A 111,505-nucleotide genomic window follows, 5' to 3' on the forward strand; every position below is an offset into this window, starting at 1 on the left:
CATTGAAATCACCTATCATACAAATATTTTCATACTCAAATTCTATTATTTTCCTGTGTAGTTTTCCATAAAAGTATTCTTGATTGTTATTTGGGGCATATATTGCCACTAAAAGTATTTGTTTATAGTTCATTGTTACTTCCACCATTAAAATCCTCCCTTCTTCATCGGCAAAGAGTCTGGTAACATCCATTCAGACTACAGGGTGCCTTACAACACTGCTGCTTTTCTCATAACTAATATAGTAAAGTGTTCTCTGGCTTCTCTCAGACCAAGAGAAAAATAGGAATTTTTTCTCTCTCTAGCTGAAACAGTTCTCTAAGAATTCACATATCTCACTCGGAAGACAGTCATGAACCATATTCCCAGCTCATAAACTGTTTTTTCCCCTATTTTTGTTCTCCTCTCTATTACTGTTGCTTGGAGATACCACTAATTTAAGTAAAAACCTATTGGTGCTTCCTTCCCAAAATAGAATCTTGATGTTTCTGTATTATTTTAGCATCCCAAAATAATTCTACAGGATTCAGCCACTTAAAAAGAATCTGCTACAACTTCTTGAATGTTATGGTTCTTTAACCTACATCTTGAGTTGAATGTTTCTTTTACCTCTGATTTTTTATTTGATGAAATAGTGTAATCCAGTAGAAGAATATATATTATTTAGAAAATGTTGTTTCAACTTGATTTAGCATGCAATTATGATGGTGCCTATTGGAGGAATATTGCTACAGTATGATAATTCCACCAACAGTATTACCCAACTCAATAATGCTACCCTTTACAGTGCTCCATCAAAGTTATTTCTGAACACTAAAATTTAGGTAGGATAACGTGCCAGAAGTGGAGAGGTAGTTCAGTTAAACTTTTTAAGCACCAATAGCTAGGTCTTACTATACCGTGTGTATATCACCTTTATGCACGTGAAGCAACTGAACAAAAATGATGATCCAAGATGGCGCCGCCAAAGGCTGCCTCGGTGAAATGCTCTCTAATGGTTTCTTTGTTTTTAATTATTCGCTGCGACTCACTAGAGATTTCTTATTCATGAGACCATCTGCTAAAAATTAAGCAACGTTTCTTTAAGGAGCAGCTTTCTGTGATCTTACACCCCCCTCTACAAACGTCTCTACAAACATGGAGGAGATTCTAACACAGGAAGAAGCAATTTCCCCAGAGTCATGGATTACCAAATAAACCAAATGGAAGAAGCGAAGAAAGAGAGATAAAAGGGTGGGGATTTTAAACAAATTAAGGAATAGGAGAAATAAAACTCCTCTGCCTTCAATTTTCCTAACCAACATATGTTCACTTGCTAATAAGATGGATGAAATACTCCTTTTAAACAGATACAATTCTGACTTTTACAATTCAACAGCCCTATGCTTCTCTGAAACCTGGTTAAATGAATCAATTGAAGATAACAGACTGCATATCCCAGGGTTTCAGATTCAATGATCAGATAGAATTGCAGAAATATCTGGTAAAAAGAAGGGAGGAGGCTTATGCTTATATATCAACAATAGCTGGTCTCAGGATATAACTATAATATATAAATTCTGTGACGAAAACCTAGAGACATTAATTATCAACTGCAAACCATACTATTCGCCTCGTGAATTTTCCTCATTTCTTCTAATTGCTGTTTATGTCCCACCACAAGCCTGTGTAAACAAGGCATTATGAATTCTAGCTGTATCAAATTATGGAGGTTGAAGCCAAATACCCTGATTCACTGGTTATTATTTTGGGAGATCTAAGCAAGGCAAACTTAAGGAAAGAACTACCAAAATATTTTCAACGTGTCAATTGTCCCACTAGAAGCAAGAATACTTTAGACCCATGATGGCGAACCTATGGCATGCATGCCACAGGTGGCACACATAGTCATATCAGTGGGCACACCAGCTCAACTCTGGCACACATGCATGGGCCTTCCAGCTGATTTTCGGGCCTTCTTGGCCCACCAGAAGTAGGGAAACAGGCTGTTTCCTGACTCTGGAGGGCCTGGGGGTGGGTGTGGAAGGCCCGTTTTTCTTTCTCACCTGACTCCAGATTTTTTCTATGCATCTGGGAAGGGTGAAAACAGCCTTTTCCACTCCCTTGGAGGCCCTCCGAAGGCCTGAAACAGCCCATTTCCCAGCTCCCGGTGGGACAGGAAGCGATGTTTTTTGCTGTCCCCAGCCTCCAGAGCCTCTCTAGGAGTCTCTGGAGTTGGGGACAGCAAAAAAACATCCCTCCAGAGCCTCTCTAGGAGTCTCTGGAGCTGGGGACAGCAAAAAACGTCACTTCCTGTCCCACCGGGAATTGGGAAATGGGCTGTTTCAGGCCTTCGGAGGGCCTCTGAGGGAGTGGAAAAGGCTGTTTTCACTCTTCCCAGATGCATAGAGAAAATCTGGAGCCAGGTGAGAAAGAAAAACGGGCCTACCGGGCCATCATGTGCCAGGAGCAGGGGGGAGGAGGGCTGTGCATGCATGCGCAGGGCAGGGCGCATAGAATTATGGGTGTGGGCACACATGCACACGAACCTCCCCCCCCTCCTGCCATGCAATGGCAAAAAGGTTAGTCATCACTGCTTTAGATCATTGCTGCACAACACTAAAAGATGCTTATCAGTCCTTACCACAAGCAGCTGTGGGACACTCTGATCATTCATTGATTCACCTTGTACCTGCTTACAGGCAAAGACTTAAAACCACAAAACCAACAATTAAATCAGTGAAGACCTGGATGGAGGAGGCAAAGTTAAAGCTACAGGCCTGCCTTGACTGCACTGATTGGAATGTTTTTGAAAGTACCTCTGCAGACTTAGATGAACTCACAGAGACTGTAACATTATATGTCAGCTTCTGTAAAGACCTATGTGTACCCACCAGGAACTTGTGAATATATAGCAACAACAAACCTTGGTTCACAGCTAAACTTAAGCAGATACATCGTTCCAAAGAGGAAGCCTACAGATAAGGTGATAAAATGCTGTACAATCAGGCCAGAAATGTATTAACAAGGGAGATCAGCTACTCTGAAAAGCTAAAGAATCAGTTCTCAACAAATGAACCAGCAAACATGTGGAAAACTCTTAAAAATATCATTGGCTACAGCAAATCTCTTTCCCAGGCTGAAGGAAATCAGCAACTGGAAGATGACCTGAACGTGTTTTACTGCAGGTTTGAAAGGAAACTGCAGCCACCTATCTCCACAACCCCCATCTCAGACACAACAACAACAGACAAGCCTCCTACAATTGACCCCATCCCATTGGGTTCACAACCCCTAGTGATCACAGAAAAGGAAGTGCAAGACCTATTTCACAGACAAAAGCCAGGAAAAGCTCCAGGCCCAAACAAGATAACTCCTTCTTGCTTAAAAGTCTGTGCTGACCAATTGGCCCCCATCTTCACCAGAATCTTCAATAAATCGCTAGAGATGTGCTATGTTCCTTTTTGCTTCAAACGCTCTACTATCATCCCAGTGCTGAAGAAGCCCACCATCAAGGAACTGAACAACTACAGACCAGTTGCATCTGTAGTCATGAAATCCTTCGAAAGGCTAGTGCTGTCCCACTTGAAAACCATCACGGATCCGCTGTTAGACCTCTTGCAATTTGAATACTGAGCAAATAGATCGACAGATTATGCTGTTAATATGGCTCTGCACTACATCCTACAACCTTGAATCTCCAAAGACCTACGCAAGGGTCCTCTTTGTAGATTTTAGTTCAGCATTCGATACCATCATTCCTGTTGTGGCCCATACGTGGCCTGTGCAGCTAATAGCTGATTCAGACAGTGAGGAGGCTGGTGTAGTGCTGCATCAGCAGCCTGTGCAGCTGGCACTCAAGTCGGACAATGAGGAGGCTGGTGCCAGAGGCGGAGATTCAGCCAGGGCCTTCAGAACCTCCAGAAGCCCCCTTAAGTGAAGAGGATGAAGAGGAGGAGCCTCTTCTCGATGCATGGGCGTGCAGAGCTGCCAAAAGGCAGGAGTGACTCCTCAGGAGGAGGTCTCCTTGAGAGTAAGGCTTGGGGCTAATTGGCCACTCCCTTAGCCTATTTAAGGAGGAACACCAACTGAAGCAATTCGCAGGGAACAACTTCGTTCACATACCTTTGTGTCTTATCTTATCAGCTTCCTGCAAATTGCTTCTGGGCATTCTGCCAACCATAGTAAGCTTTCAATCATTATTCTTTGAATTCTTGGTGGCTGTTAATGCAATTAATTAACAGCTGTTGTTATAAAAGACTGGTTTATTTAGTAAACTAAGGTTTGAATGGACTTTGTGTGTGCTGCGTTCTTTGGGGTCCTAGCTGGGGCAGAAATATTCTGGACACACTTCTAACTAAGCTAAACCAGCTAGCGGTACCTGAACACACTTGCAAGTGGATCATAAGCTTCCTAACAAACAGGAAGCAGCAGGTGAAGCTTAGCAGAATCACATCAGATATCTGTACAATTAGCACAGGGGGCCCCCAAGGCTGTGTGCTCTCCCCACTTCTCTCTGTATACCAATGACTGCATCTCTAATAATCCATCTGAAGTTCTCAGATGACACAACAGTGATCGGTCTCATTCAAGAGAATGATGAATCCGCATACAGATGGGAGGTTGAACAACTAGCCTCGTGGTGTGACTGGAACAATCTGGAACTGAACACACTGAAAACTGTAGAAATGGTGGTAGACTTTAGGAGAAACCTTCCATACTTCCACCTCTCACAATACTAGGCAGCACAGTATCAACAGTAGAGACCTTCACATTTCTAGGTTCTACCATATTGCAAGATCTAAAATGGACAGCTAACATCAAAAACGTCATCAAAAAAGCACAACAAAGAATGTTCTTTCTGCGCCAACTCAGAAAGCTCAAACTGCCCAAGGAGCTGCTGATCCACTTCTACAGAGGAACTATTGAGTCTGTCATCTGCACCTCTATAAGTGTCTGGTTTGGCTCTGCAACCCAACAAGACAGACACAGACTTCAGAGGATAATTAGAACTGCAGAAAAAACAATTGCTACCAACCTGCCTTCCATTGAGGACCTGTATACTGCATGAGTCAAAAAGAGGGCTGTGGAAATATTTACAGACCCCTCACATCCTGGACATAAACTGTTTCAATTCCTACCCTCAAAATGACGCTATAGAGCACTGCACACCAGAACAACTAGACACAAGAACAGTTTTTTCTCGGATGCCATCACTCTGCTAAACAAATAATTCCCTCAACAGTGTCAAACTATTTACTAAGTCTGCATTACTATTAATCTTCTCATCATTCCCACCACCCATCTCCTTCCACTTATGACAGTATGACTGTAATGTTGTTGCTTGTATCCTTACAATTTATATTGATATTGTTTCCTGATTGCTTATTTGTACCCTATGACTATCATTAAGTGTTGTACCTTATGATTCTTGATGAACGTATCTTTTCTTTTATGTATTCCGAGAGCGTATGCACCAAGACAAATTCCTTGTGTGTCCAATCACACTTATTTTATTTATTTATTTGCAATTTATATACCACCATTCTCCCGAAGGACTCAGGACAGCTTTCAACAACAATCAATAATACAAATCACAAAATCACAAAATAAGTTAAAAACCCCTTAAAAACCATTCTTAAAATTATTACAGTTTGTGCAACCCCTAGCAGATCAAGTTATTTGACGGAAGAGCCACGTCTTCAGTTCGCGGAGAAAGGAGAGGAGGTCGGGGCTATTCTGAGCTCGGTGGGCAAATCATTCCAGAGGGTCGGTGCTCCGACAGAGAATGCTCTCCCCCTGGGGGCCGCCAGTCGACACTGTTTGGCCGACGGCACTCTGAGGAGTCCTGCCCTGTGGGAGCGCATGGGATGGTGGGAGGAAGGCAGAAGATGGTCCTGCAAGTACCCCAGGCCTAAGCCATGTAGGGCTTTATAGGTAAGCACCAGCACCTTGAAACCTTGGCCAATAAAAAATTCTAATTCTAATTCTAATTCTAAAACCTATTCTATTCCTTCACTTTCCAACCACCTACATAGGGATCATTATCTAAAGCAGTTGTTACTCTTCAGAATTCAGATCCAGAACGTTTTTGAAATCATTATAGAACTCCAGAATTAGAAGGGGCCATTTAGGCTACCAAGTTCCACCTATTGCCCACTGCAGGGAATACAAAATAAAGCATTTTCAAAAGAGGAATACCTAGTTTCATTTGATCAGAGTGAAGGAGAAACTGCCTTCTCTTTCGTAGATTTGTTCCAATTATCAAATCTTTCTTGGCAAGATAGAACTAGAATCTGCCTTCTAAAAATTCAATCTCATTATTTCACATCCTGCCCTGTGAAATGTTGGTGAACAGGTCATGGCTTAAATATTCTGACAGGATCTGGAAAATAACTCATCAAGTGTCATCACTATTATTTAATTAATTAAATTTCTCATCATGCAAGAATAGTTTACTAGGTTAATAGATTTTTCTGTAATAATGATACAAAGAAAACTGAGTATTATTTTGCATATGACTGGTTAATTATTTAAGAATGAAATACCTTCTGGAAATAATCTTTACGAAGGGAAAACCCATCAGCCCACAAAGTCCCAATGAGAGGTAGAGCCAAAGAACTGGGAGGCAAATGTCTTCGGGACCAGAGTTGTTTGAAGAAGAGGAGAATCAGCAGAGCAAGCAGCAAAACGAACAGAAATATCCCCATCGCCATCATTGTTCTGGCTTATTCTTTTTCTTCGATGCTCTCCAGTTGATCTGGAGGTGGTTGTATCTTTTTCTTTGATGTGTTTTGCTTTTCTTCCTTCCTTCATTGATGGGAAAAGAATAAGATGTCTTTTAATGCTGTGTCTGATTGGTGCTGGCATTTTGTCAAAATATATTATCAGAGTAATTGATATTATTTACATCACCTTTGACACGTACCATTTAATTGACAAAGAGATTTTTTTTAAAAAAAAAATATCAAGGGCTACATAACTCAATTTGTCCCTAGCATGATATTACATCAGAATTTATTTGAAAATGATGGTGTACTTGAGAGAAATGGAATTATTCCTGTAAAGAATATAGTGACTCCATATTTACCCTTCATATAACCTGAGCTAACCCTAAGCTATTAAATTGAGTAAGACATTTAGAAAAGGGAAGTATGTATGACACCTGTTCTAAGGAAATAATATGTTAGTACATTCTGAACTGGGTCAGGCAGACCCAAGTGCAATTGGAAGGAAGGAAGATACCCTGTTCCAATTAATTGTCTTAGTTAAGGACATATTGAAAGGGTATTTTTGGAGGGGAAATGCCCCTCCAAAGCGGAATTCTAAGTTAGAACAAATGTTGCTGAGAAAGCCAAAATGTTTGTAACATCCGAAAAGCAATGACAAGTGGGGGCATTTTACTTGTTTTGCTGATTGCCTGAAAATGTATTTAAACCATGTATTTGGAGCAGTAAGACATTCTCTCTCTTTCATGGGAGAACCCTTTTGCAAAAGCTTGATATATATATATATCATTGCTCCTGGAAGCACGAAGCCGAGAACACCAGCCTGAAGATGACGAATGAGACTTCGTCGAAACGTCGCCAAGACACTTCCAATTTTACGTGGGAGAATATATATATATATATATATATATATATATATATATATATATATATATGTAGGTCTTTGGTTATTCGGGTCTTCTCCCACGTAAAATTGGAAGTGTCTTGGCGACGTTTCGACGAAGTCTCATTCGTCATCTTCAGGCTGGTGTTCTCGGCTTCGTGCTTCCAGGAGCAATGTGAGATCGCAGCTGTCTCTTCCTTTTAACTGCTAGTGGAGGTGTGAGCTGATTGGGTGGGAACTTGGCTGTGTTCTGATTGGGTGGAGGTGTGTTCTGATTGGTTAGGGGCTTGGCTGTGCTCTGATTGGCTGGGGTTGTGTTCTGTTTGGGTGGGGGCTTGGTTGTGCTCAGCTTAGTCTGAGTTGCAGGGGGATTTGAGCTGGTGAGCTGCGTTGTTGTTGTTTGGCTTCGTGTTTGTGGCCGTGCGAGCTCTTCATGGTGGGTGTCAGTCTGCTTCATGTATGGATTGGAGGGGTTTAAAGTGGCTAATGATGCAGCTGCGGTCTGGCTTCTGGTCCTTGGTCGTGGCTCATTATCAGTGTGGGTTTGAGTCTGCTTTCTGCGTGGATGTGTGGTGGTGACATCAGGTGTGGCACTCGTGAGTGTGGGTCTGGTGTCATTCGTCGTGTTAGGGACTCGTTTGTCAATAAGGGCGGGTTTCCAAATGGCTGGTAGGCAGGAGGTATCGTCTCGTTTGTTCATGCTGTGTGGGCGTTTTTCTATCTCAATGGCTTATCTGATTATTCTGTTGTTAAAGTGTTCAGTTTTGGCGATAGTTCTGGTCTTTTTAAAGTCAATATCATGTCCTGTGGCTTTAAGGTGTTGGACCAGGGAAGAAGTTGGTTCCTCTTTTCTGACTGAGTTCTTGTGTTCTTCTATGCGTGCACTTATTCGTCTGTTGGTTTGTCCGATGTATGTGGTGGGGCAGGCGGTGCATGGGATTTCATATACTCCTTGATTTTCTAACTCAATTTTGTCTTTGGGGTTCCTTAGGATGGTGGATATTTTTCGGTTTGTGCAGAATGCTGTCTTGATGTTATGTTTGTGGAGGATTTTGCTTATTCTGTCTGTGGTGCCTTTTATGTATGGGAGGAGGGCCTTGCCGTTTTCTTGTTCTCTGTCTTGGATTTTAGTGGGGGTTTCTTTTTGGATTAGGTTGGTGATCTTATTTCTTTGGAATCCATTGGATGTGAGTACGTTAGTGAGGGTGTGTAGTTCAGTTTTTAGGTGTTGTTCGTCAGCTAAGCGTTTTGTTCTGGAAATGAGTGTCTTGGCTACAGAGTTGATCTGGGCAGGGTGGTGGTGTGAGAGTGCGTGCAGATAGCGGTTTGTGTGTGTTTTCTTCTGGTATATAGTGTGTCCTAGGGAGCCATTGGATTTTCTGTAGACTAAGACATCCAGGAAGGGAAGTTGGTTGTTCACTTCTGTTTCCATGGTGAACTGTATTTTGGGGTGTAGGCTGTTGAGGTGTGTGAGGAAGTTGTCCAGTTTTTCTTTCCCATGTGGCCAGATTATGAAGGTGTCGTCCACATATCTGAGCCAGAGTTTGGGTTTGTGATCGGATTTTTCTAGGGCTTGGGTTTCAAAGTATTCCATATAGAGGTTGGCAATGACAGGTGAGAGGGGTGATCCCATGGGTGCTCCTTCTGTTTGTTTGTATTTCTGTCCATTATAGATGAAGTATGTGTTGGATAGGCAGTGGTTGGTCAGATCTAAGATGTGCTTGGGGGGGTTATATTTGTTTTGGATAACTGTCAAGGCTTCTTTGATTGGTACTTGGGTGAAGAGGGATATGACATCAAAGCTCACGAGTAGGTCACTGGGCTGTAAGTTTTGTTGCTTTATGATGTCTATGAACTGGAATGAGTTTTTTACGTATGAGGTGATGGATTCTGCATAGGGCTGTAGTTGTTTGGCGAGAAATTTGGCTAGGTTTTGTAGAGGTGAGCCTATGGAGCTGACTATGGGTCTAAGTGGGGTTCCTTCTTTGTGTATCTTGGGGAGACCATAAAGCTTAGGGCATCTGGATGATTGCTCTCTGGGTATGATTCTTTGCTGAATCTCTTCGCTGATGGGGGAGGCTTTTATTTTGGATCTGGTGGTTTTTTCCAGGTAGGTGGTGGGGTCTGTGTTTAGGGGTTTGTATATGGAGTCTTGGAGTAGGTTGGTTAATTTGGTTTGGTAGTCAGATGTGTTCATAACCACCGTGGCATTGCCCTTGTCTGCTGGTAGGATTATTATGCTGGTGTCTACTTAACTACTACTTAACCTGAAAGAAGACACCAGCATAATAATCCTACCAGCAGACAAGGGCAATGCCACGGTGGTTATGAACACATCTGACTACCAAACCAAATTAACCAACCTACTCCAAGACTCCATATACAAACCCCTAAACACAGACCCCACCACCTACCTGGAAAAAACCACCAGATCCAAAATAAAAGCCTCCCCCATCAGCGAAGAGATTCAGCAAAGAATCATACCCAGAGAGCAATCATCCAGATGCCCTAAGCTTTATGGTCTCCCCAAGATACACAAAGAAGGAACCCCACTTAGACCCATAGTCAGCTCCATAGGCTCACCTCTACAAAACCTAGCCAAATTTCTCGCCAAACAACTACAGCCCTATGCAGAATCCATCACCTCATACGTAAAAAACTCATTCCAGTTCATAGACATCATAAAGCAACAAAACTTACAGCCCAGTGACCTACTCGTGAGCTTTGATGTCATATCCCTCTTCACCCAAGTACCAATCAAAGAAGCCTTGACAGTTATCCAAAACAAATATAACCCCCCCAAGCACATCTTAGATCTGACCAACCACTGCCTATCCAACACATACTTCATCTATAATGGACAGAAATACAAACAAACAGAAGGAGCACCCATGGGATCACCCCTCTCACCTGTCATTGCCAACCTCTATATGGAATACTTTGAAACCCAAGCCCTAGAAAAATCCGATCACAAACCCAAACTCTGGCTCAGATATGTGGACGACACCTTCATAATCTGGCCACATGGGAAAGAAAAACTGGACAACTTCCTCACACACCTCAACAGCCTACACCCCAAAATACAGTTCACCATGGAAACAGAAGTGAACAACCAACTTCCCTTCCTGGATGTCTTAGTCTACAGAAAATCCAATGGCTCCCTAGGACACACTATATACCAGAAGAAAACACACACAAACCGCTATCTGCACGCACTCTCACACCACCACCCTGCCCAGATCAACTCTGTAGCCAAGACACTCATTTCCAGAACAAAACGCTTAGCTGACGAACAACACCTAAAAACTGAACTACACACCCTCACTAACGTACTCACATCCAATGGATTCCAAAGAAATAAGATCACCAACCTAATCCAAAAAGAAACCCCCACTAAAATCCAAGACAGAGAACAAGAAAACGGCAAGGCCCTCCTCCCATACATAAAAGGCACCACAGACAGAATAAGCAAAATCCTCCACAAACATAACATCAAGACAGCATTCTGCACAAACCGAAAAATATCCACCATCCTAAGGAACCCCAAAGACAAAATTGAGTTAGAAAATCAAGGAGTATATGAAATCCCATGCATCGCCTGCCCCACCACATACATCGGACAAACCAACAGACGAATAAGTGCACGCATAGAAGAACACAAGAACTCAGTCAGAAAAGAGGAACCAACTTCTTCCCTGGTCCAACACCTTAAAGCCACAGGACATGATATTGACTTTAAAAAGACCAGAACTATTGCCAAAACTGAACACTTTAACAACAGAATAATCAGAGAAGCCATTGAGATAGAAAAACGCCCACACAGCATGAACAAACGAGACGATACCTCCCGCCTACCAGCCATTTGGAAACCCGCCCTTATTGACAAACGAGTCCCTAACACGACGAATGACACCAGACCCACACTCACGAGTGCCACACCTGATGTCACCACCACACATCCACGCAGAAAGCAGACTCAAACCCACACTGATAATGAGCCACGACCAAGGACCAGAAGCCAGACCGCAGCTGCATCATTAGCCACTTTAAACCCCTCCAATCCATACATGAAGCAGACTGACACCCACCATGAAGAGCTCGCACGGCCACAAACACGAAGCCAAACAACAACAACGCAGCTCACCAGCTCAAATCCCCCTGCAACTCAGACTAAGCTGAGCACAACCAAGCCCCCACCCAAACAGAACACAACCCCAGCCAATCAGAGCACAGCCAAGCCCCTAACCAATCAGAACACACCTCCACCCAATCAGAACACAGCCAAGTTCCCACCCAATCAGCTCACACCTCCACTAGCAGTTAAAAGGAAGAGACAGCTGCGATCTCACATTGCTCCTGGAAGCACGAAGCCGAGAACACCAGCCTGAAGATGACGAATGAGACTTCGTCGAAACGTCGCCAAGATACTTCCAATTTTACGTGGGAGAAGACCCGAATAACCAAAGACCTACATACAAACACCCGCGAAAACCTGAGAAAACATATATATATATATATATATATATATATATATATATATATATATATATGCGATATTTTTGCAATCAGGGTTTTTTCCTATGTTGAAAGATGTTAAAATGGCCATGGTGGGATGAAATCTCTATTCATCACTTTCAGACCTGTCAGACATTTTATGTTGTTTCTTCTGTGACTTATGGGAGACTGGGATATATATATATTTCTTACTTCTTCATAGGGTATATGTGTGTTTTTCTTCTAGCCAGGTTTTCCCTACGTAGCCAAGGTTTTTTTGTAGCTCCAGCTCAGTAGAATCACATCTACTCGGTTCTGGGCTTTTTTCCTTTCTGACACCTAGCAAGCTCTAACTGCTAGGTGGGAGACCTAAATAGATCCATTTAGAAGAAAAACACGCATAAACCCTACGAAGAAGTAAGAAAATTGATACTGTACCTTTACAGGGAGGATACATAAGAAAGGAAAAAAGCCCAGAACCGAGTAGATGTGATTCTACTGAGCTGGAGCTACAAAAAAACCTTGGCTACGTAGGGAAAACCTGGCTAGAAGAAAAACACAAACACACACACACACACACACACACACACACACACACACATATTCGTAGTTTTTCATGGGTAGAGGTATGCAAGTTTTGGTGTATTCGGGTCTTTTCCTGTGTAAGATTGAGAGTATCTTAGCGACGTTTCGACGAGGTCCCACTCGTCATCTTCAGGCTAGTATCTTCGGCTTCGTGCTTGTGCGAGGAAAGCATGATCGGAGCTGCCGTCTCTCTATAAATACTCGTGGGGAGGTGTGGGGTGCTGGCTTTGTTGCTGTGAGCGGGTTGGTTGCTTGTGTTGTTACATCTTGATTGGTAGATGGAGCTGATGTTTGCAGATTAGTCAGCTGTTTTGCAACATCCTGTGTGGTGAGGTCCTTGATGTGTGCCCCTTAGTCTTTTGTGTTTTAACAACCTGGGTAATGGGCTGTGTGTTAACATCCTGAGTTCTAGTGTTATGATATCCTGAGTTTTTTGATGTAATGTACTGAGCAAATGGCTGTGTTTGCATGTGGCTCTTTTGGTTGCCTTTTCTTTTTACTAGATCATTTTTTCAGTTGTTTAAGAGTCTAGTGGTCCACTTCAGGAAACTCAGTTTTGCAGCAATTCTTCTCAGCCCCAAGGAGCTTGAGAAACCTCTCTCTGTTTCTCTCTATCTCTTTGTCTATCTCTCTCTCTGGAATGTGTGGGAGTAGGAATACAGATGAGAAGCCAAACTTCCAACAGCAATGTTTATTGCAAATAATGACTCAGTAAAATCAACATGCAACTTCCAGCTGATAGCCCCTTTTAAAGTAAAAGTATCAGCCTTTAACCAATAACATTAAAATATGTCCCACACCTGCGTGGCAGAAGAAAAGTCTCTGCTCACGCCTGTGCAGACATAACACCCCTTCCCCCTTCCTCAGGGAAACTTCGTATACCACAAACATAATCATCCAGATACATTGGTCTACGGCGGCTTCGCATCGATTGGCGGCTCTCCTGTATTTCTGTTGAGCCCTCACATGTCGACTGCATTCTCGACGATTCTTCAACTACATCAGATGGCTTACAAATACTCTCTGGGGGCCCCTCCTGAACATATCCCTCAGTTTGAGATGGGGAAAAACGAGACGAGCTCTGTGGCAATGGACCTTCAATAACAGGTGTTTCATTCTGCCCAGACCTCAGCCCTTCAGATACCCTTTCACTGCATTGTTGTCCCTCTCGCTCTTCTGGATTCCCACCCTGGTTTATTTCTTCCAGCTCCCCAACAGCTGTCCTGCTCACTCGGCTCTGAAGCTGATTTATTTATTTATTATTCGTATTTCTATGCCGCCCAACTCTCCGAGGACTCTGGGCGGCTTACAACAAAGACAATATAAACAATATACAATAAGAGACATTAAAAAAACCCATACACACCTCTCATGGCCGGATCTCATAAGATCGCAGGGGCGAGATCAATGGCCCCAAGCCTGACGGAAAAGCCAGGTTTTCACCATTTTCCGGAAGGCCAGTAGGGTGGGAGTGGTCCGGGCCTCAGGAGGTAGCTGATTCCAGAGAACTTGGGCAGCCACAGAGAAGGCCCTCCCCCACGGACCCGCCAGCTGACATTGTTTAGCTAACAGGATCCGGAGGAGGCCAACTCTGTGGGATCTTACCAGTCACTGGGAACTATGCTGTAGAAGACGATCTCAAAGATAACCTGGCCCTAAGCCATATAGGGCTTTAAAGATAATAATCAACACCTTGAATTGTGACCAGAGACCAATAGGAAGCCAGTGCAGCTCACGGAGGATTGGTGTAATGTGGGAGTACCTAGGTACACCCATGACTGCTCGAGCGGCTGCATTCTGGACCAACTGTAGTCTCCGAACACCTTTCAGGGGTAGCCCCATGTAGAGCGTGTTGCAATAATCCAACCATAAGGTGACAAGGGCATGAGTGACTGTGAGAAGAGCCTCCCGATCCAGGTAGGGTCGCAATTGGTGTACAAGGCGAACCTGTACAAAGGTCCCCTTGGCCACAGCTGCCAGGTGTTGCTCTAATCTCAGCTGTGGGTCAAGGAGGACACCCAAATTGCGAACCCATTCCGAGGGGGACAGCTTCTCCCCCCCCCAGGGCTAAGGATGGACAATCGACATGGTCCTTGGGAGGCAATACCCACAGCCACTCGGTCTTGTCTGGGTTAAGCCTGAGCCTGTTGACTCCCATCCAGACTCTCACAGCCTCCAGGCACTGGCACATCACATCCACTGCTTCCCTGAAATGATGTGGGGTGGAGATATACAGCTGGGTATCATCGGCATACTGCTGATATCCCACCCCGTATCGTCGGATGATCTCCCCCAGCGGTTTTATGTAGATGTTGAATAGAAGGGGAGAGAGGACCGAGCCCTGAGGCACCCCACAAATGAGGGGCCTAGGGGTCAACTTCTGTCCTCCTATCAACAACCACTGAGACCGACCAGAGATAGGAGGAGAACCACCATAACACAGTGCCTCCCACTCCCAACTTCGTCAGTCAGCCTAGTAGGATACCATGGTCAATGGTGTCGAAAGCTGCTGAGAGGTCAAGTAGCACCACGATAGAGGAATGACCCCCATCACGGGCTCACCAGAGATTGTCCATCAGCGTGACCAAAGCAGTTTCCATGCTGTAGCCAAGTCTGAAGCCAGATTGAAAACGGTCCAGATAATCTGTTTCATCCAATGTCCATAGGAGCTGAAGTGCCACCACTTTCTCTACAACCTTCCCCACAAAGGGTAAGTTGGAGACTGGATGAAAGTTCTTTAATTCTGCTGGGTCCAAGGAAGGCTTCTTGAGGAGGGGCCTTACAACCGCTTCCTTTAATGGTTGTGGAAAAGACCCCTCCCTTAAGGAAATGGTAACTAAAATCAGGAGCCAGCCTCGTGTCACCTCCCTGCTGGCCGAAACCAGCCAGGAGGGGCACGGGTCCAACAAACAAGTGGAGGAACTCATCGCACCCACAGCCTTGTCCACTTCCTCAGGAGTCACAGGCTCAAACTCATCCCACACAATATGACTAAGAAATGCCCTGGTCATCTCAGACGGAATTGCCCAATCAGAGTCCAGGACCATCCGAATTTGAGCAACTTTATTCGACAGAAACTGCACAAATTCCTCAGCTCTACTCTGTAAGGGCTTCTCCGCTCTCCGTACATTAAGGAGAGAGCGAGTCACCCTAAACAGTGTGGCTGGGCGAGAATCAGCGGATGCAATAAATGCGGAAAAATGTGAACATTTTGCCAACTGTATCGCCACTAAATAATGATTGATATGTCGGCGCCACAAGCGCCCATCCTCAAGCTCCCAGTATGAATGGGGATCCGTAACATCTGTAATCTGTGCTGACACCCATATGGATTAATCAGTATAATTCTGGGCATATACTAGATCACCTTGCTCAAAGGTTTTGACTGTATTTTCCCAGTCTGTGAGAGTTTCTGTTGAATAATCGGGGTGTATTCTATCCAAATGTGTTCTCAGCTGGCGACCCATAAGTAATTCGGCTGGGCTCTTTCCAGTGGCTACACAGGGAGTGACGTGTTGGTTGAACAAATACTTATCAAGTTTCTCCTGATAGTTCCCTGGACCCCATTCGAGTCAAGGCCTCTTTCGTCTATCGCACCATTCACTCCACCTGCCCATTACTCGTGGGGTGAAATGGCACGACCAGGGCGTGATGTATTCCTCAGTTTACTAGGAATACCCCGAATGCCGTTGCCATAAATTGCGGCCCATTGTCCAATACCAACACATCCGGCAACCCATGTGTTGCAAACATTTTGTTTAATACTGTCACAACAGCATCCATCGTGGTTGACCTCATTATGGCCACCTCCAGCCATTTGGTATAGGCGTCCACAACTATTAGGAAGGACAACCCCTTTATCGGCCCTGCAAAATTGAGATGTATTCTAGACCAGGGGCCTTTTGGTGTTTCCCAGTCCCGTGGTGGTGCTGCAGGAGGTGCTGGTCTCGATTCCTGGCATGCTTGACACAACACCACCCACTCCGCAATCTCTCTATCTATATTTGACCACCACAGATAACTATGGGCCAATGCCTTCATCCTTACAATTCCGGGGTGGCCTTTGTGTAGAGTCTCTAATAATGATTTCCTTAGCCTAGAGGGTATCACTACCCAATTCCCCCACAATAGGCAACCCTTCTGCACTGAAAGTTCGAATTGCCTTGCCCGGAATGGCTTAAACTCTACACTCCCTGTCTCTTTAGACCATCCCCTCCACACCCAGTTTAATACTTGCATGATCATTCGGTCTTTTCTCAACTGGGTTGCCACTTCCGCAGCCATAAGAAGAACATATGGCATGGTTTCAATCAGCAATACTGATGCTTCTGGAGCTGGATCCTCCACTAGATTAGGTAGTGGACATCAGCTTAGGATGTCAGCATGGCCCAGTTCTATGCCGGGTCAATGTATAAGTCGATAACTATATGCTGCTAAGAACTCTGTCCAATGCATCATTCTTGGGGACAGGACCTGCGGTGTTTGCTGGTCCCCCGCAATTAGTCCCCAAAGTGGCTTATGATCTGTCACTAAATCAAATCTCCTTCCATAAACATATTCATGAAATCTCTTAATTCCAGCCACTGCAGCCACTGCCTCTTTATCAAGTTGACTGTAGGTTCCCTTAGCAGATGATAATGTCCTGAAAAAGAATGCTATTGGACCCTCACGATTGTCTGGAAGGCAATGATTCAAAACTCCCCCGACTCCAAACGGGGATGCATCACACATCAGGACTAACAGCAGACGTTCATTAAACTGAACTAAGATGCTATCCGAGGAAAATAATTTTTTTACCCCCACAAATGCAGCTGCTTCTCTGCGCCCCTAATCCCACGGCACCTTTTTTCCCAATAGTTGATGTAGTGATTCAGCGACAGATGCCTTTTGTTGCAAAAACACACTATAGAAATTGAGGAGCCCTAAAAAGGCCTGGAGTTCCATCTTATTCCTTGGTATTGGCGCAGCCTGTACTGCTTGTACTTTCTCCTGGGTGGGGTGCAATCCGGATGCATAATCCAGGTATCCCAGGAACTCAACTTGATTTACTGCTACTTTACACTTTTCTTCCTTTACCTTTAGTCCAGCCTCTTGAAATCTTTGTAGCACTAGTCATAGTCGTTCAAATAATTGTTTCATTGGTAGCAAAGATGAGCACGTCATCAAAATAGGGCACAACACCAGGCATGCCACATAACAAACGTTCCATCAGTCTCTCAGCCCCTCTGGAGCCGCCAGTGCCAACACAGGCTTTGAAACAACCCTGGGGCCATGCTCACCCCAAACTGTAGGCGGCGACAATGGAACACCTCCTGATGCGTTATGTTTGGGCTTCGGCAGTGGCGTCATCTACAGGGAGCTGCTGATACGCTTGGGCAAGATCTAACTTTGTGAAGATCTTACTCTTCCCCCCCCCCCCATGAATGTAACAAGTGCTGCACCACTGGTAATGGATAAGCATTATGTTGAAGAGCCCTATTCAACGTACATTTATAATCCGCACAAATTCAGACTGACCCGTCTGGTTTCACAGGCATCACGATAGGGGTCTCCCACTTGGCAAGGTCCACCGGTTCCAGTACACCTTGCTGAATCAATTTATCTAGTTGTTCGTCAACTTTGGGCTTTAGTGCAAATGGCACCCTCCTCGGTTTCATTCTTATTGGTGCCATCTTGGGGTCCAAACTGAAGGATATTGGGGTACCCCTATATTCTCCCAACTTTCCATCAAACACATCGACAAACACTTTACTCAACTCTCCGATGGTTTCTCCCTGGATTTTATGAACCCCGGTAATCTCTAGCCCCAATGCTGCAAACCAATCCAGTCCCAGGAGGTTAGGCAGTGCACCTTCAACAACAACCAATTTAAGTGGCCCGGAGAAGTCTTTATATTCTACATGGAACGTTCTGCTACCCTTAATGGGGATGTCATTTCCTTGATAATCTCTCAAACGAATACGACTATGCATAAGCTTCCACTCGGCTACGTGTGGCACCAATTTCTGTAGAGTCTGCCAGGATACAATTGTTGTTGCCGACTTCCATCTGGCAAGGAGATCCCGCAATAAGGACAGTAATATAAATTTTACTGCTTCCCGGAATCCCGGTTTCATTGCTCACCCTCTCTGAATGACAAGCGTCCATGTTAATAGTAAAACACTCATCCTCTGGGGTTCTTAGCCTCAATGAGCCACGCTTCCCCCCCATTTCGAATTGAAATCTGTCCAGTTGGGGGGGCAAGCAATGAGGCACAGCAAACTTGCGCTAGGTGACCCTTCTTCCCACACTGTCTACAAATGGTGTTTTTATGGTGACACATAGCTCTCAGATGGTTTCTGCTGCACCCTATACACGAGAACAACTTTCGATCCTCTGTCCATCTACGCTCCTTGCTAGCTGCTCTCAACCGATGGCCATCATCATGATTCTTTCCCTCATGTTCAGTGTCCTCCTGTAATTCCACCTCTCCCCAATGGACGGTTTCCCCCCCCCCTTCTAGCCGCCAGGGGACTGCCGAACTTCTGTTGATCTATTCGATGATTCGGCAGCTTGTGCCTCCTCTACTGCTGTCTGTAGCGTTAACGTTGGTTTTGCCAATAATTGTCTCTGTAACCGAACATCCCGAACCCCACAGACCAATCTGTCTCGAAGGGCTTCATCTAAGTTGCTAAATTCACAATAGACAGTGGCTTTCCTGAGGGCTGCCATATAACAACTGATAACAACTCACCCTCTGCCTGGTCCCTATGGTAAAATGCATGTCTTCTAGCAATGCAAGATGGTCAAGGAGCATATTGTTCCCTCAATTTGCTTAATAATATGTCCCAAGGAACTGTCTGCAGGGGTTGGGGCACAATAAGGGCCCTCGCTGTCTCAAACACTTCTTTTCCACAAATGCTCAAAATAGTGCTTGCTTACGAATGTCTGTGATATTGGTATAGTCATTAGCTTCCAATATACAGTCAAAAAGGATTAGATAAGAATCCCACGTCTGTGTTTCAGGATCAAACAGAATAAACTGTGGTGAGTTAGCCATTCTCTTTCCAAAACAAACAGCCTCCCCTCATGTGTGCCTCTTTTATCTCTAAATTGGCAATCCCAGATGAGAAGCCAAACTTCCAACAGCAATGTTTATTGCAGATAATGACTCAGTAAAACCAACATGCAACTTCCAGCCGATAGCCCCTTTTAAAGGAAAACTATCAGCCTTAAACCAATAACATTAAAATATGTCCCGCACCTGTGTGGCTGGAGAAAAGTCTCTGTTCACACCTGCACGGACATAACATTCTCTTTCCCTCTGTCTGTCTCTCTCTTTCTTTGTCCCCCTCCCTCTCTCCCTCCCTCTCCTTCTCTCTCCCTCTCTCTCTCTATCTTGTGGAGACAGGGAAGGTGAAAAACAGCCCGTTTTTGCTGGGTTTTTGCCTCCTTTCACTCCCCCCACCTCCACAAGCATTCTGCAGCCTAAAACCAGGCAAAAACGGCTCATTTTTTGGCCAACAATGGGCTGGTTTTGCCTGTTTTTTTGCCTCCTTTCACTCCCCCCCTACCTCCACAAGCATTCTGCAGGCTTAAACCAGGCAAAAACGGCTCATTTTTTGGCCAAAAACGGGCTGCTTTTGCCTGGTGTTTTGCCTCCTTTCACTCCCTCCCACTTCCACAAGCATTCTGCAGACTTAAACCAGGCAAAAATGGCTCATTTTTTGGCCAAAAACGGGCTGTTTTTGCCTGGTTTTTTGCCTCCTTTCACTCCCCCCACCTCCACAAGCATTCTGCAGGCTTAAACCAGGCAAAAACAGCTCATTTTTTGGCCAAAAACGGGCTGTTTTTGCCTGGTTTTTTGCCTCCTTTCACTCCCCCCACCTCCACAAGCATTCTGCAGGCTTAAACCAGGCAAAAACGGCTCATTTTTTTGGCCAAAAACGGGTTGTTTTTGCCTGGTTTTTTGCCTCCTTTCACTCCCTCCCACTTCCACAACCATTCTGCAGCATAAAACCAGCCAAAAATGGCTTGTTTTTAGGCCAAAAAAGGGGTCTTTTTTGCCTGGGTTTTTTCCATCCTTTCAATCCCTCCCCCACCTCCACAAGCATTCTGCAGGCTAAAATTGTTGAGCTTACCTTTTGGTTCCAGCCTGCAAGTCTCCCAAAGGCAAGTCCTGCACTCTGCTGAAGGGTGGGCGGGGTGATTTTATTTTATTTTATTTATTTTTCAATTTATATACCGCCCTTCTCCCTGAGGACTCAGGGCGGTGCACAGCCAGAATTAAAAACATGAAATACAAATATTAAAAACAATTAAAATATATATAAATTTGGCCCAAAAATTTAAAAATCACAAACCAAATAAAACATTTAAAAAATTTCTTCCTAAGCCAGCCCGGCTTGCTGGAAAAAGTGGGTTTTAAGGGCACGGCGGAAGGCACTGAGGTCTTGGATTCTCCTTATCTCTGGGGGCAACTGATTCCAGAGGGTAGGTGCCCCCACAGAGAAGGCTCTCCCCCTGGGGGTCACCAGCCTACATTGTTTGGCTGATGGCACCCTGAGGAGGCCCTCTCTGTGGGAGCACACGGGTCGCTGGGAGGTCGTCGGTAGCAGCAGGCGGTCTCGAAGATAGCTAGGCCCTATGCCATGGAGTGCTTTAAAGGTGATAACCAACACCTTGAAGCGCACCCGGAAGACCACCGGGAGCCAGTGCAGCTTGCGCAGGAGCGGTGTTACATGGGAGTGCCATGCTGCTCCCGTCACTACCCGCGCTGCTGCGTTCTGGACCAGCTGAAGCCTCCGGGTGCCCCTCAAGGGGAGCCCCATGTAGAGAGCATTGCAGTAGTCAAGGCGAGAGGTGACAAGGGCGTGAGTGACTGTGCACAGGGAATCCCGATCAAGAAAGGGGTGCAACTGGGCTTCCGGTTTGCTCTCCGTCGCTGCCAGACGGACCCTCAGGACCGCCAGCCCCATCACCTGTAAAGAGCCGTCTTTACAACGGAAAGGCAGCTCGAAAAACTCCATTTCCATAAGGAAATGTGAGATAGAGCAGGTGAGGGCAGGTAGAGCTCTCTGCGAAGCCCCCAGAGTTTTTTTTTACTCTTGGGGGCGAAGCGGATGAGGCTCCCTATATCCCTCGCCGCTGCTCCGGGCTTTGGGAGACCTCTGCCTTTTTTGCAGAGCCAGGCGACGAGAACAAGCCTTTTAAAGAAAAATAACAGACTAAGTAAAGAGGATGAGATCTGGACCTGTGACCCTAAATCGCAAGTATTTTTATTTATTTTGTAAAAGATATTGAAGAAAGCAAAAAAAAAATTTTTTTTTAAAATGGTGACTACCGAGGCTTGAGCAGGGAAAAAAGGGAAAGTCCTTCCATTTCTTATTAAGCTACAAAGTAGCGGAATAAATACTCTTGGCTACAATTGAAGAAAAAGCTCCACTTTTGTGTTTTCTCTTTCCTGGAGATTTGATATTGATCTTGTTTGGAAAGAAGTTTTTTTTTCTCTGCTTTTCTTTTCTTTTCTAAAGTTTGTCTGTGTGGAAATATGGCGTTTAGACTAACAAAGCCAGACAAACAAGCAGTGGGGGGGGATTCCCCCATTTACAAACTATATGAACAAGTTTTAAACCTACAGACTCAGAAAACTGATTTTAATATAATTGAATTTCTCTTGGAGGAGATTGTAAGAAGGGATGAGATTATGAACCAGAACTTTGAAAAATTTAAGCAGGAAATTAAAGAATTGGTGCAATTAAAGTTTGATACTTTGCAATGAAAGATTGTAAAAGTGACTAATGGTTTTTCAGAAATTGCTATGAAGTTGGATACAAATATTAATTTATTAGAGTCTAAAATGGAGGAAATTGAGGATAAGAGCCTTGATGGTACAGTGGTTTAATGCACCCTGTTATTAACACAGCTGCCTGCAATTTCTGCTGGTTCGAATCTCTCCAAGGCTCAAGGTTGACTCAGCCTTCCATCCTTTCTAAGGTAGGTGAAATGAGGACCCAGTTTGTGGGGGCAATAAGCTGACTTTGTATAAAATATACAAAAGGATGAAGGCTATTGCTTAACGCATTGTAAGCCGCCCTGAGACTCCGGAGAAGGGCGGCATATAAATCAAATTAAAAATAATAATAATAATAATTTGGACAATAAAATACAAAGAATTGAAAATGATTTGATAAACACTCAAGACAATAGCTTAGAAGAAAAACCTAAAATGGAAGCTGATCATGAGACTTGTAATGCTGAAAATATAAAACAACGGATTGAAAAAGAAGTTTTAATGATGCAATATAATCTCACAGAATATGCGATTAGACTGAGAGGAATACAGGAAAATAACAGAGATGACCTAAGGAAAATATCTTCTGAAATTCTGGCTGGGATCTTAAAGGTTCATCCTGAGGAAATATTTTGTAGGATTGACAGAGTCTATAGAATAAATTCCTGGATTGCAAAGCAAAGGCAACTACCTAGAGATGTGGTGATTTATTTTACAGATAAAGAAATAAGAAATAATATTGTGCAAAAATCTTTTAATTCTACTTTGCAATTGTTTGGAAGAAAGATTTGGATATATAAAGAATTACCGCCTAAGATGTTATTGGAAAGAAAGAAATTTGGATTTCTGGTGACTGAGCTTAAAAAACAAAATATTTTATTTAGATGGGATGTTCCATTTGGTATAATATTGAGATATCAAGGAGAAAGATACCAATTAAATACTGTTGAAAAAGCGGAAGAATTTCACCAAAATTTTTTGAAAATGAGCTCAACATTTTTATGCACAACACAAGATAAGCAGAAGGAGTTGGAAATAAAGGAAAAATATCGAGCTACAGAGGCCTCTGTAGATGAATCGCCTTTGGATTCTTTAGATGCCCCAGTTGGATTATCTATAAATAAGAGAGACGTGGCATCGGATTCTAACGTGATGACTCATCAAGTCACAGACAAGCATGGAAATCAATTAGTTGATATACAACTTATAGAAAAGAAATATGAGCCACAAAAGCAAAACCAACAAGATCAAGTCATAAATCAGAATGAAAATCGACCAATTGATATACAACTCGTAGAAAGGAAATTAGGATGGAGATCAAACCCACAAAAATTCAAGAAAAAAAGAAATAGATCTCACAAAAATAAAAATTTCTAAATTAGGCAACAATGAAGCCAGTTAATTAAAAGATGACTGAATACATGAAAAGATAGTTGAGGCGAAGTATTGGTTAATATTATCCTGAGGAGAGTGACGGACCTCTGCAATGCCATAATTTTGGGATGTGAAAAGGGCCTTAAATTGTTGGATTGGAATTATCTATTTTGGATTTTTTTTGATAAATGTATTACGTTTATGCTGAGCTATATGGCAAGAGAGCTATGCTGGGGCATGCAGAAGATCTGGTTGTTACCCCAGTATGACGGTAGGAATTAATAATCCTGAAGAAAGCCACTACTACAGATATTATATGGAATATAATTACAATGTCACTCGGGTGGTTGTTTTCTTTTTTTTACATACATGAAGATATTCATTACTGATGGGGGTAGATGATAACTGAGGATTTTGAACATTCTGTTGCAATCAGGATGTTATGTTACCCTAATATGGGTGATGGAGTTAACAATCCAGTGGAAAGACATCAAAGAAGACATTATGCGGACTATAAATTTTAAGTCATTGATTTTATTTATATAAGGGAATATTATTATTTTTTTTTAGTAGGGTGGGCAGAAGAATAAAGATATTAAGAATTGTTATGTATGGTAATTTTGTAGGAAAGTGGGTGGAGACAGGCTAGTTTATTGATTGTTTAGTTTAAGAAAAGGGATGTTTAAGAGATATATTGGAGTGGAGGAAATGGATAGAGTTGAATAAATGTCAAATTAGGATTTATTATATAGTTTTATAGGGGAAGGCTGTTTCAAAATGTTATATTAATATACACAAAAGATTAAATGTTAAATTAGGATTTATTATATAGTTTTAAAGTGGAAGGTTGTTTTGAAATGTTATATTAATATACAGATATATGTATGGGGGGAGAAAAAGGGCAGATTATTGCTAAATTGGGAGTCATAATAATATTACTATGCTAAATTAGAAATTATATAATGTTATAGTAGAATGTTATTTTGAAATATATGGAAAAAGGGGGATGTAATAATATTATTAGAAAGAAAGGGTCAGTATTTGGGGGATGGAGTAAGGGGATGGTAAAATATTATATAATCTGTTATGAATTTGGATCTTATTTTGAAGAAGTCACAGGGGGACAGGTGGTGAGGGGGGGTTAGGGAGGAGGGGGGAGAAAAAAAGGGGAAAAATCTGTATTTGAAAAACTTTTTCAATAAAAAAAATAAGAAAGAAAGGGCCGCAACTGGCGAATCAGGTGAACCTGATAAAAGGTCCCCCTGGTTACAGCCGTCAGATGTTCCTCCAAGGACAGCTGCATATCCAGGAGGACTCCCAGATTGCGAGCCCTTTCTGTGGGGGCCAAGGACTCGCCCTCAATTATCAGTGATGGAGTCAACTGACTATATTGGGATGCCGGGAGCCACAGCCACTCAGTCTTGGAAGGGTTGAGCTTGAGCCTGTTCCTCCCCATCCAGATCTGCACAGCCTCCAGGCACTGAGACATCACTTCAAGGGCATCGTTGGGGTGGCCTGGGGTGGATATGTACAGCTGGGTGTCATCAGCGTACTGATGGTATCTCACCCCAAAGCCACGGATGATCTCGCCCAGCGGCTTCACATAAATGTTGAACAGAAGGGGCGAGAGGACCGATCCCTGCGGCACTCCACAGATGAGAGGCCTCGAGGTCGACCTCTGCCCCCCTGCCAACACAAACTGCGACCGGTCGGAGAGAAAGGAGGAGAACCACTGCAATATGGTGCCTCCCACCCCCAACTCTTCCAGCCGCTGCAGCATGATACCATGGTCGATGGTATCAAAAGCCGCTGAGAGGTCTAACAGGACCAGAACAGAGGAGCAACCCCTGTCCTGAGCCCTCCAGAGATCATCAACCAACGCGACCAATGCCGTTTCCGTGCTGTGACCAGATCTGAAACCCGATTGGAACAGATCTAGATAAGATGTTTCCTCCAGGAATTGTGGAAACTGTTGCGCCACCACACTCTCAACAACCTTCGCCATAAAGCGAAGGTTGGAGACAGGACGATGTGGGCAGAGCAACCTCGTGGTGCTCTGCAGGCCAGATTAATGGCTTCAGTGGGCCCCATGTGGCCACGGGCCTTAGTTTGAGGACCCATGATCTAAAGAAACAGATTGATTAACTATGAAATACAAAAATTGTGAACATTGAATTCTTTTTGGGAAGTGAATGTATGGTTTTTGCAGTGGTGGGTTCCGCCCGGTTCGGTCCGGTTCAGCCGAGCCGGTAGCGGTGATGATATGATGTCACCGAACCGGTTCTCGCCCCCGCCCTCCCCCCACCCACGTTATTCTTACCTTTTATTTGGTCCCACCCCCAATCTATTGCTGCCTCCTGAGGCCCAGCTGATGACTAGAGGGAAAAAAACTGTTTAAACTCTTGCTGCGGGGCTTCAAAGGGCCATCCTACAGCTGATCAGTGTTAAAAACAAACAAATGAATCGGGTCGTAAGTGCGAGGACTGGTCGTAAATGCGAGGACCTTCCAGAAATGACTCTGACCAGCTAGCCACACCCACCTAGTCACATGACCTCCAAGCCACACCCCAAAATAAGCCACGCCCACAGAACCGGTAGTAAAAAAATTTAGAACCCACCCCTGGGTTTTTGGATTACTGAACAAGAGCGGGACTTATTAAAACAAGATGAGATGCTTCATCAGGAGGAAATGAGTGGAATTTGGGAAGAAATGGTGTCAATGTTTCAAAACATCAAGGACATTCTGATAAGAAACCATAAGGAGATTAAGAATTTAATACATGGCATGGATGAAAAACTGGTAAATATTATACATAGGACAATGAGTGATCCAGACGCCCAGGAATTGGAGGAGCCAACTGAAAGAGCAGATGAAAAAGCAGAACAGATTAACCAGCAAACAAAACAAGATGACAAAAAGGAGACAATAACAAAAACAACAATGACTGATGAAATAAATCAAGGGAAAAACATTTTAAGAAATTTAAAAAGGGAACCAGAGATGCAGGAAGACATTTTTGAAAGGGAGATAAGGGCAGGGGTAGTTATTTTGGAAGCTAGACAATGGAAAAGGGCAGAGTTGAGAGAAATGTTTAAAATGAATAGTCAGGATGTAGATGCAGATAGGGATAAAAATCCAAGAGAGAAATATGGGAGGCAAGTTAAAAAACAAACAATTAAAGCTTTAAAATGGGAAAGAGATGATGGATAGAAAGGATTTGTTCTTAAATATAATAGTGGCATGATTAAAAGTTAGAATAGAAATAAGAGAAAGGGGGAATATTAGTATACACATTTTTATACAATAAGTTAAAAGTAATAATAAGAGGGAAGATTAGAAATTAAATGATGGTATTATTATGTATGTTTAAACAATACTGTGATTGGCATTGGAATAATGTATGTAAACATTGAACAGTTAAATAATGAAAGTTTATAATTTAATACAAATATGTGTATTAACACTAGAACTACATTTATTTATTTTTTATTTATTTTTTTTCAATTTGTATACCCCCCTTCTCCTAGTGGACTCAGGACGGTGCACAGCCAGAACTAAAACACATACCAATACAAATTTAAAATTATTAAAAGAATTACATAACTGGCCCAAATTTAAAACAATTCAATTAAAACCCAATGACAATTTAAAAACTAAAAAACTAAAAAAGACTAAAAGGGGGGGGAGGGGGTTCACGCCAGCCCTACCTGATGGAAAAGAAAAGTTTTCAGGGCACAGCAAAAGACCCGGAGATCCGATATCCTTCGTATCTCCAGGGGCAAATCGTTCCAGAGGGCAGGAGCTGCCACAGAGAAGGCCCTCCCCTTGGGGGTCGCCAGCCGACATTACCTGGCTGACGATACCCTGAAGAGTCCCTCTCTGTGAGAGCGTACTGGTCGGTGGGAGGCTATCGGCGGCAGAAGGCGGTCCCGCAAATACCCAGGTCCTATGCCATGGAGCGCTTTAAAGGTGGTAATCAATACCTTGAAGCGCACCCGGAAGACCACTGGAAGCCAATGCAGCTCACACAGGAGAGGTGTCACATGGGAGCGCCCCCTCGCTCCCATAATCCCCTACATAAGTATTAGGAATACTACATAAGTATTAGGAAGTTTCAACTGGAGTAAAATGTAGCTTTGCAATAGTGGCAAATATCTGTAACTTGGGGATGAGGGTGAAGATTTGTTCTCCGAGCTTGTGGGTTGTTTTCCAAATGTTTCATTACCAGGCTAAGTAACATCTTCGGCAGAGTTTAAGGTATGCTGTATGTGATGTAATGTAGCTGCATGTGAAGCTCCTATCCCCTGGAACATTCTCCCTCAAGAGATTAGGATAGCCCTGACCCTGCTGTCCATTCATATGGCCATGATGACCTGGTGATATGCCCAGGCCTGAGATCATGTATTAAGGGCCCCATTTCTTAGCTACATTAGCACCTACGGCAATACTTTATTTTCAAAATTGTGCTACATTTATTTATTTCTTAATTGTAATCTTTAGTCGAATTTTAGGATTTAGAATAGATTTTAGTGCATTAAATATAATCTCATTCTCTCTCTCTTTTTTTTAAATTTGATTTATATGCCGGCCTTCTCCGGAGACTCAGGGCGGCTTACAATGTGCTCAGCAATAGCCTTCATCCTTTTGTATATTTATACAAAGTCAGCTTATTGCCCCCACAACTGGGTCCTCAATTTACCTACCTTAGAAAGGATGGAAGACTGAGTCAACCTTGAGCCTTGGCGAGTTTCGAACCCTGCAGTAATTGCAGGCAGCTGGTCTTAATAACCAGCTTAATAACAGGGTGCTTTAAACCACTGTACTACCAAGGCTCTTTCTGAGAATCATAAAGCAGAGCAAGTTAAAAATGTGCTTCCTGGGTTTTGATTCGATCTAGTTGAATATCGATACAAATTGTTGATTCAATTCAAATATTCAACCGAATCTTCTTCAGTCTAGTCAATCTCCAGAATTCAATCCCAACCAGTTTGGAAATCTGATTCAGTTAAAAATAAGTTCTATACTTGCCTTGAAACTAATGGGGATCAAATTTTTGCAAAGTTCTCATGTTTATTTAAGTTTATTATTTTTTTTAATTGTTAAATTTATATGCCACCCATCTCACTGTTTCAGTGACTCTGGGAAGCTTACAATATGATAAAAATACAGATAATACAAAACAATTAAAATAAAGAGGATGAAATAAGAAACTAAAAACCAAGAAGATGGGCAATATGAGAGTGAGGATCTTCTCTCAACTATGTCAATCACCACCAACTTACCACACACCTATCTGGGCCAGAGGACACATCAAGGTGATGTTTTAAGACTCTTCTGGAAGGTCAGCAGCAGAGGTGAAATGCAGCTGGCTCTATCCAACTCGCACAAGCCGGTAGTGCCAGCGGCGGATGGTTCGGCGAGCCAGCAGCGGTGGCAGCGGAAGACTCCATCCCCCCAAAACAGGACATTGTCATGTCCCAGATTTGACCTACTGTGCATGCGTGGAAGGCTTCCTCCCAAACTGAGACGTTGTCACAGCCCTGTTTTGACCCTCTGCACATGCGTATGAGTGAAGTGAGCGCATGCACCGATGACGGCGTGAGCGCAGCATGCATGCACATGATGCATGCACATTACCAAGGAAAGGTAAGTGTATTTTACCCCTGGTCAGCAGGGTAGAGGTGGACTTCACCTCCAGCAAGAGAATGTTCCAGGTAGTGAAGGACACTGCAGCTAAAATTCTCTGGCGGACAAGATCTGAAATAGGCCTAATTGGAGCAACTGGGACAGGTTTATCAGATTGTCATGAGATGGCTCCTCAGATATTTTTCACCTATGCCATAAAGAACTTTAAAGATAAAGATAATGACCAACACCTTGAATTGAACCCAGAACCAAACTGGCAACCAGTGCACCTTGCACAACAGTGACGTTACATGTGCTACCCAAAGGGACCTCTAGAGGTAGCTGCACCACTATACGCTCTACCAGTTCTAACTTACAAATACTCTTCATGAGTAGTCCTAGGTACAGCATATTGCAGCAATCCAACAGGGAAATGACCAGGCCATGAATGATTGCATGCAAGGCTTCACAAATCAAGAAAGGGCACAACTGGCTCTTGTAGCCAGCCCTGCCATCTGCTCTTACAGCAGGAGTCATGAGTCTAGCAGAAATCCCAGATTGCACACAAGTTCTGTCTGGAGTAGTACAACCTATTCAGAAGTAAAGATGATAATGCCCCCTCCCCCCAGGTCCAAAATTGACTTGAACCTACAGCTACTCCATCTTATCAGGGATCAGCTGAAGTCTGAGCCACTCCATCATAACAAGATTCAGCTGAAATCTGTTGTCCACCATCCAGATGCCAACTGTTTCCAGGCACCTCAAGAGGGTAGCTACAGCATCAATTGGATCAGCAGGGATGGAGATGCAAAGTTGAATGTAGGTGTCAACTTTCAGATTTGGGTTAATGTCAGGGTTCCAAGGAACATAATAAGCTAATAATAAGGAAATAAAGCTCTGAGGCCTGAGATTCCTCAAAGTTCCAATTTATTAGAGATGTCATGTTGGCACATCTGGGAAAACCCAAATCTGAAAGCTTTCAGGTTTTCCACACCCAGCTAACAGTTAACAGCCCTGTCCCACACCCACAAGTTCATCACATTGTCCAATCAACTCTTCACACTCAACTGGATACAATCTTTCGGCAGTCTCCATCAGACACAGGAAGAAGTCCTTGAATATGAATGTTGTTATGATTAACTTTCTACCGCTCCAACAACAGCCTCCTCCCAACTTCCCCAGCTAAAATATTTATTTATTTATTTATTTATTTATTTATTTATTTATTTATTTATTTATTTATTTATTTATTATATTTCTATACCGCCTTTTTCCCGTAGGACTCAAGGCGGTGTACAGTCAAGAAAAAATATAGATATACAAACATCATAAAATTGCTAATTAAAATTACTATTATAACATAGTTTGGCCCAATTAAATAGAACCTAAAATTAGATAACATTTTAAAAACATTCACATGTTCATATGTTTAGCCCTGCCTGTTGGAACATCACGGTTTTGAGGGCACGGCAGAAAGCACGGAGATCAGGGATATTTCATATCTCAGGGGGCAGTTCATTCCAAAGGGTTGGAGCCCTCACAGAGAAGGCCCTCCCCCTGGGAGTCGCCAGTTGGCATAATTTGACTGACGGTACCCTGAGTAGTCCCTCCCTGTGAGAACGAACTGGTCGGTGGGAGGCTATTGGTGGCAAAAGACGGTCTCGTAGGTACCCAGGTCCTAAGCCATGGAGCACTTTAAAAGTGATAACTAACACCTTGAATCGCACCCGGAAGACCACCAGGAACCAGTGCAGCTCACGTAGGAGAATATATGGCAGTTAAGAAGCGAAAGAGAAAATTGTCTTCCAAAACTGACAGTAGGGTCTCCTGCTTGGTAGGGGGAGGTTGCATGCACGCTTAAGGAGGGTCTTAACAGGATGCAGCTTCTCTCCTGCCCTGAGGCTCCAGCCATTGCCTTGCTGTGTCATCCCCCACCCCCTGCAGTTCTTTGGCGAGCGCGGAGGGTGCGAACTCCAGTCCGAAACAGCAGGAAGCAAAGGCTGCTTTACGCGCAAATGTGTCTTGTATAAACCTTTTAGGCCAGAAACAAGTCTGAAAACCTTGGTAGGTTTCTGCATTTAAAGTGTGTTAAATGTTTTAGATCTGTACAGATGTTCAGTTTTTAGTTAATCACTCAATGTTTTATTGAGGATCCAAAGAAGACTCTATATATGTGCATTCTTGGCTTTTTTTATTTTTTTTTAAAAAAACTTGCTAAGTTCATACTCCTTATATGGTCAAGAATATACATAGGAATATTATTGTTGAAAGTATTTTCAAATCATTCCTCTCTGTTTTAGAACCTGAGACTGGTCCTTGTTCCCACAGCCTAGATTTCACTCACCTTGGATATCGGGATGATTTGTCTATCTATTGTGAATTTAGCAATTTAGATGAAGCCCTTCGAGACAGATTGGTCTGTGGGGTTCGGGATGTTCAGTTACAGAGACGATTATTGGCAAAACCAACATTAACGCTACAGAGGAGTAGAGGAGGCACAAGCCGCCAAATCAAAGAATAGATCGACGGAAGAGATACAGAAGTTGGGTGTTTTAAGGACTTTGTTTTCATTTCATTTAGAATACGCTGAGAATGAGTTAATCCTCAGCTGTTTTAATAAAACCTGTTTGTTTTTTTGGAACTGTTTTGCATTTAATATCAACTATGTGGGCCTGGGTCACAACAGTTTAAATCGATGAACGAATATAACAGACTAGATAGAAAGCTATGGAGGAAGTGTACAATAATTTGCTGCAAAGTGGATTAAGCATATTTCCTTTGCTTATCTCATGACTATAAATAATTTTCTTTACTGGCATCTTCCAGCTGATGTTACGGTGATATCAGATGTGAAGAGCGGGTCTCTGCTCTCCTGTGCCAAGTTCTCCATGTTAGAGGACTCCGAAAGAAGAGGGGAGCCCTGCAGGTAGAGGAGAGTCGCAATCTCTCCTGCCTGGCCCACGGTATTTTCCCCCCTCTCCTTCACAACGAGAAGAGGCAACCAAAAATGGCTGCCATGAAGCTGGGACAGCTGAGGCAACAAAGAAAGCACAAGAGCAGTGTAAATGAACAGTGAATGGAACTGGGTGAGAAGATTCCTTTTTTATTCAAACCTAACCTTAGAAAGAAAAGAGGGGAAAAAATCCAAAAGAGACTCTTAACTATTTATTAAAGTGGCAAATAATTACATAGAGAAAACTACAGACCCGAAAGAAAAGAACTAAGAGAGGAAAAGTTAAAAATTTCAAAGTACAGAAAATTGGATGGCTAAACTGGGTAGGCGTTATTTTGGAAAGGCATTTCGCAATGCTGGATCTATCTACTTTAATAATTGACTTTGCTTTTATAAATCAAATTTAAATTGGATTTAATAGCTGTTAGAACTGAGACAATGCTGAAACCTGAGCTGACAGTGCCATCTACTGATGAAGGAAAATATACCATGTTCTACAACCCTAGGAAAATTTTTGATTAGAAAAATAAATAACATTTATTTGGAGAACTGTGGTGATATTTACTGTTTTATTACTGTTCTGTTTACTTATCTACCTTATGACTATGGGAGGTCCAATGGTGAGAACAAGGAAGATACCTAAGTAATGCAATTTTTAAATGTTAAGATATATGACTCAATTTATAGAGGGGACATAAGGAGATCTGGAGAGTTTCCTGGACTACCTGAACATTGATTGAATAATCCTGGGATATAAAAGAACTGTGATTATAGTATTCTTTGAGTAACATTAGGCCTGAACATATGGTTGTTGAACTATTGAGTAAAATAGTTGATACAATAAAGGAAATTAAATGGCTTAAATGTGGTTGGCAGGCATTCAGCAAGCTACGCATAATTTTCAAGAACAACCTCCCCCTATGCCTGAAGAGAAAAGTTTTTGGTATATGCTACCTGCTTTCATTTATGTCAGTAAAACCAGTGGTGGGTTCCTCCCAGTTCAGCCCGGTTCGGCTGAACCGGTAGCAGTGACGATATGACGTCACCGAACTGGTTCTCTGTTCGGGAGCTGGGTCCTCCCCCCCATGTTATTCTTACCTTTTATTTGGCCCCACCCCCAATCTATTCACTGCCTCCCGAATCCCAGCTGATTGGCTAGAAGGAAAAAAACTGTTTAAACTCTTGCTACGGGGCTTCAAAGGGCCACCCTACAGCTGATCAGTGTTAAAAGGCAGTGTGGTGGTAGACCAGAGTGCTCGAAAAACAAATGGATAGACTGGTGCCTCCCAAAACAAATGGATAGATCGGTGCCTCCAAAAACAAATGAGTAGACCAGTGCCTCTGAGAGAAATAAGAATTATTCCTGTAAAAAGCATAACCTGAGTAACGCCATTTTAAATGCCATGTTTTACCTGATATAACCTGATTATATAACTTGGTAGTGAGGACATAAGAAAGGAAACTGTGTTGTTCCTGAGATGCTTGTTTTGCAGCATATGTGATGCATATTTTTGAGGAAATGAATGTTCTGGTAACATTCTGAAATGGGCCTGAGGAAAAGCCTACAATTGACGATACCATTTAGCATGGAAACATCTGTGTAGGATATTTTCGAAGGATATTGTTGGAGGGGAATTTCCAGGGCGGAACATGTGCCAAATATGTTATATAAAACCTGAAACCAATTCCCTGGTGGACAGTTTGTATCCTGTTGTATTGGGCTTCTGTATCCTGAAAACTGTATTTAACTCGTGTAACCGAAGTGGCCAGTGTTCCTTCCACCCAGGAAGGAATCCTTTTGCAAAAGTTCATAATATATCTGCTGTTGTTTCTTGTTCATGCTCTCTGTTTCGCTTATTAAATGGTAATGCTGATTTCTGCATCTGACAGCCTCCAAAAACAAATGGGTAGACCGGAATGCTCCAAGAACAAATGGGTAGACCGGTACAGCTCTGCAAGCAGTTAAAAGCCTGGTAGATCAGTACCTCTGCTAAATCCTAAAGAATTGTCACATGACCATCAAACCATGCCCACAAAATAAGCCATACCCACAGAACCGGTAGTAAAAAATTTTAGAACCCATCCCTGAGTAAAACCATCATTTTCCTGCTGGAACTTGATCTTTGAAACTGTCCGGTTGTTATTATCTCCTTTCACCTGACAGCTTTTTGCTTTTCTTCCTGTTCATCATATTTCATTGTTGAGAAAAGAGTAGCAACATGTCTTTTAACGCACTGCCTAATTGGTGCTTGTACTTGCCCACAAGATATTATCACATTAACTTGTGTTAACGAGGTTACTTCATGTACATGTTTGTTAGAGAAAAAATGTTTCTCTATAGCTGTGCGTATTGATGGCTTTTGGAATGTACAGATGCGTGAGCCAATCAGAGGGCAGCTAATATGTTTGAATCTCCCAGGCCCTCCCCTAACTGTCACAGTTAACAGTAAAAAAGGTGATTCTTAACAGAAACCCTTGCTCTTCAGTTTGGTATTCAGTTTGCTCTTCTGTCTAGTATTGTATTGAATTCTCGGATCTTCCTTTAGATAACTGTGAGCAGTCTGGAAGTCCATTAGAAGAGCAGTTCTGTGGTATATTGTGGTATTTCTTCTGAGGAAGAATATTCATAGATAGTATAGCTTAGAGAGAATAGATATGTATATAGATAGATAGCTGACAGTATAATTTATAATAGTAACTTAGTGATGTTTATTAATTGTATATATATTATTATGTTTTTATTGCATAAATAAAAACATTTGCTGTAAGCTGCTTCAGAGGCTCATTTGTTTAAGTAGAGTTTCATAGAGATAGAGGTTCATGGTTTATTGATTTAATAACCTCCACAACAATGTTACATGCAAATAAACAGAGGAAGATACAGTAATCAAGGGCTATGTAATCCATTCCCCCCCCAACATGATATTACACTGGAATTATTTTAAAATCATGGTGTATCACAAGTCCATAAAGTCTATCTGAATACAAAGAGACCCTTGTGGGTCACAGAGATATTATCTAGTCCGGTATTATATATCTCATGCATTCCCTTGCAAGCCATTAGGACATCAGGACATTATCATGGGGAAAAAAAAAAAAACCCTCACTCATCTTCTCCTGCAAATAAGGGACCATCCAGTGGTGGGATTCAGCCAGTTCGCACCACTTCGGGAGAACCAGTTGTTAACTTTCTGAGTAGTTTGGCAAACTGGTTTTTGGAAGAAATCATTAGGGCAGAGAACTGGTTGTTAAATTACTTGAATCCCACCACTGGGAACATCTTAACAAGGGTTCATAGTGAGAGGTGGGCTTCACATATTGTAGCAACCAGTTTGCCCGGCACCGGAAATGTGAGCACATGCCTGCCATCTGCGCATGCATGTGGCATCACAAAACATGGTAATTCGCTTACATGTGCCATCTACACATGCGTGCGATGTCAAACAACACAGCAATTTGCTCATGTGCACCATCTGCATAGGCATGTGGTGTCAAAAACACAGCGATATAGGACGGGATTGCACCCACAGATCGCCACTACCGGTTCGCCTGAATCAGTCCGAACCGGCTGAATACCACCTCTGTTCATAGTGTTGGAGAAACCTTTTTGTATCTATGCAGTTGATAGCTCTTTTTGCAATACAACATGTGAAACCTTCATAATTTGGAGCAGTGGTGAAATCCAAATTTTTTTATTACCAGTTCTATGGATGTGGCTTGGTGGGCGTGGTGTGGCTTGGGGGGCATGGCTTAGTGGGCATGGCAGGGGAAGTATACTGCCAAATCTCCATTCCCACCCCACTCCTGGGGGAAAGATACTGCAAAATCCCCATTCCCACCCCACTCTGGGGCCAGCCAGAGGTGGCATTTGCCAGTTCTCTGAACTGCTCAAAATTTCTGCTACCGGTTCTCCGGTACCTGTCAGAACCTGTTGGATTTCACCCCTGATTTGGAGTTGTTGTAATAGATGCTGTGGCAATGGTTATTGATTGAAAGTTGTCTTTCCTCCAAGCATCAAATTACAGCTAGTGAGCTATAGATGATTAGCAATGCCTGATGAAAATCTTGACACACCCACCCAAGACCACATCAGAGAGGATCCGTGATACAGCTTTAGTAGGAACCATTGCCCAACTCATCAATTGCATCATTAAACCCAACTGAGGTCAGGCAGTCTTGAGTACCATATAGTCATCCTTTCTAATATTGTGTACTGCATAAGCACAAAATTTAAAATAAACATTTAAACATTCTGGTTTATGCCAATGGTTTAAGATTAATGTCAAGGATGCAGGGAGGGGTGAAATGATACCTGCACAGGTTTAGTTTGTGTAGCTAGGGGGAAAGAGCTGCAGTGCTCATTTTCAAATGCCAAAGCTTCAGCCAGCCCGTAGATCCATACTCACTGCCAGTCAGCTGGGTAGAGGCTGGCTGTGGGCTGCATGGGGCCTGATCAGGAGTTTGGGATTGATGGCCAATTGCCTGCGTGGACCAGCCAGGTGGCTATTGCTCAGCACTAGTCAGCTGGGCAGCAGCCAGATGGGGGTGTCCCATAGGGCTCAGGATCAGCAATGGCTATGCTACCCTATGACTATCATTAAGTGTTGTACCTTATGATTCTTGATGAATGTATCTTTTATGTACATTCAGAGCATATGCACCAAGACAAATTCCTTGTGTGTCCAATCACACTTGGCCAATAAAAAATTCTATTCTATTCTATTCTATTCTATTCTATTCTATTCTATTCTATTCTATTCTATTCTATTCTATTCTATTCTATTCTATTCTATTCTATTCTTTCAGCAGTTCCAAGAAGGTTCCACACCAACATACACTGTTCTGGTGATCCTGAAGGCACAGATGAACCTCCAACTGGCCTCAATGATTCTCACAGAGAGTGCTAACAATCAGATGACTACAAGGAATGTAAATCCTTCCATTCTCTACCACTCAGTCAGAACTGTAGAAGCTTCCTAGATGAGAAACGAAACTTCTTCAAGGAAAAACGAAGTCCAGTTGCCTTTTGAAGAAGCACCTTTGGGAAAACCATGACTTGGATGACTGAGGATGTCCATACACATTGTTAGGATATGGTTTGAGCCTAACTATGTTATCCAGGCAATATAAGTGCACTGTTACTTTATCTGAAACTGTATTATGTGGCTTTAATGCTGAGTCATGCTGTAATCACATAATTACTGGTTGTGAGAATATTTAAGCAAAGCTAACTGCTATGATCTGCTGTTAATGATGAAGCTGCTATGTTATGCTGCCGTTGTGTATGAAGATGATGAGATGATGAAGCTGTGATGATAAGCTACCATTGAGAGGAGGTGCTATCTGTAATCATTGTTTGATGGATCTGCAACCATCGTGGTTTGTGAACCAGAGTGAGTTTGTTATTCTAACCAACTACTGTTTGTTGAGTAAGAAGATTCTGTAACTACTGGACTGATTTACTGGCAAAGACTTGGAATTTGTTTAAAGACTATGAGACTGTTTTTCTACTATAAAGTAAGCTTTTGATAAACCAGTTTGCTTATCTCTTATTCATTGCTCTCAGCAACGTTTCTCTGTGCAATCTACTCTGCTGGTTGGTAACACAACAACAATAACCTTAACACACATCTCAGGAGAACTTTTTCTAGAACTCATTTTGTACAACCAGACCCAAATCCTAACCCTAAACCTAGTGGTAAGGTATGGGAGGTTTCATGAAAAGAAAAATTCTGTATTTGTGGAGCGCCAGCTAATGAAGATATTGGATATACCCTTTGTGAATGCAAACTCTACTTTGCAGAATGGGCTTATTTAGATTTTTATTTAAAAACTAACAAATACTGGGAAAGCCAGGAGAAACTGCTTTACATTTTGCAAGGAATGAACCTGCAAAGTCCTTAGTAAGACTGCACTCTATGTCAAAGGCCATTTTGTAGAGGACAAAATATTTAGATCAGATTGGGGTTAACTGCAGGAGTGATGACTTACTATGAACATGTCATCTTGTTTTCTTCGAATCTACTAGCATATTTGTATTAGTTTTCTATTTTGATAAAATTAAATGACTAAATCAGCAAAGTTTTTGAGGAGTACACAATTTTGAACGCAGAGCCAATGATCACAGTGGATTGAGAAGCTGGTGAATGGACCAGAGACAATGTGAGAATGCTATTGTTCCTTCAATAGCATGAGAAACAAGCAGCTTTATTTTTCTGGATGCAAAGAAGGTCTTTGACAATTAAAATTAAACCTCTATGTTCAAGGTTTTGTTCAGTTTCCCTCCATTATTCCTTGTCTGGTCTTCAGGTGCTTTGGAAAACAGGTTGACCCCCTCCTCTCTGTGGCAGCTCCTCAAATATTGGAAGACTATTATCATGTCTCCCCTGGTCCTTCTCTTCACTAGATTAGCCATGGCCAATTCCTGCAACCTATCATCATATGTTTTAGCCTCCAGTCCCCTAATCATCTTGGTTGCTCTTCTCTGCACTCTTTCTAGAGTCTCCACATCTTTTTTACAGTGAGGTGACCAAAACTGGATGCAGTATTCTAGGTGTGGTCTTACTAAGGCTTTATAGAGGGTATAAACCACTCATGAGCACGTGACCAAGATGGCGCCGCCTCCCTGAGCTCCAATGTCGATGGGAGTGATTTCGGGCCATGTGAGGTCTTCGGGGGCTGGGCAGGTTGTCCTCACCCCTGACCCGGCTGTTTGAGCTTCCCACCGGCCAGCTGAGAGCTTTTCCGTTCTCCGGAGTGCCATGGCTAGGACGGAGCCAGCATTTTTTCCATGCCACGAGGATGTTGGAACCAACAGCAGCGTGATCAGGAACACCAACGGTGGCCAGATTATTGCAGTTTACAATCTTTTTGGCAAGAGCGATGGCTGGGTTGCAGTCAGCCCTGGGATGGTGGTGACGGCTGCGTCGGCAGAGGGGAGGTCCTTGTCGGAGCCCGGAGTCTCCGGATACTTTTGGAGCCTCCATAGCAAGATTTCAGCACCAAGGACAGCGGCAGTAGTAACAGCCACAGAGGAGTGCTGTGCTGACCATTGGACAACATTTTGAAAACCAGCAGCAGCCTTGGCAGCCCTTAACAGATGCTGCAGGGATCCCTTTTATAGCTCATCATCACAGAATCCCCCCTGGACTACCTTGAAGGGGCGGTTCTCATAATAACCTGTGATCCATATAAGGACCAGTTGAGGTTTTTTTTTAAAAACAAAAACAAAAACAAACATGACCTGGAGGACTTGGAAGGGTGAGCAGATGATTTTGAACGATAACCCCGGCTGCCTCATGTTACACCTCCCACCTGGTTCTGGTCTCAGAACACACATCGATCACTAACCACCTAACTTATTATCCCACATCAAATAACATCTTCCTCGTATGCCATTGTTAATCCATCTCATCTTCTTATAACATCACCACTATCAGGATTCTACACACCGGCCCTATACCCCATCAACTCTCTCAGTCGGATGGAGAGTTAACATCTAAGATGCGGATATTGCAGGAGTCGGTACATTGCTCTATTCACCACCAGAAGGATCGGCACATCAGATTCCATGGCCAGTTATACTCTAGCCAGCCACAGTGAGAGGGTGGTCTTGGTCACTATTTCCCTGGTGCTCGTGAATGGTGTAAGACTCCTCCTACTGTTGCGAGAGGACTATAAGCTTACTCTACCAACACCTAGATCTACATCTTCCTTGTCTCCTGGACTTTCAGAACTTATGTCATCTTCTTGGCCATCCTAATCATTACCCCTTGGCCCACCGGATGTACTCAGCGGCTGAGCTTCTTGCTCTGTGAGACTCCCCCCTCTCGCAGACCTGGCCCTCCACACTATCGAGGGCCTACCTTGATGACAGATTTTGGAATCCCGAGAGGTGGCATGTTGCAAAGAGGGGGTTGAGGGTCTTTTTGTCTAATTTCTTATCCAAAATTTTAAAGGTTTCTAAAAGAGGTGTAGGTGGGAGCGGGGTGGGTCATGTGGATTTAGGGGGCAACCCACAGAGGGAGGGCTTAAAGGAGGACTGTTCAAAAGGGAGGCCAGATCCGGCACAAAGTTACATCATTGGAGGTGTGGAGCTAGGAGCAGAGGGGCTTAATACTTTTATGGAAGAGGGCTTTCCCATCAAGGTCATGGTTGGGAGGGGCAGATACAGTGGGAGCAGGGGGCCACATCATGCTAGGGGACTACGCAACCGCTGTCTTCAAGCGGTGTCACACTCCGACCCCCAAAGCTCTTCTCATTCCCTGGGTTGCTCAGAGTCTCAGGGCCCGAGCCTTAGGCTGATGTTATGCAATGTCAGGTCCGTGGCTAATAAAGCCCCCCTCATTTGTGAACTAATTCAGGAGGGGAGAGCGGACCTGGCAGACCCAACCTGGTTGGGTCATGAAGGAGGAGTCCCCCTGGTAGAGATGTGCCCACCAGGTTTCTGTGCATTCCATCAGCCAAGGGCTCAGGGTAGGGGGTGGAGGGGTGGCAGTTATTATAAAGGAGAGTCTTGATCCTAGGGAGGCCACTGTTCCTCAGACAGCCGGATGTGAGTCCCTCCTCGTGAAGTGGGGCCATGGGTTACAGATGGGCCTGCTAATTGCGTACCTGGCTCCCTGCCACGTAGCAGCAGCCCTGCCTGATCTCCTCAATGTAACAGCCGGGGTAGCGATTGAGACTCTTAGGCTTCTTGTCATGGGAGATTTCAATCTGCCGTCCATCGGTGAAACATCTGAGGTAGCTCGGGAGTTCATGGCTTCCATGATGGCCATGGACCTGACCCAGTTAGTTCATGGCCCTGCTCACATGGGGGGACACACTCTGGACTTGATTTTTGTATCTGACCAGTGGTTGAATGGCCTAGATATAGGGGATATAGTCATCGAACCCTTGTCATGGTCAGACCATTCTCTCCTTAGGCTTGACTTTCTGTCTGCTACACCCCACCGCAGGGAGGCGGAACCAATTAAATGGTTCTGTCCCAGGTGCCTGATGGATCCTGACAGATTCCAGATGGAGCTTGGGCCATTTCCTGAGACTCTAGTTCACAACTCGATTGAATATCTGGCAGCAACCTGGGATAGGATGGCCGCTGGTGCCTTGGATCGGGTTGTGCCTTTGCGGCCTCTGACCTGGCGTCGAAGTTGCCTGGCTCCTTGGTTTTCCGAGGATTTGAGGGAAATGAAACGCTGGAAAAGATGCCTAGAGAGTAGTTGGAGAGCCAGTCGTTCCGAATCTGACCGAACACTAGTGAGGTCATATATTAAGACCTACTTAGTGGCAATAGCAGCAGCAAAATATAACTATTTTTCCGCTATTATTGCATCGGCAGATAATCTCCCAGCCGCCCTGTTTAGGGTGACCCGCTCCCTCCTCCATCTGGGAGCGTGGGAAGACCCCTTGCAAGGTCGAGCTGAGGATTTTGCACAATATCTACACTATAAAATTGCTCAAATTCGGGAAGGCTTGGACTCTGACTGGGTTAGTTCAGACGAAGTGATGGAGGCGAGTCTTGAGGATGTTATTTGGGATGAGTTTGACCCTGTGACCCCTGAAGACGTGGACAGGTTACTGGGGAAGTTGAATGCAACCACATGTTTATTGGACCCGTGTCCCTCCTGGTTGGTACTGGCTTCCCGAGAGGTTACACGAGGCTGGCTCCAGAGGATTATAAACGCTTCTCTGTGTGAGGGTTTCTTGCCTTCTGCCTTGAAAGAGGTGGTGGTGAGGCCTCTCCTCAAGAAGCCCTCTCTGGACCCGGCTGTTCTAGCAAACTACCGTCCTGTCTCCAACCTTTGCTTCGTGGCAAAGGTTGTTGAGAATGAGGTGGCACAGCAACTCCCGCAGTACCTGGATGAAACTGTCTATTTAGATCCATTCCAGTCTGGCTTCAGGCCTGGTTACAGCACTGAAACGGCATTGGTCACATTGGTTGATGATCTCTGGAGAGCTCGAGATAGGGGTTGCTCCTCTATCCTGGTTCTATTAGATCTCTCAGCGGCTTTTGACACCATCGACCATGGTATCTTGCTGCACCGACTGGAGGGGCTGGGAGTGGGAGGCACCGTTCTACGGTGGTTCTCCTCCTATCTCTCTGACCGGTCACAGTCTGTGTTGTCAGGAGGGGTGAGGTCGACTTCAAGACACCTTATTTGCGGGGTGCCACAAGAGTCGGTCCTTTCGCCTCTTCTGATCAACATTTATGTGAAGCCGCTGGGTGAGCTCATCCGTGGTTTTGGGGTACAGTGCCATCTTTACGCTGATGATACTCAGCTGTACATCTCCACCCCAGACCACCCCAATGATATCCTTGCAGTGATGTCCCGGTACCTTGAAGCCGTGTGGATCTGGATGGGGAGAAATAGACTCCGACTCAATCCTTCCAAGACCGAGTGGCTGTGGCTGCCGGCGTCCTGATATAGCCAGCCGATACCATTACTGACTATTGGGGGTGAGTCATTGGTCCCCACAGAGAAGGCTCACAACTTGGGTGTCCTCCTGGACATGCAGCTGTCTTTAGAAGAACATATGATGGCCGTGGCCAGGGGAGCTTTCTATCAGGTTCGCCTGATTCACCAATTGTGTCCCTTTCTAGATCGGGACTCCTTACGCACAGTCACTCATGCCCTTGTCACTTCCCGACTGGACTACTGTAATGCTCTCTACATGGGGCTACCCTTGAGGTGCACCCGGAGGCTCCAACTGGTCCAGAATGTGGCCGCGCGGGTGATTATGGGAGCGACATAGCGCTCACATGTAACACCTCTCCTACACGAGCTGCACTGGCTCCCAGTGGTCTTCCGAGTGCGCTTCAAGGTGCTGGTTCTTACCTTTAAAGTGCTCCATGGCTTAGGACCTGGGTACCTACGAGAATACCTTCTGCAACCGATAACCTCCCACCAATCAGTACGCTCCCACAGAGTGGGCCTCCTCAGGGTGCTGTCAGTAAAGCAATGTCAACTAGTGGTTCCCAGGAGGAGAGCCTTCTCTGCCCTATGGAATAGGATACCCCCAGAGATACGAATGATCCCAGATCTCCGTACTTTCCGTCGTGCCTTGAAGACCTTTCTATTTCACCAAGCCGGACTGGCATAAATTTTGAGTTTATCTAAACTCTACGCGGAGGATCTCAATTGATGAGCCAAATCGGTTTAATTATTTTAAATTTATTTTATTTCAAATTATATGTATGTTATTCTGACTGTTCACCGCCCTGAGTCCTTCGGGAGAAGGGCGGTATAAAAATTAATTAATTAATTAAATAAATAAATAAATGAATGAATGAATAAATAAATAAATACTAGAGCGGTATCCCTCTGTTAATGCAATTTAGGATTGCATTGGCTTTTTTGGCTGCCACCACACACTGTTGGCTCATATTTAATTGGTTGTCCACTAAGACTCCAAGATCCCTCTCACAATTACTGCTATTAAGCCTGGTTTCACCCAGCCTATATGTGTACTTTTGGTTTTTCTTGCCTAAGTGTAAGATTTTACTTTCCTCTACATTAAATTTCATTTTGTTAGATAGGGCCCAGTGTTTGTTTGTTTGTTAAAAATTTCTAAAAATTAAATATTTTCCATGAGAAAGGACCAAAAATAGATACTAGAAATGACAAAAAGTAATGGATGTAAAAATTAAGAATGAAGTGTATAAACTGAGAGCTTCTACTGATGATTTAGAATTATTTACAAGATGCCAAAAGTGGTATGAAATATTTGATGAAGAAGTTAAAAGGCTTTGGAGATTTAGCCAGTTTCAAAATTAACGAACAACAAACAAAAATGCTAGTTAAAAATCAAAATACCCAAGACTGAATGTCTGATAAAGAAATCAAATTTTAAGGTGGAGAAAAGAGTGGAGAAAAGAGTTAAATTGGGATCAGTGATGGAATTCAGCCAGTTCACAGCGAACAGCTGAACCAGTTGCCTTTGACCTCATTTCCCTGCTGTTTACAAATTCATCCAGGCTTCTTATATTCCAAAATATCAATCTCTAGGCCATCAGAGCAGGGTTCTGAGTGATTCAGAAATTCATGGCCACCAAGGCAAAACCAAAAAGTTATCATGATGCTCACTCACACTGAGAGCAGCACACACTTGGTCTGGTTTTTTTTCTCAGATATCATGGGAACTGAAGGTCAAAGATATTCACATCCATCATGGTGAGGTCATATACCATTCACCAGGAAGCTTGCTGCTAGGACCATCAGTCTATTTATATTGTATCATTCAGATGCAACTGGTTTCCAGATGGCATTTGTTGAATGTGCCAGAAACCTGGCAGTTCCTTCCATTGGGTACGTACTCAATCTCCAGAATGCAAGGGTAACAAAGGAACTAGGCAGGATTAATGCCAAGGTAGGGGTGAGTTCTACTTACCTTTACTACCGGTTTGCAGTGGGGCCAGGCGTGTTCCCTTCACTCGCGCGCATGCGTGCTCTTCTGCACATGTGCAGAAGCATTCTGATGATGTTGGGGTCAGTGGGTGGAGCCTCCTGCCAGTTTTACTACCGGTTCTATAGAATGGGTCTGAACCGGGGGCACCCCACCACTGTGCCAAGGGATCTCTTTGTTTGCATTGATTTTGAGGAAAGTTTGAATAACCGAAGAATTCTGGGAGAGGAATTGCCAGAAAAGACAAGTGGAGAAATACTGGCAAAAAATGTTTCCTTTGGAAAATGTTAGAGAGAAAATGATTAGGTTGTAACCATAGAGGACTTTAGATGAAGCCTATATTTGGATTGAGTCGAGGTTCAGGCCTAAGTATGGGGTGGAAAATACACTGGTTGGCACATCTTTCCATGTTCTGTTAATTCTGTCAGCATCATTTCATCCCTTCAAGCATGTCAGCATCATTTTGGATTATCTATGAAGTTTGCTCTGGCTGGTTAACATGAAGCCCATAGAACAAATTTATTAAAATTGAAAAATGATACTAAGACTAAAGGGAAATATATTTTATTGTCCACCCAAAAGAAACAAAGGGAAAACATAGCAAACTTAGCATTTCCCCCCCCATACACAACCTCCTGTATCTAACCATTGATCTGGTTAGATGCGTTGTGTAAACCCAGCAATAGATTGAAGACGTTTCAGTGCATAATAAAAGGAAGCAAAATAGCATATTAAGTGAATAGGCACAAAGCAAATCTTTACCATGCTGAGTAAGTATTTTGCAATTAGGTTTATGCTTTTCATGTTGTTTTTATACATTTAAGCCTGTGTGGGAATAGCACACAGTTTGTAAGGCTGTGGATGCACTGTGATCTTTACAATAGGGGGTTGATTGAGTTCTTTCACTCCTTCAGGCCACTGGAAGCTGAAGGCCCTCAACAGGCTGGTCAGAAAGACGAAGATCTCAATTCTTGCCAGTTGCTCTCCCACGCATGCACGCTGACCTGTATGTGAGACACGACATACGTAAAGAGGATAATAATCTGTTCTCCAGAGTAGGAAGGAAATCTGGAAAAAAAATTGCAACGGTGAAAAGAGATTTCCAAATTGAATCCCAGTAGCTTCTCTCAGATTCAATTCCTAGAGTTCTTTTCTCAGTTTCCTCTGTTTGTGAGCAGGCCTTAAGGGAGGAACTTAATACAACATATACTCAATAGTAGACCATTTCAAAGGCGACACCAGGGGTGGGTTCTAAATTTTTTTACTACCTGTTCTGTGGGTGTGGCTTATTTTGTGGGCGTGGCTTGATGGTCATGTGACAATTATTTAAGATTTAGCAGAGATACTGGTCTACCAGGCTTTTAACTGCTTGCAGAGCTGTATTGATCTACCCATTTATTTTTGCAGGCACTGATCTACTCGTGTATTTTTGCAGGCACCGGTCTACTCATTTGTTTTCTTTTAACACTGATCAGCTGTAGGGCGGCCCTTTGAAGCCCCGCAGCAAGAGTTTAAACAGTTTTTTTCCCTCTAGCCATCAGCTGGGACTCAGGAGGCAGCAATAGATTGGGGGTGGGGCCAAATAAAAGGTAAGAATAACGCAGGGGGTGGGTGGGTGGGGCCCGGGGGGTGGGGGGTGGGGGCAGAACCAATTTGGTGACGTCATATCATCACCGCTATCGGCTCGGGAGAACCAGGCTGAACCGGGAGGAACCCACCACTGGGCTACACTATGGTATGTTTGGCGAGAGGTGGGCCTACAAGAGAGAAGTCCCCTTCTCACCATTTAGCACTAGACATCGGGTATAGTTGGTCAGCCAATTGCAATACCTATCCTATATTTTTTAAATCTTATAAATAGTAGACTGTTCAGCAGCTCTCCCATGCATGCATGTTGGCCTGTAGATGAAACAAAGCATACAGATCAGTTTTTTCCTCTACTTTGTCAAATGCCTTCCTGAAGTCTAAGCATACTATGTTTACAGCATTTTGCTGGTCCACTAATTTAGTCACTTTATGAAAGGAGGCAATAAGGCTTGCTTGACACAATCTGTTTTTAACAACCCCATAATGCCATATAGTGATCAACTTCTTCATTTCTAGGTGCTCACTTATCCTCCACTTGATTATCTTTTCCAGGTGACTGGTTGTCCTTCAGGGTGGATAGGCATTGCCTTACCATTTACTTGTCTATTTTGATTTGTGCATTGGTTCTATCTATCTCCCTCAGTGCTGCTTTTGATAGGTTGAGCAATTTCTTCCTTTTGCATTAAAAACAGATGCATAGAAGAAATTAAGCTGTTTGGCTTTCTCCCTGAACCTGTCACCTTCTTGACATCTGCTCCCATTAGTGGAATTCTCATTTCCTTGATTGTCTTCTTGTTCCTGACACACTGAAATCATATTTTTTGTTGTTAATTTTAACATTAGTTGCCAATCTTGGCTTACTCTGAGCCTTAGCCTTCCTATAAGTTATAAGCTACTTTGAGCTCATGGATGTACCTATTCCGAAGGGCAGAAACTCTTCTCGATCAATGAACTTCCCATCCTTATCCAAAAAGTGATTTGGGTTGAATTCTTTAGGTGTCTCCCATTGTTCAGGATCAAGAAGAATAGAGCGCAGGTCTGCGACAATAACGGTCCCCTGTTAAGAAAAAGAGATGATTAAATGAAGCAGTTTCATAAGGGAAACAGGCAGAAAAGTTCAAACAACATTGATGAAACATTTGGTTTTAGCTTGCCTTTATGGGCCCCTATTTGTTTATTTCTAGAGTAGTTTCCAGAGTAGCATTAACTACTCAACAGCTTAGCTTCCTTTCTTCCTTTCCACCCATTAAAAAAGAGAGCTGGATGAATATTTCTTTATAATTCCAGGTTGCCCCAAGAAGAGAACAAAGAAGCATGGCATAATTGATTAATGACTTCAATTATGAACTTACATTTAGCCCTTAAACTCTTATTATATTCCTAGGATAAATATGAAATATTTAAGGTTCTACCTTTAAAACTGGGAGGTATTTGGATTTTAACCTATAATTGTTACCCCACAAAAGGCCGCGCGAATACCACTTTAGATTGAACTGCAAAGGGAAACAACAGGAGAGAGAGGAAGGAATATAGAAAGAGGAAGGGAGAGGAGAGGAGAGGAGAGGAGAGGAGAGGAGAGGAGAAAGAAGAAAGGGAAAAGGAGAGGAAGAAAAGGGAGAGGAAAGAGGAGCAGAGGAGAAGGTTAGAAGGGGGGAAGAAGAGAGGAGTGGAGGAAAAGAAGAGGAAGTAGGAAAGAGAAGGAGAGAAAGAACAAAGGAAGTAGGAGAAGAGAGAGGAAGGAAGAGATGGGGAGGAGAAGAAGAAAGGTTGGAGTAAAAGTAAAGGGTAAAAGAGCAGTCCCGAAAAAGTAAAAATGAAAAATGAAAGTTAAAAGAAATGATGAATGAAAAATGATGAAAATGACTGTACGTGTAAATGTGTTTATGAGAAATAAAAATAAAAAAATGATATAGAAAAAAAAGCTTGCAATTTTTGCCCAATTGATTGAATTTGTAGAGTGGGAGTTAAGGGGTCTAGGGAGTTTTAATGTCTTGCATTAACTTACCATATTTTAGCGTATGTTTGGTAAAATCTATACCCTGTTTTTCTTCTGGGAAGTCGGGGGAGGGGGAGGGAAGGGGGGGTTGCACAAATGTTTAAATAGATAAGTGATTTGTTTGATTTGTTTGAATTTTAAAAAACAATAAAAAATTTCTGTTCAAAAAAAAAAAAGCTTGCAATTTTTGCCCAATTGATTGACTAAATTGGCAGTTCCTGAACAGAGACCTTCTGTCCAAATGCCATATTCTGCTTTTCTCTCCGTGCTGGACTACTGCAATGTAGCCTGAACATGTTCCTCACCTTTGGAATGTGGTAACCCCTCATCTCTACATCCTTTGTACTTTGCCTGGGAAGCCCAGATAGTGTGACATATTTTACACGTTGCATTTCATGAATCACAGCATTGGTGTAGGGCAGCTTCTTCCGATCCTGGTAGGAAATTGACCCTGACAAGCCAAACACATCCTCAATCTCCTTCTGGACTTTCTCTAGAAAAGAATGACGGGGAAAAAAATCTTCATTTTTAATATTGTGTTTCATTTATTTATTTCTGAATTTTAATCCTTAGGATGTAGGACAGCCTTTAGGGCATTAAATTTAATCTCATCCTCCTTTTGAGTATCATAAAGGAGAGCAGATTAAAAAATGTCCTTCCTGGACTCTAATTAGATCCAGTCCAAAAAGTTTCAGTCAATTTCAAATATTCCACTGAATCTTCTTCAGTCTCGTCAGTCTTCAGAATTCAATGGCAACCAGTTTGGAAATCTGATTCAGTTAAAATAGTTCTATATTGTTTTGAAAATAATGTGGATGTCAGCATTCTGATGCTGCCACCTGACAATGGATCAAACTGTATGTTTATTTAAAAAAATATATAAAATGTGTAGGCTACTCATCGCACTGTTTCAGTGAATCTGTGAAACTTACAATACGATAAAAATGTTAAAAAGATAACACAGAATGACAGAATATAGCTGTTAGACCTGTCCAGGCCTGCCACATCTTCTTCTGTGGTAAAATGGGAGGGGGGATTTCATAGAGTGTAGATGATATGTAGTCAAAATAACATTCCTTTCTTAGAGAGTCAAGGACGCGTTGCCCTGGCACCTGGAGTTGGATGACTGGGGAGTGTCTTCAGTTTAGACGGTGGATGATTGGACCATGTGATGGACATGAGGGTGCTGGGCAGGGACTTGAACTTTCACGTGGTTGGGGACAACCTGGAAACATTCAGATTCGGGTTTTCCGAGATGTGCCAATATGACATCTCTAATAAAATGTAACTTTGAGGAAATTCAAGCCTCGGAGTTTTCTTTTGTTGGGGGTGTTACTTGGAACTCTGACAATAACAGGATACAGAGCTGGAAGGTCTTCTTGTGCAGGAAACCCTATAATGTTTCAGATAAATGTTTATCCAATTTCTTCTTAAAAATTTCCAGTGTTGGATCGCCCACAACCTCTAGAGGCAAGTCATTCCACTGATTAATTGTTCTAACTGTGAGGAATTGCCTCCTTAGCTCTAAGTTGGTTCGCTCCTTGATTATTTATTCATTATTTATTTATTTAGTTTGTCAAACATGTATGAGATAACAGGTATAAGTATGAACAATGGATATGAACATAGGAAATGGGTATAAATAAATGGGGACAGTAGGACAGGGATGGTAGGCATGTTGGTGCTCTTATGCATGCCCCTTACAGACCTCTTAGGAATGGGGTGAGGTCAACAGTAGACAGTCTAAGGTTAAAGTTTTGGGGGTTTGGGGAAGAAACTACAGAGTCAGGTAGTGCATTCCAGGCATTGACCAGTTTGTTACTGAAGTCATATTTTCTGCAATTTAGTTTGGAGCGATTTACCTAGAGTTTGTATCTATTATTTGCTTGTGTATTATTGCGGTTGAAGATGAAGTATTCATTGACAGGTAGGATGCTGTAGCAGAAAATTTTATGTACTACGCTTAGGTCAGACCATAGGTAGCATAGTTCTAGGTTGTCCAAGCCCAAAATTTCAAGCCTGGTGGCATAAGGTAGTGTATTTTTCGGAGTATAAAATGCACCTTTTTTCCCCCTAAAGGGGAGTGAAAATTTAGGTGTGTCTTATACACCGAATGTAGCCCCGCCCACCCACTGGCCCCCACCCTTTGGTCTCTGCCTCGCAGCAGTTACCTCCTTGCAAGCAAACAGCAAGAAAAAAACAGCTCCTTTCAGCTTCAGCACAGCCTAATTAGCACAAGTTGATTGGATCGGCCTCCCGACTCTCAGCTGATTTGCTCTCAGCTGTTTTGCGCAGGGCTCTGCTGCTTGCTGCAAAGAGGTAAATTGCTGGAGCAGATTTTTTTTTCCCTTGTGCTAATCAAGCTATGCTGAAAATGAAAATGAAAGTAAAGCAGGCTATTTGCTGTTTGCTACAACAAGGCAAAATTGCTCAGAGGCAGAGGGAGATTTCATTTTCTTCTTTTCCTCACCAAAAAAGGTAGGTGCATCTTATACTCCGGTGCATCTTATACAGAATATATGGCATTCTGTTGTGAGCAGAGGAGTGGAGTACTGTTCTCTTGACTCACTCAATTATATTAATGTACGATATACAGTGCGGATTCCAGGCAGACGAGCTGTATTTGAGAATTGGTCTAGCAAAGGTTTTGTATGCCCTAGTTTGCAGTACAATAATACCGGAAAAGAAGCTTCGCAAGACTAGGTTGACAATTAGTTAACAATTCGTTTCCATCCAGATTAGTTTTATTGAGGATCCAAAGAATGGATACTCTATATATGTGCATTCTTGGCTTTTCTTTAAACCCGCTAAGTTCTTACTCCTGCTTATACGGTCAAGAATCTACATAGGAAAATTATTATGGAGAGTATTTTCAAATAATTCCTTTGTCTTCTAGAACCAGAGACTGGCCCTTCTTCCCACAGCCCAGATTTCACTTACTTTGGATGTTGGGATGATTTGCCAAGAGAAGCAGAGCCCACAACAGAGTAGCAGAGGTGGTATCAGTTCCAGCAACAAAAAAATCAAAAATACACTGAGCCAGGTTGTCTTCACTGTAGGTAGAGTCAGGGTCATTCCTGCTCTGATGTTTAAAATGGGAAATGAAAATTACAAAGAATTCTATGCAGATTTTTTGTGATTATTTTCCCCTCTGTGCCACAAGTCATTAGGATAAATACGCCTGTGGTTATATAGGAAAATCACTGCAGGAGCATAATAATGAAAGTGATAGGTTCACACTAAGACACTACCTTAAAGTAGCCAAAATCAAAGAGAGATTTGGCTTTGGAAGGACTTGAACTCATTTCCTTTTATTTTATGTTTGGGTCAGTATTAAGACTGTATACCTTGAATGTGGTGATCAGGCTAATGGTAGACTCAAGACTGACGCCATATAATTGTAAATAAAGTGAGCTGGTAACTTTAAAGTAACTTTAAATGGATAAATATTGCTTTTAAAGTATCAGTCTTTTTCTGGAAACTTTGGAGAGGAGGACCTTCCCATTTAAAAGGATCTTTAAAAATATTTAATGGATCTTTTTTTAGAAAAAGGGTAAACAAGTGGAGGGCTGACAAACATGAATTTCTATTTCCCTACACATAGTATCATCCAGATCTAACAAGAATCTAAAAGTGCAGAGGTACTATATATTTCTTATTTATTTAGAAACAATCTGAAATTAGCATATTTAAATTTATGCAACTCCTAATCTAAATTTAGATTAGGAGTTGCATAAAGAAAGAAGAAAAATCCAGTGAAGACAATCGCAGTAGCCTCTCCTCTTTACTTATAGCAAGGAATATAATAATTCCTTGCTCTTGCAAGAAAGATATGTTGCAATTGAATTATTAACACAGACTGGAAAAATGCTTTTAATTGGAATATATGCCCCTAATCAGCAACAAGACAAGTTTTATAAATTTTTACATACTAAAATAATACAATGGGATTATAAATCTTTTATATTAATGGGTGACTGGAATGGAGTAATAGACACCCAGAAAGATAAAAAAGTTTATCAAAGATTTCAACACGTGCAAAATTACCTAAATCTTTTTTTGATATGATGGAAGATATAGAACTGAGAGATATTTGGAGAGAATGTAATGTGGAGGAAAGAGATTTTACTTTTTTTTCGGATAGACATCAATCCTTCTCCAGGATTGATTTTATACTAACCACAAATGATTTTATTTCCAGGGTGAAGAAGACGAAGATATGTCCATGAACTTTAACTGATCACAGTCCGGTTTGGGTGGAATTTGAACAGGAGAGGGGAGAAAGGAGGTCTTGGAGGTTAAATGAAAATTTATTTAGATATGAAGAAAATGTGAAAGAGCTTAAAAAACAAATGAAAGAATTTTTTGTTATTAATATGAATAAGGGTACTTCTATGGAAATGGTCTGGGATGCTAGTAAGGCCTATATGAGGGGTATGTTAATACATATGAATAATAAATATAGATTAAAACAACAAAAGAAGCGGAAAGAGATAGAGGAAGAAATAACAGGGAAAGAACAACTACTTATATTTAATCCAGGAGACAAGAAAGTAAAAGAAACAATAAATATATTACGAGGGCAATTTAATATGTTAATGGCTGATCAGGTGGCAACTAGCTTACAATATGCTAAACATAATACATTTTGTAATGCCAATAAACCAGCTAGGTGGTTGGCCTACATGCTGAGGAAAAAACAGAAATCACGAGTCATTGGTAAGATAGAATTTAGATGTAAGCAAGTTTACCAACAGAATATGATCAAAAAGGCTTTTTTAGTATTTTACACAAAATTATATGCTAGTGACTCAATACAAGGTATAGATATAGACAGATATTTAAAGGAAGGGAATATTCCTGAATTAACATTGGAACAGAGGGAAGGATTGAATCAACCAATAACTTCTGAGGAGATTATGGATGCAATTAAGCAATTAAAAATAGGGAAAGCTCCGGGAACAGATGGTTTAACAGCTGTTTATTATAAGAATTTACAGCTTGAAATGGTAGAACTGCTTAGAGTTCTATTTTGTAAAATTCAATTAGGGGGAGGAGTTCCACCCTCTTGGAGAACAGCCTTTGTTTCACTGATCCCGAAGGAAGATCAAAATTGTACTAAACCTGAAAATTTTAGGCCAATTTCACTTTTGAACACGGATTATAAAATTTTTGCTAAGATATTAGCGAATAGACTAATGCCAGTTATGCAACAAACAATTCATAATGATCAATCAGGCTTTATAAAATGAAGGCAAATGAAATATAATGTTAGACAAATTATAAACTTATTGGAATATTTGGAAAAAAACAACCAGGTCACTGCAGCGTTCATATTTTTGGATGCAGAGAAAGCATTTGATCAATTGAATTGGGAATTTCTGTTTAAGATAATAGAAAAAATGCATTTTGGGGAGTATTTTATACACTCAATTAGAGCAATATATCAGGAACAAACAGCACAAATAATAGTTAATGGAGGTTTAACAGATGTGTTTAAAATTGAGAAAGGTACCAGGCAGGGTTGTCCTTTGTCACCATTGTTGTTTATTTTAACTTTAGAAGTTTTGTTGAATAAGTTACGTGACTCTGATAAAATAAAAGGAATTGTAATTAGACAGCAAGATTATAGATTAAGAGCGTTTGCAGATTACCTGGTTGTTACTTTATCTCAACCTATAGAAGGGGCTCCCTATATGTTGGACATAATAGCTCAATATGGTAAAGTATCTGGATTTAAAGTAAATCTACATAAGACAAAGATGATAACTAAAAATATGTCCATAACTCAAAGAGAAGATTTAGGGAGAATAACGAGGTTTGAAATAGTTAAAAAGGTTAAGTATCTAGGAGTATATATTGCAGCCTCAAACACGAAACTGTTTAAAAATAATTATGAAGCTCTTTGGCAAAAAGTACAGAAAGAAATGGAAAATTGGAAAAGGCTACAACTATCATTACTGGGAAGGATAGCAGCAATAAAAATGAATGTACTACCTAGGTTTTTATCTTTGTTTCAAATGATACCAGTGCTTAAGAAAGATGGAAATCTGATGGAATGGCAGAAAGGGGTTAATACTTTCATCTGGGGTGGGAAGAAACCAAGAGTGAAATTGAAAATTATACAGGATATACGTGAGAGGAGGTCTTAAAATGCCTAATATAAGATTGTATCATGAAGCAGCTGCTTTATCACAAATTAGTGATTGGTTTAACTTAACTGAAGAAAGAATGTTAAACATAGAAGGTTATGATTTGTTATATGGATGGCATGCTTATCTGTTATATGAAAAGAAAGTGGATAAAGTGTTTAAGGGTCATATACTTAGAAATGCGTTGTTGAGGGTTTGGAAAAAGTATCAATATAAGCTAAATTATAAGATACCCATATGGGCAAATCCCAGACATGCAATAGAAAATATAAGTATAGAGCAAAAAATAGAGGTGATTACTTATAAAGAGCTTCTTCTTTTGGAAAGGGGTAAGCTGCAACTGAAATCTTTAGATGAATTAAAAGAAGAAGGGATAATTTATACTTGGTTTCAGTATGGTCAGCTTCAAGCTAGATGGAGGGAAGATCAAAAAATTGGTGTTATGCAAAATGAGGAAAATCTGGTGAAACAGATTAGAGATCAAAGTCAGATGCATATTAAAAGGTTGTATAATGCATTATTGGAAATAGACTCAGAAACGGAATTGGTTAAGGATTGTATGATAAAATGGGCACAAAACTTTCAGGAACCAGTGATGATGGAAACGTGGGAAAAGATTTGGATCAGAAATGTTAAATTTACACAAAATTTGAGAGAGAATTTTTATAAAATGTTTTATAGATGGCACTTAGATCCTAAAAAATTATCATGTATGTACCCGAATTTGCAAGATAAATGTTGGAGATGTGAATGTAATGATGCAACCTATTATCATATATGGTGGACCTGTAAGAAAATCAAGGCATTTTGGATAAAAATTTTGGTGGGTGATGCAGAATATTCTGAAAAGAAGGTTGAAATTTACTCCTCAACTGTTCCTATTGGGTATAATTACGGATTGTTCAGCATTAGAGACTAAACTGATTTTAAATTTAATATCAGCAACTAGGCTGTTGGTAGCGCAATATTGGAAGAAGGACTCTTTGCCTACTATTGAAGAGTGGATACTGAAAGTAACGAACTTAGCAGAAATGGCAAAAATCTCAGCGTACCTGAAGGACTATACACAAGAAAGATACGTATCGGAATGGAGAAGATGGACTGATTATATTCAAAATAAGTATCAGACAAGAAAATATCAAATAGCTTATGAATGAATGTTATGTATTAGAAGTATTATGTTATCTATAGTGGAGTTAAGGTTTCAGGAGGGGAGTTAGTAGTTTGAGGATAAGTAGGTTAATCTAGTTTATGATTGTTAAATGAAACACCTTGTATTTTGCTCTGGGAAGTCTGGGGGGGAGGGTGGGATGAGGGGAGGGAAGGGGAGGGGGGAACATGGGGGGAAGAAAATTCTTTTTTTTTCTGTAAAACTTTTCAATAAAAAAAAAATTCCTTGCTCTTCTATTGAACCACAGTAAACCCAATACCTTCTCCATCTGAAGAAGATAGTAATCAATGAAATCCTGTGGCTCATGCTGGGAGCTGGATTCCTTGTGTTTCTCTATTTCCTGCTTTGCAAAGGAGACAATCAAATCCACAGAATCCAGGGCCTGCTTGTGGGGGCCTGGGAGGTAGCTCATTAAACGTGGGAACACACTGTACACCTAATAGAAAAGGAAGAGGAATGGTTATTTATTTATTTCCCACCACAATTAAAAAAAGACTCTCAGCAGCTCACAGTAATAGACAGTTCTCTCTTTTTTTTAATTGAAAAGTTTTAAAAAGTTTTACAAACATTTCCCCTTCCGCCTCCCTCCTCCCCTTCCAACCCTCTCCTTCCCCTCCCTCCCCCCCCCACTTCCCAGAGCAAAATACCATTTTGGTATAACATTTAACAATCATAAGCTAACATAAGCTAATTATCTATAGCCTCCTATCCTCCTCTTGAACTTTTAACTCCCCTTTTACTAAACTAAATTTAAGTTCTTTATAACATCTCTTTGATCATTCATAAGCTATTTGAAATTTTTTAGTCCGATATTTGCCTTGAATATAATCAATCCATCTTCTCCATTCTAACATATATTTCTCATTTGAATGGTCCTTTAGATATGCTGAAATTTTCGCCATTTCTGCTAAATTTACTACTTTTAGTGTCCATTCCTGAATAGTAGGTAAATCTTCTTTCTTCCAGTACTGCGCCACCAAGAGTCTTGCTGCAGTTATTAAGTTCAAAATCAAATTAGTCTCTATAGCCGTACAATCTGTAATTATACCTAACAAAAACAACTGTGGAGTAAACTTTATCCTTTTTTTTTTTTTAGAATATTTTGAATAATCCACCATATTTTTATCCAAAATGCTTTAACTTTTTTACAAGTCCACCAAACATGAAAATAAGTAGCATCAACACAATCACATCTCCAACATTTGGGTTGTAGGTTTGGGTACATACAAGCTAACTTTTTGGGATCCAAATGCCATCTATAAAACATTTTATAAAAATTTTCTCTCAAATTTTGAGCTTGTGTAAATTTTACATTTCTTACCCAGATCCTTTCCCATGTTTCCATCATTATTGGTTCCTCAAAATTTTGTGCCCATTTTATCATACAATCTTTAACTAACTCTGTCTCCGAGTCTATTTCTATCAATATATTATACAACCTTTTTATGTGCATTTGACTCTGGTCCCTAATTTGTTTTATCAAATTTTCTTCACTTTGTGTAATACCAATTTTCTGATCTTTTTTCCATCTATTCTGCAGCTGTACGTACTGAAACCAGGTTTGAATTGCCCTTTCCTCTCTTAATACATTCAAAGACTTTAACTGTAGTACATTTCTTTCTGTAATCAGAAGTTCTTTATAAGTAATTACATCCTGTCTTTGTTCTATACTTATATTTTCTATCGCATGTCTGGGTGCTACCCACATGGGTATCTTGCCATTCAATTTATATTGGTATTTTTTCCAAACACACAGGAGAGCATTCCTTAATATGTGACTTTTGAAAGTCCTAGCCACCTTCTTCTCATAAACTAAGTAGGCATGCCAACCCTATAGCAAATCATACCCTTCAATATTCAATATTCTTTCATCTGTTAAATTAATCCAGTCACTAATTGCTGACAAAGCAGCTGCTTCATAATACAATTTTAGATTGGGCAATTTCAAATCTCCTCTTTCATGTATATCCTGCATTATTTTTAATTTAACACTCGGTCTCTTCCCTACCCAAACAAAGTTATTAATGTCTTTCTGCCATTCCTCCAAATTTGCATCCTTTTTAAGTATTGGTATCATTTGAAAGAGAAATAGAAACTTGGGCAGAACATTCATTTAACTACTGCTATTCTTCCCAACAAAGACAGTTGTAATTTTTTCCATTTATCCATCTCTATCTGTATTTTAAGCCATAACAATTCATAATTATACTTGTATAATTTCCCATTTGGCATTGCAATAAAGATTCCTAAGTACTTAACCTTTTTCACTATCTCGCATCCTGTTACTCTTTCCAATTCTTCTTTTTGATTTGTATTCATATTCTTAGCTATCATCTTTGTTTTCCCTGTATTTATTTTAAACCCTGACACTTGACCATATTGCCTAATTATATCCATCAAACCTGTAACTGAATTTATTGGTTGGGTTAAAGTTACAAACAAATCATCTGCAAATGCTCGTAATCTATAATCATGTTGCCTGATCTTAATACCCTGTATGTTATCCGAGTCCCGTATTTTTTTCAGCAATACTTCCAAAGTTAAAATAAACAATAATGGAGACAAGGGACATCCCTGTCTTGTTCCTTTCTCAATTTTAAAAGTTTCTGTGAGATTACCATTAACTATTATTTGTGCTGTTTGTTTCTGGTATATTGCCTTAATAGATTGTATGAAGTGCTCTCCAAACTGCATCTTTTGTGCTACTTTCACTAAAAACTGCCAATTCAATCAATCAAATGCTTTCTCTGCATCCAAAAATATAAGCACTGCAGGGACTTGGTTGTTCTTCCCCAAATACTCCAGTATATTAACAATTTGTCTTACATTACTTTTCATTTGTCTCCCTTGTATAAATCCAGTTTGATCTTTATGAATCACTTGTTGCATAACTGACATTAGTCTATTTGCCAAAAGTAATATACAGTTCTTAACAACCAAACAAAAATGTTACAAACACATTAAAACAGCACAAACAGTACATGGTGTCAGACGGTGGTGGGATTCAAAAATTTTTACTACCAGTTCTGTGGGCGTGAATTGATGGGTGTGATAGGGGAAGGATACTGTAAAATCTCCATTCCCACCCCACTCCAGGGGAAGGATACTGTAAAAAACTCCATTCCCACCCCACTCCAGGGGAAGGATACTGTAAAATCTCTATTTTCACCCCTCTCCAGGGGAAGGATACTATAAAATCTCCATTCCCTCCTCACTTCAGGGGAAGGATACTGTAAAATCTCCATTCCCTCTCCACCCCACTAACCAGCTTTCCAGCTCCATTCTCCTCTGCAGAGCAACAAAAGAAGATCCAGCCGATCAGCTGGGACTCAATCAGCTGGGGCCCAGGAGGCAGCCAATAAATCAGGGGTGGGGCCAGTCAAAGGGGATATTTGCTGGTTCTCCAAACTACTCAAAATTTCCACTACCAGTTCGCCAAAACCGATTAGAACCGGCTGAATACCACCACTGGTGTCAGACCTCAAAAGCCATCCAAAAAGCTGTTTCCAAATTCTTGTAGGAAACAGATAAGATTAGAGGCAGATAAATTATTAGGAAGCTATTATAAAATTCTCTTATATTCTCCAGAAGCCTTTGGAAATATAGTTACCTATGGCTAACTGAGCTGTGATTCAATAAATTAGCCACGCTAAATAATAAATTAACTGCATGGGTTGGAGTTTCAGAGCCTTCCAGCTTGTGAACTAGTGTGTTTGAGTTAGCATCTCAGGATAATCTTTTGGCTCAAAAATGGGCATCCCTACCAGTGGTGGGTTCTAACCGGTGTTACCACTGGTTCTCTTCGCACACATGCTTTGCACAAGCGCATTAGGTTTCTGCCCAGCTGAGGTGCGGCAGTCCACTCTGCCGCGCTTATCAGCTGGGCTAAAAAATGAGAAATAAAGTAGGAATAACGCAGGGGTGGGCAGGAGGGTCCAGCTCCCAGTCAAAGAGAACCGCTTCGGTGACGTCACATCATCACCACTACCGGCTCGCCCGAACTGGGCCGAACCAGGAGCAACCCACCACTGATCCCTACTCAGAGAAATTCATATACTCCCAACCCAGGTAGGTTTTTTTGGAAGGTATTTGAGAGAAATGGAATTATTCCTGTAAAGAATATAGCCTGAGTGACTCCATATTCACCCTTCATATAACCTGAGCTAACACTAAGCTATTTAGTTGGGTAAGATGCTTAGAAAGGGGAAGTATGTATGATGCTTTTTCTGAGAAAATAACGCCAGGAACCTAAGTTAGTACATTCTGAGCTGGGTCAGGCTGACCCAAGCTAAATTAGAAGAAGGAAGGAAGATATCCTGTTCCAATTAATTGTCTTAGTTAAGGATGTATTGAAAGGATATTTTGAGGAGGGAAATGCCCCTCCAAGGGGGAATTCTAAGTTGGGAAAAAAGTTGCTGAGAAAGCCAAAATGTTATGTAACGTCCAAAAAACAATGAAAAGGGGGAGGTGGGTTTTTATTGTTTTGCTGATTGCCTGAAAATGTATTTAAACCATGTATTCGGAGCTGTAAGACGTTCTCTCTCCTTCATGGGAGAACCCTTTTACAAAAGCTTAGGAGATATACTGTATTTTTCAGAGTATAAGACGCACCGGAGTATAAGACGCACCTTAATTTTGGGGGAGGAAAACAAGAAAACAAGAATTCGTAATTTCAGGAAGTTTTATTTTATTTTATTTATTTATTATTTAAATTTTTAAAATTTTCTCCCGAGGGACTCAGGGCTGTGCACAGCCACAATAAAACACATATATCCATAAAGTTTAAAAACAGTTTAAAACATATTAAATTATATATATATATATATATATATATATATATATGTTTTCTCAGGTTTTCGCGGGTGTTTGTATGTAGGTCTTTGGTTATTCGGGTCTTCTCCCACGTAAAATTGGAAGTGTCTTGGCGACGTTTCGACGAAGTCTCATTCGTCATCTTCAGGCTGGTGTTCTCGGCTTCGTGCTTCCAGGAGCAATGTGAGATCGCAGCTGTCTCTTCCTTTTAACTGCTAGTGGGGGTGTGAGCTGATTGGGTGGGAACTTGGCTGTGTTCTGATTGGGTGGAGGTGTGTTCTGATTGGTTAGGGGCTTGGCTGTGCTCTGACTGGCTGGGGGTGTTTTCTGTTTGGGTGGGGGCTTGAGCTGAGCACAACCAAGCCCCCACCCAAACAGAAAACATCCCCAGCCAATCAGAGCACAGCCAAGCCCCTAACCAATCAGAACACACCTCCACCCAATCAGAACACAGCCAAGTTCCCACCCAATCAGCTCACACCCCCACTAGCAGTTAAAAGGAAGAGACAGCTGCGATCTCACATTGCTCCTGGAAGCACGAAGCCGAGAACACCAGCCTGAAGATGACGAATGAGACTTCGTCGAAACGTCGCCAAGACACTTCCAATTTTACGTGGGAGAAGACCCGAATAACCAAAGACCTACATATATATATATATATGTATGTATGTATGTATGTATGTATGTATGTATGTATGTATGTCTTTGGTTATTCGGGTTTTCTACCGCGTAGAATTGGAAGTGTCTTGGTGACGTTTCAACAAAGTCTCATTCGTCATCTTCAGGCAGGTGTTTTCGGCTTTGTGCTTCTAGGAGCAATGTGTGATTGCAGCTGTTTCTTCCTTTTAACTGCTAGTGGGGTGTGAACTGATTGGGTGGGAGCTTGGCTGTGTTCTGATTGGGTGGAGGTTGTTCTGATTGGTTGGGGGCTTGGCTGTGCTCTGATTGAATGGGGGGTTGGCTGTGCTCTGATTGGATGGGGGTGTATTCTGTTTGGGTGGGGGCTTGGTTGTGCTCGGATTAGTCGGAGTTGCAGGGGGATTTGAGCTGGTGAGCTACGTTGTTGTTGTTTGGCTTCGCATTCATGGTCGTGCCACATCTTCATGGTGGGTGTCAGTCTGCTTCATGTATGGATTGGAGCGGTTTAAAGTGGCTAATGATGCAGCTGCAGTCTGGCTTCTGGTCCGTGGTCATGCTTCATCATCGGTGTGGGTTTGAGTCTGCTTTCCACATGGATGTGTGGTGATGACATCCTGTGTGGCCCTCATGAGTGTGGGTCTGGTGTCATTCCTCATGTTAGGGACTCGTTTGTCAATAAGGGCGGGTTTCCAAATGGCTGGTAGGCAGGAGGTATCATCTCATTTATTCATGCTGTGTGGGAGTTTTTCTATCTCGATGGCTTCTCTGATTATTCTGTTGTTAAAATGTTCAGTTTTGGCGATAGTTCTGGTCTTTTTAAAGTCAATTTCATGTCCTGTGGCTCTAAGGTGCTGGACCAGGGAAGAAGTTGGTTCTTCTTTTCTGACTGAGTTCTTGTGTCCTTCAATGCGTGCACTTATTCTTTTGTTGGTTTGTCTGATGTATGTGGTGGGGCAGGCGGTGCATGGGATTTCATATACTCCTTGATTTTCTAACTCAATTTTGTCTTTGGGGTTTCTTAGGATGGTGGATATTTTTTGGTTTGTGCAGAATGCTGTCTTGATGTTGTGTTTGTGGAGGATCTTGCTGATTCTGTCTGTGGTGCCTTTTATGGTAGGAGGGCTTTGCCGTTTTCTTGTTCTCTGTCTTGGATTGTAGTGGGGGTTTCTTTTGGGATTAGGTTGGTAATCTTATTTCTTTGGAATCTATTGGATGTTAGTACGTTAGTGAGAGTGTGTAGTTCGGTTTTTAGGTGTTGTTCGTCATCTAAGCATTTTGTTCTGGAGATGAGTGTCTTGGCTACAGAGTTGATCTGTGCTGGGTGGTGGTGTGAGAGTGTGTGCAGATAGCGGTTTGTGTGTGTTTTCTTCTGGTAGATGGTGTGTCCTTGGGAGCCATTGGATTTCTTGTAGTCTAAGACATTCAGGAAGGGAAGTTGGTTGTTAGCTTCTGTTTCCATGGTGAACTGTATTTTGGGGTGGAGGCTGTTGAGGTGTGTGAGGAAGTTGTCCAGTTTTTCTTTCCCGTGTGGCGAGATTATGAAGGTGTTGTCTACGTATCTGAGCCAGAGTTTGGGTTTGTGATCAGATTTTTCTAGAGCTTGGGTTTCAAAGTGTTCCATGTAGAGGTTTGCAATGACAGGTGAGAGGGGTGATCCTATGGGTGCTCCTTCTGTTTGTTTGTATTTTTGTCTGTTATAGATGAAGTATGTGTTGGATAGGCAGTGGTTGGTCAGATCTAGGATGTGCTTGGGGGGGGGGTTATATTTGTTTTGGATAGCTGTCAAGGCTTCTTTGATTGGCACTTGGGTGAAGACCAAGTGCCAATCACCCAAGTGCCAATCAAAGTGATCATCCAAATGCCAATCAAAGAAGCCTTGACAGCTATCCAAAACAAATATAACCCCCCCAAGCACATCCTAGATCTGACCAACCACTGCCTATCCAACAGATACTTCATGAATAAACGAGATGATACCTCCCGCTTACCAGCCATTTGGAAACCCGCCCTTATTGAGGTAAGGCTGGCTGATGAGAGCTAAGAAGCTTGAAATAGATCTATACCAGTCTCCCTTTATTTCTTTATCAGTAAAATATATTTGGTATATGTGTGTGTGTGTGTGTGTGTGTGTGTGTGTGTTTCTTTCTTTTTTGTAGGTTTTATGTGTATTTCTGTTTAGCCAGGTTCTATCTACGTAAGCCAAGATGTTATGTGGCCCTGGTTCAGTGAAATCTCATTCACTAGTTTTGGGGCTTTTTTTCTTTCTTCTAGCAACCAGCAAACTCCCTGCTGCCCATTGGGGCATTGCCCATCTATCTTAGTCTCCCAATGGGCAGCAGGGAGTTTGCTGGCTGCTAGAAGAAAGAAAAAAAAAGCCCCAAAACTAGTGAATGAGATTTCACTGAACCAGGGCTGCATAACATCTTGGCTTACATAGGTAAAACCTGGCTAAATAGAAATACATACATACATACATACATACATACATACATACATACATATGTGTGTCTTCTTAAGTTTTCGCAGGTGTATTTATGCAAAAAATTAAAATCTCGGGTGTTTTCCCGCGTCATTGTAAATAAGTTAGTTAAAATATTTAAAATTCTGGTTAAAATCCTAGCTTAAAATCTTCTAAAAATCCTTACAGAGCACTCTGCAAGGTCCTTTAAAACCTTAGCTAAAATCCTACCAGTACCTTAAAAGTTTTTTTTTCTAGCAATGTTTCGACAGGCTCACAACCCTGTCATCTTCAGGCTCTTGTTTAGTTTAAAAGCTGTGGGTGTGTTACGAGGTCGGAGCTGTCGCTTTTCTATGTTTGCTGCTGCTGACGTATGCTGGTTAGCCTGTAACTCTGTGTCCTGATTGGAGGACAGCAGTTTTTCTTCCTGCTTCCTCATCCTAGCTGTTTGGCTACGTGTTACAGGCCTAGCTTTCTCAGGTTCTCTATTATTATCTGTCTGCTGTAGAGGGGAAAGGATTCTGGTAGGCATCACAGCACCCTTGATTGTTAGTTGAGATCTCAGCCTGTCTTCTGGCTCAATCCACTCTCTCTCCCTATTGCTAGCCACTCTCTGCAAAGAGGGAAGAATTCTGGCAGGCCTTACAACACCACTGGTTGCTTGTTGGAATCTCTGCCTCTCTTCTTTCTTTCTTTCTTTCTTTCTTTATTAATCAAATTTCTATACCGCCCTACTCCCGAAGGACTCTGGGCGGTGAACAGCCAAGATAAAATACAGATAATACAAATATTAAAAAATCCCTTAAAATTATTAAATATTTCGGCCGAAACACAGATTAAAACACCCAATTTATAAAATCACGAATTAAAAGATTTAAAAATTTAAAAGATGGGAGTTAGGCCATGCCAGTTTGCTGAAATAGAAAAGTTTTGAGAGCACGGCGAAACGTGCGCAGGTCCGGGATCTTCCGTATCTCTGGGGGGAGCTCGTTCCAGATGGTAGGTGCCCCCACAGAGAAGGCTCTCCCCCTGGGGGCCGCCAGTCGGTCTGATGTTCTTATTATTTATTTATTTATTATTCAAATTTCTATACCGCCCTTCTCCTTTCGGACTCAGGGCGGTGAACAGCCAAAATAAAAACATTTATACATAAATACGATTAAAAATAGATTTAAAATAATTAAATTTGGCCCATAGTTTAAAATTTATCAATTTAAAATCCATATCAAAATTTAAAACCAACCATAAAATCATAAAATCAAGAGAGACCGGCTAACTGAAAGAGATGAGTTTTTAGGGCCCGACGAAAGGTCCGGAGGTCGGAGATCACTCGTATCTCTGGGGGTAGATTGTTCCAAAGGGTAGGTGCCACCACAGAGAAGGCTCTCCTCCTGGGGGTCGCCAGCCGGCATTGTCTAGCCGACGGCACCCTGAGGAGGCCCTCTCTGTGGGAGCGAACTGGCCGGTGGGAGGCAATTGGTGGCAGAAGGCGGTCCCGTAAGTACCCCGGCCCTAAGCCATGGAGCGCTTTAAAGGTGGTCACCAACACCTTGAAGCGCACCCGGAAGTCCACCGGAAGCCAATGCAGCTCGCGCAGGAGAGGAGTCACATGGGAGCGCCCAGTCGCTCCCATAATCCCCCGCGCGGCCGCATTCTGCACCAGTTGGAGCCTCCGGGTGTACCCCAAGGGGAGCCCCATGTAGAGAGCGTTACAATAGTCCAGACGAGAAGTGACGAGTGCTTGAGTGACTGTGCGTAGGGAGTCCCGATCCAGAAAGGGGCGCAACTGGCGTATCAGGCGAACCTGATAAAAAGCCCCCCTGGCCACGGCCGTCAGATGCCCTTCTAAGGACAGCCGTGCATCCAGGAGGACGCCCAAGTCGCGGGCCCTTTCCGTGGGGGCCAATGATTCACCCCCAATAACCAGCGATGGCGTCATCTGGCTATACCGGGACGCCGGCAGCCACAGCCACTCGGTCTTGGAAGGGTTGAGTCGAAGCCTGTTTCTCCCCATCCAGACCCGCACGGCCTCCAGGCACTGGGACATCACTTCCAAGGCATCGTTGGGATGGTCTGGGGTGGAGATGTACAGCTGAGTATCATCAGCGTACTGATGGAACTCCACCCCAAAACCACGGATGATCTCACCCAGCGGCTTCACATAAATGTTGAACAGGAGGGGCGAGAGGACCGACCCTTGTGGCACCCCACAAACAAGGCGCCTCGGGGTCGACCGCTGCCCCCCTGTCAACACAGATTGCGACCGGTCGGAGAGATAGGAGGAGAACCACCGCAAAACGGTGCCCCCCACTCCCAGTCCCTCCAGCCAGCGCAACATGATACCATGGTCGATGGTATCAAAAGCCGCTGAGAGGTCTAACAGGACCAGGATAGAGGAGTAACCCCTATCCCGAGCCCTCCAGAGATCATCCACCAACGCGACCAATGCCGTTTCCGTGCTGTACCCAGGTCTGAAACCGGACTGGAGTGGATCCAAATAGACAGCTTCATCCAGGTACTGTGGAAGCTGTCGCGCCACCACACTCTCAACAACCTTCGCAATAAAGCGAAGGTTGGAGACTGGACGATATTTAGCCAAAACAGCCGGATCCAGGGATGGCTTCTTGAGGAGAGGCCTCACCACCGCCTCTTTCAAGGCGGCCGGCAGGACACCCTCACTCAAAGAAGCGTTGATAATTCCCTGGAGCCAGCCTCGTGTAACCTCCCGGGAAGCCAGCACCAACCAGGAGGGACACGGGTCCAATAAACATGTGGTGGCGTTCAGCCGTCCCAAGATCCTGTCCACGTCCTCGGGAGCCACAGGATCGAACTCCTCCCAGATAACATTCTTAAGGCCTGCCTCAGTCATCTCGTCTGAACTAACCCAGTCAGTGGCCAAGTTTTCCCGAATCTGAGTTATTTTATCATCCAGATACTGTACAAAATCCTCAGCTCGGCCCTGCAAGGGGTCCTCCCGCGCTCCCAGATGGAGAAGGGAGCGGGTCACCCTGAACAGGGCGGCTGGGCGGTTATCTGATGACGCGATAAGAGCGGCAAAATAGCTAGATTTCGCCGCTTTTATCGCCACTAGGTAGGTCTTAATATGAGACCTTACCAGTGTTCTGATGTTAACACTCGAGTTTCTCTCAGTGCAGGTCCCCAAATACTTGATAACCTAGAGGTGTCATCTCGTCTGTTCATATTCTGCGGCCTCTTTTCAATTTCGATAGCCTCCCTGATTATTCTTTTGTTGAGATGTTCCTCTTTCGCCACTGTTCTGGTTTTATTAAAATCAATATTGTGTCCCGTGGCCTTCATGTGTTGTACCAAAGAAGAAGTTTGCTCTTCTTTCCTCACTGCATTTTTATGTTCTTCTAAATGTACACTTATTCGTCTATTTGTCTGTCCAATATAAGATGACTGACAGGAGGCACATGGCATTTCGTATATCCCCTGGTTTTCCAACTCAATTTTATCCTTAGGGTTTCTCACCATCATCAATATTTTTCTATCTGTACGGAACACTGTTTTTATGTTTTGTTTCCGTAATATCTTACTAATTTTGTCGGTGGTCCCTTTTATATAGGGCAGGATGGCAGTTCCCATATTCTGTTCTTCTTCTTGGGTTTTGCTCTGCCCTACTGTCCCTTGCTGGATAATAGTTCTAATTCTATTTTCGTGGAACCCATTTTCCATTAATACTTCTGTGAGGGTCTTAAGCTCTGTTTGTACATGTGCCTCATCTGCTAAACGTTTAGTTCTAGTGATTAAAGTTTTTGCCACTGAACTTATTTGTGAGGGATGATGGTGTGAGTGTGCATTCAGGTAACGATTTGTATGTGTCTTCTTTTGGTAAACACTGTGTCCTAGGATGCCATCAGTTCTCTTATATATTAGTACATCTAGGAATGGGAGTTTATTTTCATTCTCCATTTCCATAGTGAACTTTATCTTCAGGTGCATGTTATTTAAGTGTGCTAGAAAATTATCTAGCTTGTCTTTTCCATGAGGCCAGATGACAAACGTATCATCTACATATCTGAGCCATAATTTTGGTTTATAGATAGTTTGTTCCAACACTTTAATTTCAAATTCTTCCATGAACAGATTGGCAATAACTGGGGAGAGCGGTGACCCCATTGGTGCCCCTTGCATTTGTTTATATCTTTGCCCTCTGTACATGAAGTAGGTGTTAGATAGGCAATGCTCTGCCAATTCTATGATGTGGTTTGGTGGCTGGTATTTGCTGATCACTGCTAGAGCTTCTGTAATGGGTACTTGGGTGAATAATGAGACCACATCGAAGCTTACAAGTAGGTCACCCTGCTCTATGCGTTGGTTTCTCAGAATTTCTATGAGATGATATGAGTTCTGCACATAGGAAGCAATCGATTCTGCAAATGGTTGTAATTGTTTGGCTAAGTATCTAGCCAAGTTTTGTAGTGGAGAGCCTATAGAGCTGACTGTAGATCTGAGGGGTATGCCCTCTTTATGTATTTTTGGAAGGCCGTATAGTTTTGGACATTTCAATGACTTCTCTCTGGGAATGATTGTTTGTTGAACTTCTTTATCTATGGGACTGGCCTTTATCTTGGTTTTGGTAGTATTTTCTAGGCTCTCCGCTACAAAACTTATGAATAAGGGACTTTTTAATTTTATTTTTTGTTATGCTGGTGATACTGAAATGATGGATTCCTTCATGGAGAGAACCACTTTGGTATAGTGGTTAATGCAACAGCCTAGAAGCTGAAATTCTGAGTTCTGGTTCCAACTCCAGCACTAAGTCAACTGGTGACACTGGATCAGTCCCTCTCTCTCTCTCAACCCTAAAAATGGGCAATGGCAAACCACTTCTGAAATCTTGAAAAGAAAACTGCAAAGACCTGTCCAGGAGTCAAGGACACCCACACCTACTGGGGAGAGAAGTAAATTAGATGATTTCCAAGGCTCCTTCCATGCCTGACATTCATGATTACATGAAAATGCTGATAGAAAGATTGTTTGGGGAGCTTGGTCTCTTTAATAGAAAAGATGACTCACCAAATGGAAAAAGTCGCCACTGATTTTCACTATAATTTCAATGGCTTTCGTTAACTTCTGGAAGTTTTCATCTTCAGGAGCAAACTGATGTCCAAAACTCAAAGAACATATGACATTAGAAACTGCATGTTGTATTGGAAATGTAGGGTCAAATGGCTGTCCTGTGAATGAAGATATTTTATAATGAATTTCATAAAGAACATAACTTTTTAACATCAAATCAAAAGCATCCCTTTTTACTTGAAATACTGAGAATAGAAGGGATTTTTCAGACAGACTTGAACCATTGTCATTACCCCAAATTACATACCTTTTTTTTGTCTAAAGACCTCCACCAGTTTCTGAGCTGCATCTTCTATTTGATGTTCAATGCTTTTTTTCCCCAGGCCCAGCTTCCGCAGAGAAGTGATGCCAATGTGTCGCTGCTGTTTCCAGGTGAGGCCATTGGAAAGAATAATTCCTGAGAGCATCAGCAGATAGTGATAAATGATTTCGGATAACATTTATGTTAAAAACTCTGAAAAATATGATCGTAAAAGCCCAGTCCAACACAATACCACTGAAAAAGAAAAACAAGAACTCCAAGAAGAAACTAGCATGATTGCATTAAGATCTCTCTGATAAACTGAAAGACAAAAAGGGTAAGTACAAACAATGGAAAGAGGGACACATAACTAAGACAGAATATCAGCAGATAGCCCAAATCTGTAAAGATGAAGTCAGGAAAGCAAAGACTCAGAATGAACAAAGATTTGCAACAAAGTAAAAAATAATAAAAGAAGTTTCTTTCACCATATAAATAAGAAGAAAAATGCTGTCCAGGCCAAACGGGATGCAAAGGGAACCCCAGTCTCCCAGCCGATTGGTGCAGCTGATCCATTCTCTGCCTCCCAGCCAGTGGTGGGATTCAAATAATTTAACAACCGGTTCTCTGCCCTAATGATTTCTTCCAACAACCAGTTCATCAAACTGTTCAGAAAGTTAACAACTGGTTCTCCCAAAGTGGTGCGAACTGTCTGAATCCCACCACTGCTCCCAGCCTCCCAGCTGATCGGCGTGGCTGGTCCATTTGCTGGGACTCCTGAGAAGGGAGGGGAGGGGCCAGTCTGTGGTGGGATTAGCCAGTTCTCTGAACTGCACAAAATGTTAAAAACTTGTTGAATCTCATCTCTATAAAATCTTCTTTAGTCTTTCTGCCAAAATAGTGGCAAAAAGTTTATAGTCATTGTTTAATAATAAAATTGGTCTTTAATTGTTTGTTTTTGTAACAACTTGACCCTCCTTTGAGAGCAACACAATATTAGCTTCTTTCCACATCTGGGGTGTATTTCCTCCCTGTAATATACCATTCGTTGTATCTTTCAGTGGTTGAAGAAGTTCATCCCCAAAGCACTTATAATATTGACTTGTAAGACCATCTGGGCCTGGGGCTTTACCTGGCCTCATTTTTTTAATAGCTTCTGATATCTCAAAATCTGTTATCGAGTCATTCATGAGTTGTTTCTGGGTGATAATTTAGGTAACTGTTGTTTGAAAGGTATACATCTATTTTTAATAGGTCAATCTCCTGCCTTTTATACAAATTTGAAGAAAAATCATGAAATGACTTTTTAATAAGTCCATTGTTTGTTATTACATTACTACCTTCCCAGATTTTTCCAATTGTTTTTTTTTTTAATTTGATTTATATGCCGCCCTTCTCCGGAGACTCAGGGCGGCTTACAATGCGTTAAGCAATAGCCTTCATTCTTTTGTATGTTTTATACAAAGTCAGCTTATTGCCCCCACAAACTGGGTCCTCATTTCACCTACCTTAGAAAGGGTGGAAGGCTGAGTCAACCTTGAGCCTTGGAGAGATTCGAACCAGCAGAAATTGCAGGCAGCTGTGTTAATTACAGGGTGCACTAAACCCCTGTGCTATCAAGGCTCCTTGTTGTCTTTTCTCATTCTTTTCTTAATTTATATGCTAACCATCTGCCTGGTTTATTGACAACTTCAAAATGTCTTTGTTTCACATACTTCAATTTTGTTTCTATTTCCTGTACTATTAACATAGATAGTCGTTGCCATAATAGTTTGATATGGTGTAATATTTTAGTATCTATAGCAGTGGTGGGTTGCCCCCGGTTGAGGCCAGTTCTATAGAACTGGTAGTAAAACTGATGGGAGGCTCCGCCCACTGACCCTGACATCATCAGAAGCGATCTGCGCATGTGCAGAAGCAAGGTGCGTGCATGAGCGAAGCAAGCATACACGTGCGATCCTGTTGCAAATCGGTAGTAAAGGTAAGTAGAACCCACCCCTGATCTATAGGTGTCTTTTGCAACTGAATTTCTTTCTGCCTAATATCTTCCAGTATCCGTTGCATCTTTTCCTGGGATTTTTTTCTTTTCTAAACAATTGTGCTGTATGAAATAGCCCCTCATAACTGCTTTACTAGCATCCCTTAGACTTGTCCCTTTTTCCAAATTATTCTCAAAGTATTCCTGCAATTTCTTTTTATAATCTTTTACAATCCTTTCCTTCTGCAAAATAGCTTCATTTAGTCTCCATCTAAAACTCAAGCTCTTTCCTGTTAAAACCAAAAGCACCAGATTACGATCTGAGAAAGATTTAGGCAGAGTATCCATTTTTAAAATTCTATTTGCAAGATTTTTAGATATCCATATCAATTCTTGAAAAGGATTTATATCTTTCAGAGAAGAAGGTATATTCTCTACAATCTCCATTCTTATATCTCCATGAGTCTATTAATGCTAGATTGTCCGTCATTTAAAAAAAAAGAGACAATTTACCCTGTGAGAGTTTAATCCAGTGGTGGGATTTAGACGCTTCACACCGGTTCAGGAGAACCGTCTGTTAACTTTCTGAGCAGTTCAGCAAACTGGCTGCTGGAAGATATCTCCTTCCAACAGCCTTTTGTTGTTCCCACTTTACAGGGTTAATCCTGTCAGGAAGCCAGGAAGGAGACATTCTGGTGTGCTTCTCTATGTTGTTTGTAGTCTAATTCTGTTTATATCTTTAAGTGTTTTCCGAAACTGCCTCTGGGTTAATTCTTGTTACATTGCAGTTAATTAAATAATTTTTTTTTTTGCTTATTTCATGCCTATAAATCATTTTCTTTACTATGCCTCATTTCTCCCCATACTATGAATAATCTTACCAGCAGTTATAATTATTATAGTGTGAGCCTTGATGGTACAGTGATCTAAGCACCCTGTTATTAACACAGCTGCCTGCAATTACTGCTGGTTCGAATCTCTCCAAGGCTCAAGGTTGACTCAGCCTTCCATCCTTTCTAAGGTAGGTGAAATGAGGACCCAGTTTGTGGAGGCAATAAGCTGACTTTGTATAAAATATACAAAAGTATGAAGGCTATTGCTTAACGCATTGTAAGCCGCCCTGAGTCTCCGGAGAAGGGCGGCATATAAATCAAATAAAAAAAAAAGAATGTTATTTACATACAATTTCATATATATGAATGTACATATACCTAGACACACATTTTTCTTAATATATATAAGTATTTAGTAAACAGTGTATTCTCTGGATTATTTTATATAAACATTATTCTAGTAACAATAATATTATTTAGTTGTATATAATAGTATTCTTCCAGTTTCTAATTTCTACCTTTATTGTCTAACCATTGATAAAACAAATCCCAAGTTAAAAAGTATTCTGTATCTTCTTTATCCTTTATCTTTAATGTTAACCTATCCATTTCTGCACAGTCTAGTACAGTGATGGCGAACCTATGGCATGTGTGCCACAGGTGGCATGCAGAGCCATATCAGTGGGCATGTGAGCTCAGCTCTGGCACGCATATGCGCACTGGCCAGCTGATTTTTGAGCCTTCTGGGCCACCCAGAAGTAGGGAAACAGGCTGTTTTCTGCCTTCAGAGGGCCTGGGGGGGTGGGGAAGGCCCATTTTTTGGTCTCCCCAGGCTCTGGAGCCTCTCTAGAAGCCTGGGGAGGGTGAAAACGGTCTTCCTCACCCCCCAATGGCCCTCTGGAGGCTGGAAACGGCCTGTTTGCCAACTTCCAGAAGTCAGCAAACGGGCTGTTTCCGGCTTCCGGAGGGCCTCCGGGGGGTGGGGTGGGGAAGGTTGTTTTTGCCCTCCCCGGGCTCCTAGAAAGGCTCTGGAGCCTGAGGAGATCGCGTGCCAAAAGCGTGGGGAGTGTGGGGCACATAGGATTATGGGTGTGGGCACGCGCGCATGCGACACCCCCCCCCCTGCGCTCCCCCCGCTTTTGGCACACAATGGCAAAAAGGTTAGCCATCACTGGTCTAGTATATTTTTAACATATATTCATTTGTAGGAGTTTCCTCATTTTTCCAGTATTGTGCAAAAATATAATTCTCACTGCTGTCAAAACATGCAATATTAAATATACATTCCTTTTATCATAATTTTCTGGTAATATACCTAACAAAAATATTTCTGGCTTTAGATCTATATGTTGTTTTATCATTTTCTCTAACCATGTATGTATTTTCATCCAAATTTTTTTGCTTTTGGACATGTCCACCACATATGATAGTATGAACCTGGTATCTGGTTGTATTTCCAACATTTGGCAGACATATCTTTAAACGTCTTTGCTAGCCTTGCCGGTGGTAAATGCCATCTATAAAACATTTTATACAGGTTTTCCTTGTAAATAGTTGCTATTGTCAATTTATAATTTCTATCCCAAAGTTTCTGCCATTTATCTAGTTCCAAAGTATATCCAAAAATTTTTGCCCATACTATCATTGTTTCTTTCACTTGTTCATCTTCCATTTTAAAGCTAAATTAATAGCTATATATTTTCTTTATTAACTTTTCATACATTCCTAATAGTATCTGATTTGGCTCTTTATAAGAACCATATGTTTTTACATCTTTCTCATATCTCGATTGTATTTGCAAATGAGGCCACCATGCAAAGTTCACTCCTTGGTTTTGTAATACCTGTTTAGCTTTTAATTCCCCTTTCTCATTTAAAATATCTTTATACGTCACAATTTTTTCCAAGTTTACAACATTTGGGTGTATCAGTGCTTCCATTGTTGAAAGCCAGACCGGTATTTTCATGTAATTTTTTGCCCTAACTTTTTCCCAAACTAGAAATAGAGCATTTCTTACACAACATCTTTGGAAATATTTATGTATTTTGTTCTTTCCATACCACGGAAAAGCGTGCCATCCCAGCTGAAGATCATGTCCCTCCAACAATAGTAATCTTCTATGTCTAAGATTTATCCATTCTTTCACCCAAGAGAGTGTAGCAGCCTGGTAGTAAAAGTCCCAATCTGGGATTTTACATAAAATTGATTACTACTTGCCCTTACCCAGTGGTGAAACTTACTACCAGGTCTGTGGGCATTGCTTGGTGGGCGTGGTGTGGCTTGATGGGCATGGCTTGGTGGGTGTGGCAGGGGAAGGATACTGCAAAATCTCCATTCCCACCCTACTCTGGGGCCAGCCAAAGATAATATTTGCCGGTTCTCCGAACTAATCAAAATTTCCGCTACCGGTTCTCCAGAACCTGTCAGAACCTGCTGGATTTCTCCCCTGCACTTACCCATTCCTTTCCCCAAAGCAGTGAAGAAAGGATCCTCTATTCGATTAGAGAATTCTCCTGGGAAGTTGGTCATTCCTTCTTTCACAGCTTTGAATCCAGACAGCACGACTATAAGTTGAGGTCCAGCCCACATGGAGTATATCTTTCCATATCGTTTTACATGCTGCCAAGTGAATCAAAGTTGAGAAAAGTCACAATCAAATAAAACAGGTTCTTTACAGTTAACACACCCACCTACAGTGTTTCCTAAATCCTCAATTCTAAGACGTTTCCCCATATGCAATTCTCTGTTCTTTAGAATTTGTAAGGCCTGCCTCTCCTCTCCATTTCAAGAAAGTAGAACTCTTGAAACAATTAGCATTTCAAAAGGAACCTTTAATTGAAAGGAAGAGATTGCAGGACAATGGAAGCAGGATCTGAAGATTCCCACGCAATTCAGTTAGGATCATTGGAAGAAAATTCCTGGTTCGTTCCCGGCTGGGAAAATACCTGTGCAGACACTGAAAGGAATCTCGGAAGGCCAGCTGCCGGAAAGCAGGATTCTTTCTTGAAGGAAGGCAAGGAGTGAATACGACTCAGCTCAAGCATTCCTTACAAGCAAGCAAGCAAATTTTACTGTGCCAGTATGTCTTTTTTATACCCATTTTCTTTTCAAAGTTTGTGCAGTTTGTATGTCTCTTTTGTGTATGTGATTGTCTTTCTTCGTATGGGATTGCTTCTTGTTTTCGTCTGGATACAGTTAAGTCGTATTTTTTATATAGTTGTTGTTGTTGATATTATTATTATTATTATTATTATTATTATTATTATTATTATTATTATTTAATCTTTAGTGAGATTCACAGCCTTTGAGGCTGGTTAATAGCTCATCAGCTCAAGTCCTAACCAAGGACCTAGGAACTGTTAAGGTATCGTCGGAGGATGTAAGCTGTTCCGAGTAAGGTGGTTTTTTGTAGAGTCAAAATGTTCAAGTCTGGCAAATTTAGAATTTCTAAATATCGGGGTAGCCCTTTGGGTATTGCTCCGAGGGCTCCAATTACAATCGGGACAACACACGATTTCTTTTTCCACAGTCGCTCAACTTCAATTTGTAAGTCCCGGTACTTTGTGATTTTTTCTTGCTGCTTATCTTCAATTCGTGCATCACCAGGTATTGCAATGTCAATGAACCATATTTTTTTCTTTTCAACTATTGTTATGTCAGGTGTGTTGTGGACCAAGAGCCTGTCAGTCTGAATCCTAAAGTCCCACAAGATCTTGAGTTTCTCATTCTCTAAAACTTTCTCAACCTGATGTTCCCAGTGGTTTTTGCTGTACTCAAATCCAAACTTCTGGCACAATTTCCAGTGAATGATTTTAGCAACACGGTCATGGCGTTGTAGGTAGTCAGTTTGTGAAATTTTGCTGCACCCACTGATCAGGTGGTCGATAATAATATTATTATTATTATTACTATTATTATTATCGTGTGTCAAACCACTCTTGGTGCCTTGCTGCATAAAAGTATTAAAAATATTAAAGTCATCAATTATACAGTAACAAAACAGATAAAATAAAATCATTAGCATGGTAAAAGAGGGAGCCAGATACACAGAAGTGAGGAGGTGGGGTTAGCTTTTAAATAGCCCCCCATTGGACCCAAAGCCATCTGACAGAGCCAGGTCTTAAAGCTCTTACTAAAAGTCAGGAGGGTGGAAAGCAATCTCAACTCAATGGGTAGGATGTTCCAGAGGGCAGGAGCCACGGCAGAGAAGTTTCTTCTCTTGGATCCTGCCAGCCAAAATTCCTTGACTGACGGGTTCCACAGTATCCCCCTTTCCCAGCACAGGTGGACTTGGTCAGTCCCATCACCTTCAGTTGTATAATTCTTTTACATCTGATTTCTTGATGAAATATTGGAACCCAGTAGAAGAATAGCTTTCATTATCTACTCAAAAATGTTGTTTCAGCTTGATTTAACAGACAATGATTAATTATGGTACTGTCTATTGGAGGAAGATTACTAGAGTATCATAATTCCACCAACATTGGTGTCCAATTAAATGACACTCCCCATCGCACACCATTTCTTGAAAACTATTTCTGAATTCGAAGGAGTTAACATGTCAACTTTGAACTGAACCTGGACGCAGCCATCTTTCCGTTCCTCAGTTGCCACACAGAGGGGGAAGGAGGCATTACTAGGTATAACAAAGAGCTTGATCTGTCCCCGTACCCACACACACACACACACAGCCAGTCGAGGGTTAAGGAAACACTTTGGAACGCACCCAGTTCTTATCTCCGACTTGGCAGCGATAGACACACCGTCTGCCAAGTTACTTTATTTTCACAAACAGACAGATAAGATACGAACGTTCAAGAAAGTCCAAACAGAAATAATATTCCTCCCAGCAGTTCCGGACGAGGCTTTAGTGACTCCAAGGTTTTGCTTTGTTCGTCACAAGGATCCTTTGACCACTACCCTCTATTATATAGTCTCTGGGGTGTGGTCCAGTGACTCAGTGCTAATCCCTAGCACGCCTCCTAAGCTGCTGCAAACGTTTATCACGCCTTCGGAGGCGTGCGTCCAGGAATGATGTTTCATTATCACTTTGACTCGAATCAGCTGTCTCCTCTCCCTCGACCGGCACTTGAGACAATGCCAGAGGGGAGGGGCCTGGAGAGGGAGGCCTGGCTGACTCCTCTTCCTCATGCTCGGAGCTTTCTTCCTCCGATGGGACAGGCTCAGAGGGCGGGGCCACAACAGAGCTTTCTTATGAGAACCAAGGTCATCTCTATTGGCAACAGATAAGATTGGGGCAGGAGTGCCTGAAGAGTCTGCCAAGTAATCCAGTTGGCCAATGAGACCTGTGACACTTGGGGATGGGGTTATTTCCTACTTTAATTATACTGAAACTATGGGAAAGATTTAGAATTGGTTTTCCATTGAAAATGTGCCGATATGATCTACTCATTAAAGAAGATATTTGAGAAGGAGCCAAGTCTCAGAATTCTGATTTGCTTGAGTTTGTTAGTTGAAGTCTTGACATAACATATCTTATATTGCTAAGAGCTTTGATGCTGGGGAACGTGCCAAAAATGGAGAGGTAGTAAAATTTGTAAAATTATGTACCCAAGCAGATATGAAATCTCTGTACAGACATCTGTTCTATTGCTTCATTCTCGAGTAAGCTACATTATCTAAAGCAGACATTGCTCCCCATAACTCATATCCAGAAAGTTGTCCATTGCAGGAATACAGTATAAAGAATCTTCAACAAAGGAATGTCTCATTTGAGCATGGTGAAGGGAAAACCACCCCTCTCTCTGGTGAATTCATTCCATTAATAAAGGTTTGATAATAAAGACTGAATTAGAATTTGTCTTCTAAAAATTCCACCCCGTTATTTCACATCCTGCTCTGTGAAATGCTGGTGAGAAGGTCTTGTCTCAAAAATTCTGGCATGATGAGAAAACTAGTTAATCCAGTGTCACCATTATCACTTGATTAATTACATTCCATATCATACTGGAATATTTTATTAATTTAATACATTTGTTTATAGTTATGGTACAAAAAAAAATTGGGAATTATTTTCCATATTATAGCATGATTATTTAGAATGAAGTACCTTAAGGAAATAATCTTCACGCAGCCAAACCCCATCAGCCCACAAGGTCCCAATGAGAGGTAGAGCCAAAGGACCAGGAGGCAAATGTCTTCGGGACCAAAGTTGTTTCAGGAAGAAGAGAATCAGCAGAGCAAGCAGCAAAACAAACAAAATTATCCCCATCACCATCATTTTCCTGCTGGAACTTTATCTTGGAGACTTTCTGGTTGATCTGAAGGTGATTGTCTCCTTTTATCTGATAGCTTTTTGTTTTTCTTCCTCTTTTATATATTTCATTCTTGAGAAAATAATAAATCACCCTTTTGCAACAAAACATGGGAAGCCTTCACCCTAATAATGTGGAGCTGTTGTAATAGACATTGCAGCAAGTGTTATTCATTGAAATCTGTCTTTAATCCAAGCATCAAATTATAGGTAGTGAACTATAGAAGGTTAGCAATGCCTACCTAAAAATGGTGCCACCACCCCTGCTACTTAACCCGTGGCCTCATCTGGAAATGATTCTTGCTAGACCAGTGTGTCAAACTGACAACCTATGGACCAGATGCATCACATGCAGGACATGCCCACACCAGCTCCATGAAGGGAAAAAATGTTGCAAAATGTCACATTTTGGCAACGTGATGCTGCGAGTTTGATACCTGTGTGCTAGAGTGTCATGCCCCTGTTGGAGCCTGAATCGGTCGAGGAAGATGAGCCTGAACTGGAGCTGATGAAGTTCGAGGCGGCAGCTTCGTTGGCTTGGGAGGAAAATGGGGAGGAGCAGGCCCACTCAGGCCAGAGCCTTTCAGGATTGGGATGACTTGTAGGCAGGGAGGAAGGGGGGCAGGATGACCAAGAAAGGCTAAGCAGTGAACATGAGAGACAGAGCTCAGGCGATGAGCAAGGACCCTCCTGATCCTCAAGCATGGAGAGTGGAGAGAAAGCAAAAACAGCGCAGACTGACCTGACTACTCAGGAGGAGAGCATCCCACCCCTCTTCACAAGGCATACCTGGGGACTGAGACTTAAGATTCCTTGCATTCTTTCTGGATTTCTGGATTCCTTACCTTGCTCCTTTGCTTCCTGGACTCCTGGACTTTCTCTGCTGGATTTCTTGCTTTGCAGCCATGGTGCTCACAATGTTGGGCTGGACTATTTGCAGCCAGAGGCTGCTTGAGGTGTGTGTGTGTGTGTGTGTGTGTGTGTGTGTGTGTGTGTGTGTGTGTGATCACTTTGCTCTGGGACGTGCCAGAAATGTGGGAGCATTTGGGGAAATTTGGAGCAATAAAGGGGTGGTTCCAGGGGTGAAATGCTCCCGGTTCGGACCAGCTCGGGTGAGTAGCTAGCGATGGCGGCAGGCAGTTCGGAGAACTGGTAGCAAAAATCCCTTCCCCCCAGCCTCCATCTTGCTTACCTTTGCTCTTCGGACTGAATCCTGAGCTGCTGGTTGTAACGCGTGCTCTGCTTCGCTTGCTGTAATCCCTGTAATCCATTGCATCAGCAAACAACTGAATCTCCCTGCCTGCAATCAAGCACATCGATGAGCAGCTCTATCTGCCTGCCTGCCTGCCTTGTCCCTTCAATTGGGTAAGTTTTTTTCCCCTTTGGGAGCTTTAAAAAAATAGTTAATTGGGGTTTTTTTAGTTGTTCTTTTTTTAGACCTAGCCATTTAAAGTTTAGGAAGTTTTAAATTTAGCTGCTTTTATATAAAAATAAAAATAAAATAAAATAAAATAATATCTGTGCAGCTTTCTGAGATTTAGTGTGTTTCTGTAGTGTTTCACTCTAACTACACAAACACACAAAATCTCACAAAGCTGTATGTGGATTTTTTTGTGTGTAAAGTGTGAAAGTTGGTTTTTTCGGCTTTTTGTGGCTGTGTGAGTTTCCTGTTTGTTGCAGGGGCCATTTTGGGTCTAGCACAGCTGCTTTTACATTGTGGGTGAGCCAGTTGTGTTGTGTGTGTATAAAGTGTGAAAGTTGGTTTTTTGGGCTTTTGGGGGCTGTGTGAGGTTCCTGCTTGTTGCAGGGGCCATTTTGGGTCTAGCACAGCTGCTTTTACATTGTGGATGAGCCAGTTGTGTTGTGTTGTGTTGTGTTGTGTTGTGTGTGTGTTTTTTGGGCTTTTTGGGGCTGTGTGAGGTTCCTGCACTATGAAGCAGTTTATAAGTGCTATTGCTATTGCTATATTGTGTCCCAGCAGGGAGACTCAATTGGCACTCAGATACAGAGCAATTAGTCCCAACACACCTGGTTCTGGCAAAAGAATCTGACTTGATTGATGTATACCGGAAAATGAAGGTTGTCTGTGAGAACAGGCCACTCCCAAACCGCTACTATTTATTTCCCAACCAGGGAGGGACTGACTAGCATCTACGTCTTCTTTTCCCTGACAGCTGGCTTATTGCCTTCTGTTGCTCTCCTTTTCTCTCACCTCTATGCATACGTGCATCTGGGATGGGCCCCATCTGTTCCTCCTGCTCACTCAATTCAGGCCCCGAGGACAGCTGCCTCTCCACCTGGGGGGGACGGACGGGGGGACAGAAGTCTCCGGCTCTGTATTTGCCTCTGATTCTGCTTCCTCATCAGAGCCTTCCAAAGGCTCCGAAGTTGGCCCAGGCTTCCCCTCCACCACCTTCTCACCTGACTCTGCTGCTAGCTCTGCTGGCAGCTGATGGGCCACAACAGCCAGCTGCTGAATGGGGCAAACTGGGTGGGAGAATTGCCTGGAAATTCAGGGGGAAGGTTGGGATGAGGGAAAGAGAAGATAACAATGGGAAGGTCGGTGATGATGTCATATCCTTTCCCCTTTGTTGAGAGAGGGTTGTTCAGGTGGCCTCCTGTTGACAACATAGTCCTATCAGCAATTCCAAGAAAGGTTCTACACCAACTTACACTGTTCAGGTGATCTTGTGGGTGTAGATGAACCTCCAACTGGCCTCAATGACTCTCACAGAGAGTGCTAACAACCAGATGACTGGAAGGAATATAAATCAGAACTGTAGAAGCTTCTTAGATGAGAAACGAAACTTCTTCAAGGAAAAACAAAGTCCAGTTGCCTTTTGAAAAAGCAACTTTGGCTGAGGATGTCCATACACATCTCAGGAGAACTTTTTCTAGAGCTCATTTTGAACAACTAGACCCAAAAGCTAACCACTATCTTACCACTAAAACTAGTGGTAAAATATGGGAGATTTCATGAAAACAAAAATTGTATATTTGTGGAGTCACGAAAGACATTGGACATACATACCCTTTTTGACTGCAAACTCTACTTTGCAGAATGGGCCTCTCTACTGTCAGCCTCTGGAGGCTCTGGAGTCCGCAACTCACTCCCCGATGGCCCTGGCCCATCTCTGCTTCCGATGCAGAGCCTTCATCTGGGCCTTCCCCAGCTTCCAGGATTGGCCCGTATTCTTCCTCAGCCTCATTGCTGTCCGACTCCGCTGCCACCTGCGCACGCTACTGGCGAACCACAACAACAATTTTGATTGCAGAGCCAATGATCACCGTGGAACGAGGAGCTGGTGAATGGACCAGAGACAATGTGAGAATGTTATTGTACCTTCAACTAGCATGAGAAACAAGCAGCTTTATTTTTCTGGATGCAAAGAAAGCCTTTGACAATTAAAATTAAACCTCTATGTTCAAGGTTTTGGAAGATGTGGATTTGGATAGAAATTTATTCAAGAGGTCAAGTCAATTTATGCATCTCAATAAATACACTTATGTTATTAATAGTGATTTAACTAAGCTGTATGAATACAAAAGGGCACGAGACAAGGATGTCCTCTATCTCCACTGTTGCTTATTTTAATACTCTTTAGTTTTCAACAGAGATTGTCAAGCATGGGAAATCAGGAGTCCTGGCAGTTTAAATTGTCAGGGTGCTAATTAATCCCATTCTGCTTTTGGGTAATCGCACCTTGATTTAGAGACGTGGATCAAGACTTTTCCCTTGAAGCATACTTTAAGAAAATAAACCCGCAGATATATTTTTCTAAGAAAAAAACTCATTTATTTGTTATAAAGAAAATAAAACATCTCACTATCTAAATTATTACATTTTGGCAACGTTCCTGCCGGCCACCTCTCTGCAGCCGGACCTCTTGGCAGGAGAACAAAGAAAGATAAAGAAAGTGAAGGAATGTGGACATGTGCAGTTAGCTTACCGATAAGAAACTCGGCAAGCTACGGTAAGTCTGAAAATCCAAAAATATGAGCTCATCTGGTAAATACAAAAACGCAGTGACATAAATGAATATAGATAGATTTATTTTGGACGTGAAGGGACTCGAGACTGATGATGTGTTTGACCCCTCCCTCAGGCTCAGCCTGGTCATCTCCTACACAAATCAATCAGAATAGAGCTGGGAGGGGCCTTGGAAGCCTTCTAGCCTAACCCCCTGGTCAAGCAGGAGACCCTATACCATTCCAGATACGTGGCTGTCCAGTCTTTTCTTAAAATCCTCCAGTGATTAAGAACCTACAACTTCTGACAGCAAGCTGTTCCACTGGTTAATTGTCCTCCCTGTTTCTTCTTAATTCCAAGTTGCTTCTCTTATTGATTAGTTTCCATCCATTGTATCTTGTCCTGGTCTCTGCTTTAAAAAAATAAGTTGACTTCCTCTTCTTTGTGGCACACCCTCACATCTAGATAGAACACTGCTATCATGTCACTCCTAGTCCTTCTTTCTTCTAGACTAGCAAAACCCAAATCCTGCAATCATTCTTCAGGTGTTTTTGTCTCCAGGCCCTTAATTAGGGCCTGTGCCAGCAAGGTCCTTAAAGGAGCCTTGGTGGCGCAGCAGACTAAAGTGCTGTTAAGTAGCACTTAGCTGCCAGCTGCCTGCAATTACTGCGAGTTCAAATCTCACCAGGCCCAAGGTTGACTCAGCCTTCCATCCTTCCGAGGTAGGTAAAATGAGGACCCAGATCGTGGGGGCAATAAGCTGACTTTGTATAAAAAAAGAACACCGCTTTGGGGGGGGGAGAGCAAAAGCCCTACTAAGCAGGTATATACAAAAGTATGAAGGCTATTGCTTAAAGCATTGTAAGCCGCCCTGAGTCTCCGGAGAAGGGTGGCATATAAATCGAACCAATAAAAATAAAAATAAATAAATTATCTTAATTGCTCTTCTTTTCCAATATCTCAACATCTTTTTTGTAATGTGGTGACCAATACTAGACGCAATACTCCAGGTGTGGCCTTACTAAGACTTTATAAAGTGGTGCTTTTGGTTCTATGCCTCTGTTTATATAACCAAGATTGCATTAGCTTTTATGGCTACTGGCGCATATTGCTGGCTCATGTTTAAGTCATCGTCTACTAGGACTCCAAGATCCCTCTCACAGTTTATTTATTTATTTTTTATTTATTTATTTATGTAATAAATATATGCCACCCTTCTCCCGAAGGATTTAGGGCGGCTTACAAGAAGGAACAAAAAATTTCATAAACATCAAAGTCAATTAAAAGTTACCGTTTTTGAGGCAGGTTTCACCTAATCTGTACCTAAATGTGATACCTTCCTTTTCTCCACATTAAATTTCATTTTGTTGGATAGGGCGAATTGTTCAAGTCTGTCAAGGTCTTTTTGGATCCTGAGTTTGTCTTTTGCGGTGTTGGCTATTCCTGCCAGCTTAGTGTTGTAGGAAGTTAGCACCCACCCATTTCCTGGAAGAGTGAAATATTTTGGGAAATATTAAAAAGGCAGAATATTATGTTTCCCTGTATGAAAAATGGAGAAGCATGTTTTACAGACAAAGCAGCTCCCACCTTCCTGCCCCCCACCCTTTGTTAACTGGCCAGAGGCAGAAACCCAATCCTTTGTCAAAGGACATTTGCAACACAATAGCAACAGAAACTAACACAATGGGACCCATCTAGACAAAAACTCACCACATGACACCTGGGAAGATTACATCAGCCAGCAAGGTTAGCTAAGACCCCCACCCCCTGGGAGTCTGACAACCAATCAGGGTACTCTTTCTGGGCCCCAGTAAGTTCAAAGCCAAAGAGAGCATAAAACCCAAAAAACTTGCTGTATCTGCCCCTTTTTCTGTTCAGGAACTCAAGCCATGTGATCCTGTCCACCATTAAACCATCTTTCCAAGCAGTCTCCATGTTTCCAGTGTCTGTTTTCCCCACTTGGAGCAGAACCTAGAAGGATGTTTCTTCCAACAATTTGGCTAGCCAGTGGGACTCCAAGCTAACCTAACCAATGGACTAGGCCCAGGTAAGCCTCCCTTGCTAGCAGCAGACCCATTGAGTCTGTGGGTAAATTTTCCTGGACCTTGGCCATTTGGAACTAGGTTTTAAAGGGGTTTTGAGTTTGAGCTCAAAGGCTGCTTGGAAAGAAGGTGAGTACCTCTAAATTTTAATTTGAAAGCAAGGAAAAGCATGGGAAATGTGTGTAAGCCTGCATGATGTGTGTGAAGGTCCTTCTCCCAATCACAGCTGGATCTTGCTTCCTCTGTGCATTTCCTAACTGCAGAAAGACCAACAGTCTGGAGAGCATGGGGGTTTTGCCAGAGCACAGGACCTTCTGTTAGGGAAGGAGGAAGTGTGTGGGGGGGGGGATTCCACCTGGAAAACAGTCTGATTTCACCTCTTTGAGCGACCTCTAGCCACACCTCTGCCTACTGCTAGCTCTACTGAGCCATGACCAGTAGGATAGAGAAAGCAAGGGGGGGTCACCAAATGTGGAACTTTGCGTTTAAAAGGAACAGAAGCCGAGCGAATGCCAAGCGAAAGTGAAATGGGTAATAAAAATGTAGAAGGGAATCCCGGTGTGTCCAGCCCAGACATGGAGAGTGTGAGGAGGGGCCAGTACTCACTGCTGGGGTCAGCAGGTCCTCCAGGATCCCCTTTTTGGATCCAAAAACTTTGGCGAGTTCCCTACAGAAGGGGCTCGTACTTCATAAGGGAATCAAAGTCCTTCCCAGAGCTTTTTCTCTGCAAACTTGAGGCTGGCCACCCGGCTAAACTGAAGTGATCCTTCAGGCGAAAAGACAGGGTCATGGGTAGCGGTAGTTCGCGGGTGGCAGGAACCCTGATTGGAGAGTTGCTCGAGGCCTGGGACGCCAGGCGGAGGCCCATTTTGAGTGGCATGAATAGGAAATGAGCAGGAAAATTGGGTCAAAAATGGGCTATGCTAAGAGATAACACCGGGAGACAAATTTGGCTAAATAAAGGTACTTAAAAGAAAAGGGAAATGTATAAATAAGAGTGTTGGGTTTTTTGTTTGTTTTGTTTGTTTGTCTCTCTTTCTTCTATGCAACCACGTGGTATGTTTAAGATTTGTGCCTTCCCTAATTTAACTGAGATTTATGGTGAGAATGATCAGTATGTGTGTAAATCAGAGTTCTGTTTTCTTCTCTTTGTCCTCCTTGTTTTTATGTGTATTGTCTAAGTCTTTGTGCACCCTCGAGGTAATTGTAACTGTAAAATGTATCTGATCTCTAGAGACAAGAATTTTAAATTGTTAGAGAGAAAAAAAAAAGGTTGAAACAATGAAAAATGGGGGAGAGAAAAAAAAGAAAGAAAGAGCCTTTACCCTGTATTTGTCTGGCCAACAAAAACAGAGTAAAAAGAACTTTTCATTCTATTTCTATTTTTTCTCTCCTCCTCTCGCTGTATCTTAAAGTAACAACTCAAGTTTATGAGGAAAAGTTTTAAGTTCATTTACAAGGAAAAAAATCAGTCTTGCATTTACTGTATGTATTTAAATGGGTTTACCTGTCCATCTCTTTCCCGAAGTATGTGAATCCAGGTTTTTTCTTATCTGTTGTGTCTCCATTTTGTTGAAACTGCATTATCTGTTTAGTAACTGCAATACTGTTGTGTTGTTTCTTTTCAAACTCTGCCTGCAAGCTATCTACCACCACCACCCATCTCTAATCCTGTTACAATGCCTTTCCTGGGAAGATTACCCACAAAGAGGGGAGGGGACCCTGTTCTAATGTCTTTCAGCCCTGCACAGATGACTCTGCAACTGTGGAAGCAGAGCACATGGATCCAGATGCTGCCTCCAGAGGAGACCTTCCATCTGTTTGAACCAAGAATTGGGTTTGAATCCAGCCTCCACTGAAAGTCATCACAGCAACCAAAGTGGAGCAGACCTTCCCAAGCCTGACTGACCAGCCTTACCACCAAGCATGCCAGCCAGCAGACATGAAAGAAAAGACCCTGAGGTGTACAAGTAAAGACCAAAAGACTCTTTTCAATTCCCAGAAGACAGCTGGAAAGACTATGGGGGAGGGTGGAAATTCATTGTAAGGTTTTCTTCCTTGTCTCATTTATATTGTAATCAGTTTATTGTAAGAATTGTATTTGGGAGTGGTTGCCACAGCAAGTTATGTACAGCTTAGATTTCTGTCTGGTGGGGAGGAGAAATATGTCCAAAATGTCTGTATTGTCTGTATTGTAAAAGCAGCTGCATACACATGCACACACAGAGAGACACACCATTCAGAATTAGACTGAAACTATTCCCTTCACTTACCTCCACACAAAGCTTCTCCTAGGTTGATCTTTGCTCTGTGGCACTAAAAGCCCAAGGAGTCATATCTCCCTGCTAATTCCATGGGGGAGGGGGCAATTCCCCCCAGGCAATTCCCTCACTTGAAGAGATAACAGAAAAAGTGATATCCAAAAACCCAAGCCCTGACTGTGATTTACAAATGATGCTGCCCAGTTGCCCAATAAAGGAAGATATGTTGTGCTGGTGGTCTCATGAGTAGAAGTCCCAGGGCTCATTGTGTGTAACACCAAAAAAAAAAAAAAAAAAAGCCTGGATATTGTACACTGGCTAGCCTCAATTTGGACTCACAAATCCTGGATGCACTAAAGTAAGAGCTAGGGCAGGTTTAGTAACCAACCCATGAAATGGGCAGCCTGTAATTTAAAGGAAAACCATGGCTGTGAAAAATTTTGGGACATGTGCTTGCTTGAAACCTGACTGGAAGTTCACAGAAAGTAATATCTGAAATCTGAAATTAATTGGCATGGAAAATTGGATACTGTAAAATTCTTATCAGAACTTTTCTCCTGGCTGCTAGACCTTCATGGTTGAAAGCTTTCAGGAGCCACTGAAGGAATCGTTTTCTGTTGCCCCTATCAATGTCTTTCCCTTTACATTAGAACAATTAAAAGCACCCATCAAGCCTCCCTGACCTGATCAATTTTAATCTTTTGCCAAGAACTTGTTTCAAAACTCACGTTTTGAAAAAAAAAGAGTAGGGATTGTAGGAAGTTAGCACCCACCCTTTTCCTGGAAGAGTGAAATATTTTGGGAAATATTAAAAAGGCAGAATATTATGTTTCCCTGTATGAAAAATGGAGAAGCATGTTTTACAGACAAAGCAGCTCCCACCTTCCTGCCCCACACCCTTTGTTAATGGGTCAGAGGCAGAAACCCAATCCTTTGTCAAGGGACATTTGCAACACAATAGCAACAGAAACTAACACAATGGGACCCATCTAGACAGAAACTCACCACATGGCACCTGGGAAGATTACATCAGCTAGCAAGGCTAGCTAAGACCCCCACCCCCTGGGAGTCTGACAACCAATCAGGATACTCTTTCTGGGCCCCAGGAAGTTCAAAGCCAAAGAGAGCATAAAACCCAAAAAACTTGCTGTATCTGCCCTTTTCTGTTCAGGAACTCAAGCCATGTGATCCTGTCCACCATTAAACCATCTTTCCAAGCAGTCTCCATGTTTCCAGTGTCTTTTTCCCTACTTGGAGCAGAACCCAGAAGGATATTTCTTCCTACAGTATCATTCAGATGCAACTGGTTTCCAGATGCCATTTGGTGAATGGGCCAGAAACCTGGCTGTCCCTTCCATTGGGTATGTACTCAATCTTCAGCATGCAAGGATAACAAAGGAACTAGACAGGATTAACAGCAAGGGACAAAGAGTGCTTGCACTGATTTAGAGGAAGATTTTGAATAATCAAAGAATTCTGGGAGAGGAATTGACAGAAAAGACAAGTGGAGCAATACTGGCAAAAAATGCCTCCTTTGGGAAATATTAGAGAGAAAATGATTACTGTATTTTTTGAACTATAAGACGAACAAAAAAAGGTTTTTGGCCTCCCTTTTTTCAGGCCTTTTTTTTGGCCCTTTTCCAGTCTTTTTCCAGCCTGTTTCCAGTGCTTTTTTTGGCATATTTTCAAGGCTTTTTGGGGCCTGTTTTGGGGACTTTTTGCGGCTCATTTTCAAGGCTTTTTGCGGCCTGTTTTGGGGGATTTTTCGGCCTGTTTTTGGAGCCATTTTTGAGGCTTTTGGGGCCATTTTTGAGGCTTTTTTCAGCCTATTTGTTCAGAAAAATGGGCCAAAAATGCATCAAAAGTAGTCCCAAAAAGCCTCCAAAATGAGCCAAAAAAGCCTAGGAAGCAGGCCAAAAAAAAAAAAAAAAAGCCTAGAAAATGGGCCCAAAAAAAGGCCGAAAAAAGGCCTGATAAAAGGGCATGTGGAGGCCAAAAAACTGGCTTGCAGGTGAGCGGGGCTTCGGCAACATTCAGTCTATAAGATGCACAGACATTTTCACCCCCTTTTGGGAGACAAAAAAGTGCATCTTAGAGTCTGAAAAATACGGTAGGTTGTAACCACAGAGGACTTAAGATGAAGCCTATATTTGGATCAAATCAAGGTTCAGGCCTAAGTATGGGGTGAAAAATGCATTGGTTGGCACATCTTTTCATGTTCTATTAATTCTGTCAGCATCATTTCATCCCTTCAAGCATGTCAGCATCATTTTGGATTATCTATGAAGTTTCCTCTGGCTGGTTAACATGAAGCCCATAGGAGAAATTTATTAAAATTGAAAAATGATACTAAGATTAAATGGAAATATGTTTTATTGGCACCAAAAGGAAACAAGGGGAAAACATAACAAATTTAGCATTTTCCCCCCATACACAACTTCCTGATCTTCCATTGACCTAGTTAGATGCGTTGTGTAAACCCAGCAATAGATTGAAGAAGTTTCAGTGCAGAACAAAAGGAAGCAAAATAGCATATTAAGCACAAAGTAAACATTTACATTTACCATACCGAATAACTATTCTGTAATTAGTTTTATGCTTTTTTATGTTGTTTTTATACATTTAAGCCTGTATGGGAATAGCACACAATTTGTAATGCTGTGGCTGCATTACCAACTTTGCAACAGGTGTTTCGTTGAGTTCTTTCACTCCTTCAGGCAACCGGAAGCTGAAGAACCTCAACAGGCTGGTTAGAAAGATGAAGATCTCAATTCTTCCAAGCTGCTCTCCCACACAGGAACGCTGACCTGTAGATGAGACAAAGCATGGATGAAGTAGATAATCTCTTCTCCAGAGTATACCCATCAGCAAGGAAATCTGAAAACAAATTTTAACGGTGAAAAGAGATTTCCAAATTGAATCCCAGTAGCTTCTGTCAGGTTCAATTCCCAGAATTCTTTTCTCAGTTTCCTCTGTTCGTGAACAGGCCTTAAGGGAAGAATTTAATACAACTTATATTCAATAGTAGATCATTTCAAAGGCTACACTATGGTATGTTTGTTGAGGGGTGGGCCTATGAGAGAGCAGACCCCTTCTCACCATTCAGCACTAGACATTGAGTATAGTTGTTGTTGTTGTTGTTGTTGTTGTTGTTGTTGTTGTTATTATTATTATTATTATTATTATTATTATTATTATTATTATTTCTATACCGCTCTTCTCCCGCAGGACTCAGGGCGATGCACAGCCAAAATAAAACATTGTATACAAAATTTAAAAAACAATTTAAAAACAATTAAATAATTTTGGCCCAAATAATTTAAAACAACCCAAATTAAAACCGAATCAATTAAAACTGAGAGGACGGGATCAAGCCAGCCAGCTAGATGGAATAAGTGTGTTTTTAGGGCCCGACGAAAAGTCCGGAGGTCTGATATCATGCGTATCTCAGGGGGTAGGTCGTTCCAGAGGGCTGGTGCCGCCACAGAGAAGGCTCTCCCCCTGGGGGTTGCCAGCCGGCATTGTCTGGCCGACGGCACCCTGAGGAGGCCCTCTCTGTGCGAGCGAACCGGCCGGTGGGAGGCTATTGGCGGCAGAAGGCGGTCTCGCAAATTGGTTGGTCAGTCAATTGCAATACCTATCCTTTTTTTAATCTTACAAATAGTAAGTAGACTGTCAGCTGCTCTCCCATTCATGAACATTGGCCTGTAGATGAAACAAAGCATACCAGATCAGTTTTCTCGTCTACTTTGTCAAATGCCTTCCTGAAGTCCAAGCATACTATGTTTACAGCATTTTGTTGGTCCACTAATTTAGTCACTTTATGGAAGAAGGCTTGCCTGGCACAATCTGTTTTTAATAACCACATAATGGCATACAGTGATCACCTTCTTCATTTCTAGGTGCTTACTTATTCTCCATTTGATTATCTTTTCTAGGATTTTCCCAGGTATAGATGAGCCTATAATTTCCGGGATCCATTTTTTTCCCCTTTCATTTGGTAGTTCCTTTATGGGACAGGAGCTTTAGAGGATTATATTCAGTGACTCCTATATCTGTCAGCTCCTTTAGAACCTTGGGATGAAAATCATCATGTCCAGTGATCCACCTTCAGGGTAGATAAGTATTGCCTTACCATTTCCTTGCCTATTTTGATTTGTGCACCGGTTCTATCTATCTCCCTCATTACTGCTTTTGATAGGTTGAGCAGTTTCTTTCTTTTGCATAAAAACAGATGCATAGAAGAAATTAAGTTGTTTGGCTTTCTCCCTGAACCTGTCACTTTCTTAACATCTGCTCCCATTAGTGGAACTATTTTTTTCTTGATTTTCTTCTTGTTCCTTACACATTGAATACATGGGGGGTTTTTTGGGGGGGGGAGTTAATTTTAGCATTACTTGCCAGGCTTGGCTCACTCTGGGCCTTAGATTTTCTATACGTTATAAGTTGCTTTGGGCTCATGGATGTACCTATTCCAAATGGCAGAAACTCTTCTCGGTTGATGAACTTCCCATCCTTATCTAAAAAGTGATTTGGGTTGAATTCTTCAGGTGTCTCCCATTGTTCAGGATCAAGAAGGACAGAGCGCAGGTCTGGGAGAATAATGGTCCCCTGTTAAGAAAAAGAGATGATTAAATAGAGCCATTTCATAAGGGAAACAGGCAGAAAAGTTCAAGCAATATTGATGAAACATATGGTTTTAGCTTGCCTTTATGGACCCCTATTTGTTTATTTCCAGAGCAGTTTCCAGAGTAGCATTAACTAGTCAACAGCTTAGCTTCCTTTCTTCCTTTCCACCCATTAAAACAAAGAGCTGGATGCATATTTCTTTATGACTCCAGGTTGCCCCAAGAAGAGGACAAAGAAATATGGTCAGACAAGACTTCAATTATGAACTTACATTCAGCCCTTAGACTCTCATTATATTCCTAGGATAAATATAAAATATTTAAGGTTCTACCTTTAAAGCTGAGAGGTATTTGGATTTTAATCTATAATTGTTACCCCACAATAGCTTGCTATTTTTGCCCAATAGATTGATTATTGGTAGTTACTAAATAGAAAGCTTCCATCCAAGTACCATATTCTGCTTTACCCTCCATGCTGGACTACTGCAATATAGCCTTAATATGTTCCTCACTGTCATGCTCCCATCAGAGTCTGAATCCGAGGGAGAAGACAAACAGCTGACAGAGAGCGGGAGAGTGGCTTTTTTGGCTGTGGAAGAAACTGGGGAAGGGCAAAGTCAGGCTGGGCAGAGCAGGGCAGAGGTGGGAGAAGGGGTTCAGATGAAGAACAAGGCCCACCCCCTCCTCATCCTAGGGCACACAGGGAAGAATGGAGAAGAGAGCAATGTGGATTGTGTGGCTTACAAAGGAGGAAAGGGCCCTGATTCCCTTCACAAGGCACACCTGGGGATGGAGTTTAAAGGAGAGGTAAATGGGAGGGGCGGTTGTCGGGAACAAACACTGAGTTTGTCATGTTAACTGCTTTATCTTTTTTTAAAATCAAGTTTTATTGATTTCCACCACCACCACCACCACCACCCACATTCACCCACATATTTTATGAACAGAGTATTGGCTATATCATAACTTATACAATTTATCTTACTCGAATACATTTTACTCAATTACAATTTTTGCCGTAATCTTCTTTTTCCACTTTTTGATCATATCTTAAAATTTCTATGCTTATTTGTATAAACAACATCTTTATTTGCCCTCAAATTCTAATTTCTCTGTTTTTACTCATATTTATTCTCTTTTATTTTTTAACAATTCATTCTTTATCCTAGTGCATTAATATTTGTTCGGGGTTGCCTTTCTTCCATTTCATCTTTTTTATTGCATAGCAATCTTTCTTCTCAACCTCTTCCATCTCTCTCCCTTCTTTCTTTCCTACCTTCTTCTTCCCTCCTCTCCTACTCCTTCTCTACTTTCCCTTCCTTTCTCCCTCTCCTCCTCTCTTTCTCCCTATCTAGCCCTCTCTCCTACTCTTATTTCCCCTCTCTCCCTTCCTCCCCTCTTTCCTTTCTTCCCCTTCCTCTTTCTCCTTCTCCCTCCCTTCCATCCCTCTACTCCTTTTTCGTCTCTCTCTATTGCTGTATTCATTTTCAGTTTGCTATTTTCCACTATGGTGTCCAGGCAACCCTGACTTTTCTTTAACTATATTTCTCAAAATTCCCCTTATCTTTTAATTATTAACAATGTATTTCAACTTATTTTTATCTTAAATGCTTTGCTAGAATAGCCTTCCAACCCTTAATCTGTTTTACTTTTAATGATATCTTTCTTCTATTTTACTTCTTACATATATTGCTTTATTCTTACTTACATCATTTACTAACATTTCAATTTTATTCACTTTTACATTTCAGTTTTCCACCTTAATTTCAATTACATTTTTGGTTACTATTATTTCTCTCAAGTTTGTACATCCTCCAACAACAAGACATATAATCCATTCTGTCTTTCACATTGCATCTACTGATCTATTTTACATTAAATAGCATATTTCTTCTTTTTTACTTACTCACATTTCATTTTATCCTTAAATATATCCTTTTTACAATAATCTATCTCTTCCTTCTATCCATTTTTATTCTGTCACTGTTAATCCCAGTATAATCATCTTTTTTATTCTGTCACTGTTAATCTCAGTGTAATCATTTTTTTATTCTGTCACTGTTAATCCCAGTGTAATCATCTTTTTTATTCTGTCACTATTAATCCCAGTATATCTCTTATCTTATCTTTTGAAACATCTCCCTTTAATATCTCATACTCATCCTCCCAATTCTCCATGTTATCAATTTAAAAGGCATTTTAAATTTATTATTTTCCTTTGCATATAATTCAAATTCAAAGTCCACGTAATGTCTCCTTTTCTTTCTTTTTTTTCTTTCCAGATAGTGTCCAATTCAGATGTTCATTTGAGTCATTCCAATTTTAGTCTTTGTTCTTTCCACTCCTCTTGAAATCTCATTCCAGTTGTTTAAACAAACCACTCCTACAGTACTTTCTCATGGTAATTTAAATAAGCTTGGTACGATACTTTCTTTCCACCAGCAGATGTCTCTCTCCAATTTACAAATCCTCCAGCCACAAAGTATCCATTTGTAAGTCCACAAAAATGATTATTTCCTCTTCTCAAAATTAAATTGTTTTGATGTTTAGAGAATACTTCTCTATCTCCTTTTTTCTTATCTTGTTTTAATTTCTTCCAAATCCAGTTTTAAATCCAGGTGAAAGGTTCCTTTTGGGGCTTTAGTTTTAATTTTAAAGTTCCTCTTTTTTTTTTTCTCAATGGATATGCTGAAAGTATTTTGGTAGCTCTTTTCTTAAGTTTGCCTTGTTTAGATCTCCCAAAATAATGGCCAGTGAACTAGGGTTATGGAGGCTTCAGCCTCCATAATTTGGTCAGCTAAAGTTTGTAATGCCTTGTTTACACAGGCTTGTGGTGGGACATAAACAACAATTTGAAGAAATAAGGAAAATTCATGAGGTGGTTTGCAGTTGATAACTAATGTCTCTAGGTTTTTGTCACAGAATTTATATATTATAGTTATATCCTGAGACCAGCTGTTGTTGATATATAAGCATAAGCCTCCTCCCTTCTTTTTTACCAGATGTTTCTGCAATTTTGTCTGATCATTGAATCTGAAATCCTGGGATATGCAGGCTGCCTTCTTCAACTGATTCATTTAACCAGGTTTCAGAGAAACATAGGGCTGCTGAATTGTAAAAGTCAGAATTGTATCTCTTTAAAAGGAGTATTTCATCCATCTTATTAGCAAGTGAACATATGTTGGTTAGGAAAATTGAAGGCAGAGGAATTTTATTTCTCCTATTCCTTAATCTTTTAAAAATTCCCGCCCTTTTACCTCTCTTTCTTCACTTCTAATAAGAAATCTGTAATGAGTCACAGAGAATAATTAAAAATAAAGAAACCATAATAATAAATTTTAAACTTTCACCGAGGCAGCTTTTGGCTGTGCCATCTTGGAAGTACGTTTGAATTGGATTATTTTCAGCCAAAGGCTGTTACAGATTTTTGGGTGAGATTTTCTCCAGACCGGAGAGTCAATTGGAGCTTGGGGAAAAGGTTAGAGCTAATAAAGGGACTCATACTTATTCTCTGGCTTTGTTGCCTTTGTGCCATGCCCTGGGACATCACACTCACCTTTGGAATGTGATAACCCCTCATCTTCACATCCTTTGTACTTTGTCTGGGAAACCCAACTAGCAAAACACTTTTGAAACGCTGCATTTCATGAATCACGGCATTGGTATAGGGCAGCTTATTCCGATCCTGGTAGGAAATTGACCGCGAGAAGCCAAAAACATCTTCAATCTCTTTCTGGACTTTCTCTAGAAAAAAATGATGGAAAAAGAATCTTCAATATTTATTCATATATTTATTTCTGAATTTTAATCCTTGGGATATAGGACAGCCTTTATGGCATTAAATGCAATCTCATCCTCCTTTTGTGTGTCATGAAGGAGAGCAGATTAAAAATGTGCTACAGAGCCCTGTGACTCAAAGAGGCAACTGTGGGCTGGATCTCTCACTCCCTATCACCACCAATTGGGATGGGTGTTGAAGAAAGGAACTGAACCAGCACAACACTGTGCATTCAGCCCCAGTTCCCACAGCTACCATGGTCAATCACATCAAAAGCTGGCTAGTCATACAGACTCACCCAACCATTCAATGGATAAGGGGGAGGAAGAACACGCCCATAGCACTAACTGTAGTTCTCAGTGCAAATGGGAATTTTCACTCTCCACAATCCCCAAACACACTCAATGTATTCCCAGCCAACCAGAGAGGGGACTCACCCTTCTTGTCTCAGACTGGGCAAAAGGGTAGAAACATACAATAGCCAAGCACTCAGATGACCCTTATGTTCTCTCACTCTAGGCATCAACCCACTATCATCTTGGGATCCTTGTACTCCTGTGTCCTCCCACATCCCCCATCAGCTTCTCCCAGTCAGTCCTAGAGGCCTCTTGTAACCAATATTGCTCTTCAGAGCATCTGGATTTGTCCTTCAAGTTGTCAAAGATTACCAGGTTGAGCACAAGGGCAGGGTCAAATGAATAATCAGTCTTGAGTTCCTGCTGGAATTCCAAAATTTTCAGACTCAGGCTGGCCTCAAATCCTGACCACCAGCTCCATTGGGCTTTCTGCTGAGGGCTCCAGATCCAACTCTATTTTCTGGGCCTTGCATCATTTTTCCAGTCTCTGATCCAGACCACACATTTTATGGCCAAGACTTTCTGGGCTCTGGGCCAGTTCTTGCTTCCAGCTCCCAGCAACCTTGTTGACTTTCTAAGCTAGCTCCAGTTTCTATTCCAAGCCAGCTCATCACTATCTCTCGGCCAGTATCTTTGCCTTCAGTATACACTCTCTATCATAGTATCACAGCCTCCAGGCCTGTAACTCCTTCAGATTCACTCCGGGCTGGCTCTTCACCTCTTGATAGTCATCACCCTGGCTGCATCCTTCAACACTGTTGCTGCTGATGCTAGGTTGGCTCCGCCCCTTCTGCTGCCAATTTGTGGGCAGGAGACTAGGTTAGCTCGCAAGGCCAAAACCAGCCTTGGCTGGTTCCCAATCCTGGGCCATTCCTTTGTGTAGGCTCCAACCTTTTTTGGTCTCCTGTCTTCACTACACCTTCAATCCCTTTGCTGCAGCCATCCCACTTTGGTCCCTCCAACCTTCAGTTAAGTAGCTGAAGTCAAGAAAACGCAGTAGTAGGGCAGGAAGAAGGTTGAGTTAAGGAGAAGATGGAGGAGTTCATTTGTTGCCCCAAGTGGCAAAGAATATTCCACAATATTCTCATTCTTTATCTCCATAGCAGGGAGCCTTGTATCATACATCTGCTCATGCCCACCATTTTGATTTTTTTTCTGTGTTTATCATCTTACTGAATTTGGTCTTGTATACACAAATAGGGATATGGTAGCTCAGAGCTTGTCGATCAGAAAGGTCAGCAGTTCAGTGGTTCGAATCCCTAGTGCTGCGTAACAGGGTGAGCTCCCATGATTGTCCCAGCTTCTGCCAACCTAGCAGTTCGAAAGCACGTAAAAAATGCAAGTAGAAAAATAGGGGCCACCTTTGGTGGGAAGGTAACAGTGTTCTGTGCACCTTTGGTGTTTAGTCATGCCGGCCACATGACCACAGAGATGTCTTCAGACAGCGCTGGCTCTTCAGCTTTGAAACAGAGATGAGCACCGCCCCCTAGATTTGGGAACGACTAGCATATATGTGAGAGAGGAACCTTTACCTTTTATACACAATTTAGGCCAGAAACAAGTAACAACTCTGAAAACCTTAGTAGATTTCTGCATTTAAAGTATGTTAAATGTTTTAGATCTATACTGATGTTCATCACTCAATATTTTATTGAGAATCCAAAGAAGAATATACTGTATATGTGCATTCTTGGTTTTTCTTTAAACCCGCTCATACTCTGTTCCTACTCTGTTTAAAGGGTAAAGAATCTACATAGGAAAATTATTATGAAGAGTATTTTCAAATAATTCCTCTGTATTTTATGAGAAAGACCCTTGTTCACACAGCTCAGATTTCTCTCACCTTGGATGTTAGGATGATTTGTCAGGAGAAGCAGTGCCCACTTCATAATAGCAAAGGCTGTGTCTGTTCCAGCAGAAAAAAAATCAAAAATACACTGAGCCAGGTTCTCTTCATTGTAGGTAGAGTTGGGGTCATTCCTGCTCTGATGTTTAAAACAGAAAATGAAAATTACAAGGAATTCTCTGCAGATTTTTTGTGATTATTTTTCCCTATGTGCCACAAGTCATTAAAATAAATATATTCCTATGGTTATATAGGGAAATTATTGCAGGAGAGTAACAATTAAAGTGATAGGTTCACACTATGACACTATCTTAAAGTAGCCAAGATCAAAGAGAGATTTGGCTTTGGAAGGAATGAAATTCATTTCCTTTTATTTTATGGTTGGGCCAGTATTAAGACTGTATACCTTGAATGTGGAGATCAGACTAATGGTACACCCCACACTGATGCCATATAATTGTAAATAAGGTGACCTGCTAATTTTTAAATAACTTTAAATTGATAAAATGTTGCTTCTAAAAAAATCAATGTTTTTCTGGAAACATTAGAGAGGAGGAAGAAAAAAAGGGAAATGAGTGGAGGGCAAACAAGACAGGATGATAAACATGAATTTCTATTTCCGTACACAAATTGTTATCCATATCTAACAAGAATCTAAGATTGCAGAGGTAGAATATAGTTCTTATTCATTTAGAAACAATCTGAAATTAGCAGGAGCTAAATTTAGATTAGGAGTTGCATGAAGAAAGAAGAAAAATACAACAAAGACAATCTCAGTAGCCCCTCCTCTTTTCTTATAGAGAGGAATATAATAATTCCTTGCCCTTGTATTGAACCAGAATAAATCCATACCTTCTCCATCTGAAGAAGATAGTAATCAATGAAATCCTGTGGCTCATGCAAAGAGCGGGATTCCTTGTGTCTCTCTATTTCCTGCTTTGCAAAAGAAACAATCAAATCCACAGAATCCAGGGCCTGCTTGTGGGGGCCTGGGAGGTAGCTCATTAATCGTGGGAACACATTATACATCTAATAGAAAAGAAAGAGGAAAAGTTATTTATTTATGTAAGTATAGACTCTTGAAATGTGTTATTTCAAAAAGAACCTTTTATTGGGAGGAAGTGATAGCAGGACAAGGCGAAGCAGACTCTAAATTCCCTTCCAAACTATACAGTTAGAAATAGGACTTTAGAATCCCTCCCTCCAGTCCGAAGTGGATTCAGCCAATCCACAGGTGTGAAGATGTTATTGTAACAGCCATCCTGAGAAACAAATAAGGAGCTGTTCCCATGGTCTTCTTCCACTTTCAACAAACTGAAACAATCAACATGGCCCTCCCTCCTTATTACATTCCAAAAAAGGTGAGAATACTGCAGGTGCTTAGGTGACAGGAAAAAGGTTATAAAATACAGCTTATCTCCATGCTCCCCCCTCCCTCTATTTGAATGGAAGTATCACGTTAGGGATCTGACCATTTATTTCCCACCATAATTATAGAAGAGTCTCAGCGGCTCACTGTAATAGGCAGCACTTTACAGCCAAACAAAAATATTACAAACACATTAAAATATGGCAAACGATACATGGTGTCAGACCTCAAAAGCCATCCAGAAAAGCTCTGTTTCCAAATTCTTGCAGGGCAAAATTGCTGGGAGGTGGAGGCAGAGGCAGATTTCTTTTTCTTGTTTTCCTCACCAAAAAAGGTAAGTGCGTCTTATAGTCCGGAGCGTTTTATACTCCGAAAAATATGGTACATGGCTTGGAATTCCACAGTCTTCTAGCTTGTGAACTAGTGTGTTTGAATTAGCACCTCAGGATAATCTTTTGGCTCAAAAATGGGAATCCCTACTCAGAGAAATTCATATCTCTACCCCAGACCACCCCAATGATGCCCTCGAGGTGATGTCCTGGTGCCTGGAGGCCATACGGATTGGATGGGGATCTGGATGGGGAGGAACAGACTCAGGCTCAACCCATCCAAGACCGAGTGGCTGTGGTTTCCGACGTCCCGATATAGTCAGTTGACACCATCACTGACTATTGGGGGTGAGTCGTTGGCCCCCACAGATGGGGTTTGCAACTTGGGCATCCTCCTGGATTCATGGCTGTCTTTAGAAGAGCATATGGCGGCCGTGGCCAGGAGGACTTTTTATCAGGTTCGCCTGATTTGCCAGTTGCGTCCCTTTCTGGATCGGGACTCGTTACGCACGCTCACTCACGCCCTTGTCACCTCACGCCTGGACTATTGCAATGCTCTCTACATGGGGCTCCCCTTGAGGAGCACCCGGAGGCTCCAACTGGTCCAGAATGCGGCCGTGCGGGTGGTGACGGGAGCGACATGGTGCTCCCATGTGACCTCCCCTCCTGCACGAGCTGCACTGGCTCCCAGTGGTCTTCTGGGTGCGCTTCAAGGTTTTGGTTACCACCTTTAGAGCGCTCCATGGCTCAGGAGCAGGGTACTTACGAGACCGCCTTCTGCCACCAGTAGCCTCTCACCGACCAGTTCGCTCCCATAGAGAGGGGCTCTTCAGGGTGCCATCGGCCAAACAATGTCGACTGGCGGCCCCCAGGGGGAGAGCCTTCTCTGTGGGGGCACCTGCCATCTGGAATGAGCTCCCCCCGGAGATACGGAGGATCCAAGACTTACGCATCTTCCACCACGCCCTAAAAACGTTTTTATTCCAACAGGCTGGTCTGGCCTAACTCTCCCTTTTAAATTGGGTTTTAAATGTTTTTAGATAAATTGGATGTCTTAAATTTGTTTGAGCCCAAATTATTTAATCTATTTTTAATAGTTTTTAACTTTTGTATGTTCTTTGTATTTTTATCTTGGCTGTTCACCACCCTGAGTCCTCCGGGAGTAGGGCGGTATACAAACATGATAAATAAATAAATAAATAAATAAATAAATAAATAAATAAATAAATAAATAAATAAATATACATACTCCTAACCGAGGTAGGCTTTTGCAAGGTATTGAATACCTGACTGATTTCAATGGCATTTTCATCAGCTGAGGTCATTGTTTATCCTTGGGTGTTGGTGGGTTTGTGCATTTTAATCCTGTAAACCATCCAGCCATGACTCAGCTGTTTTACTCACTCTGGATTCAGTAGAAGGTAGTTTTCAATCGTATTGAGTACTTGAGGAAGTGCGAGTTTGTTGTTGTTGTTGTTGTTGTTGTTGTTGTTATTATTATTATTATTATTATTATTATTATTATTATTATTATTATTATTGGTTCGATTTATATGCCGCCCTTCTCCGGAGACTCAGGGCGGCTTACAATGCGTTAAGCAATAGCTTTCATACTTTTGTATATACCTGCTTAGTAGGGCTTTTGCCCCTCCCCCAAGCAGTGTTCTTTTTTATACAAAGTCAGCTTATTGCCCCCACAATCCGGGTCCTCATTTTACCTACCTCGGAAGGATGGAAGGCTGAGTAAACCTTGTTACAACTGGTGAATCCCACCACTGCCTTTGGTATAGTGGTTAATGCAACAGCCTAGAAGCTGAGATATTCTGAGTTCTAGTTCCAACTAAAGCACTGAGTCAACTGGTGACACTGGGTCAGTCTCTCTCAACCCTAAAAATGGACAATGGCAAACCCCTTCTGAAATCTTGAAAAGAAAACTGCAAAGACTTATCCAGGAGTCAAGACTGACTCAAGGGCACCCACACCTACTGGGGAGAGAAGTAAATTAGATGATTTCCAAGGCTCCTTCCATGCCTGACATTCATGATTACATGAAAATGCTAATAGAAAGATTGTTTGGGGAGCTTGGTCTCTTTAATAGAAAAGATGACTCACCAAGTGGAAAAAGTTGCCAGTGATTTTCACTATAATTTCAAGGGCTTGCATTAACTTCTGGAAGTTTTCATCTTCAGGAGCAAACTGATGTCCAAAACTCAAAGAACATATGACATTAGAAACCGCATGTTGTATTGGAAATGTAGGGTCAAATGGCTGTCCTGTGAATGAAGATATTTTATAATGAATTTCATAAAGAAGATAACTTCTTAAAATCAAATCAATTGCATCCCTTTTTACTTGAAATACTGAGAATAGAAAAGATTTTTTCAGACAGACTTGAACCATTGTCATTACCCTAAATGACATACCTTTTTTTTGTCTAAAGACCTCCATCAATGTCTGAGCTGCATCTTCTATTTGACGCTCAATGCTTTTCTTCCCCAGGCCCAGCTTCCGCAGAGAAGTGATGCCAATGTGTCTCTGCTGTTTCCAGATATGGCCATTGGATAAAATAATTCCTGAGGGCGTCAGCAGACAATGATAAGTGATTCCTGATAACATTCACGTTAAAAGTCATAGTCTGGTGCAGAAGAGCCTGGTGGCGCAGCAGACTAATAGCCTGTTATTATCAGATCAGTTCGAATCTTCCCAGGCTCAAGGTTGACTCAGCCTTCCATCCTTTCTAAGGTAGGTAAATTGAGGACCCAGTTGTGGGGGCAATAAGCTGACTTTGTATAAATATACAAAAGTATGAAGGCTATTGCTTAATGCATTGTAAGCCGCCCTGAGTCTCCGGAGAAGGGCGGCATATAAATCAAATTAAAAAAAAAAAAGTCCCTACTGCAATGCTCTCTACATTGCAGTCCCTACTGCAATGCTCTCTACATGGGGCTCCCCTTGAGGTGCACCCGGAGGCTGCAGTTGGTCCAGAATGTGGCCGTGCGGGGGATTATGGGAGCGACGGGGCACTCACATATAACATCTCTCCTGCGTGAGCTGCACTGGCTTCCTGTGGTCTTCCGGGTGCGCTTCAAGGTGTTGGTGACCACCTTTAAAGCGCTCCATGGCTTAGGGCTGGGGTATTTGTGAGACCGCCTTCTGCCGCCAATAGCCTCCCACCGACCGGTTTGCTCGCACAGAGAGGGCCTCCTCAGGGTGCCGTCGGCCAGGCAGTGCCGGCTGGCAACCCCCAGGGGGAGGGCCTTCTCTGTGGCAGCACCTGCCCTCTGGAATGACCTGCCCCCTGAGATACGCACGATATCAGATCTCCGGACTTTTCGTCGGGCCCTGAAGACACACTTGTTCCATCTAGCTGGGCTGGCTTGATTCCATCCTCTCAGTTTTTTTAATCGAATTTCGGTTTTAATTGGGTTGTTTTAAATTCGGGCCAAAATTATTTAATTGTTTTTAAAAATGTTTTTAAATTTTATATGCTATGTTTTATCCTGGCTGTACACCGCCCTGAGTCCCGCAGGAGAAGGGCGGTATAGAAATATAATAAAATAAATAAATAAATAAAATAAATAAATACTCACAGTCACTCATGCCCTAGTCACTTCCCGTCTTGACTATTGCAACATGCTCTACATGGCGCTGCCCTTGAAGAGCATCCAGAAGCTGCAGTTGGTGCAAAATGCAGTTGCCCACATGGTTTTGTGCAGACCCTGGCGTGCACATGTATCACCTCAGGAGCTGCATTGGTTGCTGATTTGTTTCTGGGTGCAAGTCAAGGTGCTGGTTGTCACCTTTAAAGCCCTTCATGGCTTGGGACCAGGTGATCTGAGGGACTGTCTCTTGCTGGTCACATCTACCCAACCCATCAGAGTGGGGAGACAGGGAATGTTGCAGGTCCCATCCCCGAGGGAGATACATCTGGTGGGACCCAGAAGAAGGGCTTTCTCTGTGGTAGCTCCCCCAGAGTTTCCCCCAGAGATTAGAATGGCCCCCACTCTAATACTCTTCCGGAAGGCGCTGAAGTGGGCCTGGGGCCTGGGGAACCAGTGGGCCTGGGGAACCCAGAGCAGGATGGAGCCCATTAAATGGCTCGTGTGATCTGTTGTCACCGGGGCAGGGAGTGGGGGGTGATTTTGTTATATTGTACTATATTAATTTATTTGATTCTTTTTGTATTTTTTATTGTTTTAAATGTGGTCTTATATTCTGTAAGCCGCCTTGGGTCGCCATGGGTGAATAGGCAGCAATATAAATTCAAGAATAAATAAATAAATAAATAAATAAATAAATAAATAAATAAGTAAGTAAGTATGTACGTAACAAACAAACAAACAAACAAACAAACAAACAAACAAACAGTTATGTTAAGGATATTGGTGTTGTGTTACCAACCAGCAGAGTAAATGCACAAGGAAACGTTGCTGAGAGCAATGAATAAAAGATATGCAAACTGGTTTATCAAAAGCTTACTTTATAGTAGAAAAAACAGTCTCATAGTCTTTAAACAAATTTCAAGTCTTTGCCAGTTAAATCAGTCCAGTGATACAAAAATCTTCTTACCAAACAAACAGTAGTTGGTTAGAATAACAAACTCACTCTGGTTCACAAACCACGATGGTAACAGATACCATCCAACGATGATTAGCAGAATGATAACAACTCCTCACAATATGGTAGCTTATCATACTCTGATAGCATATCATATCAGCTTCATACACAATGGCAGCATATCATAGCAGCAACTGAACACATTACAATACCTTGCTTAAATACTCTCACAACCAGTGATTACCTAATTACAGCATGACTCAGCAGGAAAACTTAAAGTCACACAATACATATACATATTAAAGTTACAGAACACATATATTGCCTCGACAACTTGTTAGGCTCAAACCATATCCTAACATTCTCCCCTTTGGATAGGTCAATATATACAGTTTAGATTCTTAATCCATAGCTTTCACAACACGTTCTATGTTTTATAGCACCTTGCACTTTGGTAAAATTATCAGCTATATTGTCTTCCGACATACAATATTCCAACTTAACCATGTTCCTTTGGATACACTGACGAACATTCAGATACTGAATGTCAGTATACTTAGATCTAGTTTTAATTGCTAAATTTGTTGCCATTTTTATAGCAGCTTGGTTGTCCTCATGTATTACAATTGGATAATCCATCTTTAAACCAATATCCATCATTAGTTGTTTGTAATAAATCAGATCAGTACAAACTAGTGACAAACATGAGAATTCTGCCTCCATAGTAGATAGACTAATATGTTTTTGACGAATTGATTTCCAGCCAATCAAACAATTGTCTAACATTATAGCTATACCCGATGTGGACTTTCTGGTGGTCACATCAGTAGCAAAACTGGCATTAGCATATGCGCTCAATACTAAATCATTGTTAGGTTCTAGATACAATGCATAATGCATCGTCATTTTCAGATATCTTAATATACACTTCGCGGCCTGCCAATGCCTATCAGTTGGCTCTGCATTATATCTCGCTAATTGGTTTACTCCAAATGAAATATCGGGTCTTGACCAATTGCTTATATAAGATAGACTACCTATAAGAGACTGGTAGATCTCCTTACTAAATTTAGGACTTTGGATTTCTCCTTGTTGAAAATCCTGTGCCATAGGCGTTTTAGCTGCCTTACATAGCTCCATGCCATAACGTTTCAACATTTGGCTTATTTTGCTAGATTGAGATATTTTATAACCTTTAGCTGTTTGATTGATATCTAGACCCAGATAATGCCTAATATTTCCTAAATTTCTGATTTTAAATTTGGTTTGTAACTGTTTAACAATATCTATGGCTTCCTTATCAGTTTTGGTTATTATGGCTATGTCATCTGTAAACAATAACAAAAATGATACTACACCATTATTTTCTCTTTTAAAGAGACACTTATCCGCTACACCTTCATGAAAACCAATCTTATTTAGCTCTTTCACTATTCATTGGTTCCACTCAAACCCTGATTGTCTCAAACCATAAAGGCTTTTATTTAACTTCCAACAATCAGTGTGGTTTTGTGTTTCAACTCCTAAAGGCTTCCTCATATAGATGGTGTGTCTCAATGGAGCATGCAAGTATGCTGTCTCTACATCTATATGGTTAATACTATATTTATACTTAGCCGCCCACACTAGCATTGTTCTTAAGGTACTAGCATGTAAACTAGGAGCAAAAACCTCATCGAAATCCTTTTCGGTCTGAGAAAAACCTTGAGCTACAAGGCAAGCTTTATGCGTTACGGTCCCATCTATGCTTTTCTTAATTTTGAAAACCCATCTACAACCTATTAATTTTTCACCAGGTGGCAATTTCACAGGTTTTTTTTGCAAAAAAGAAAAATCCTGGAGCACCGGGAAACTACCAAAGAGTTGAAAAAGACCTGATGTGATTCCCATCTTCAAAAAAAAAAAGGGGGGGGGCGGGAAGGGGACAAGACCTTGGAAACCACAGACAAATCAGTTGGTAAGATACTGGAAAAAATAATAAAAAACAGATCAGTGAACATCTAGGAACAAATAAAGTTATAACTAGTAGCCAGCAGGGGTTTGTTAAAAACAGATCATGCCAAATCAATCTTCTTTGACAAAGTGACTAAGTTTACATACAATTTCTTACTACTTGCACTTACCCCTTCCTTTCCCGAAAGCAGTGAAGAAAGGATCCTCTAGTCGATTAGAGAATTCTTCTGGGAAGTTGGTCATTTCTTCTTTCACAGCTTTGAATCCAGACATCACGACTAAAAGTTGAGGTCCGATCCACATGGAGTATATCTTTCCATATCGTTTTACATGCTGCCAAGTGAATCGAAGTTGAAAAAGGTCACAATATAATATAACAGGTTCTTTACAGCTAACACACCCATCTACAGTCTTTCCTAAATCCTCAATTCTAAGGCGTTTCCCCATATGCAATTCTTTGTTCCTTAGAATTCATTTTTCTCTAAGATTCCTGCCAAGAACTTCTTTATCTACTTAAAAAAAAATATAAGCTAGGATGTTCCTTTCTCTGTGTTTCTACTTGAAATCCATCTTCTCCCATCTGCTTCCTCACTGCTCCCACTCCCCAAATGAGAGATGTCCTTGCCTATGCCTTCTGTGACTGACAGATATGTGAGCCAATGGTTGTCTGAAACAGCTTGCTCATGAGTCACATCTTTTGAGCACTACAGTGCGGATGGTTTGCGGAGGCTTTCTCAACCTCTTTATCCTCTCCTTTTTTAAGCCATCAACTCCTCAACTTTCCAACTGTTTATGTTATATTGACAGGACAGTCTACAGGCTTTGTTGTGTCCTGATCTAGTATTCTTCATTGGATGGGTTCAGGGATGGGATTCAGCCAGTTCAGACCCATTCGGGTGTACCAGTAGCTCCAACAATCATTTAGTTGAAATGGGAGAGGTATACATTGTATAAATATATATTATTCATACAAAAATTATACCAAAATAGCTGATTTATTGTTGTTGTGGTGGTGTTTTCAGCCTCCTTTCAAAGACGGCAACAGAAACTATTCCTAAATAAAGGTAAAGGTTCCCCTCGCACAAATGTGCTAGTCGTTCCTGACTCTAGGGAGCGGTGCTCATCTCCGTTTCAAAGCTGAAGGGTCAGCTTTGTCTGAAGATGTCTCTGTGGTCATATGACCAGCATGACTAAACGCCAAACACTGTTACCTACCCACCAAAGTGGTCCCTATTTTTCTACTTGCATTTTTTATGTGCTTTCAAACTGCTAGGTTGGCAGAAGCTCAGACAAGTAACGGGAGCTCACCCTATTACGCAGCACTAGGGATTCGAACCGCTGAACTGCCGATTTTTCAATTGGCAAGCTCAGTGTCTTAGCCACTGAGCTTTTTATTTTTTTTTAATTTTTTTTATTTATTCCTAAATAGTTTCCCCTAAAATCTATTCAGGGAAAAGAAGAAAGGATTTCCCCCGGATGATCCCACTCTCAGAAAAAAAAAAATGGTTTCTGGACCAACGGCTAAATTGGTCTCTGAGAAAGGAATGAGTCTAGAAGCAGATGCTAAATGACAGTGAGTATTTTTCTGCAAAACATAGCAAACACTTTTCCAATCATTAATACGGTGAACTGTTCATTGGTCTCTTTCCTTCCAAGAAGAAAAAGGGATCAGCCTTTTCACTTTCCAACTGACTCATCTGATGTTTGTTTGTTATTCTATTATGCCAAAATAAGTATTGAGTAATAAGAACTATTGCCAACATGATTGTGCAAAACACAGCATACGATTATCTGATTACTAATATGGTAAACTGTTCTCTAGCTTCTCTTAGGCCAAGAAGCAAAAGGGAATGAGTTTTGTCTCTATCCAGCTGAATCCAGCTCATTCCTTTTTTTTTTTTTTCCTTGCTCTAAGAATATATATGTGTTGCTTGGAAAACAACCATGAATAACATTCTCTGCTCATAAACTATTTATTTCTCCCATTTTTGTTCCCCTCTGTGTAACTGTTACTTGGAGATGCATTAGTTTATGTAAAAGCCTTTCGGTGATTCATTGATGATAGAATCCCGATGTTGTTCTAGCATCCAAAAATAATTCTACTGTACTCAGTCACTATTCCTGACCTGCTCTCGAGTTGCCATAGGCAGGGGCATGGGGGATCAAACATCGCAGCTGCATTGAGGAACTTGCACTTCAGTCAAAAGAAAGCACATTCCAGCCATCTCTCTGTCAAGGCCATCTCCATGGTTACACACAGTGGCCTGAAGGGAGGGACTTCTACAACCTGCGAAATTGCTTCGTTGGAGAATGTGACTGATGACACACCTTGGGGGAAGGGGGAAACAGGGTCAGAGCTGGGATGCGAATAAAGTGAGGTCAGAGTTGGCTTCACTTGGTCTGTGCCTAATAAATAACTGGATTTCTTTTGAAGCTTGGCTTGAGGCTCATGATTTAATTAGGGCATCGGTCGGAACCCTGACAGCCGTGCTACTACATCCTGAGTTTTTTTTTAAATTTATTTTAATTTATTATGAAATATATTTGCTGCCCATCTTGTGTCAAATGACTCTAGGAGCTTTTAAAACATTAAAAACATTCAAATGATCAATAATAAGACAACAGGCAGATAAAATAAAATCATTAGCACAAGATGGTGAGTCTGCGGTGTGGGAAGCAATCTCAACTCAGCCGGAAGGATGTTCCATTGGCATAAGCCACGGCAGAGAAATCTCTTCACCTTTAGTTGTATGATCCTTTTGCATCCCATTTTTTATTAAATATTGGAACCCAGAAGAAAATGGCTTTCATTATCTAAGCAAAACTGTTGTTTCAACTTGATTTAACAGACAATGGTTAATTATGCTACTGTCTATTGGAGGAATATTACTAGAGTATCATAATTCCACCAACAGTGGGGTCCGATTAAATTATATTTCAAATCACACATTGTTTCTTGAAAATTATTATTCAGAATTCTAAGGAGTTACCTATCTTATATTGCTCAGAGCCTTTATGCTGGAGAACATACCAACAATGAAGAGGTAGTCAAATTAAACCTTATAAACCACCAATATCTGCCAAGCAGAATCTTTATACAGACAAACCTGTTCTATTGCTCCCTTCTCCAACCAGCTAAATTATCTAAAGCAGGCATTGCAGATCTAGAAAGTTTTGGAAATCAATGTAGAATTGCAGAATTAGAAGAAACCACTTAGACTACCAAGTTCCACCTATTGTCCTTTGCAGGAATACAACATGAATCGTCTTCAAGAGAGGAATGTCTCATTTGAGCAGAGTGCAGGTGCAACCACCCTCTTTCTGGTGAATGCATTCTATTATTAAAGGTTTTTTGGTAAGATTGAATTAGAATCTGCCTTCTAAAAATTCAACTCCATTATTTCACATTCTGCTCTGTGAAATGCTGGTGAGCAGGTCTTGACTTGAAAATTCTGGCACGATGAGAAAACTAGTTAATCAAGTGCCAACAATGCAGGAATATTTTACTGAGTTTTACATTTGTGGTACAAAAAACCCCCATTGAGAATCAATTTCCCTATTACAACATGATTATTTAGAATGAAATACCTTCCGGAAATAATCTTCACGAAGCGAAAACCCGTAAGCCCACAAGCTCCCAATGAAAGGTAGAGCCAAAGGTCCGGGGGGCAAATGTCTTCGGGACCAGAGTTGTTTGAAGAAGAGGAGAATCAGCAGAGCAAGCAGCAAAACAAACAGAAATATCCCTGTCACCATCATTTTCCTGCTGGATCTTTATCTTTGAGACTTTCTAGTCGATCTGAAGGTGACTGTGTCCTTTTATCTGATCGTGTTTTGTTTTTCTTCCTGTTTTATGTATTTCATAGAGCCAAGGTGCCGAGGTGGCACAGTGGTTAGGGTGCAGTACTGCAGCTACTTCAGCTGACTGTTAGTTCAGCAGATCAGTGGATGAAATCTCACAAGCTCAAGGTTGACTCAGCCTTCCCTCCTTCCGAGGTGGGTAAAATGAGGACCCAGATTGTTGGGGGGCAATATGCTATTTAGTATACTGTCTTTAGTGTAAGCCGCCCAGAGTCCTTGGAGAGTGGGTGGCATAGAAATATGAATAATAAAAAAATAATAAATTATTGGGAAAACATCCTGCAGCTACTGTCCTTAAACCAACCATCAAAGTATATCCAGCTGCCTATCCCATGACCACATCTGGAAATGATTCATGCTAGAACTTTAGCAAGAACAATTGCCCAACTCTGGAGTATCATAAAACCCAATAGAGGTCAGGTGGCTTGAGTAGCACCTAGCAAACCTACATGATATTGTGTTTTGCCTTCTGGGCCAATATTTTTATTATTCTTTTTATTCCTTGCAGGTGAGGGTGCTGGCAGTCACAGCAATGGGGACAGCAGCAGCCGACCGGGGGGTGACACCTATCAATGCATGGGAGATGCCGGAGGCCTTTGTGGTATGCTGGGGACTCCTAACATGGTGGCACTTGCTGAAAGCTGTAAAACAAATATTCAGGGTGTGGACAGACCATAAAAATCTTGTGGCGTTAAAAACACCAAGACGTCTATCACCAAAACAGGTCTGGTGGGCACAATATTTCCAACAGTTCTGTTTCATCCTCAAATACGTCCCAGCAGGGAGGAACCTCCTAGCTGATGCCCTCTCATGTATGCCACAGTACCATAGCTGCATGGAGGATGTGGTAAAGGCCATCATCCCACCATATCAACAGGTGGCCCAGGTGACAGGGTGGACATAGGGGATTACCTTACTAAGGAGCTGAAAATGGCATTGTTAAGTGACCCATGGGTGAAAGAGAATCTGGAGCTGTGTACCACAAGAAATGGAGTGGCATGGAAGGGGGACAAGCTATATATCCCAGCTGCCCTTCAGGTTATGGTCCTGCAGCAGTGCCATGTCATCAAACTGGCTGGACATGTCGGATTTCTTAAGACCTTATATCTCACTAAACAGTAGTTCTGGTGTCCTCGTATGCATGCAGAGATTGAAGAATATGTCCAGAGTTGTCCGACTTGTGCAATGACAAAAGTAAGGCCCAGAAAACCTCTTTTTTATTTTTTTAAATGCAATTTTATTGAATTAAGAACATATTACAATGTCAAAAGTGGTATGGAATATTTGATGAAGAAGCTAAATGGCTTTGGAGGTTTAGTCAGTTTCAAAATAACTTTTTTTTAATTTATTTATTTATTAAATTTTTATACTGCCCTTCTCCCGAAGGACTCAGGGCGGTGTACAGCCAAGATAAAAAGCCAACAATATAAAAGTTAAAAACAATTTAAAATTATTAAATAGATTGGCCAATAATCTAAAATAGAACAACCCATTAAAATAATATTTTAGGCCAGCCCTGCTTGATGGAATAATAGTGTTATTATTCCACTAATCAAAAAATAAAAATTCTAGTTAAAAATCCAAATATCCAAGGCTGAACTTCTGGTGAAGAAATCAAATTTAAATACCCTTGGGTGATGCTTACAAAAATAAATCCTAAATTGTTCCAAAACATTGTGGAACATTCATGAAAAATCTGATATGTCAGTGTCTGAGATTGAACACTCAGAATTCCAGATCTTACACCAGTCATGACTCCAAGTCAGAAGAAGAGAGATGGAAATGATCCCCTGGGAGAATGTGGTGGTATTAAGATGCTTTGTTCCTTAGGTAACTGTTTGTGGGGCCCTGAATAAGGAATCAAGTGTAAGTCATCAGTATTGCTGCTGTACTGCCTTCCTTGTTGCCCATGCCTTTGACCTCATTGCCCTGCTGTTGACAAATTCATCCTGACTTCTTATGTCAAAAATGTCAATCTCTAGGCCATCAGAGCAGGTCTGAGTGACTTATAACTTCATGACCACCAAGACAAAACCAAAAAGTTATCATGATGTTCACTCACACTAAGAGCAACACACACTTTGTCTGAGTTTTTTTCTTAACCAACATGTGATCTGAAGATCTAGGATATTCACTTCACTCATAAGGAGATCACTTTCCATATACCAGGAAGCTTGCTCTCTATTTAGATTGCATCATTCAGATCTAACTGGTTTACTTGGGGAAATGTCCCAGAAACCTGACAGGCCCTTCTGTTGGGAATTTACTCCAGAATACAAGAGTAACAAAGAGACTAGGCTGCATTACCCTAAAGAGCCTCTTTCTTTGCATTGATTCAGAGAAAGATTTTGAATAATCAAAGAATTCTGGGAGAGGAATTGCCAGAAAAGACAAGTGGAGTAATATTGGCCAAAAATAACTCATTTGGAGAAGGTCCAGAGGTATAGAGTGGGTCCAGAGGTATTCCACAAGAAGAGTACTCCGCTCCTCTACTCACAATAGAATCCCTTATGCC

General features: G+C 41.8%; 3 protein-coding genes across 8 annotated transcripts in view; all 3 read right to left on the bottom strand.

Moving 5' to 3' along the window:
- Positions 1 to 20,845, bottom strand: part of LOC117660245 (cytochrome P450 2J5-like) — an 88,048-nt gene extending 67,203 nt beyond the window's left edge. For both annotated transcript variants that reach the window (XM_087872412.1, XM_087872411.1), the window contains exons 1-2: positions 20,790 to 20,845; positions 6,528 to 6,789 (exon numbers count right to left, since the gene is read on the bottom strand). In XM_087872412.1, the coding sequence (XP_087728538.1) occupies positions 6,528 to 6,698 (171 nt within the window). In that variant the 5' untranslated portion in view covers positions 6,699 to 6,789; positions 20,790 to 20,845. The remainder of the gene's footprint in view (positions 1 to 6,527; positions 6,790 to 20,789) is intronic.
- Positions 20,846 to 45,344: 24,499 nt separating this feature from the next.
- LOC148112992 (cytochrome P450 2J2-like) lies at positions 45,345 to 78,122 on the bottom strand. 2 transcript variants are annotated; one of them, XM_087872407.1, is made up of 9 exons: positions 77,837 to 78,122; positions 74,223 to 74,385; positions 68,962 to 69,111; positions 68,652 to 68,812; positions 55,962 to 56,138; positions 51,320 to 51,461; positions 48,685 to 48,872; positions 47,299 to 47,440; positions 45,345 to 45,800 (listed from the first exon to the last, which is right to left on the bottom strand). In XM_087872407.1, exons 1-9 carry the CDS (start codon positions 78,005 to 78,007, stop codon positions 45,616 to 45,618), a joined length of 1,479 nt encoding a protein of 492 aa, XP_087728533.1. In that variant the 5' UTR covers positions 78,008 to 78,122; the 3' UTR covers positions 45,345 to 45,615. The 2 variants fall into 2 exon arrangements, with proteins under 2 accessions (XP_087728533.1, XP_087728534.1); XM_087872408.1 differs by lacking the exons at positions 74,223 to 74,385; positions 77,837 to 78,122 and adding an exon at positions 71,447 to 71,567.
- Positions 78,123 to 88,884: 10,762 nt separating this feature from the next.
- On the bottom strand, positions 88,885 to 109,004 carry LOC148112993 (cytochrome P450 2C3-like). 4 transcript variants are annotated; one of them, XM_087872403.1, is made up of 9 exons: positions 108,718 to 109,002; positions 105,300 to 105,462; positions 101,043 to 101,192; positions 100,732 to 100,892; positions 97,774 to 97,950; positions 96,919 to 97,060; positions 94,498 to 94,685; positions 90,783 to 90,924; positions 88,885 to 89,120 (listed from the first exon to the last, which is right to left on the bottom strand). In XM_087872403.1, the coding sequence occupies exons 1-9, from the start codon at positions 108,886 to 108,888 to the stop codon at positions 88,936 to 88,938; spliced, it is 1,479 nt and encodes a 492-aa protein (XP_087728529.1). In that variant the 5' UTR covers positions 108,889 to 109,002; the 3' UTR covers positions 88,885 to 88,935. The 4 variants fall into 4 exon arrangements, with proteins under 4 accessions (XP_087728529.1, XP_087728530.1, XP_087728531.1 ...); XM_087872404.1 differs by lacking the exon at positions 101,043 to 101,192; XM_087872405.1 differs by lacking the exons at positions 100,732 to 100,892; positions 101,043 to 101,192; positions 105,300 to 105,462 and having other exon boundaries at positions 108,718 to 109,004.
- Between the last annotated feature and the right edge of the window lie 2,501 nt (positions 109,005 to 111,505).

This window comes from Pantherophis guttatus, chromosome 6 (assembly GCF_059756535.1).
Source record: "Pantherophis guttatus breed Tessera chromosome 6, ASM5975653v1, whole genome shotgun sequence".
In the NCBI taxonomy this organism is placed as follows: domain Eukaryota; kingdom Metazoa; phylum Chordata; class Lepidosauria; order Squamata; family Colubridae; genus Pantherophis; species Pantherophis guttatus.

What these genes read in the sequence shown, in the direction of transcription:
- LOC148112992 (XM_087872407.1), bottom strand. Translation starts at nt 78,007, where the DNA reads ATGATGGTGATGGGGATAATTTTGTTTGTTTTGCTGCTTGCTCTGCTG. An exon ending in GTGAAGATTATTTCCTTAAG is followed by an intron (nt 74,386 to 77,836) that starts GTACTTCATTCT and finishes TTCACTTGGCAG; the next exon opens with CATGTAAAACGATATGGAAA. An exon ending in GTGGCGACTTTTTCCATTTG is followed by an intron (nt 56,139 to 68,651) that starts GTGAGTCATCTT and finishes CTTTTCTATTAG; the next exon opens with GTGTACAGTGTGTTCCCACG.
- LOC148112993 (XM_087872403.1), bottom strand. Translation starts at nt 108,888, where the DNA reads ATGATGGTGACAGGGATATTTCTGTTTGTTTTGCTGCTTGCTCTGCTG. An exon ending in GGTCTTTAGACAAAAAAAAG is followed by an intron (nt 100,893 to 101,042) that starts GTATGTCATTTA and finishes CTTCATTCACAG; the next exon opens with GACAGCCATTTGACCCTACA. An exon ending in CTGGCAACTTTTTCCACTTG is followed by an intron (nt 97,951 to 100,731) that starts GTGAGTCATCTT and finishes CTTTTCTATTAG; the next exon opens with ATGTATAATGTGTTCCCACG.